Source organism: Atractosteus spatula, chromosome 16 (genome assembly GCF_055471065.1).
Source record: "Atractosteus spatula isolate fAtrSpa1 chromosome 16, fAtrSpa1.hap1, whole genome shotgun sequence".
NCBI lineage: Eukaryota > Metazoa > Chordata > Actinopteri > Semionotiformes > Lepisosteidae > Atractosteus > Atractosteus spatula.
In genome coordinates this window covers 15,381,145-15,503,040 of record NC_142721.1, presented here as the reverse complement: position 1 = coordinate 15,503,040, position 121,896 = coordinate 15,381,145, and the positions used below count along the sequence as shown (strand labels likewise).

The 121,896-nt window shown below is 48.4% G+C and overlaps 4 protein-coding genes across 5 annotated transcripts; 1 reads left to right on the top strand and 3 right to left on the bottom strand.

Annotated features, from left to right (window-relative positions):
- Positions 1-10,069: 10,069 nt before the first annotated feature.
- Positions 10,070-15,183, bottom strand: fancf (FA complementation group F). 2 transcript variants are annotated; one of them, XM_088934883.1, is made up of 2 exons: positions 14,997-15,183; positions 10,070-12,359 (listed from the first exon to the last, which is right to left on the bottom strand). In XM_088934883.1, the coding sequence occupies exon 2, from the start codon at positions 11,518-11,520 to the stop codon at positions 10,438-10,440; it is 1,083 nt and encodes a 360-aa protein (XP_088791009.1). In that variant the 5' UTR covers positions 11,521-12,359; positions 14,997-15,183; the 3' UTR covers positions 10,070-10,437. The 2 variants fall into 2 exon arrangements, with proteins under 2 accessions (XP_088791009.1, XP_088791010.1); XM_088934884.1 differs by having other exon boundaries at positions 14,992-15,036.
- Positions 15,184-15,389: 206 nt separating this feature from the next.
- gas2a (growth arrest-specific 2a) lies at positions 15,390-61,891 on the top strand. The gene is made up of 9 exons (XM_088935227.1): positions 15,390-15,487; positions 24,218-24,380; positions 30,266-30,390; positions 34,952-34,957; positions 36,878-37,019; positions 43,432-43,495; positions 46,119-46,266; positions 46,446-46,553; positions 60,949-61,891. The coding sequence occupies exons 2-9, from the start codon at positions 24,236-24,238 to the stop codon at positions 61,153-61,155; spliced, it is 945 nt and encodes a 314-aa protein (XP_088791353.1). The 5' UTR covers positions 15,390-15,487; positions 24,218-24,235; the 3' UTR covers positions 61,156-61,891.
- A 5,954-nt stretch (positions 61,892-67,845) lies between these two features.
- On the bottom strand, positions 67,846-75,153 carry svip (small VCP interacting protein). The gene is made up of 4 exons (XM_088935226.1): positions 74,678-75,153; positions 71,967-72,017; positions 69,479-69,598; positions 67,846-69,224 (listed from the first exon to the last, which is right to left on the bottom strand). Exons 1-4 carry the CDS (start codon positions 74,738-74,740, stop codon positions 69,210-69,212), a joined length of 249 nt encoding a protein of 82 aa, XP_088791352.1. The 5' UTR covers positions 74,741-75,153; the 3' UTR covers positions 67,846-69,209.
- Positions 75,154-76,027: 874 nt separating this feature from the next.
- Positions 76,028-104,031, bottom strand: LOC148819644 (otoancorin-like). Its single transcript, XM_088935225.1, has 25 exons — positions 103,717-104,031; positions 100,290-100,401; positions 97,246-97,283; positions 95,951-96,111; positions 95,292-95,524; positions 93,890-93,996; positions 92,551-92,684; positions 92,083-92,185; positions 91,075-91,281; positions 90,382-90,552; positions 89,671-89,820; positions 88,687-88,742; positions 88,451-88,556; positions 87,602-87,714; positions 86,940-87,081; positions 86,038-86,234; positions 85,312-85,405; positions 83,349-83,520; positions 82,796-82,977; positions 81,004-81,147; positions 80,763-80,917; positions 79,964-80,100; positions 79,127-79,224; positions 78,362-78,497; positions 76,028-77,180 (listed from the first exon to the last, which is right to left on the bottom strand). Exons 2-25 carry the CDS (start codon positions 100,348-100,350, stop codon positions 77,098-77,100), a joined length of 3,180 nt encoding a protein of 1,059 aa, XP_088791351.1. The 5' UTR covers positions 100,351-100,401; positions 103,717-104,031; the 3' UTR covers positions 76,028-77,097.
- Between the last annotated feature and the right edge of the window lie 17,865 nt (positions 104,032-121,896).

The following is a 121,896-nucleotide window of genomic DNA, read 5'->3' as shown; positions in this document are numbered from 1 at the left end:
AGAAACCGAGAGGCGGGTGGAAAAGGAATCGGGTTGTGGTGCGCCTTCCCAGGCAAGAGAGGCAAGAGCTGGGAACAGCGCGTCCTTGCAACTTAATGGAATACAGCGCCACCGCCCTCTAGCGGCCGCAGCCAGTACTGCCACTAAAACACGTGAGCCGCGCGGCTGCGCTTTTAAAACTGCCCAACTTTACACCGCTATAAATGGAAAACTTAAAATTCACGCCACTGGGCGCAGCAGAGACAGAACGTGAGCAAATTGTTGTTGTTTTTTTTTTGTGTGGATAGAAAGTTAAACACAAGATGGTGTCTGGAATAGTGGGGCGTCTGTTAATTCAAACCGACCCTCCAGCACGAATATTACAGGGAAACATTAATTAAGAGACGCGCTGTATCCTTCGGCGTCATAACGCAGGAGCTTTTCGGCTGTTTTCTAAAATGTAGCCGCTTCCAAAGATGTAGATTATATTGCTTTCATTTCGATGAGATACGAATGTTGGCGGAATTCAACGGAGAAGCACAGTGTTGTGTGTTGTGCTGGAGTTTAAAACACGGCAAGCACTGCATTGTAATACTGCGGCAATCCGATTTCTGTAAGGTTAACCGCGTGGTGTACTAGCTCAGGAAAGACTACACACGTGTATTTATGTATGTCGTGACTAAGTATATGCTAAGTATATAAAACTCGTGCTTAAAAGATGACTGCGGTTAGTGATATTGTTTCACTGTAAATGCCTCATACAATGGGGAATTGATGAGGGGAGAAGCGTTTATTAAGATGGGAAAACGAAGCTGCAAAGATCCTCATATCCGTCCACGGAGAGGAGCTGGCAGTTCTGCTATCCGGCCCTGCGCTGGAATGAAATGAAATGATTAAACAGAGCCGCTGTTCCCCGAGCGTGGCCGCCACAGTTCAGCGGCGCTTACACTGCCTCGGAGGCGAAAACGCTTTTTCTTTTTTTTTCCCCGTCTTCTTCCAGTTCCACAGTGTAGAGGGGGGAAAGAAATGATGCCGGTTTGAGTCACACCGAAGAGCGCTCTCTCTCTCTCTCCCCCGGGAGGACAGTCCGGGCTGCGGCGAGGCCAGGGAAACCTGCGCCGGCACAGGCCGGAACCCCAGCAGGGGCGCGGCGGTCAAGGGGTCGCGGGTTCAACTTGAGCTGTGCCTGGGAGGAGGAAACATTTTTTTTTTGTCAGAAGTCACTTTCCCTCGGGGCTAGTCTCTGGGCGTGTACGGGCTTCAAACTGCGTTGCAGTTTTCAGAGGCATGCATTTTTCAGAAAACGAACCAGTCAATGTGGAGTCTGCATGGTCCCCACAAGTTGGCCTGGGTGGGGCCTCAGATTCCCCCCTCCTCCCCAAGACTTGTCCAGGAGCTGCTGTGAAGAGGATGGAAGAGCCTGCGAGCCTCATCATAAGAGAGTTCTGGGGGGGGTCCAGTTCACAAGAGGCTTTTCCAGAATACTAACAGGCAGTAAATATAAGATCACTTTATGGGCCATATACAATTTCTTGCATTAGGAATTTGTCTCCTCACAGACCCCAGCTTGCTCTCCATGAGACACACAGACAGGGAGAGAAGGTGGGGGTCAGAGCGCAGGGTCAGACATTGTACACTGCCCCTAGAACAGCTGGGGGTTAAGGGCCTTGCTCAGGAGGCCCAGCGGAGTAGGATTCCTCTGTCGGCTGCAGGATTTGAACCAGCAACCTCCCAGCCACAGGCGCAGGTCCTGAGCCAGGGAGCCACCGCTCCACCCCAAATATTCTAGCGTTTGTCTGTCAGCTCCCTCATAACAGCAGATCACTGCCTCTGTCGGGTCTGCGGGTCATACGGCACCATTGAGGACACACTCTGTCACCTGGTGTTTATCCCAGAGTGCAGAGGGGTGATGAAGACGGGGGGCGCAGAGGGAGGAAGGGCTCAAGGTCACAGGAACAGCCTGTTCCTGCAGGGCTGGAACTACACACAAAGCCAACCGTACTGAACTACTGCTAATAACACAGAGGTGGCTCCTCTTATCTGAATTACTGTATAAGGCTGCTGCTGGAAGAGGTGTTAGTGTGGCCAGTAGGGGGCGCTCACCCTGTGGTCTGTGTGGGTCCTAATGCCCCAGTATAGTGACGGGGACACTATACTGTAAACAGGCGCCGTCCTTCGTATAAAACTGAGGTCCTGACTCTCTGTGGTCATTAAAAATCCCAGGGCGTCTCTCGAGAAGAGTAGGGGTGTAACCCCGGTGTCCTGGCCAAATTTCCCCCTGGCCTTTACCAGTCCTGGCCTCCTAATAACCCCCATCTCTGAACTGGCTCCATCACTCTGCTCTCCTCCCCACTGAGAGCTGGTGTGTGTGAGGGGACTGGAGCATCATCCAGGGGGGGCTGCACACTGGTGGGGGTGGAGGGGATCCCCATGACCTGTAAAGCGCTTTGAGTGGAGCGTCCAGAAAAGCGCTATATAAGTGTGAGCAATTATTATAATTATTATTATTATTAAAAGCCCGGATCCGGATCCTTTGTGGTCCTGTTCATTTAAGGCAAGATTTTGCATAAATAAAAGCCTTCTGGACAGAGGGCTCCCTCAGCCCGTGTGCTTTACAGAGTCGGGCTACAGTTTTTACTGCCCTGCTCAGCTTGTCAGAGCACAGCAGCGCTGACACTACACCTTTCAAAGCACTCGGTGGCACTGCGTGCTGTGCACAATCCCTGTTATCCCACAACAGAAGAAAAGCCCAGATCTGACTCAACAGGAGGCGTTTTTTCTTCCAGCGTGTTTCAGCATCTGCTTTTTTTTCTGCTTTAATTTGAGCTTCTTGCAGCTCAGGACGCTCGCTTAGGTGTGATCTCACCTCGATATCGGCATTGTGCGCCTTGTTTAGCAGCAGAGAAGTCCTGCCGCAACACCACGAGAGGCATTTGGTGTGGTTCCTTGTAGTGAGCCTATCCGGCTGTTTCTTGAAGATGGTAAGGTGAGGCGAACTTATTTCTGCAGCACATTTTCGTACCCACAGGTAATTCAAAGTGCTTGATGCGAATAGAAACCATATAAAAAAATGAATTAAAAGAATATCATCAAAGAAATAATTAAAAACACAATAAAACTCAGCAAGAGCAGAGGAAAACAGTTTTTAACTTGGCTAAGGTTGGGGGCACATCTCAGATTATTCGGGAGCTGGTTCCAGCTGTGAGCAGCATAATGGCTAAACGCCATTTCACCATGGTTAGTTCCAACTCTAGGCACCACTAGCTGACCAGTCCCTAAAGATCTAAGAGACCTACCAGGTTTATATTCCTCAATCATACCGGAAATATATTGTGGGCCTAAGCCATTGAGTGATTTATACACAGGGAGCAATACTTTGAAGTCAATTCTATAACTAACTGGAAGCCAGTGTAAGGATCTAAGAACTGGAGTAATATGCAGGGATATCACCTGCATTCATAGCCCCATATTATACTCAAGGCCAAGCTTTGATACCCTCAGCTCTGTGCCAGGGCTGTCCTGGGCAGCCAGGGAACACAGACATTCAGTAAGAACATATGCTCTGTCGAACATGCTCTTCCGCCAGCCAAGCTGAGTGCAGCACCACGCCTCTCGCATCAAACAGCTGTCGCTGCCAGACCGGACAGCAGCGTGAATATTTCACAGTCCTGCTGCAGTGCCCAGTGTCCGGCACTGCGGCGATCCGGCACCCAGTCCTGAGGCACCGCTGACACACACACACACACACACACACACACACACACACACACATTCCTCCCTTTCATCTTGAAGCTCGCCCTCACATCGAGAGGTGGCTCATTTGCATTTAATATGTCTTTCTGCGGCTCGCACTGCATCTGCGACTTCATTAGCAAGAGGACAGACCCTCGCTGGTCTTATTGAAAAATGAAATGCCGTCAAGCCGACCTGACAGCTGATATACTGTCTGCACTAGTTCATCCTCCTCTGACTGCGGGCCCCTGCTCCTGCGCCTGAGAGAAACAGCACACAGATTCTGCAGAGCTCAGCCCCAGCCTGGACCACCTCTGGGGAGGAGGGGAGACACCGACACACTCAGAGCAGAAATGAAAGCACAGCCAGAACCTGATGTATTTTTAAGACACTCAAAGTTCTCTCCGCATAAGACGAAAATGCTCTCTCGCCACTTCCAGAGACTGAAGTGTTTTTGTTCGCCGGCGACGGCAGAAAATTAAAAAGGAGGAACCCAGCTGATGGAGCTCCCGGCCTTCCTGTCCCTGGGGACCAATTTGGACGACGCACAGCACGCGCTGTAATGTGCCAGTTCTTCCAATTAGACAAGGGGTCTCAGCCCCTAATGGCTGGGGTTACCAAGGCAACGTCTGATGCCACCATCTGTCAAGTCATGCCTATTGATCCATAGCATGTACCTGCTGTAATTTGTTTTAGAGGGGCGCGTGCAATTTATTTTTATACCCTGCTCTAATGAAGACAGAACAGGCTGGGCTGGGCAGCTTTCACTAACACGCGCTCAACAGCAGAGAGTGACAGAGACGGGGGGGGGTGGACAGGGAGAATGTTCTTTGTTTTCCTCCCACTGGAATCCATCTCCGCCTCTCCCCGAATCGACGGCTTTATTTTTAACGCCAGAGCTGCTAATCGGCGCATTTCTAAAAACACGGGTCGGGTTTTGGAGAGACGGTTACAACATCCCTTGCTTGAAAGCTCATGTGATCGTTGCCAGGCTGCGTTTATCTTTGCCTGGGGAAGCACATTTTCCTGCACTGGTTTGCCAGACATACTTGGGACAGACCTCTGGTGAATTCTTAGGGATTGAGCGGTCCCACTCAAACACAGCAGCCTGCAGGGGAAAAGACATTGTGCCATTTTGCACAGAGCTGCTACGCAGGTGCCATTATTTTTCACCACACTATTCACGACTTGCCTTTGAATGTCAGAGCGCCTGTCCTTGACACCCTTTCGGGACACAACGAGTGGAACACGCAATCTACAAGTGCCTGCAGCCCGGAGGACGGACTACAGTCAAGACAGACGACAGAATTCAAAACAAAGGAAGCAGATCTCTCCTAGCTGTGACAGGAGACAGTGTGTGTGTGTGTGTGTGTGTGTGTGTGTGTGTGTGTGTGTGTGGAGAGAAATCAGACTGTGAATCAAAAATGTCTACACACAATGAATGAAATAAAAAAAAACAAGGTGTAAAGAGGGACAAAGGCGAAGGCGATGGATTTTATTGAGACATGAAGCCGGTCCTCTGGGTATTGTGGCACAGAGCTGCAGCTGTGACACTAACCCCTCTTTGATGGACGAGCCTGTTGTCGCCTTGGTGCCTCGGTGATTGATAGCAACCCTACACTTCCAGGCAGGAATCAATTGTCGCTGCCTCCCTCATCTCAATTCATCACCGATAAACAAAATATTAATGCAATCGGAGGTGGGGCTATGGGGAGTTAGTTGTGCGTGTTTGGGGAGGGGAGGGGGAATGCCATTAAGGATCCAGGAGGCGTAACGGGAAGCACGCGACATCCGACTGCAGTCAACACCGAGGCCGGAGCAGCTGAGACCTGAATCCGAGTTCACTTCAGCCTGACCCGCTCAAGAGCCCGAGAACATACAGAAAAATCCCACAGGAGCGGAGGCCGTTCGGCAAGGTCAACAAAGCAGCTCGCTCCACACTCCCGCCACTCTTAGTGCAAAGAAGTGCTTCCTTTCTCACATTGCAATTCAGTATACTTTCCACCCGTAGTGATCAATTTGTGTATCTGTTAATGCTAACTTGTGTATCTGGCCCTTCAAGGGGGGAGAAAGAGCAGTGTCAGGTCATCTTTTGGTTCGTTGAAAAGAACATCAGTAACCTTATTGGCGCCTACTGAGCCTTAAATTCCTCCAAGGTATGTTCAGAGTCCTACAACTTTTAGCAGAAGCAGCGTTTTGTATTCCAATCTTTTTTTGCGTCGTCCGTGTCGCTAAAATCGGCCCACATATCCCACTCCTCTTATTGCATGCTGGGAACAAAAATCTAAACTTAACAACAAAAGGCACATCAGACATAACGAGCTTGCATAAAACAGTCACCTTCTTTCTGTTTGAAACGAAAACAGAAGAATCACGGTTTGTTTCTATATATACTGTCCCAGAGAAAAAAAGCTTGTTTTTTTTAATACGTTCCACAGTGCATCTGGAGTTATACTGCACCAGCTACAGCTATTAAACTAAAGCATATGGTAAACGTGTGTATTTCCTCCCAGTGGTATTTCATATTAACAGGACATTCCATAGGAGAGAAATGGAGGGGAGAGGGGGTTGAAAATTCGAAATCCTGGCCCGTGACACAGGTGTTAAACGGAATATTAAATTTCATCCCGACTAGCTGCTTAAAGTAAGACCATTTTGTCGGAAAAGTTCCCAAATGGATGACGTGGCAGATGAATGCTAACTGATTGGAAAAGGCACAGCTTGTGTATCAGGTTTCTCGGTAATGATGCTAACAAGGCTGGATTGAGACAGGCCTTTTTCTGCGCATGAAACAGAAGAGGCTTTTCTTTTTAACGTGGGGGTCACGTTTCACGCCAAGCCGGTGGATGGGTATAAAGACAGCAAAACTGTTTTTTCTTCCCTTTTGCTTAGTCTCCGACAGCAGCCTTTTAGAAACAAAACAAATTTCCCAGGTGAAACAGAGGCCCATTCGAGGTCGGCAGATCAGGAACGGTTCAGGTGAGACCGTAGGCAGCGCTGCAGTCTCTCGATTTGCCCCTCAGTTGTAAGGAACTGGAGAGGAAATCTGGAAGCTACGAGCGGTATCAATGGTGTCTTCATTCCTTTGTCAATTAGGGAAAGATTAAACTATTAACTACATCAATAATGTTTGAAAAGGAGCTGGGATTTGTGAAAACCAAGATGCGCGGACCTGAAGCAGTAACAAATGACCATCCCAAAATTTGCCAATCTCTCTTCAGTACGATGGGCAGTACTGACTGGCTCTGTGCTTTTAAGGAATCGCACCACAGTCTGACAGAAACATTTCACCAGTTACAGCAGGGCATCCAGATTCTGGTCCCCAAAACTGCTTTCTTCCATCTGGTTTCATTCTACTTATTCTCCACAACTTGTTTGACACCTTCATTACAAAAAAAAAAATCTTATTAGGACTTCATTTTAGAAAATGACATCGGAAAAAAATCAGCACTGTGAATCGGTAACCATCAGATTTGAGTGTGTTTTCCTGGTAGTTTGAAGCCCTTTCCCCAACACAGAACTGAAAGCAATTGAAACTGAATAATCAAAGTACTGGCTCAACTGAAGGGTCAGTTAAGGGGTCATCTGGAGTGAGATCATGTAGACAGTGAGGCCGGGAGGGCCAGGGCTGAGAATTTGACTTTTAAAGCAGCGCGTCAGTGTGTGAGCAGAGGTCCCGCACTCTGCCATCAAAGATCAAAGCCAGCCTTCAGACCACAGCCTCACAGGAAATGTTTAAAATCCATACACGTGGTACACCAGTAAAAGCTTTGAAAGCAACACTCTGCCTACTTCAAAGAGCAGTAGAATGTATTTCCTTGGCTCATTTTAATAATAATAAAAAAAATAAATGATAATAATAATTCCTTACACTTCTATAGCGCTTTTCTGGACTCTCCACTCAGAGCTCTTTACAGGTCATGGGGATCCCCTCCACCCCCACCAGTGTGCAGCCCCAACCTGGATGATGCTCCAGTCCTCTCACACACACCAGCTCTCAGTGGGGAGGAGAGCAGAGTGATGAAGCCAGTTCAGAGATGGGGGTTATTAGGAGGCCATGACTGGTAAAGGCCAGGGGGAAATTTGGCCAGGACACCAAGGTAACACCCCTACTCTTCTCGAGACACACCCTGGGATTTTTAATGACCACAGAGAGTCAGGACCTCGGTTTTATGTCTCATTTGAAGGACAGCACCTGTTTACAGTATAGTGTCCTCGTCACTATACTGGGGCATTAGGGCCCACACAGACCGCAGGGTGAGCGCCCCCTACTGGCCCCACTAACACCTCTTCCAGCAGCAGCCTCAGCTTTCCCAGGAGTCTCCCATCCAGGTACTGACCAGGCTCACACCTGCTGAGCTCCAGTGGGCTTAGCACGATGAATATTTAATTCATCAATACGTGCATCTACTACACCTAAAGACCCAGCACATTAAACAAAAATTCTGAGTTCAACCTTGTTTTACCACAGCCTGAAGTCATTTTCCTGACTGTTTTACACCTCTAATTGCCTCACTATCTGTGTAACAGGTCTGGCCATTACTGAGAACCCCAGGGAGAGCTCACTCTCAGCTCACCTGTACCCCACGGGTGTGTGCGTTTCCACTCACAGCCCGCCGAAGAGTCAACTCCAAGTTGTACAGAGCACTCCGAACTCCAGACCTCATTTGCGATATGAGGTCACAGGCACTGCAAAAGACATTCATCTGCAAATTCAGTTCTGTTGGTTTTCTTGCTACACTTGGCAAAAAACAACAACAGGAATGCTTCACACACTACACAACTGCTCCAAACTGAAACACTGTAACAGAACTGAAAAACACATTTCTTAAAATGCATTCAGAAGCTTTTGCGTAGGACACTTTAACCCACACCCCTCCTCCACCTTCTGCAAAGAGGTGTGCCATCGCATACCAGTTTTGGACTAAACGTTTCCGATGAGCCAGTCCTCCTACTCACTAAACACGCACCCCCTGAGCTGGAAGATGCCCGAAGGAGGTCAGCAGGGTCATTTGCTTCACAGAGTACAATATTTCCCTCCACGTTTCTGTTGGAATAGCTCCAAAGAGCAGAGCCAACAACAGCTTATGTAAATCGACGTACAAGGACAAGGACGAGACAGCAGATGAGAAAATGACCACTGCTATCCTATAGACAGATGCTTGGCAGAGATCCAGTGTGGTTTATAAGGATCTTCTGGAAAAAAAACTGTAGCACTTATAGCATGGGAGCACCAGTTACAAAACTGGTCCTGCAATTATGCCAGGACCAGATTAAAGACGCGAGCTTTGCAGACCTAAGAAAGATGAGAGAACGAGCAATGCCAGGGAAAGCTGAAAAGATGCACCAAGTCTTGCAAGCTGACGAGGCAGATCTGACACCCCTCTCCTCTGAGCACACAGCGCTGAGGAGCAACACACAGACTGCCCGGTGAATTAATTTCTGGTCTCTTTGCTAAGGTGCTGTAACCGAGCGAAACCACCCTGGCAAGAACTGGGATTGGCAATCCCATCTTTAAAAGTGCGCACCTCAAGCAGGCGTTTGGCAATGGGCATGGACACCAGACAGAAGGCGTTTCATGGGACTTCCTCTTCACTGAGGGGTCATGGGGAGTTTATATCGACCGGAACGCCACCCTGCATCGAGCAAAATAAACAGATACTTTCTGACATGCTTCAGCTCACAGCGCTCAACCGCCTCAACAATGAATCCTGATGGGTCCCGCATCAATACTCTATTAAACCCCACCCTGGCTCGGCATGTCTTGTTGGAGTCCATATGGCACGGTTCTGAAATCAAAGCAAACCACTAAAGAAGGAGCCCCTTGTGTTGTGTCTGCAGAGATCTGGCACTATTAACACGGGCCCTGTGGGAATAGCCAGTATCACTGTGCTGCTATGTCCAAGTCTCTCGCACTTCAGACAACAGGTTTAGCACTAATTTGCAGGGACCTGCGTCAGCGTGAATTGCTGATATGATTGTGTGCGATTAATGCAAAGGAACAAGCAGTGGTGCATCTCTCACACTGAAAAAGTAAAAAAGAAAAGACTTTCAGTCTGTTCAGCCGCCTTCTGGTGTGAGAACTCACAGCTCAAGAAAACCTAACACACAATTTGTGTGTGGCTGTTCTTAATGCCCAGCAGCTGGGATTAACTTTTTACTTTTGCATTGGTTGCACACAATCCTATCAGTCATTCGAGGCTTATCATCAGAACGGTTTTCTCTACCGCATTTCGCATTATCTGGCTGGAAAAACTCCCTGCAGACTTACAGTCACAAGACCGAACCCAAATCCACTTAAACCAGCAGCTTCTGATAAACCTGTCGTGTGAAGGCGTGGGGCAAAGATAACAAGGACCCATGACAGTCCGCCTTTATTAACTTACACTCGAAATAAGGGACTTCAACAGAAACCATAAGAAAACCAGGCAACAGTCCATCACTGAAAACTGAAATAGACGTAGAAGCAAAAACAGAAATCACATTTATTAAGCAAAACACCAAAGTATACTCCTAACAATATGATAAGTGCTTGGCAGTGGGTTTGATCCCTTTTTAAGTGCAAAGAAATGTCTTAAGCTGGTTTCATAAGGCAGCTAAAGAAGACCAGAGTCTCAACTCCTTTAATGGGATGTTGCTCTGCCAGTCACACTCTGTCCGATTTTAGAAAGCTCAGCTTTTCTGGGTGTTGTGGAGGTCGGAGATCGGAGGTGGCCGCCAGTGCCATCAGTTTTTGCCGAGCGACAGGAGGAGGTCAGTCCACACGCTGAGCCCCTGGACCTCAAAGCCCCCGTCCGCCGACTTCAGGGAGCTCAGAGTCGACTCCGCGGCCTCCTTCAACTCCGGGGGGCCCCGCACTAAATAACGGAAGCGGTCCAGCAGGACCTCCCACGGCACACCTGCCGCCGGGCTCGCCTGCGTCCAGCGGCCCGGAGAGGCGCCCTGCTCCAGCGCCCGGCCCCAGTCCTCCAGCACCCCCAGGTAGGCCTCCCTGAACTGCGGGTGCCGCCGGGCGAGCCGGGCCGCCACGGGTCCGGGCAGGCCGCGGCACAGGCTCCGGAGCGCGGCCCGGTTCTGCAGCAGGCGCCGCAGGAGGAAGTCCGGGGCTCGGCAAGCGCCGGGACCGCGTCCGTCCAGCAGCAGGGCCGCCGCCAGCGCCCGGAGCTGAACCGGACTGCAGCGGCCGCCGCCGCCGCCGCCGCCCCCCAGCCCGGCGCTCTGCAGGAGGGCGTCCAAGAGTTTCCCCCGGCCGGCCTGGGAGTCGGGAAGCGCCAGCAACGCCTCCAGACGCGCGCCCAGCACCCTCCCTTTCCTCTCCGCCTCGGGGTCCAAGCAGGAGGCGACGCCCCCGATCAGCCCGGCGGCGTGGGAGAGCACCGCCGAAGCGCCCTTGCGCGCAGCGAGGCGGGAGAAGTGCCGGAACGGGGGCCGCTCGCCGCCCCGGCCCTCTCCCGCCGCCCGCAGGGGTGCGAGCTGCGCCAACACCGCCCTGGCCGCCGCTTCCGAGACGGCGGGGTTGGCCAGCAGGGACACCAGCAGCAGTCCCCGGCACTGCGCCAGCTCCGCGAAGCAGAGCTCCCGGTCCACGCCCAGCGACTCTCTCAGGTTCCCGTGCGCGGCTTCCAAGCAGCCCTCCAGGACGGCCCTGATGTCCACGGTGGCGTGGAAGCGGGCGTGGAGCTGCTCGCAGTAGCCGGCCCACTGGAAAGCCCTCTCCACAGCCCGCGCGTCCCACTGAGACACGTACCCGCTCTGCGCCACGGCCAGCAGCTGGGCTGTGCCCTCCAGGTTTTTACAGATGGCCTCCATTCTTAGCGAGCAGCTACAAGCGTCGGCTTCGCACCGGGGTCTGTTCTGTCATTGTGCTGCGGGGCGCCTTGACCCGAGTTTCGAGACTCAGAAGTTCGCCTTGTTTGAAAAGTCAGCTCACATCACGGCGGACAAGACGAGAAACTACCCTCGAAAAGTTCAGATGCTTTACTGAAAGCTCCCAAAATAAGCTGTGCATTACCTCGTTAGATACACGATGTACGGTTTATTTAAAATACAACATGTTTTTGTTAAATAAAGGATATTTACTTCAACTTTGTTTCTCTGTACTTCTGTTGTTCTTAGTAGCGTGCTGTTGCTGCTTCAGGTCCGTATGGTCATGTGACAAAAACTTCCGGGGTCATAAGAGAGGTCAATTGGGCACTGTATAGAGTAGTTGCTAGGTAGCCATCTTGTTTTCAGAAAGAGGCTGCACAAAAAAAAAACATTTGATTGCCGGTAGACGGAGTTTGTACACCGGAGTACTTATCCCGATCAGGAACAGTGTGTGAACAGTGGATGCTGTAAAGAAAATCTGAAGAGGCATTATAAATATTTTAGATATTAAATCTAAAAGCAGAAGATTAAATTAAATCGCAAAAAAATCTTTTTTTGCACATTTAATTGCACAATTAAATTGCAAAAAATAAAATGCAAAATACAAAAAAAAAACCCAGCACGCGAACTTGTGGTTAAGGCAGCACTTCTGTTTACAAAAAAAAAGTATTGTGACTCAACGGCAACAGCAGCCTCCTTTCTCGGTGCCTTTTCTTAGCGCCAGCAGCCATATCACCCTGCAGCTCACAACTGGCATTGCTCTCATACTCCTTCCTCCTCTCCTGGAGAAACGAAAACAAGGCAGAATAAAACAGGGCTCGTCATGAGACAGATGCACACAGCCAGCCACATCCCTGCCAGCAGCCATATCGCCCTGCAGCTCCCAGCTGGCAGCCCCCCTGGAGCTCAGCAGGTGTGAGCCTGGCCAGTACCTGGGTGGGAGACTCCTGGGAAAAACTAAGGCTGCTGCTGGAAGAGGTGCTAGTGGGGCCAGCAGGGGGTGCTCACCCTGCGGTCTGTGGGGGTCCTAATGCCCCAGTATAGTGACGGGGACACTATACTGTAAAAAGACACCGTCCTTTGATGAGATGTAAAACTGAGGTCATGACTCTCTGTGGTCATTAAAAATCCCAGGGCGTCTCTTGAGAAGAGTAGGGTTGTTACCCTGGTGTCCTGGCCAAATTTCCCCCTGGCCTTTACCAGTCATGGCCTCCTAATCACCCCCATCTCTGAACTGGCTCCATCACTCTGCTCTCCTCCCCACTGAGAGCTGGTGTGTGTGAGAGGACTGGAGCATCATCCAGGTGGGGCTGCACACTGGTGGGGGTGGAGGGGATCCCCAATACCTGTAAAGCGCTTTGGGTGGAGTGTCCAGAAAAGCGCTATATAAGCGTAAGCAATTATTAATTATGATTTTCACAGTTATTGACAGTTATTCACAGTTATTTTCACAATTGTTTTATTTATTATTTTTACATAGTTTTACTCCTGTGTAAGGAGGATACAACAGTGAGATAGTTTTGAAGAACCCGGGAAGGAGAAGGAATGAAAGGCTACACTGGGACAACAGCCTCCTCCTCTCTGCCCAGTCCGCAGTCCCAGTCTCTCTCTTCACCCCTCAGCTGGAGGCTGGAGTCTGTTGCTCCGGAGTATGCAAACCACAGCCTGTGGAAATTTTGCTACTATGCAAAATCACGAGGAAACATCCCTGTTTGGCAACACTTAACCCCTGAAAAAAAGTGTATGTACAGCACAAGCGCCTGTATAAACTAGTGACGCTCTGAGACTGCAAACCTGCAGGTGCTTTGCAAGGTGCAAACAAGTTAGTCATCACTAAGAAACTCGCATCACAACCCTACTGACACCGAGGTACTTGGTGCTGTATGTGCTCCAAGACATATGCATTTTAAGCAAGGTTATTTGGACAGATTGCCTGAAAATACCTCTCACGACAAACAAATGCAAAAAGAAAAAAGAAAAATGGGAGAAACGGGTCTGTTAATTCTTTCATCGGGGTCATGGGTTGCGTGGGCAGTCTCACAGCAACCCCGGAAACAAAAACAAAATCCTGACACTTATAGAGCGCTGTCCTGGACACTCCACTCAGAGCTCTGTACAGGTCATGGGGATCCCCTCCACCCCCACTAGTGTGCAGCCCCAGCTGGATGATGCTCCAGTCCTCTCACACACACCAGCTCTCAGTGGGGAGGAGAGCAGAGGGATGAAGCCAGTTCAGAGATGGGGGTTATTAGGAGGCCATGACTGGTAAAGGCCAGGGGGAAATTTGGCCAGGACACTGGAGTAACACCCCTAGTCTTTTCGAGAAGCACCACAAAGAGCTCCACCACAGAGAGTCAGGACCTCAGTTTTACATCTCATCTGAAGGACGGCACTTTTTTACAGTATAGTGTCCCTATTATTATACTGGGGCATTAGGACCCACACAGACCGCAGGGTGAGCGCCACCTACTGGTCCCATTAACACCTCTCCCAGCAGCAGCCTCAGCTTTCCCAGGAGTCTCCCATCCAGGTACTGGCCAGGCTCACACCTGCTGAGCTCCAGTGGGGCTGCCAGCAGGGAGCTGCAGGGTGACGTGGCTGCTGGAGTAGTTTCCCTATCGGACAGCTGAGCTAAAGGGAATGTAAAGACATTGGCACAAGCGGTTTACGTACATACACACAAGCCACTCTTCTTAAGGGCAGACTGTGACATTACCTGTTGAGCACAATTCGAACCTGGGACCCTGACACTGCATGTACTTTACCATATCATCCAGATGTCACTATTTGTATATCCACTTATTCATCATCAGACAGACACGTGTTCCTGGTGTGTGTGGTAGTAACACAGAACCTGCCCTGGACCAGGACGTAGGGCGGGACTGCACTTTGGACAGGTTTATTGCAGGACACACACGTGGGGAAAATTTAAAGAAACCATTTAATACAGACAGCAGGTATTTCGAAGGAGTCAGAAGCACAGGGTGTATCCCACTTGGACTTCAAACGGTAAACACCACTGTAATTGAACTCAGGACACCCAAGAGCTAAAATCATTAATAAAACAATAGCTCTCGGAATATTATCAGGTTTGTATTATCAAAAGTGACAAACATAAGCTGTTAAATGCAGTCATAATATGATTTTTTCCAAATATAAACAAGCAGATATACTGTAGACACAACGTATCCAGGTAAAGATTTAGATGTATTTATTTGATTAAGAAATACACTTTAAAAACTTTTTTTGGGGGGGTGTCAAACATTTATGGGATTGCGCAAAGGCAATGTTTCAGAAATCAGAGTTTAAAAAATTCCTAAAACTGATGTTTACATCGTGATGACCGGCATTCACTTTATAAAAGGCCAATGGCATTATGATCCGCTAGTGCAACGATGCGATATCCGAGCGTACCTCACCTATTCTGAAAGCCAGCAAGACGACATCGCTTTCTAGGCGTCGCGTTCGGCTGAAATATGTTTGTTAAGGGAAAGCGAACTCGCCGAGCAGTTTGGATCGCTGGGGGTGAGCGCAGCACAATTCAGTCCGATCATTCGTACGCAGTGCAACGCAATATCCAATTTCAAGAGTCAATGATTGACAACTGCGAGTTAGCCTCTGTGCTCTCTGTAGAGAGAGGGGGAGAGAGAGACGGAGCGAGAGGGAGAAAACAGACTGTGTAACCATTTGACTTCCGTCTTATCCCGCGCAAGCAGAGAGCTGTAATGATCCATGCGTGATCATATGGTCTGGCGACCTGCGATGGGCTGTGTGCTTTTTTTTTTCCTGCACTATGGGAAATGAACGGGCACGCCAAGACCGCAGTCTGAAGCATGAAGATTGGTAAACCGGGACTACGGAGAAACCAACCTACTGCGCCCGTCGAACAGTGTTGCATTGCAGAGTTAAAGTGAGTCGACAACATCGCGAGACACAGAGGGTGCAAAAATACGGGGGGCGGGGGTGGGGTGCATGGGGTATGTACGGACTGTTACTGATTTGTTGTTTTCTAAGTCCTAGACTGATTACTGTCCCAATTAAATCTGTGCAAATTCCAATCAGTATTGTAGTAGCTGAGGTGGTAATAATAAGAAGGATTTCATTCAGGTGTTTGTCTTTAGAAAAGGTGAATGTGTAGTGCACCAGTGATTTTAACTCCAGCACCAGTTGAAGTCGGCACACTGGATTCTTTTGAAATGCCAGCAGCCGTTTTTGTAATGAGTTGGTGGGCTGAACTCCACAACCGCTGCAGGTGAGATATAGGTTGGATTTAGGTCTTCGCAGGTGAAACTTTCCGAGAAGGTTTTGCTGAGGTAGACTTTTGTGAGAGGCCAACTCCTAAAACAGGATGCCCCTGATGTCAACCGATTCTGTAAGTCTAATATTTCTGAGCAAGGACAGGGATGAGACACACATCAGTGTATCTAAGAGCAAAGACAACGTAGAGCAGTACTTTCATCTGAAAAAAGCAAAGTGCAGTGGAGAATATTTAAATAGAGTGCAGGAGAACCATTCTTAAAATCTAGTTTTTCTTTCTCTGGAGTTATACAACCCAACCGAAGCACACTGTCCTCAAAACCTTGGACCAATCTGCTGAGGCTCTATTTATCTGGAGGATTAGGTTACAGTCCTAAAGTCCCAGGGAGGCAGTGTGATTTTCAAAAGAGTACAGAGTAAGAATCAGATCGCAAAATGATCTTCATAGCCTAATTTTAAGTAACTATATCTCTATAACTCTATTCTTTTTAAAAGGTTTGGCAACTGGGCACACATGTTATATAAACCCCCTTTGTAAATGTCAGGACCGCATTGACTTAATTCGAGTTTTTTACTTTGATACATAATTGCCTTTTTTTCCTCTTCTGGCGACCATGCTGATCATGTCTTGATCTGAACCTCAGGAAGTAAAAATTAAACTTGGCTACGGCTTTTTGATTAAAATACCTCCACCTTGGAGAGTCTTCTCTTTATATTGAGGTATAATTATGCTACATAGCACACAAGCACCATATCATAGCCCCAGCTGGTTTTCGAATCAGTGTTTAGCATAAACACTGGCCTGCAGTTTTCTGTTTTACCCCCAGTTTGCCAGGGTGGGTAGTCTAGTGGGTACCTTTTGTGATAAATTAGAAATCAAACTCTTCAAAACCTCTTTTGAAGAGACACAGACACAGAACAAGGCAGCTACCCTGTATACACACCACTGGAGTGAACAGTATTCCCTATTAATATTCTCTTGGCTGACTCCTCAAAGTTTCTGGCAATGATGGGAAAATGGATATTGCATTGCAAGGTTACCAAAGCCAGAACTTTTACATAACCTTAGATCTCACACCACACTCGTGTGACCATATTGTTACAAATAATCTCCCCCTTTTTATTTGTGATGCACCTCAAAGCTATACTTCACTACATCGAACTGTGCAAGCAGTCTCATTTAGTTGTAATCCTTTCTGTCAGATGAAATGAAGTCTTCTGTGGTATTCCAATTTATATTGTACATTTTTTATTCCAATAAGCCGGATCTACCTGTTATTTTTGTATGTGGCTAAGAAGACAATTTATGTAAATGACAATTTATTTGCATTGCAAATACCCTAGTAGGTGTGGTCTGTGTCATTTGGTCATGTCTTATGCTACTTAAGGCAGCTGAAGGTCAAAATATGGAAAAGCTCCAAATAGTGCAGAATTTGCAGAGTGTAATTCTATTCCATAACACTGCGTTTTGTACTTTTCAGAGTCTTGCTTTGATCTCACTGATGAGATGTTATATTCTCATTCTTATCTGGGGGTATTTTTCATCCAATTGGACTAGAATCTCACCTGAACTACAGGTGTGTCAGGCAAGGGTGCAGCTGCAATGGCCCTCTGTCACGAGGTTCTGGCTCACTAAGCACTTATTTCCATTCATAAAATTGAAAGAAGATCACTGGCTTGGAGCGAGCAAAGTGGAACTGATGGGCCACTAGCGCAGATCAGTCTTACGGCCACTGCAGCAGCTGATACTGTAGAAAACTGGTAGAAGCTGCCAGCTGCTGTGGAGCATATTGATCAGTGCATGAAAACTGCCCCGTCACTCCATCAGGCCCACTGCTGCCCAGGCCCATCAGAGAAAACAGGAACAGATGAGCTTAAATTAAAAGGGTTTTGATTACAAACCGAAGGTGAGTCTGGTGGATTTGACAGCCATTTGGATGTGCAAAGTATTCACTATTTACTGCAGTCCTGTCATGCAATGATGTTGTATTTATCAATCAATCAATCGATCAATCAAGGTTTATTTATCAATGCACGGACAGTACAGCATACAGCAGTGTTGTCGGCAATGAAATGCGTGGTCCGCGAGCTCGTTAAGAGGGATGTGTTCTCTGTGACAGTAGGGCAGGTCCATACCTCCAACTCCAGCCAAACTCATAATTAATTGAATCCCTGTGTTAAGAAGTGTTTTCACTGTCTAAAGAGTCTTGAGCAGCAATCAAAAGACAGTCAGGGAGGGAGGGAGCAGGTCTGAATTCAGGGGCAGTTCATGCTACTACTGGTGGGCAGGGGTGAGAGCGAAGACAGAGAAGCAGGAAGAAGTCCAGTAGAAGAGGAGGGCTGGAGAGAGCAGGAGAGGGACGACATGGGACTAAAGACAGCTTGGAGCAGCATGGCTGAGACAGCAGTAGGCAAGGACTGAGGTTTGGATTTGGATGGAGTTGGCAGTAGGAAGCCAGTTTAGAGATTTAGAGATGCAGAGTTGCATGAGAAAACCATCGAAACGATGGTGTGCTGGAGGACGTTACAGCAGCCTGGAGGCTAGTGTACCTCTGGCAGAGACTCTGGACTACAAGCTGTGTAGAAGACGTGTCAGGAACATGCCAGACAAGATGAGTGCTGGGAGCATGAGAGGGGGGCATCGGGGCAGTCGCTGAGGGGCAGGGGAGGAGGGCGAGAGGGTGGTGGAGAGTTTGACAAGATGAAGGGAGGAGAAGAAAGTTGGGCATAAGAAGCTGAGGTTTTGATAATAAGAGGAGACGACTGTGGGACAGGCAGAGGTAAGGAGGTCAGCAGGGATGGGGAACACCTCAGCAGGGTCTTCACAGCTTGGGACAGCCCATGATCTGTCCAGGCCCCTGCCAGCAGCTCCACTGCTGGGCTGTGCCGGGTCTGGCCTGAATAACCGAAGCAGGAAAAGTTGCTCTATGGGGGCAGAAAGGTGAGCACCCCAGGATGTGAAAGTTTACTTTCCCACTAGTAGCTGACATACCAGGACTTGTGAGCAAATACACAGGAGCTGTTAAAACTGGCCACGCCAAACTGTACACGCCACCACTGTGACTCTCTGCCAGGGGTCAGGCTCAAAGGTCACAGGCCATGAGTTAATATTGCCCAGGTCTGTCTCATGAAAGGGACTTAATTCACCAAGGGGTTGGTTGCCTTCTTAAAGGTAAATAAATGGGTCCAACGTGCTTATGAGCCTCACTGCCTTTGAAGAGCTGGCTCTGGAAAGTTTCCCTCAGAAGTGGGACATTTATAGTGTTTGTGTTGATTTGAGGCCAGGTTAGATTTTGTTTCTGTATGAGTTTCGATGCCTGTGCTTCAATGTCAGCTCCCTCTGGGAAGCTGGATTTCTTTCGTGCCACAAAAACATGGAAGGTTGCAGACATGGGTATTGACTCCCTGAGTCTGACACAGGCTTATTCACAAATTTATTGTACAGTATAGCTAATATTGTCGGGTTCAGCTGCCCTTACTTTTAAATTACGCTTCTTCTGTATCGAACACTGAATTGACCCAGCTGGTGATGCTACATCCTGATTCTTGACAAAATCACGTCAGCTTTTGACCGAAAGGCTTAAAGCAAGACAATGGATTTTTATATCCGTTAACAAACGTTACACACACACACGGACATTTGAAATGTCGCTCTCTTGACATTAGGAAACAAACTCAACTTCTGAAATCTAAATGAGTCCTGCAAGGTTTGTCGTTTTACAACTAGAACTCAACGCTGAGTTTGGCATCACAGCTCTGCGGTTTTCTGATCTTATACTGTACATTATTTTTCCTGTTTCCAAAGTAGAATTCTGCTATAATCTCTGGGGTGTTTTTTTTATCAGGACTCCCCTTAGCAGTGCAGGAGTCATGTGGCTGAAATATTGAAATACTGAAATACTGAAACACTGTTGCCTGTTGTTTGCTTTTTACAGCTGCGATCAGGTCAGGGTGAATTAGCCGAGGTCTCCCCAGGTCTCGCAGGTCCCTTTGTTTGATCTGATATCTTCCCCCGGTGATATTATTGTCAAAATAATTCTCATTAAACAGGAAATAGTCTGTTTCTTTGTGTTTTACAATGCCCTCAAGCCTGGATGATCTGACAATTCGGTTTGACGTTACTACTTTTTTATGTGGGGGCAGGGTGACATCATGGGCGAGCCTTTGGACTCCTGACTGATGGGTTGTGGGTTCGAGTCCCTGCTGCAGACACTGGTGTTGTACTGTGAGTGAGGTTCTCTACCCCAGCTGCTCCAGTCCTCCCAGCTGTAGGATTGGAGGGGGGGAGTCACATAATCTCTAGACCACTTAACACTTAACACTACAGAAACCAGATTATCCTTGCTGGGGCTCTGGAATAGACCTGATCTTTTTTTTGCTTTTAATATTAGACCTTTGATTCCTGAACCTCACACAACCTGCAGCTGCACTTGATGAGACAGCAATGTACTGGCTTGAAATGTCAAGAGACAGGTCTCCCTTTTCTCTGCTCATTCAGCAGTTTCAGAGGCGAGGAGACGGGAGAAAGGTTAAATCGATCCAGTTAATTTGGTGACCCCCGCTGGCCTCTTGAATAAAGGCTTGCGGAAAATACCGGAATGTGGCCTTTGGGGTCACAGCTGGGGACTCTGGCAAGGACCTTGTAGAACGGGGGGTGTCCAGTCGGTATTTTAGAGCTCGTTAAGCCAGAGGTGCTCGGACTTGCCAGGAGTTAGCGGAGCTGGGAAGACCTGCAGTCTCAGAGGCCTGGCCGGATGAGGACAGGACATCATGGCCGGACAGGCAGGGGGACAGTGGGCCCTGCAGTGAGTCCGCCATCTGAGAGTTGTACCATTTACCCCCTGTGGCCGCAGTAGCAGGGCTGCCACCTAGTGGGGGGAGACAAAGGAAGGAGAGGAATACTGGAGGGGTCTGGGAAAGACGGGGCTGGCTCCCAGCTGAGACAACACACAGTACGTGAGCATTCTGCAGGAGCAGCGTTTACTGCTCAGACATGTGGGTCCTGCAAATATTTTGCTTGCCATTAACTGACCCGGGACATGTGGTATAACAGATCCCGAGCGTCATCCATTTCCAGGAGGCTGCTTGTATATTTGGAGAAGGCCGATAGAAAAGACACATTGTTGTCTGTAGTAACATGCAAGACAAGGGTCTGGGCCGTTCTCTAAGTTTTTGAACAAATGAGTAATGCATGTGTGCACTGTCAGTGACACTGCAGGTACAGTATGTGAGAGGCATTCACCTGCTCGGGTTCTCGAGCACGCTTAAAAATTAAGTGCTGACGTTGCAGGGGAAAACATGAGTTGGATTGGTGCATCACAATAATTTAAAAGTATTTCTGACTTTTCCAGAAAAGAATGCCAGTTTGGTATACTGTCTTAATCTGCGCACATCGTGCAGTAATGGTAGCACAGCAGTGGTTTCGCTGTGACTTTAGTTACGTTATTAGCAGATGTCTCTACTGCATAATAACATTTGGAAGACAAAAATGCACTGTTCATCTGATATGCATTGATCAGGCGAAAAAATGCTCGCACACATATGCTGTACATGATCTTGATGGAAGCTAATCTTATGTACATAATTGCACTGGAACATTATCACACTTTTCCCTTAGTACTCCAGTCTAAAAATATCTGAATCTTCGGGAAAGGCAGTTAAGAACACAGCTGACTGAACTGCTTCCCAGTTTTTTGCTGTCACGATGCCCCGAAGGCCCCATGGACACTGCTAAGAAATCCTTTCTAACTGATACAAACAAGCAGACACCCCTGTTTCTAACTGATACAAACAAGCAGATACTCCCGTTTCTAGCTGAAACAAACAAGCAGGCACCCCTGTTTCTAACTGATACAAACAAGCAGACACCCCTCTTTCTAACTGATACAAACAAGCAGACACCCCTGTTTCTAACTGAGACAAACAAGCAGGCACCCCTGTTTCTAACTGATACAAACAAGCAGACACCCCTGTTTCTAACTGATCCCAACAAGCAGGCACCCCTGTTTCTTAACTGATACAAACACGCAGACACCCCTGTTTCTAACTGATCCAAAGAAGCAGACACCCCTGTTTCAACAGCCCTGAGGATCACAGTGAAAAGGCGTTCCTTGCTTTCTGCAGATGCAGGGTCATCCAGACCCCTCTAAGCTGTACAAACGGTGAGGAATGCTGAAAAGTGCCTTTGCATTTCCTCGGTCTCGAACCCATTCAGAAAAGTCATTCTCTGGGCTTTCTGTTTGAGAAGTGGTGTTGGGTTACATCACTGTCAGAATGCGCCAATGATTTTATATTGCGAGTCATTACATAAGCAGACTGTACCACAGGTGTAAGGACACGAAAAGTGTCCTAATTCTGTTTCGTTTCACATTGTAGTACCACGACACAAGAGACCTTCACGGATGTGTTATACATAAACATAGTGAGCTACTCCAGCGCCATTTTGCAGCATTTTGATTTTATTATTGTATTGTGCATTTTGGTAGTGCAAACGAAGTATAAAAAAGTTCCTTTGGCTCCAGACGGTTCTGAAATTTGAACACCACAATACAGACAGCTATTACAGTCTGCCAGCGTGTGCATCGTCATAAAGACAGATGAGAATGTGTGCGATCGAAACTGAGGCACAACTCGGGAGGCCCCTATACCCACAGTGAGCAGCTGACACTACAGTTTTTCATAATGGATCCAGAACTTTTTATCTGGTATCCAGTTGTTGTGGTTTTGTTTTTTTACTTGGGGGTGAGGAGTGGGGGAGTGGGGAGCTGGAGGGTTCTTTTTAGCAAAATGATTTTCTTGTTTAGTTTGCCGGGTGAGACAGGGAGAAGCAAAACGATGCAAGGGTAACATGCAATATTGCTTTGCACTGCCGTGTTGTTTCCCATTCGGAAAAACAGCTCTCAGGAGGAGAAGAAAAGAGCAATTTCCTTTATACCTCTGCAGGCAGGCAACAAACAGATCAGGAGCTCCTCCGGCAACAATGAGAGGGAAAGGCGGTTTGAGTTACTCTGCGGACAGACCTCCAGTCCTCATCACCTCCATGTCTTTCTTCTCCTTCTGTGTGTGAAATAAACATTCTACTGTACTGTACCAGCTCGCATAAAAAGCCCACTGTTCTCAGCTGGGGATGGGGAAACAGGAATGCAGCTGTCAGGGGAGTTGAGAAAGTTACATGCCATTAGGTGTGCTGTAAACTATCCTGGGCCGAGCTTGTCTAGGTGCACAATAGCTCTCAGAGTGGGAGTCTGAGCTGGTCTCTGTCAGTGCGCGCAGCTCCGAGCTCTGCAACGCCTGCACCATCGCACAGAGAGGCACAAAAAAAACGGATTTTGCTTCATTCGTTTGCCTGTGTACCGGAGAGGTTGGAGCAGCATCGACACCCTCGCTGACAGGTAACCCAGGCAGATGTGCTGTCTTTCACCGAACTTCGGTAAACCGTGCTAAGATAGCCTAGCTTTGCTTGTTTTGGACGGTCGCCTATATCTTCAGCAGCATGGCTTGTTGCACAGACAGTGAAGAACGAGGATGTTGCTTTGCATGAAAGACCATGTGTTGTTCTCAGAATACGACGCTCAGGGAGGCTGAACTGATATTGCTTTGTGTTGTGGTTCTTCTTCACAGTGAGACTGACTAACAGCCAGATGTTTGTAATCTGTGTGTCAGGATGCGAAATACCATTAAATGAAAAATGGATTCTGCAGTGATAGATCTAGACCTGTGGAAACAGAGATCTGTGTCTTCACATGACCTCAGATGTTCTCCAAGTTAAACTGCCTGATGGCTTTGAGCAGGTTTCCTCAGTCATCTCTCTTCTACGGATATTTGTGAGCACGATCGTGGCTGTCGGTGTGAATGAGCTGCAGCTTGTTTTGCGAGTCCTGTCTGCTTCTGGGTGTGTGAGAGGGCAGTGGTATGTCCCTGGTTTCTTGTTCTCTTTCTTTGTAAGGAGCCCTCAGCGCCATGCTGGTTGGCGTCCGTGCCCGTGGGGCAGAATTACAGCACGGGCAGCTGTCTCAGGACGGAGCCCCGGAACACTCCTCAATGACCCCATGTGCAACACTCCCAGCCATGTCACGCTGGGAAAATCTGGCCAGATGGAGGGGCGATTAAGAACGTTGCTCTTTCTGCTGGGCTGTTCCGGTTTGCGCGAGAGCCTGCAGCTCGTGCTCGAGACAGTACGTGCCGTACGGAACCGCTGGGAGTCGTGACGATTTCTCCCGATCCTTCTCGTCCTCCACGCCAGACCCCGATTCCCACAGCCAGGGCTGAGTAAAACCCAGATCCATCCAGGGAGGATCTGCTGGGAAGTCACTGGGGCCTTGTGAGCAGCCGCTGCCACCAGAGACTCCATGCATACTGAGCTGGTTCCTGTTGTCCTCCCCAGGAGTGTGAGCCGGTCGCCATGTGCAGCTCTCTGAGCCCCAAGGAGACCAGAGGCCCCAGCCTTGCCGACATGCACCAGTACAGCCAGTGGCTGGCCAGCCGGCACGAGGCCAGCCTGCTGCCCATGAAGGAGGACCTGGCACTGTGGCTCAGCAGCATGCTGGGTAAGAGGCGCTTTTCCCTTCCTTGTCACTATGTCGGAGGCGGGGGTGGTTTTGTGCTGTGGGCAAGCTGACTGACAGGTTGGGGGGTTCGAGTCTCAGCCACGGTACCTTGAGGGAGGACCTGTAGTCCAGCTGCTCCTGTCCTGCCGGCTCTATGAGCGGGAGACCCCCTGTGCAGGGCAGGTCATGCCTGTGATTGGCATTTCCTAATTCGTGATTTATACCGCGGCTGAATCTCAACAGGGAATTTGAACATACTGTATTTTGGGTAGAGCTGTGGAGCAGTGGTGCGACCTTTTGTAGGCTCTCTAGTCCCTTAACACTACCAGGAGTCCCTCTGTCACGATGAGCAAGTAGAGCTCTGGTATGAACTGGAACTTTAGCTTTGCATCGCCCTCCCTGGTGGGCTAGTGGTTAGGCGTCGGTGCTCTCACTACTGTGGCCCGGGGTTCGATTTCCCGGTCAGGAAAGAGTGTCCCCACGTCATTTGTGCCAGCAGCCATATCCCCCTGCAGCTCCCAGCTGGCAGCCCCACTGGAGCTCAGCAGGTGTGAGCCTGGTCAGTACCTGGATGGGAGACTCCTGGGAAAGCTGAGGCTGCTGCTGGAAGAGGTGTTAGTGGGGCCAGTAGGGGGCGCTCACCCTGCGGTCTGTGTGGGTCCTAATGCCCCAGTATAGTGACGGGGACACTATACTGTAAAAAGGCGCCGTCCTTCAGATGAGACAAAACCGAGGTCCTGACTCTCTGTGGTCATTTGCCTCGATTCATTGACTTCGTATTGCCAGCCAGCCGAGATTCAGAGCCACTAGCGGACACAGTGGAGATAATGTAGCACTTGCCCCCACACACCTCGTCCTGGGGCCACTGGAGCAGCACCCACATGAGCTGCCCTCGCCTCCTGTTCATTTCCAGCGGGTGTGAGGAATTTGAATGAGTGTCTGCGTTGTCGTGTTTGCCTGTAAATACCTGGCGGTGCTTCTTTCCCCGGATTCCAAAGACGTCTTCACCCGAACGACTGTCCGGTGTCTCCCCCAGCCCTGGTCCTGCAGCTGGGCCGCGGTTTGGTCTCGGGAGTGCAGCTCGTGCGAGCTGAGCTAGCCTCACATATTCTTACATCTCTGCAGCCAAACCCCCAGCTCCATCACCCATTGCAGCCCAGGTCTGTAGGACAGCCAGTGGCCTTTATGTGTGACTTTCATGGGTCTCCCATCTTGTTATCTAAATCTGTTTCTGCTCAGAGGAGGTGGATGTGACAACCTGCTAAATCTCCTACAATCATAAAGACATCAATCTCTCGGGGCCTGTCCAACCAGCCTCCGAGCAGCTAGCAGGGAAAGAGGGACTCGTATCAGTGTTGCACAGACGTCACCCCTATCTCTTCCTGCCTCTACCCCCAGTGCCCTTGTACTGTAACTTGTAGGAGAGTGAAGGGGGACAGATTGAAGAATGAGAAACATTCCTGGAAACTGCATCACTCTCCCCTTTTTTGTTGCGTGCCTCTGAGGAGGTCTGTACGGATATTTTTTCAGTCTGATTTCCAAGCAGAAGAGGCTGTTCGCCTGTGGCGCGGATCACAGTCCTGGGACCAGGGGACCAACACACCCCAGATTGTTTTGTAGCTATCGGCTGCTGGCCGGGGATAGTCGAGTCTGTGTCTCTGAAATTCACAGCGCAGGCAGACAGGGGATTCTAGACAGCGGAGTGATTTCACCTTCTGAACTTACTGGAAGGAACTTGGACGTAATGTGCAGGCGCAGCTGTTCCTGATGTGTCCTGAAATGGTATCTGATTTTTATTTTCTGTTTGCTCGTTTGCTCCTCTGCTTGCAGGGTGCTGGTTGGAAATGGCTGTCCTTCTGAAAGCAGCCATGTCAGACATCCAGCCATTTTCCAACCACTTTTCCAGTTCAGGGTTGGGGGAAGCCTATTCTGGGAAGGTGGGGTACGCCCTGGGGGGGACACCAGTCCATTAGAAGCCACACACAGACACGCACACACTAACGACAGGGCCAATTTTCCCAGAAGCCAGTTAACCTACCAGTATGTTTTTGGGTGGTGGGAGGACACCGGAACACCTGGAGGAAACCCACATGAACACGGGGAAAACATGCAAACTCCACACAGACAGCACTCCAGGTCTGAAATTGAACCAAAGATCCCAGGGCTGTAAGGCAGCAATGCTAACCACTGCCCCACTTTCTACCCCATTTCAGACATGTCCCATAGAATAAACTTATACAGTACCTTTACTCTGCTGTGCTTTACCTACAGTGGATAAACCTACTAACAACTTGGCAAACAGCAAGATCATGCTAAGATCAAGAGCAACATGACCAGGCGGTTGTGTTTTGCTCTTTTGCGTAAATGTACCAGCTTTTTTTTCCCACATCCAAGGAACATTTTTTTCCACTTTTTAAAGATGAAAATAGCCATAGCTCCTCACGCCTATTAAAAAGAAAACCTTCCTCTGCAAAATACCAGCCTTCTGCTTTAGCCCTCCCTTCTATATTTAGAGCAACGTGTCAACTGAAAGGCAATTAAAATACGGCTCAATCCTCCTATTAATTGCTTCATAGACATTAGCTACTTAATCATTTTATCCTCGTCAATAAGAGGCTCCTTTTCCCCTGGTGCATTGTGAAGTCACAGCGTTGATTTGGAAATAAAGAGATCAGTTCCTAACACAGCTGTCAGCTTTTTTAATCTTAGGACACACTTGTATCCTCTGCGCACGGAGCAGTACGCTTGTATGTAAGTTGCTGCTTCGCCGATCGCTGATGGTTTTGCACGAGGTGGGAACAAACTGTTTCTGGATCAGCTAGCAGTTCTACAGCTCCGGACCTCAGCTGTGGTGACTCTGACTGAAAGGGCTGAGCCTAGAGAAAGGGGGCACGTTTGGTCACAAGCCGTGCACTCCTGCACGGCTGTCAAGTCCCACCCAAGAAATAATAGGACGCTGAGTTCATTTACAAAAGGTTGGTCATATGATATTTTACAGGAATGATACAGGATATGATATTATGCAGGAACCAGACAGAGTCAGACCGAGTTTCATGGAGGAGTGCTAGTTTTTGTGTTAAGGATAGGAGTCAGAGATGGGTTTATAGCTCTGGTGGAGTTAGGTTTAAGACGATTAGTTTGACATCCAGCTCATTTGACATCCAGCTGTTTCTTGGAAGAAGCCAGAGTATCAGCTTCAGCACCTTGGCTGGGTGGCTTGTTCCCCACTCCCACCACCCTTTGGGTAAAGATTGTCTTGATTTTAAAAGCACTTCCATGTCGTCTCCGCTTGTGTCCTCTGGTTTGTGTTTCACTGCTCGTTCTGAAGACGTCCTCTGGGCGGGCTTTGTCCAGGCATTTGAGGACGTTGAAGGCTTTGATCAGGTCGCTAAGCTTCTCTGCTCAGGACTAAAACAGGTTCAGTTCCTTCAGCCTGCCGGTGTAGTTTTAGAGCTCATAGCAAAGACTGGGTGAGGAGGTAACATCGAGATTAGCGGTAGGTTTGGGTTTGAGCTGAAAGACATCTTTGCAATAGAGATGTTGTTCCCCTGGAAGCTCTAGGAGCTGCTGTTGGGTCCCGGGAGGCCATGAGCCGGACGTTTTTTGCAGAACTCCTCCCAGGAAAATCCAGCTTCATGCTTCCCTCCTCCTGATCTGCCCACGCACCTCCCTCTCTGCCACAAGACTTTGCGAAATCTAACAGCGCTGAAATCAGCGCACAGCGAAGAGAGAAATGAGAACCATGGTTTTCAGACTTTGATTCCTGCTGCGCAGTGGGGATGAAATAGTTTTAGCACTTACACATGTGTGTTCCCTGCCACGGGCTCACTGCATCTGCTCACTTCCAGTACTGCATCTCAAGACACTCCTAGACCTACACAGGTTGTGGGACAGATTACAGTATATATTCACATTCAAATCCTAAATTTGTCTTTTTCCAAGCCCTGTAGATACATTCGTTCAATTTTATATTCTATATCTCATGTTCTGTCAATATAAACAGTACGTTGAATATGCTGTATCAGTAAATCTGAGATAATACTAACAAATTCATCACCAGCAAGAGCAGGTGTGTTATAATTCACATATCTATCCATTTTCTAACTGCTTCTTCCAATTCAGGGTCGCAGGAGAGCAAGCACTGAGCGCAGGGTGGTATATACAGACGGGCTCATACAGACACAAACACATGCACACTCTCACACCAGAGGCAGTTTTCCCAGATGCCAGTTAGCCTACCAGTATGTCTTACAACTGGTGAGAGGAAACTCACACAAACCCAGGGAGAACATGCAAACTCCACACAGAGAGCACCCCAGGTCTGAAACCGAACCCAAGGCCTCCACGCTGCAGGGTACCGGTGCTAAACCTTTAATTTACTCATGTGTTATTTTCTCTCGGACGTTTGACGGGAAACACCTTTCCAGGATTATGGCCTGCTGTCGCTAGGGGTTATGGGAATGAACACGATCTGGCCAACCTGTCCGTCCATGTCCGTCTACCCATCAGCCTTTCCACCCTGTCCACTTGTCTGGCTGCTCTAGCTCACAGCTCCACAGCTCCAGGGGTGTTGTGTGTTGAGTCAGCGTGCAGTAGCAGCAGGACAGGCAGGGCACCCCATGACCAGGGGGTGGGGGCTGCTGGGAAGGCTCCAGTGGCAGGTTTATGAGGCTGCGAAAGCATGTGCAGTTTATTTTCCCTCTGGCTGGCGAGGGGGGATCATGCCTCCCAGACCGTCTAGGCTTTTCCAACCCCCCCCCCCCCATCCCCCAGTCAGCGGAGACTCCGGCGGATTCCTGCCCCAGCCGGAGCAGGCTCGCCGGCCACATCTGGAGCTCGTTAAGAACACCCTGCCTGCACCTCACAAAAGAAAAAAAGAAAAACAGCGAAAAAAATATTCCGGCAGGTTTTTCCTCCTGAGCACCAACTGCCCTCCCCTCCCCCCCCCCCCCGGGTTTTTAAAGGTTTGGGGGGTGATCTCACCGGGTAGGCATGGCGGGCTGGAGTAGAGTTAGCGGCCGCAGTGCTGAAACACAGCCCATCACGCACAGAGGGGCGAGAGCTGACTGTTGCCCCACAATTCCGCTCGGAAGGCCTGTGCAGCTCTGCCACTGACCTGCTTCAGTCTCAGCTCTGTTTCTTTAGTGTTGTTCGCTGTGCTTCAGGCGCTGGTGAAAGTCTTCCAGAGCCATATCTCCTTGCCCACATGTTGAAATGATTCCTTTGGCAAGCCGAGTAGGGTGACTCGGTGCCTGTGTTAGGAGATCTCTGGGGTGTGATATCCTCATAACCATCCTTACAGTGCGATTATTATGGACTGTTCGTCTCTTTGCCCTCTCCCACCCCTCGGCCAAGACTTTCGCCCCTGTCCTACAGTACAGTGTTTCTTCGTACACAGTCCTGCGAGATTTCCTGTGGTTGAGCATCGTAAAACCAGAGGAATATTAATCAGAACTCTGCGAAACCCTAGTGCATGGGATTATTATGGTAAGACCGCAGTTCACCAGTGCAGAAACCCCAGGCTTGCCAGGACAATCCTGCTGGAGGGGGTGCATCGCACATTGCTTCTATTAAGCAGCTCCTGCATTTCAATGGACCGAGATGCATTCGTTTCTAATGAGTGAGAGTCTTCGTCCTGACCTTCCAGGTCGTGTGTTTGTTGGGTGCTGAGCAGAGGATCTCAGCCCCAAAGCAACCCAGGGCATTGCTTTCAACATCATAACTGGGCGGCCTGTCCCATACTCCCGGCACTCTTTGTGTAAAGGCCTACACCCGTTTCTCAGTCTTGCTCTTCCCCTGAGTGCTCTGATTGGCCAGTTTCCCTGCCGATCCTGAAGAGGTCCTCTTGGGTGCCCCTGCCGACGCCTCTCCCTCTCCCGCTGCAGGCACGGAGATCACGGCGGACACCTTCATGAGCCGGCTGGACAACGGCGTTCTGCTGTGTCGGCTGGCGGGGACCCTGCAGGAGAAGTTCAAGGAAAACGGCAGCGAGCTGCCCAGGGCTGGCCAGGTAAAGGGGGGAGGCCACACCCGTGGAGGGGTTGTGTGTCCGAGCGAGAGGGGCTATTCCAACTGATGGCTTCTGGGGGCTGTCTTGTGAAGAACACAGGCCTGTATCCTGGGCTCTGTGCTGCCTAATCGGTGGTAGAGCACAATGAGAACAATGGCAAAGCCAAATTTCGCCCAGCGACCTGGCCAAATTTCCCATTGGCCCTTATCAATCATGGCCTAATAACCCCCATCTCTGAACTGGCTTCATCCCTCTGCTCTCCTCCCCACTGAGAGCTGGTGTGTGTGAGGGGACTGGAGCATCACCCAGGTGGGGCTGCACGCTGGTGGGGGTGGAGGGGATCCCCATTACCTGTAAAGCGCTATATAAGTGTAAGCAATTATTATTAATTATGAATTATTATTATTAAAATGGTAGATGTGGGAATGGCAAGGAGGCTGACTATGGAAATACTGTACCAATATCGAGGGGCTTTTCAGAATTCCGTTCACCCGCCACAGCTCAGAATTGAAGTTGCTTTTCCGAAATCAGTACATCAAGAGCACACTTGGAGGGTGCTTAGGGTGGTATCGGGGTTTCAGAATTTGTTGAGCGCTCTTCATTAAGCAGCCTGTGCTGATCTCACTATTTGCTTGGTAAAGTAAGTCTTCAGGCAGGGTATTGCAATCCACAGTTCGGTGCAGCGGTTGAGAAGTGACCAAGAAAAATAGAAAAAAAAAATCTTTTTAAATATATATTTATAATTATATAACAATCGTCTTTAGGTCAAAATGTACATATTGGTGTTCTGCATATGGTTACTTCCTAAGTGACACCTCTTCTAAGCTTACTGAACTCTCATTTCTAATAGGAAGAGATAATTAAGGTCTTCTAATGAATTAATTTACGATGTGGGATTCCTTTGCTCATGTCTGTGACTCTATAGGTGAGTGTGCACCATCATTTTGATCCAGGTGCCTGTGTGAATTTAATACAAAAACGCAGGTCAGAATTAAAGACTGGAGAGGGAAGAGCTGCCCTAGCACACCTAAAAGGGTGATCTTCTGTTTCGTTGACTGTAATGAACAGGGGAGCCATTTGGTAAAGCAGCAGATAGGTGCACTTCATGTCTCCATTCACAGCTGGACAGTAAGCAGACACCCACTATGTACTGTTTGTACAGAAGTTCATCAAGAAGAGCAGAGAAAACTCTGACAATGGCTAGACTTACTGGGATGCTGAGTTCAAGGAGATCCCCGAGGTTTTCTGACACAGGAGAGCATTTCTGGATGAAAGTGACTGTCCCTGAACACTTAGGAACACAGCCAGAGCCACCTGACTTCACCAATCATCATAATAATAATAATTCCTTGCACTTATATAGCACTTTTCTGGATACTCTACTGGATGATGCTCCAGTCCTCTCTCCACACACCAGCTCTCAGTGGGGAGGAGAGCAGAGTGATGAAGCCAGTTCAGAGAGGGGGGTTATTAGGAGGCCATGATTGGTAAAGGCCAGGGGGAAATTTGGCCAGGACACCGGGGTAACACCCCTACTCTTTTCAGGAAACACCCTGGGATTTTTAATGACCACAGAGAGTCAGGACCTCGGTTTTATGTCTCATTCAAAGGACGGCGCCTTTTTACGGTATAGTGTCCCCGTCACTATACTGGGGCATTAGGACCCACACAGACCGCAGGGTGAGCGCCCCCTGCTGGCCCCACTAACGCCTCTTCCAGCAGCAGCCTCAGCTTTCCCAGGAGTCTCCCACCCAGGTACTGACCAGGCTCACACCTGCTGAGCTCCAGTGGGGCTGCCAGCTGGGAGCTGCAGGGAGATACAGCTGCTGCCTATGAAGGGACATCTCTCTGAATAACCCCTCCCCTTCAGGTGTCTGGGATTCTCAGTCCTAATCCCACGGTCTCGAGCATGACTTCGCCCTCTTGGCTTCTGAGCCAGACTCTCCCAGCGGACGTCCGCACCTTACTGAGCAGCACAGCACCAGCAGGGCTCTCCCGGCCCATCTCATCCTACCCCAGGAAGGGAAGCCTCAGTGGAGGAGACGTTTCCTTCAAGAAACAGTGGGGAGTGAGATTCTCGGATTAATTAATTAATTAATTAATTAATTAATTAATTAAGGCTCGGAGGCCTGCTGTCGTTTGCGACCTGTCTTATGCTCCCATGCTCTCAAACGAGCTGTCCTGCAGGGACAGAACCCCCCCATCAGCTGCGACCTGGAGGAGACATCTCATTCTCTCTCGCTCTCTCTGCGGATATTTGATGGCTGAAAGGAGGTGACTGGCCTCCCAGACCTGGAATGTGAAAATACCTTCAAGGAGAGAGACGCTGTATCCTGGGGGAACTGTTCACAATTTGGCTGGTTTTTATTCCAACGGAATTTGAAACCCAGACAAAACTGCAGCCCGTCTGACTGATGACCTCATCCTGTTTAACATTCCTTCCTGCTCCATGTGGGTTCAGCCCCCCCCCCCGCGCGTCTGCGCACCTGCTGCTGTCCATCTTGCTGCGAGAGAGGCAGGGGCTGGCCGGTGGGCTTGCTCTCCCTAGGCCAGGGGGGTCTTCTTAACCGAAACATCTGGTACAACCCCCTAATTTGGCTCACTCGGTCACTAGGGGATGAAGGGGCCGTGTGAACATAAAACGTTAAGAATTCAAATAATGAATTGATTTCAATGCCAGGCCCTGTTCCCCGGGAGCAGATATAGGGCGACAAGACAACTAGGGGCGACATAGGTATTGGTGCGTTTCTGTCACTCATTTAGTCTAAAACAGTATAGACACGCATGTTATTACAGCAAACACAAATATTTGCAGGTGAATAAGTAAGAGTTGTAGGAGATCTGATAGTGAGGCTTTGGCTCTTTCGTATTTTAGCTGATTATTTGCACCTGCCCCCTGTTTAGCCCGTCTGTATTTAAGCCTGGTGCTCCCGCTATTCTGGGCTCAGCGTTAGGAGATGGACGCCTGGAAGCCCGCCTACCAGCGGGTCCAGGAGAGACCTGACGGCACAGTCTTCATCACGGCGTCCTGACCATCTGGGTCCGGGGCTCGGAGCGCCTGGCCTCGTCACCCTGGTTTTATTCCCTGTCCCTGTCCTATGGATTTTAACCATGTTTTGTCTCATCTTGGATGGATCCCTATGTTTTGGACTTTGGACTGCGCCCCGGATTTCCCCCCTGGACTCTCTGGACTTGTTTGCCATCGCCACGCCCTCCTGAGCACTGGATCACCCCCATCAGGCCCCCCCCCCCCGAGCACCGGATCTCCACCGTCACGCCCTCCTGAGCACCAGATCACCCCTGTCATGTCCCCCTGTTTGTCAACCCGCCCCGATCCTCGTCGTCTCCTCCCTGTTGTCCTTCTCCACTTCCTGATTATACCGTCTGCACGGGGTCCACAACTACGCTTGGCGGGAACCTGGACCGGCTCCTGTTACAGCCACACTCCTGCTTTGCTCTGTTAGGATTTTCCATAGTTCATGTCATGCCTAACATGACCCCCCTTGAACGCCACTTCTTTTGGTGATGTTAATCTGTGAAGCCACACTAAGTCCAACTGGTGTCCTCCTGTAGCTGTGCTGCTCTGTCTGAATCGTGTCCAAAACGAGTGAAAGCACAACAGCAATGTGGGAAAGCAACGACAGCCAAGACACAGTGGGAATTGTGAAAGAATTAGATGGAAAAAGATGGAAAAGAGCAGTGAACTGCAAAGAGGCTGAGATCACAGGGCCAGATCCAAGACCATCTGGGGAGCCTATTATGCATTTTCTTTGGTGCAAATTAAAACAGTGAGTGCTGATTTTGGAACGCTCCTGGGTAAGATACTGACAGCCTTGCTGAGATTCTCACCGTCTTCTTCTGTATCGCAGAATCACTCATTCTGTAAATTAAGTATGTACATGGCACAGGAAAATCTGACTGTCTCTCCAGCGTAGAAACGGACAGCCTCCTGCGTCCGAACCTGCAAGCCCTGGACCACTTATACTTCCAGCTATTTTCCATCCACACTTCGAAGATGAGAATCGCCGTCAACTTGTTTTAAGCTCATAGAAATTAATCTCCACGGAAATGACCGACTGCTGACCAAGAGGGCTAAGAGAAATTGCCAAAGAGAGGAGAGCAGCCTGTCTGTATTTCGTACTGAAAATGGAAAAGCACCCCTCTAATAACTGCTATCTTTTTCATTCCCATTTTATAAACCCTTGATTTGACTTTTAGGGTAATTGGATTTGCTTTACAAAGTTTCAGAGCATCTTAAACTAATCAAGCAATTTTGCCCCGCAGAAGAAGAAGCACTCAGATAATGGTGCATCACGGGGCTCTGTCAGAGAAGGAGCTGTGGGGAAGTGTAGTTACTGACAAGGCATCAGATGGCAGAGGAATGCCAAGTATGTCTTTGGTGGGCTGTTTGTACAGATCTGGGGAGAAAACAAGAAGCCCAGAGCATTCTCTTCCCATGCAGCCATGTGTTGAAAACATCCCACTTTCTGTGCGGATTCGAGCATTTTACAGCACTGTAGTTGCAAGCGGTGACGTGCTGTTGGAGATCTCTGCGATGTAGGGTCAAGTGTCCAGTTTTGAAGCATTTGAGGGTAAAGCCAGGGTTCAATATCATCCTGCAGCTCCCAGCTGGCAGCCCCACTGGAGCTCAGCAGGTGTGAGCCTGGTCAGTACCTGGAGGGGAGACTCCTGGGAAAGCTGAGGCTGCTGCTGGAAGAGGTGTTAGTGGGGCCAGCAGGGGGCACTCACCCTGCGGTCTGTGTGGGTCCTAATGCCCCAGTATAGTGACGGGGACACTGTATTGTAAAAAGGTGCTGTCCTTCGGATGAGATGTAAAACCGAGGTCCTGCCTCTCTGTGGTCATTAAAAATCCCAGGGCGTCTCTCGAGAAGAGTAGGGGTGTAACCCTGGTGTCCTGGCCTAATTTCCCCCTGGCCTTTACCAGTCATGGCCTCCTGATAACCCCCATCTCTGAACTGGCTTCATCACTCTGCTCTCCTCCCCACTGAGAGCTGGTGTGTGTGAGAGGACTGGAGCATCATCCAGGTGGGGCTGCACACTGGTGGGGGTGGAGGGGATCCCCGTGACCTGTAAAGAGCTCTGAGTGGAGTGTCCAGAAAAGCGCTATAGAAGTGTAAGGAATTATTATTATTAAAGCTTACTGGAATGGCTTGGAAATAAGGATCTCTGCTCCACTTTAAGGACGTAGAGAACCATGCTCTGCATGTTCCTAAGGGTGTCTCAGGAAAAAATCCAACAAGCCTGAAATAAAAACTGGAATGACAATCGCCAATAATCAGTCTGCATGTGCCCACAGCTGAAAACACATCACCTCCCATCCACTTATCAGCCCCCTGTTGAATTCAGGCCATTTGCTTTCTTGCTTAGGAGCAATTGTTCAGATTTTAAGGAGGTACCTCAGCTAGGGAACTTTGTGCTTGTCTTCACCAAACACTGTTCAAGTCCTTGTCGAAATCAGCCATTTCAGCAGCAAACTGGGGGTTAAAATGATCACATCACCAAGAAGGAGACCGAGAATGAGGCTACATTTTTCCAGCATTACATCATTACACCTTTCTCTTTCTCAGACTTTCACATCCTGTACTAAACCACAGAAATGCACATAAATCTCGCAGGAAGACGTACAGCAGATTACACAGAGGTCCGTGTGTCATTTAATACCGCGGACCCTGGCCAGAGTCGAATAAGACCGGACCCCTTGCCATAACCACCTGGGTCCGCTGGCCAGACGGAGGATCGGTCAGTCTTTCCACACGGAAAGTGAACAACAGTTACTTATTGATCACCGAAGGGAAGTTTTTGTTCAATTTATTCAGAAATTGTAGCCACTAGAAAAGAAATACTGAATTGTGGGGAATTCAATAATAATAATAATATTAATAATAATAATAATAAACTTTATTTTATAAAGAATCTTTAAAGGTGGCTTCTCAAAGCGCTTTACAGAAAGACAACAGCAACAACAACAATAAAAAAATACACAAGATAAACAGAATGAGAATGTGTAGATGGCGGTACTGAATACAGCAGGAGCAGAGGGGTGAAGAACGGAGCCAGTGAAGTAAAGGCTCTTCTACAGAAGAAGGTTTGAGTCTGGATCTGAAGGAGTTTAGAGAAGGAGACTCTCTGATATCCTTGGGGAGAGAGTTCCAGAGCTTGGGGGCGCAGCAGGAGAAGCCCTGTCACCCCTAGAGTGTAGACGGGCTTGGGGGACAGTAAGGAGACCAGAATTAGAGGAGTGAAGGTTGCGAGGTGGGGAGTAGGGCGATAAGAGCTCAGACGGGTACTGAGTTGCCATGCAGAGCCTTATAGGTGAGCAGGAGGATTTTGAAGTCGACACGAAGCTTGACAGGAAGCCAGTCAATGAGGCGCATCAGTGTTTCAGGTGCTGTAGTTAGACGTTCTAGGGTGAACTGGGCGTGGACTATCGGGAACCTTTAACGAACCATATTTCCCAACCCCACAGCCTCTGCCGAGCCGGAAAATCCCCTGCAGGACGAGCGCCCCCTCCGGCTCCTTCTTCGCCAGGGATAACACTGCCAACTTCCTGACCTGGTGCCGAGAGGTGGGCGTGGGCGAGACCTGCCTGTTCGAGTCCGAAGGCCTGGGTAGGTGTCTGCACCCACAACCCCTGCCCCCCCCCGGCCCCCACTCCTCACTGTCATGCCTTTGCTCTCTGGCCGCAGTGGAACCAGGAACCGATCGGTGAATGCAAACCCCCAAATGATCGAACGGTTTCAGAATCAGGTATGGAGCTTCTGTACTGCAGTTCTGAACCTAGTGATCTCTTCTGATCTGTTTCAGTCTTCCTGCCTGCCTCACCCCCCCCCCCCCTTATTCCTCATTCGTACATCTCTGTCCTGGCTCTCTCAGTCGGTCTCGCTCGGTAATTAACAGCTGGTCTGTGCCCTGTCTGGGAGCTGCGCGGCAGCCTGTACACAATCGGACTGCCGAATCACTGGGGCGCAGAGTGTCCCGGTGACCCAGCTGTAGTGGCTAAGTGTGAGAACCCAGAGGAGCCCGATGAACTCGAAGAAGAGAAATGGAGAAAGTGGCTGGCGAAAACTCGAGCTTCAGTATGAAAGCATGTTGCTGTGACATGACCTTTCTGCTGGCTGGAGCCGAACAAGGCAGGGTTTTAATTCCTGCACATAAAGACATCCTTTTATTATTTTATTCTCTCCCCCCCCCCCCCCACCTCCTCCCTCAAAAGAGTTCCAGATATTTGTGTCAAAAGCACAAATTATTGACTTGCAATCTGAGATGAAAGCCGGTCTTTATCTCTCTGAATGGGCTGCCTGTGCTCTGCTGCTGGGACCCAGCAGCCTCCCTGTGGAGTGACACCCCCCCCCCCCCACTCCCTCCTGCCCTTGTTAGGATTCTCGGAAGAGCCGTTTTGACAGCACCATCAGAGCCCCTGCGGCTGACACCTCCCTCCCAGCCCGAACAGAACCCCTTGTGTGTCGGGATACCGGCTTCCTGCAACCAGGCCACTGTCCCTTTAAGAAGGCGTAGACCTCGCTCAGTCACCTTACCTGTTCACCACCACACCCCCGGCACAAGCATACTAAAAATAATGAATAATAATAATTCCTTACACTTATATAGCGCTTTTCTGGCCACTCCACTCAGAGCTTTTTACAGGTCATGGGGATCCCCTCCACCCCCACCAGTGTGCAGCCCCACCTGGATGATGCAATGGCAGTCATAGTGCGCCAGAACGCTCACCACACACCAGCTCTCAGTGGGGAGGAGAGCAGAGTAATGAAGCCAGTTCATAGCATACTTTAGGGGTGTCTGCAGTAACCTCAGTGCTCAGTATCGGGTGGCGCGGTGGCTCTGTGGCTCAGGATCTGTGCCTGTGACTGGAAGATTGCCGGTTCAAATCCCGTGACTGGCAGAGAAATCCTACTCCATTGGGCCCCTGAGCAAGGCCCTTATCCCCAACTGCTCCAGGGGTGCCGTTTAAATGGCTGACCCTGTGCTCTGACCCCCAGCTTCTCTCCCTGTCTGTGTGTCTCATGGAGAGCAAGCTGGGGTCTGCGAAAAGACGAATTCCTAATGAAAGAAATTGTATAGGGCTAATAAAGCAACATTATCACATTATTATTATTATTATTATCATCATTAACCTGTTGAGCTCAACGTCCTGTTCTTCATGGAGAAGATCTTCCTGTACATTGATTTCCTGGCTTCTGGGCAAGGCATCTTCTGCGTCTACGACTTGTGGACCTGCTCTTTGGCACCTCAGTTTGGTTAAGTGCTCTCGAATTTTCAGCCTGCCTATTCTCCCGGTTCCATTGACCTCCTACACAAAGACTCCCCATCGGATCCTCTTGGCTGCTTTAACGTCACTATCCTGGCGCGAGACAGCGGCTGGCGGACTGCGGGTTCTGCTGGGGCGGTGCAAAAGCAGGAGCCCAGTGGGGCTTCAACAGCAGACAGACGCTCACGGAAAAGAGAGACGAAACACAAGACGTCAAATGCCGACGCAAAGGAAGAGGAGGAAGATGGGATACGATGGGAATTGGACAGATCTGTGTGCAACAGTGCTGGTTTCCATGACATCAGTGGGAATGGGAATTTCCAGTCCCTTTGGACCTGTTATACACTGTAGGAGCGGCACTTTTGCCATTCAAGAAACGTTTTGGTGGTTGCAGATCCGCCCAAAAGCAGCCTGACAAAGCAGCACCAGCTGTTTGTCAGGTTCTAATTTACATCTCAAGACTGCACTTCTACCATGACTTTCTGATGCACTTTCTGTCTGCTTTATCATCATTTTACCAAGCCAGCTGTGACATATGTTAAAACATGGCACAGCCCTTATAGACCCTTACTATTGCATCTCAAGACATTACTATAATTTCACCAGGAATAATAACACCCCAGTATTAAGTGCACTGAAAGGATTCTGGTGTGTTAAGTGAAAATTTGGCTGAACCCGCCTGGCTGAGGGCTGACCACCTGGCCAGAGGACAAGTGGGTCTGGACCCCCATGCACAGTGAGGGGTGACCCAGGAGCATCCGCAGAGGTGAAGATGGGGTGGAAGTGGGAGGCAGAAAGACATATGCAAGTGAGAGAATAGGGCGACAGTATTTATAGTGTTTTAGGAAAGGAAATGACATCAGAACTGACTGCTAATTACTGACAGGCGATTTGAAGCCCTCCCGAACTTCCATTACAAACGCCACGTAGTTCAGCATAGTCAAACCATAGGAGACGCTGATGTGACAGTAAGATGAATTAGAGATTAGTACAAAATGTTGTTGTAGGCATGTGCCGAAAAAGCGATAACTACATTGCGTTTAGATTGGTATCAGATCACAGTGAGACTGAGCAGGAGCGGATCCAGTGTCAGTAGAGGAATCTGATGGACAGCACTGCGTCGGTATTATCCCAGTGTAAACATTAGCAACACGGGGCTACTGGTCACAGTACCAGTGGCGTTGCGGGGTCCATCGACTGGACTCCTTTCCCCCTCTGATGGTAATCCCCACCTGAAAACGATTGGCGCAGCTCGACCACGACAGGTAATTAAAGACAAATATTTAGCGTGCGAGCAAGCAAGCATGCTGGACTCATTTCGGCCCGGTTGGATGGATGAAGGTTCTAGGTGGGGTACTGGATGCGTCCGGTGATTTATTCCCCCACGGGGCTGCTGGAGGCCGGCAGAGCGCTCTCCCGTCGGCCTTGGCCACTGCTCGGCGCTTTTAACTCCGTCCAGCTGGACGGGGGAGTCAAGCTGGTGCCACAGCACCGCCCTCTGATTTACTGTCCGCCTGCTTCTCGAAGAGAGGGCTGCGGGTGCCTGCTGCCTTGGCGACGTGCGTGTGTGGTTTTTTTAGCAGTGAAGGAAAATGCATTTAAAAACGATAATTTCCCCTTGTTCTTGTGTTTCTTTTTCTTTCCTCTCCTTCTTTCTCGCGTCTTGTGTAAGTTCTGGTGCAATAGCTTAGCGGAGACCAGAGGAGGCCGGTAGCTGCGTCTGTATCGGAGGAAAGAGGGGCCCAGGAGGGCCAGCAGGTGGCGTTTCTCTTTTCTCTGCATGCGGTGTGGTGCCCAGTATTCACCAGCCTCTCTGTGCTTCTCGCCACCCTGGCGGAGGGGGTTGGGAGTGCTGACGTGTTGTGTCTCGTGTTTGTCACATCACCTCCAAAACTGACCCATTGCACTAGTGTCCTGGAGCTGATAACGAGGGAAAAGCTTGTGTGTCATATGGGTGGGCTGCATGTTCTGCACAGCACTTGACCACCATCTGGCACCTTGTCCGCCAGCCCTGAATTCCAACACAGGATGGCGTGAGCCTCTGTCCGGCTGGACGGTGGCAGGAGGTGCCGAGTTTGGAATTCCTGTCTGGCGGGAATGTCAAGGTTTTTACCTCCTTGAGCTGAAGCGCTGGAGCAAGGACTCCCGTCATGTCATCTCCAATCTTTCACCAGCTCTAGGACCGTGATGAATATTCCGGCCCTTACACAGTCATTTGGAGCTCTCTTACATTCAATCAGGAAATAAATCACATTTGGTCCCACATTAAAATCGCGCTCTCTGTCACAACAACGGATAGCAAATTACACGCTCGCTCCCTGTTGGGTTGGAACAGAACGCCCCTGGCAAATAGATGACACTCATTAAGTACTAGATGTGTAATTTGCCATTGTGGAGGAGGTGAACACTTTGATCTCATCTCCACCTTGAGCTGCGTATGCTGTTTTTTAACATTCCGTCAACGAGCGCATGGAAATCACAAGCCAGTTCCTGGGCGCGGCTGGGATTCGTTTTCCTTCTCCCGTCCCTGTCCTTCTTCTCATTATCCCCTCCGGGTTTTATTGATAAGGTGTGGAGAAGCCTTTAAAGAGATAGATAGATACATAAGACTTTATTGATCCCGAAGGGAAATTGATGTGTCACAGCAGCCCAGCCCAAGACAAGCAAAAACAGACACCAGGATAGATGAAAAATTAGAATATGTACAGTAATACAAAATAAATATAAAATAAATAAAAATAAATACATAGGTGTGTGCAAAATATGATCATAGTCACTGTAAAAACAATAAAAGATGTGCAAAATGTGCATAGGTTTATACAGATTGAGTGTCCAAAAAGTACAATGGAGCAACATGCTGTCCATAGACGAGCAGATGAAGGGCTGACAGTCCCAGCCTAGGGCAGCGTTATACACCCTGACAGCCGCCGGGAGGGAAGACCTGCAGAAACGTTCCCTTGAACACCGTAGCTAGAGCAGTCTGTTGCTAAAAGTGCTCCGCTGCCCAGTAACAGTCCCATGAAGCGTCGTTCAAGATGGCTGTGAGCTTGGCCAGCATTCTCCTCTCAGCCACCACCTCCAGGGGGTCAAGGCTCAGCCCCAACACAGAGCCAGCCTTCTTGATAAACGCCATGGGGTGTCACTTCATGGTGTAATAGCGCTGTCCTGTCGTAATCAGTGTCCCTAACCCTTTGGACGACAAAATGATAGCAAAGATCACATTTTCTAATATGGGCAAAGGTGTTCGCATCTATCGCAGGTGTGATATTGACTCAAATAAATGACATATTCTGCTGCTGAAAATTCTCCTTCTTATGTTTGCATTTCAGGGTGTCTAGTCGCCTTGTGGGCGACACTAATGGCCCTTATTAGTTCAGGCTGCTGAGTTAAAGGGGAACTGCAGAGCTATTTTTATGTCGGGGTTGGAAAGAATCGACATTGATGAGCGAATCTTAAACCATAATAAAAGTGAAATGCACACAGTAATGCGTAAAACCTCCAATTTACATCACAAAATATCCAGGTGTGCGATTCAGAACGAGGCAACAAAACTTCCAGTGAGGTGAAGCGGCCCTATTACACTATAAACAAGCAGGCTTGTGAGTACAACACTTTTTACCCAATAGAAATATCGCTCTCAATTTCGAGACAGTTTTGCCGACAAATACTACTTATTTGTTAACATACAGATCACGTTGGAACATTTCTGTGGTGAAATGTCTGCTGCACCACCTGCACTGATTCGCTCGTACATCACAGTACATCAGTCATGACAGGGACTAGTGAGCAGAAAGGGCTGCCTCACGTCACAGTTCTCATGAACTCTTGCTCTCGCTCATGGCGAGACCAGGGTGTCTTTTTTGACAACATGGCGACTATTCTGCGCTTTCACAGAGTTCACGATTTTGTGCCGAGTTCGGAATTGTTTTTAATTTTGCGATACCGTCAGTGAATTTTATTTGTTACAGAGTTTATTTGTTTAAAAGCCAGGGCTTTGAGGCCGCAGTTCCCCTTTAACTGAGCTGAAATCTCGGAGGCCCCCGCCTGTGACTGTCAGATTACAGTGTTGCAGCAGGGTTCTTCAGAAGGGGCACTTTGATGTGGACGAAACCGACATGTTTTGCGTGCAAGAGTCCCTTTTAATGAAACAGGGGAAGAGCAGCAAACACACTTGCCATTATTCCACTCGAGCGCAGATGCACACAGAACACTCCACATGTGTTTGGCCCTTTGTGGTGTTTTTAAAAGCCACATGGATTGCTGATTTATTACTCGCCTACTGAATGGATTTCTTTGCAACCTAAAAGATGAGAGGCTCTTCTGATAAAACCTTAAGAGCGCCAACTTTCTGATGCTTTGTGGGTTTCGTTCAAAGTGTTCTCGACTCTTTGTTTCCATATGAAGAGGGTGTGTTTAATTTGCTGGTATTACCTGTTCTGCATCCTGTATGAGCTCAGTCGGCTGGCAGCTGTTAGCACTGGGCCAGCTATAGATTTTTAACATCTAAAGATCTCCAGTCGCCAATCATTCATTTTTTTGTGTCACTCTTCTTCAAGTATGCATGCTTCTGTTTCAGAAGTTCTTTTGAATTCTGTCTCTAACGTTGACCTCACCTCCCAATTAAAAATGATGAGTAATGACAGTGGATTTCAGTCCCAGGCCTGTCGTATCCTTCCAGAGGTCACACGGAGGGGTGTGTTGGTCTTAGTAATAATATCCCTGTGGTTTCTTTTCCTTGTGTTCGTGTTTTGCAGTTCTGCACAAACAGCCCAGGGAGGTATGTCTCTGCTTGCTGGAGCTGGGGAGGATAGCGTCCAGGTAAGAAGTCATGCTAACCTGCATCAGAGTTTGAGTGTACTGTCTTCTTCTTCATAATAATAATAATAATTCCTTACACTTATATAGCGCTTTTCTGGACACTCCACTCAGAGCTCTTTACAGGTAATCGGGATCCCCTCCACACCCACCAGTGTGCAGCATCCACCTGGATGAGTTGGGGATTATTAGGAGGCCATTGGTAAAGGCTGGAGCCCTGGGTTCAATTTCTGTAGCTGTCTGTGTGCAGTTTGTATATTCCTTCCTCTGTTTCTGTTGGTTTTCGCTGGTGACTTCTGTCTCCTCCTACAGTCCAAAGACATACTTTTACGTTAATTGGCTTCTAGGAAAAGTGGCCCTGGTGTGAGTGTGTGCGTGCCTGTGTTTGCCTCTGTGTGAAACCTGCGATGGACTGGCGTCCCGTCCAGGGTGTATCCTGCCATGCATCCGTTGCTTGCTGGGATAGGCTCCCTCGTGACCCTGTATTGGATAAAGTTGATAGAAAATGGATGAATCTCTGTTTGTGGAAAATACCTGGAAAAAGCAACCAGCAGTTTCATTGTCAGCTTTTTGTCCCTTCTCACTTAGCCAGACCGTAAAACCGTGTAAAAACAAACCATTCTAGGAAGAAATATATACAGTAGCAGCATGGCAGTGTTTATAACAGTGTTGCAGTGACATGCATAAGTTCCTAGTCAGCATGGAGAACAAGGTGGCTGATGACCTCTGACCTCTGGCCTTTTAACCTTCAGTGGCATAGAAGTGGCATCCTAGCATTTCTCTTTCCCAATGGGAAAAATCCTCATGGATTTTACTTTGGGGGAGTAAATATTGCTGTTCTTTGCACCATTTAGTGGAATAACTCAGGCTAGATCCAGCTGGACTCCAGTCCTCTCCCCACTGTCATTCCATCTCTCAGGCACTGTGCAGAGGTGGGAGAGAGACTGTGGGGAGCTTGTGCAGACTGGCGTGCTCTCAGTCCGTGTCCCTTGACGCAGAAACACAGCTGGTTTACTGTTGAGCCATAAACCCTCAGTCAAAAAAATAAAAGAAAGACGCAGGCAGGCTAGAGCAATACCACCCTTTCTCACACAAGCCAGGTGTGTCCTCACTGTCAGCTTTCTTTTTAAGAAGTGCTGCCTGCTCCTCTTCTTCCTGTGCTCAGATTACCAGATTACCATATTATCAGAAAATGGGACCTGTGCTGCTGACAAAGTAGCTCTTTACAGGGGAACTGCAGTCCTAATTTCTCCGACAGCTTATTAAATCTCGGTAACAAAATTAATTCATTGACGGCATAGAAAAATTTGACCAATTCTGAATGAAGCACAAAATCGTGAACTTTGTGAAAGTTCTGTGAGTCTCCATGTTGTCACAGACCCCTGATCTTGCTACGGGGCGAGAGCGAGAGTTCCCACGAATTGTGACACGAGGCGGCCCTTCCTGCTCACTAGTCCCCGTCATGACTGATGTTCTGTGATGTACGAGTGAATAAGTGCAGGTGGTGCAGCAGACACTTCACTGCAGATATGTTCCAATGTGATCTGCATGCAGAGTTAACATGTAAATTCCATTTATCAGCGAAATTGAGGTCCAGAGCAATATTTCTATTGGATTGAAAAAGATGGATTCACAAGCTTGCTGGTTTACAGTGTAACTGGGCTGCTTCACCTTACAGTTTTGTTGCAGAACGCATTCTGAATTGCAGAATATGGCACTGTGCAGACCTGGAAATTGAATCTATTTGGTGATGTAAATTGAAGGTTTTACAAGCTCCTGTGTACGTTTTACTTTCATCGTGGTTTGAGACGCGCTCATCAATGCTGATTCTTCCTAACCCCAAAATATAAAAATAACGTTGCAGGTTCCCCTTTTAAAGGTTAATAAAGTTGTCGGTTCCACCCATTATTTCAGTTGGCTTGCTTTTGCAATAGCACCGTCACAATATGTGTGAAAAAGCTTCAACTTTAAGAAACAGCCCCCAGAAATGCTGGGTTCGAGAGAAGAGGCCCTAATCACTCTTTAAAGCATGGATTCGATTAAAACTTTCAAGCAGGAACATCCGTCCTCACCCCCACTCCTCCTCCTCCTCCTCCTTGCACGGATCAGGGGCGACGGGCTGTACTGAGGTGTCTGACGCCACCGGTGAACGATGAGGATAGGGACCGAACCTCAGTAACTCTCACCCGGGCCGGATTTTGGTGTTGGTAGGCCCTGGGCAATTGGAGGAAACGCCAATTGATTGATGTCGACTGACATGATGCACTTTAAACTATTCTGATGCTAAACCGTGTGATTGATGGAGCGACCATCACTTCGATACTTCTAGTTTCTAGAACAGGCGCTAGATAGCGTAGGATTACTGATCTGGAGCACCGAGAGTCGATCGCAAGCATGTTGTTTCAGCTCGTGTTTTGTTAGTCACTACTGTTTCCCTCCTTCGTAGGCCCTAAACATTTCATAGGCCCTAGGCCCTACGGTGCCTGATGGGAAATCTGGCAGTGGCTCTCACTGTCGTTCTCCTGTCTCTCCTTTTTACTGCCTGGTGCCAAAGGGAGCCCCAACTAGCCGCGGTGTAAGAAAGCAGGGTGGCGGGGTGTCCCACTGTCTGTCTGCTCCCCCTCAGGTACAAAGTGGAGCCGCCCGGGCTGATCAAACTGGAGAAGGAGATCGAGCAGGAGGAGACCGCCCCCCTCCCGCCCCCCTCGCCCGTGTCCCCCTCGGCCCCCAAGTCCCCCGCCAAAAAGAGCACGGGCAAGCTGCTGGACGATGCTGTGAGTACCGGAGCTGTCTGCCCTGGGGCGGTTCGCTGTTGCTGAGCGCCGCCCAGCCACTGCCCCTGTCTTTCCTGGGCCTCCCCAGGGGGCCGCCATTGCTAAGACTGTCTGCCCGACCGCTAAGTCCCAGAGGGCAGTGCCACCGGGCGCTGTGTAACCAGCCTCTCCCGTTCCAGGTGAAACACATCTCGGAGGACCCCCCCTGCAGGTGCCCCAACAAGTTCTGTGTGGAGAGGCAGTCGCAGGGCAGGTACAGGGTGGGAGAGAAGATCCTCTTCATCAGGGTGAGTCATCCTCATTCTTTCTTGTCCCCCTGCCAACAATCTGGCTGCTAGTTCATGGAATCTGTTCCCATGCTTTGGAAGCTCCAGACCTGAACATATATGCAGAGTTAGTTGTGGGGAGGGGGTTCGATTTCTGCACTTCCCCGGGCTCCTGTTTGCTCCCTAGGGGCTGCCGTGAATCCTGCTGGTCCAGGAACACAATAATAATAATAATAATAATAATGTTGCTTTATTAGCTCTATAGAATTTCTTGCATTAGGAATTGTCTTTTTGCAGACCCCAGCTTGCTCTCCATGAGACACACAGACAGGGAGAGAGAAGCTTGGGGTCAGAGCGCAGGGTCAGCCATTGTACAGCACCCCTGGAGCAGTTGGGGTTAAGGGCCTTGCTCAGGGGCCCAACAGAGTAGGATTGCTCTGCCAGCTGCAGGATTTGAACCGGCAACCTTCCAGCTACAGGCACAGATCCTGAGCCACAGAGCCACCGCTCCGCCCCGAAAGAAAGACGAGCCAGGCAGGCAAACTGCACCAGCCGAACCGCAGTGCTAGTGTACTTGTCAGCCAAAAAAGTTCTTTCAACATGTCTGGAGGAAGGTTTGGTGACCCCCTTTTCACTGCAGGTTTGGATCAGAACACTTGCAGAACACAGACCCCTTTCTGTAGGGATCCTGCTGTGGGGCTTGCGAACACCAGAGCACGAGAAAGGTTACAGCTGAAAGGAGGCTTGGGAACCTGTTCAGCGCCCTTTGCTCCTGGTTGGTAACTGATCCAGCCATTTCCTGAAAGCAGGGTAGTGCAGCTTTGAGGCTTGTTCCAGACTCCCACAACCCTTTGTGTATGTAAGCGCCACCTGTCCTCATTTTTGAATACACCTCCGTGTGGATTCCACTTGTGCACCTCTGGTGCGTGCTGAAGTGTTGCTCCTGAAAATCCCCGACTTTGTCCGTGCCCCCCAGGATCTGGAACGTTTGAATACAGGGTCCCTTCGCGCTCGGTTCTTTTCTCCTGTCGAGCGGAGTGGTGTTCGTGGGGCGTTCCTTTCCATCCGAGGCTGTCCAGATATTCGTGGCAGTGCACTGCCATCGTCTGCTCACTCGCCCCTCGAGACACGGACATCCGCACGCCCTCTCAGACACATGCACGTGCCCACCAGCCATGTCCTGTCAGACTGTGCCTGTGCTCAGCCTTCACTCCGTCTGGCAGTAACTCAATGCCTGCAGTTTAACAATTACTGGCTAATGGAGCAGAAGGCCTGCCTGTCACCGCAGGGCTGGAAGACACGCTCTAAACAAGTGAGAGAGGAAGGGCACGAGCCCCCCCCAACCACCACCACCACCTCCATTCCTTTCCATCGCAGTACATGAACGCTACCGGCCCCTTAGCTATGAAATTGACCCCCCTGCTACGTCTCAATGAAATAATCAAGGCCACGAGACAGATTATGCAGTGGCTTGGACAGGAGGGGTCACAGGTTGATTGGCGTTCCCTCAGTACAGGTTTTCCCCTGTCCTGATCCTCTGGAGACCCAGTAAGAGTCCAGCCTGATGGGACAAAAGGTATCTTGCAGCCTGCAATGTAAAGAAACATGTATCTGGAGGCGCTCTGCAGTGTTTTGACGGGAGTGGAATAGGAGCAGTCTGGATGGGGTTTGGTCTCGGTTCTTCCAGTCCTTGATTCCTTCCAGTCCTCTTAATACAGAGTTGATCTGTAATTGTTTCCTTGATCTTGGTGCTCAAGATCACTCCAGCTAGCTAGAACAAAGACTGGCATTGCCGTGGAACAACACGGCCAAAGTTCTCTTTTCCTGGCAGCAGGCTCTTCCCCTGATTGGCCAGAGGGCAGGATGCAGACTTCCACAGGATGCAGAAGACCCCAGGTCTTCTGGTGCTTTAGATCTGACCAAATATATTCATGACCTTCGGGAATTCATTCGTCATGAGACTTATTTAGAACAGCATGTCGCACTGTAACGGTTTTGATTCCTATCATATTTCATTTTTAGAGATTTCAGTGGTTCTCAAAACCTCTGCGTCTGCCGCAGTATTTTATTTTCATGACCAGGCTGCAGTGTCTGTTATTATATACGTTGCTGTATGATGTATAAATCATATTTTATGATTAGATATTTTTGCTGCTGAACCCAGCTTTCTGTTGTCTGCGTGGAGGGCACTGGAGACCTGGAGGAGCACAAATTAGTATTGATTGCTCTGCGTTAAGCTAAATTCTCGCTAAACCTGTTTGTAACATACAGCCCCAGTGAACAGAGCTCCTGTTTCCTTTCCCTAACACTTAAGGAGTCTTGGTTGCTTAGTAACGTGCGGCAGGGATTCAGATCTTACAAAATGGAAATCATTTGTACTCGGCTCTGCTCTGTGTTCTTAAGGGATCGTGCCTTCGTAGGGAAGGTTTTAAGGAGCGCGCTGTCATGTCCACCGTCTCACAGCCCCCTGGACTGTACGTGAACGATTCAACATGAGTCTGCCGCTGTTGAAGGTTGCTGTGGGGGGCTTGAATTGTGAGGAACGCAGAAATGACGGAAAGAGATTAATCTTCAGGGCTTAGGTGTTTGTGGGGAGGGGAGGAGAGAATGAACAGAGGTAGCGCAGGAGGCCCGGTGAGACCTTCTGCTACCACGTTGTCTTCCTCTGCCTCTGTGTGTCGGGGGTCGGGGGTGCCGGGGCGTTGCCATGGCAGCGCTGAGGAGGGAACTCTTCTGGGATCTGTCAGGCTTTGTACCGTGCGACTGCAGAGAGACGTCTGGGGCGTTTGCAACAGGTCGGGCAGGGGAGAGCCGGGAGGATTCACCGATAGCAAGCAGAGGAGCCAGCAGGTGCTAGATGGCACGTGTGCTGTGCAAATATACTGTCGGTGCTGTTGACTCCCACACGCTGGCACAGCACCAGCAGTGAGGATGCAGAGTGATCTGCACTGCTGGCTCGAGGGGGGAAAATGGAGTCAGGCCAGGCTGTGTCTGCTTCATTGCAACTGTGCGCAACACAGGGTGTCGGGCAAGCAACTCGTGAGAACAGACACAATGCAGTTCGGAAGCACTGAATCAGCTTTTGGAATCCTGCTTGTTTGAGTCCCATTGGATAGTTCAACGCGGTCTGGTTTTGCACAAAGGGGCTGAGGGTGTCTGGAACAAGTCTTACCCAGCGAAGTCTTAGAAGCTCATACCCTGGCTTCATGGATGGGACGAGTAGATCAATTAGCTGCTAGTAAATAAACTCGATAGATAAGCTGATAGGCCTGATAGGCCTTCTCTTGTCTGTTACTCTGCTTATGTTTTGCTTCAGCTATGATAAGATTTATTTCCCCTTTAAGAGGAATTTTTAACTTGGCTGAAAACCTTCTTACCTCACGTAAGGACCTGCCGTTTATGACGGTACCAGAACCCAGGACATGAGTTTGTTCTCACCATTAAGAGAGATGTTCAGAGGCTGTTGGGCTGCAATAACTCTGGCTAGATGACTGCTTTCAGGGTGCTCCTGAGCTGAGCAATTAAGCCTCCTGAAACTCTACTTCCTTCTGTAAAACACCAGTCTTCCCATTGTCTGCCTCTTCACCCTGTTGCTGTGTTAATGGAAATCAATACAGGTCCCCCTCCCACTGAGGCTGTGGGCAGGGATGCACGGTCAGACAACTCATCTGTGGATTATTAACTGCTGGTGAATAGTGAGAACAGCAACCATTCAGCTTTTCCTTAACAGTTACCTTTATAGAGAAATTCTGTATGTCATTTTGATGTAAGGTGGCAGAACAGCAGCTGGGCATGACAGAAAAATCAGACTATTTCAGAAAGCTTTTCAAATGAGAAGATGGGCTACATAACCAACATTACAAGATATAGAGAACACTGCAGAAACCCTGAGATTTAATTTAATATTAGAGCAAGTTGTCTATTAGTGTTTAACAGTAAGGTGTCAGTAAAACTACAGAAATATCACCGGGCCAAAGACCTACTGCACTGACATAACAAGGTGCACGCTGGCGCTTCACTTGAAATACTGAAACACAAGGTCCCCCTACTGGTCAAGAGTGAGAAGTACATTTTGCACTTCCTAGGAAGTACTTAAAAATTGAATTAGGTATGTACTGGCCATTTCGTCAACTGGGTTCGTATTTATTTCCTTTACAAACAAAAGGACCTAAATGCATCGGTTTGATTGTTTGCATTGTTGACATGAAGAAGTTCTTGCGTTACCAGTTCGTGTTCTGAGGCACTAGCTTGTGTTCATTCTTTTACTGTGAAATAAAATACAGGGACAGCATTATCACATATTTGCAAAGCTCCAAAGTTTACTCGTGTCACAAAAGGAGAAGAACAGACATGATCTCTTCTGCCCCAGTATCGCTACCTGCTGGAGCACAAGTGAACTGCAAAGCAGAAGCCTCTTCTGTCAAAGTTGTCAGTGACCTCTGCTGATTTCAGTGGCCTCTAAATCAGGGGTCTGCTGATGTCAGTGAGTTCTGCTGATTTCAGTGGCCTCTAAATCAGGGGTCTGCTGATGTCAGTGACCTCTGCTGATTTCAGTGGCCTCTAAATCAGGGGTCTGCTGATGTCAGTGAGTTCTGCTGATTTAAAACAAATGTTCATTTCCTAAGACAACTCATAGGACGAAAGTCCGGATTAGTTGTAGAGCTGGTCAATAACTTCTGAGTCTTGCCGATGTTTAGAAAGGGGGAATTTCGGGGGTTCTTACTAGAACTGGGAACTCTGGGACCAGGGATGGAGATACCTGCCTTCACCCAGCTGACCCGACACAGCTCCAACGTGCTGGAGGGCTCCCTGTGAAAACACACGTACTGTATAGATGAAAAAGAGCATAACCAGGATGGGTTTATTAATAGGCTTTGTGTAAACAGTCCCCGAGTGTTTTTCATTTCAGCGTCTCTTAGCAACCAAGGACAAATGGCTAGGAATTCTGGGTAGTCCGCGGTGCCCTCCCCGACCGCACGCGACTCACCCGATGGTTGTCCGTGTGAATGAGCAGGATCCAAGGATACTTCCAGCGCGCTCGCATCATCCCGCGCTGCGCGTGTGTGTGAGTGACACAAGAGGGCTTTGGGGAATTCAATTGCAGCTGCTTCTCGCCTTAGCCGAGCTCGCCCTTCCAAGGTTTTAATTAAAAAATTCCAGTCAGGAGTGTTTTTCATTTCATCTTTCTTTATGTGGGTGCCTTTATGTATTTATTGCACTTTGAGACCGCATCTCCTAGGTTACAAGGGCTGGTGTGTATTGGCTGGCCTGGAAACTGAGTTGTCCACGTTTCTGGAAACGAGAGGTCATTATGCAGGAATGAGAACTTGCAATCATAAATAAATATGTGCGCGCTGCTGCAGAGGTGGATATAAGGTTAGGTAAGCTGATTTCAGCAGAAATACCCCTCTATAAATTCTGTGTCCTAAGCAGGCAAGTCTAAAAAAAAATATGCGCTTCGATCCAGACATTAGTTTTGGTGCAGAGCTGATGTTCTTGTTAACTTAGAGCAATTTTTTTTTGCTTTTAATTTGCTTTTCGCAAAAGATCGAAAACTAAAATCAGGGTAAGTACAGTGAATTCATGGTACCCCCTGCACATCACAAAATCTTCTTCTTCAGAAGTCACTACGGTGTGTGGATTCCAGCTCCTAGGAGAGGCCTGCAGGATTGAAATGCCCCAGCCAACCCATAAATACCACCCAGAACGGCAGATTTTAATTGGAATTGTATCCAACTACAGCTGAAAGCATTTTGGCACCCAGCGACGTGCTGCCTCGTGAACAGGCAGACTCGGCAGTGCAGGTGTCGGCGTGACTCAGATAACTCCGTTTTAAACGCCAAACAAACCGAGGAGCTGCAGTGCCTGATCGCATAACCATGGCAACCCAAAAACAGAAGCATTTGGATCATCTGTCAGGTGGAAACCAAAAACATTACATTTCCTGCATGTTATAAATGTGTAAGCTTGTGACGAATTCACACACACACAAAAAAAGTCCTTTTCTTTGTAAGGACGGATATAGATGTAGTGTTTTCTTTCAAATTATAATAGGTACCTGCTGTACCCAAGCCCACAGTGCGTCCTGTTTTGCAATTGATCGGAAGAGGAAATCTTGAAATCTTTGGCCCCCTCTACCCCCCTGGATGCCCAGGGGATACTGTACCCTTCTCCAGAAGGCCCGGTGTCAGAGTAGGGGCAACCAGCACGGAGCACATTTTCCTGGAAACAGACCCTGCATTAGCACTGTGAACAGAGGACTTCCTTCCCCTCTTACTCCTGTGGTTCCCAGTGTGTGCTGGCTGGCCTGGTACAGCTCGTAATGATGTAGCTGCTCGTGAGCCAGGCTGTAAATGTAACCGGCAGCAAGCTGGAATTGGCTCGCTCGTTAAAAAAAGAAAGAGAGAGAGACAGGAACCTCATTATAGCATCCCACACAGGCCTTTTAATAACCCTGCACTCCAGCACTCCCGAATCCACAGTGTGTAACAGAGGTTTGGCGGGCAAGACCAATTAAAAAAAAAAAATTTCATTCAACAGGCACCATCAGCCAGTGAGCCATTAGTCTAGAAAAAAAAATCATTAAGGCTTTCCCCCGGCCTTTGTTTTTACTAGGAGTCTTTACTGGGAAAGAGAGATACACCTCTCAGTTTTATCAGACTGGAACTGAAACAGCACAGGCATTGAGTTACGGTGGGGAGCTTCTCCCTGCTGGGAGTCAGACAGCGGCTGAAATCTTGTTGAGCTCCTGCCCTGGGTGGCCGGGTTAGTGGGCATGGCCGGCTGGCGGGGGGGCTCAGGCAACAGCAGGGCAGTGGGCACTTGGGGGTGCGCTCATGGGATGTAAGGCAGGTGTTCAAGGCCAAGGAAAGTCTGGCAGCTTTCCCAGACTTCTTTAAATCAGCCACTTGTGCTTTCTGGAGAGGAGTTCAATTTGCCCACTTAAACCTATATTGCAGCCGTGAAAGCCTTCCTATAGGCAGAAAGTTATTTCTAACTTGCAAAGCCACACACCACACTGTCACGATCCCCTCCTCTTAAGGGCGCTCCAGCCCTTCCTTGTTCTGTCTCATTCCACGCACCTGTTCCTTATTCTAACCCCCTTTCAGTCCGCCTTAAAAGCCAGACGCAGAAGATAATCGGGGCTCTACATTGAATCCCGTTTTTGTGTGAGCCCGGGTCCTGCTGCGTCTGGCTCCGTTATGATTTTCACTTTCTGTTCCTGATCCCCCAGCCGGTTCCGACCCGGTTCCAGTTCTTTATCCCCCGGATGGATCGCCTGGCCATGGACTTAAGCCTCTGTCTTGGATTACCCGTTTGGACTTCTACATGGACTGTTCGCCCTGGAATCACTCCCCCTGGACAGCTGCACCCCTAGGACACGCCCCCTGTCTCCATACCCTCTCCTGCATGGCTTTTCCCCCAGTGTTTCCTGACAAATCCGGATTGTGTCGTCTGCATAGGGCCCGGAAAGAACTGTTCGTGACACACGCACTGGATTGGACACATCCTTAGGACTGGAGCTCGCACACGGTAGAAAGCTGGTTATGCTCTGAGCTTGCCGCCTCTGTGTTGATGACTAAACCAGAGCGCTCTGAGCCAGGCCTGCTGCCGGCAGGGCAAAGGAGGAGCAGTTTGCTGCGGTCTCTCTTCCTGCTGTGTGCTCATCAAGGCTGTTTCTCCTCACACGCGCTGCTTTGGAAGAGGTGTTGATTAAGTCCGTGTCGCTTTTCCTTTCCTGTTCTCCACCTATTGATCTGCCCTCCTTTCATACTCTTTTCTCTCTCCCCTCCTCGTTTTCCCAAACGGCGTTCAGTATAAACAGAAATCCTTGGGAAAAAAAAAGGGGGAAGAAGAAAAATATTTTCGCAGGCACGCTTGTGGTGCTGATATTGCTGTCAGGCTCTTTGAAAGCCATCTGTGGGGCTGAAGTAAGATAAAGATAAGACTGCTTTATTGGCCATATACAATTTCTTGCATTAGGAATTTGACCTTTTTCATATACCCCAGCTTGCTCTCCATGAGACACACAGACAGGGAGAGAAGCTTGGGGTCAGAGCACAGGGTCAGCCATTTATACAGCACCCCTGGAGCAGCTGGGGTTAAGGGCCTTGCTCAGGGGCCCAACAGAGTAGGATTCCTCTGCCGGCCGCGGGATTTGAACCAGCAACCTTCCAGCCACAGGCACAGATCCTGAGCCACAGTACCACCGCACCACCCTTAAAACACTCTTAAAAGTGTTTCAAGTAGACTGAAACACTCTTAAAAGGTCCTGAAAGGAGGTTTGAGAGCAAATTCATTTTCTGCCGGTAATGTAGTATCTCTCCAGGGGACAGCAGTCCGGAATTGAATTCTCGGAGTGTCAGGCACCCCGATGACTTTCAGAGCCTCTTCACTAGAATATCACAGACAAGAAAAGCTGAGACAGAGACATGCAGACATTGAGAGCAAACCTTTGTTGCATGATGAGTTAAAGGGTAATACTGTTGACAGCCTGACGGGGAGGGGTTGAAGGGGTTCTGCTGGTGCCTTTTATATGGAGTTGCAGTGAATGACTCCTGGAGGGCCTTGTGTTTAAAAAGAAATGCTGTGCGGTTGTCGATCTCTCTTAACTACCGCCGGCCATGTGGCAGGGCGTCAGACGTACTTGCAGCAGAGCCTAATGAGCTGCGGATGGTCACGTGGTGCGGTACAGGAGCTCAACCGAAATCCTGCTGCTACTGCTCCGGGACACACTGAGCATCTCCGCGTCGGCGTCCCGGGGGGAAAGGTCAACATCCGAGGATATCGCCTGTGAAAAAAAGCCCGGCCGATTATTATATATATCTGGTTGCAAAGGCGAGACCCGGTTTAGTATTTTCTTCTGCTCTGATGAAAAATGCTCATTCTGCTGAGCTGCTCCGAACATGCACTTCGGGGACCTTCCAGCTCTGGCTGAAGCCGAGAATATAAATGGGAGACGTAGGTATTGCCTGGGAAGCCCACAAATTGATTGCAGCCTGCGGGGCGTCTTCATGAATGCATCCTTCAGAACTCTTGGTAAATAACAGAAATGAGGTCGAGGCCTCAGTGGGCTGTAGCTGGCGGATGGGGAATGTGTGCCGCATTAGTGCCAATCTGGGGGAATGAGCGATTGCGATGCACTGGGGAGAAAGGGGCCTGGCCAGGCTTGCAAGCCTCTGTGCCCTGGTGCAGTAGTGCTGACACTACATTAAGGCCTTATTAAAAATTAATAACGTGCCCCCCCCTCCCTGCCCTCCCCCAGGCAATGCAATCCTTAATACCTGCCTGCAATAAGGGACAAGGATTCTTCAAATCCGGTTTCAGCAGCACTGGGAGGACATGATTGAAAAGCATTCTCAGCCAAAACCCTATTATGTCCTCAGTCAAGGAGCCGGAGGGGAGCTGTCCTTCTGCCACAACACCAGCCTGCTAATGTTCCCACGGACGGATCAGTCTAAGCGCCTTATAAATGTTTTATGACATCATATTGCTGAGGAAGAGAAATGGATTCGTTCAGAAGGGAAAATAAGGACACGTATTAATGCCCTTTATTTTTAGGGTGCTTTCAAACCGCTGGACGTGTTTTCGCCCGGAGCTGGTGCAATTGTGCGTGAGCCGTTATCGATATTCTGTATGTCAGCTGTCTGTCTTTCCCATCTGTCGCCACGCCGATACCTGGACCTGAGCACCGCGCAGCAGTGCTGACACCGTTGCTACCTTAGTAAGTGTTCGAAACAGAGAAGAGGTTGAAACTGGGTCTCCTTTAATGAAAAGCCCGATTATCCTGACTGCCTCACATGGTCCTGGAGAAGCAAGAGTGAAGCATCTTTTAATGCTTATGTATTTCAAGACAGCGTGAGAGCGTCTTGGACTGTGTTGGCTGTTTCTGCTGTCCCAGCCAGACTTTAATGAGCATATCGAATTAACCGGATAGCACACCTGGCCCTCCTGCACAGGTTTGTATATGAACCTGCTGGACTGCGGTGGACAGTCGGCACACGGTCAGGCCCTGCCTCCTCTCTGCACTGCTCTGTCCAACACGTTGCCAGTCACATGCCCTCGACCCCCAGATGAGGCCCCTGTGGGCGTTTTCCTCGGGGTGTTTCCTTCCGCCCTGCCTTGGCCCCGACCGCTGGGGTATCGTCCCGTCTTATCTCTGCGCCTGCCGACGTCGGCCTTGCCACACCCACAGGTGATGACCGGAAAGGTGTTTTTCACATCCTGACAGCTGGCGGGAGGAGGGGGGGGTGTGTGAAAATTAAGGCACTCGTCTGTTTCTCATTCCGTAAATAGGAGTGTCGGGGGGTCGGTGACACTTGGACGGCGCCCTGACGCCGCCGGAAGGCAGGCTCCTTCTCGGGCAGCTCTCGGCCTCGCCGGGACTGTCCGCCACCCCCTCTCGGGCGAGCAGCCGCGGCACCTCCAGCGGGAGCGGGGCTGGCCCGGGCGCCTGGCCGGAGACGCGCCGGCTGCGCCGCGGGGTTTGTTTACGCACGGCTCTCGGGCTCGGCTTCGCATGAAAATCAGGTTATTAGCACCCGGGGGCCCGTAAATCCGCTTGTTGTACTAGGGGCTTTACCGCAGGGGGTCAGCGCCCCCGGGAGGAGGAGGAGGCGCGGGTGGGCGTGCCCGCCCCGACAGCGAGCGGATGGTTCCGCGGAGCCCCGCGGGAGCGCGCCCGCCGCGCCGCCTGGCTCGGAACTGCGGCGGTGGTGCCCCCCCCCCGCCCGGCAGTGGTTGCTATGGCAGCCAAGTCCCGGAATGTCCCGGTACAGGCTGCAGCAGGTGTAGCGGGATACTTCCGTAGGTATGAGAGGAAAACAATGTCAACACGCCCATCTCTCGATCCGAGTTCTCCTGTTTATCCACATGCCTGAATATCTGCCTCCCCTCTATCGCGCCATCTGCCTACTTGTCTTTTTATCTGTCTGCTTGTGTAATACAGGTATAAATATTTATAATCTCAACGTGACCACAGTGCATGGGAGGTGGAACAGTGTTCTGATTTCATTCCAGTGACACATTTTGCATGCATCATACGTGATTAACGGTTCTTGGGTTTTTTTTTTCTCTTTACCATAGCCCTTGATTATTCTAGCACTGCGCTGCCCGGGCCTGTTTTTTCCCAAAGAGTCAGCACTTTGTGTGCTGAGATCTGAGAGTCCATCTGTCACCTTGGCTGTCTCTGCCTCCCAGCCACCCCCCCCTTCCCTGTGCTATCCCATCATGCCTCCCTGCACTTTTCATGTCCCTGTCTCTCCACTCCAGCTTCCTAACAAACAAGGCCCTGTCAGAGTTTCTGCGGCTCTCCCGGGCTGCGCATGACACCTGACCACGTCGCCGCCGTAATTACCCGCAACGTACTGTGCTTTTACCGGGGTATACCACAGCCACCGTTTCCAAAAGGCTCCCCCTTCGATTCCTGAACTGCAGTCACTTTTTCAGCGCCAGCCTGCTCCCTCCTTGAAGACAAACAAAACGGCATTACAAAGAGCACCGAGCGCGTGTGTGTGTGTGCGTGAGTGAGAAGGATTAGTCCTGTTCACTCCGAAATCTCCTACTGGAGCTCAGCTGGGGTTTCGCTTTGTCCCCTGTCTTATTTTGCATAATGAGATTTTAAAGACGGCCCGATGTGCTAGGATGGCAATAATTCCCCTTTATGGAGCACGAGGCACACAAAGAGAAGGGGGGGGGGGTATTAATATTTGATTAGGAGGTAATAAATCTAGTGGTACTTTATCCCAGAAGGAAATAAATCACACCCCAGAGCTTCAGCAGGCGGAGGGCAGCATGGCACATCCTCTGGAAGAAGCTGGGTACCTCCCCTGTGAACCCCCGTTTCAAGGCAGAGGACAGCCCCGGGGCTCCCCCACATGGGCATCGGGAGAGATTCTGAGAGTAGTGGATCTGGCCAGATGACAACCCCTTTTTTTAACAAAATCAACTTTATTGCACAACGTTTATCGATCTTGCAGCGAGGACACCCTCTAACATAACTTAGGATCTCTACTGAGTTATAAAGGTTCTTAAAAAGGGCGATTGTCCATTTTCAGTCCTTGCAAGTGGTTGCTGGGGCTGGATTTGCACAATTGGGTGGAGCGGTGGCTCTGTGGCTCAGGATCTGCGCCTGTGGCTGGAAGGTTGCCGGTTCAAATCCTGCGGCCGGCAGAGGAATCCTACTACGTTGGGCCCCTGAGCAAGGCCCTTCACCCCAACTGCTCCAGGGGTGCAGTTCCACCACAGTCCTTGTTTCATGAGACACACTAGCAGCCCCGGCTGGTCCTGTGTCCCCTTGTCAAGTCCGGTGGGTGCCAGCCCCAGCAGGATGCACTGGTGACTAGCAGCCACGGCTGGTCCTGTGTCCCCTTGTCGAGTCCAGTGGGTGCCAGCCCCAGCAGGATGCACTGGTGACCAGCAGCCCCGGCAGGTCCTGTGTCCCCTTGTCCAGTCCAGTGGGTGCCAGCCCCAGCAGGATGCACTGGTGACCAGCAGCCCCGGCAGGTCCTGTGTCCCCTTGTCCAGTCCAGTGGGTGCCAGCCCCAGCAGAATGCACTGGTGACCAGCAGCCACAGCTGGTCCTGTGTCCCCTTGTCCAGTCCAGTGGGTGCCAGCCCCAGCAGGATGCACTGGTGACCAGCAGCCCCGGCAGGTCCTGTGTCCCCTTGTCCAGTCCAGTGGGTGCCAGCCCCAGCAGGATGCACTGGTGACCAGCAGCCCCGGCAGGTCCTGTGTCCCTTTGTCCAGTCCAATGGGTGCCAGCCCCAGCAGGATGCACTGGTGACCAGCAGCCACGGCAGGTCCTGTGTCCCCTTGTCCAGTCCAGTGGGTGCCAGCCCCAGCAGGATGCACTGGTGACCAGCAGCCCCGGCAGGTCCTGTGTCCCCTTGTCCAGTCCAGTGAGTGCCAGCCCCAGCAGGATGCACTGGTGACCAGCAGCCCCGGCTGGTCCTGTGTCCCCTTGTCCAGTCCGGTGGGTGCCAGCCCCAGCAGGATGCACTGGTGACCAGCAGCCCCGGCAGGTCCTGTGTCCCCTTGTCCAGTCCAGTGGGTGCCAGCCCACTGGTGACTGAGCACCGCTCCTGCTCCCAGGAGTTGCACGGTGTTGTCCATTCTGCCCCACGCCGCTTTGGCGAAGGGGCAACTCCAGAACACGTGGACCTACGTCTCCTCGATGAAGCACATGTCCCGGGGGCATTGGGGGTTCCTGGTGAGTGTCTGTAGAGGACCTGTCTGGTCGCCAGCCTCTTGTACACGGCCATCCACTTGAGCTCCTTCAGCTTGTTGTCTAGGACCTTTGGCTGCATCTGGGAACCTGCAGCCTTTCTCCGGCAACCAGTTGCCCCCTCACCTCCTTGTACAGAACCCTGTGGTTGGTGCAGGGCTCTGGCTGTCTCGACGCCTCGTACCACTGACTGCACTTGACAGCGTGGGTGTAGGTCTCTGACTTTAACGCTGTGGTCCCGTGGGCAAACACTCATTGGGAGGGATAATAACTACAGCCTGACAGAGTACTGGTACTTGTGGCTGATCAGGTCCCACAGTGCCCGATCAAGAGGCTGCAAAAGAACAGCTTGTGCTGTGATCGCAGGGGTTCAGAAATGTCACAGGAAAAGGCGATACCGTCACACCAGAGAGATGACGTCTTGTGCTCAGATCTGTCTGGTCTGGGGCCACACAAAGATTTACTCAGGTCTTTTTCTCATGTTAGACACCCCTAACCCACCATAGTCCTGAAATGAAAGGCACAGTAGCACAGAAGTCAACTTACTTGGCAGTGAGCTCTTCCCCGATTGCTGTAGGGCAGCAGTGTTTGAACTTGTACGTGACCGGTGGTGGGTTTGAGTTCCCACTGCAGACACTGGTGTCGTACCTCGAGTGAGGTTCTCTGCCTCAGCAGCTCCAGCTGTAGGATTGGAGACCAGCAGTGCTGGGAGGTCATTCCTGTTAAAGACTGGTGTGCCATCCAAGAGGGGAGTCACATAATCTCTAGTCTGTTTCACAAACCGGGATGAGCTGCTGTGGTTCAGAGATGGACTTTATCTTTTTTTTGGCTTCCACGATTGCTCACTTGGCAATGGCAGATATAAGGCTGGATCTGTACTGGAAGACGAAAGCGCAGCATATTGTCCTGAACCCAGGTTCATTCCTCTCAGGCCACAGAGAGGAAAATCGATGGGCGCACACTCCCCCCCCCAGATGGCTCTCCTCCCATGTACCGAGGGCCCAGATCGCTTTCATTTTCCTGCTCCCCCTGAATGTAGCCACTGCAGGTCTAAAACTCCCTAGACTCTGACTGAAGAGTCTTCCGATAGAGTCCCCATGACCTGTAGAGAGCTCTGAGTGGAGTATCCGGAAAAGCGCTATAGAAGTGTAAGGAGACGATTACACCTACCCCCCACGATTTCTCCCGCAGATGCTCCACAACAAGCACGTGATGGTGCGCGTCGGCGGAGGCTGGGAGACCTTCGAGAGCTACCTCTTGAAGCACGACCCCTGCCGCATGCTGCAGATCTCCCGCGTGGAGGGCAAGACCTCGCCCGTGTCCAGGTCCCCCAACATCAAGGAGCTCAGCCCCGACAGCTACCTGGTCGTGGCTGCCCACTACCGGAGCAAGAAGTGACGGCTCCCCGCTCCGCCCTGGGTCCTGCGGGCCTCCAGGCCAGCAGGGGGCGCCAGCCGCCTCTAGACAGAGACACGCTTTTAATCCTAGATTGGCCAATCAGGCCCTGGCTTCCTTGTCCCAGTCAGCCAATGATATTGCAGAACACAAAACTGGCTGAAGCCGACAGAAGTAGTTCCCCTCTGGAGTAATTGTATACGTACGGGACAAAAAAACATATACACATGATACAGAAAAAAGGAAATTTCGATTAGGCTATTCAATAACCTATCTATACTGAATACAATGAAGAAGTCAGTAATTATTATTTTATTGTCTTCTATATTATACTGTATCTAAAAGCAGGATGGGCTATACTTTGGAGTGAGGGCAATATAGCAAAGTAAATCAGTCTGGGGCTGGAATGTTTAACTGCACATTTTTGAACAGAAAAAAACATGGGATAAGAATACTGTATTTCTGTCTCTCAGAATCTCAGTGCCTGGGAGTGAGACTGGTAATAGGATCATATGATACATGGAATGTTTTTTTTTTTACATATGAATCTCATTTTAAGTGTAGCACCCTCTAATTTAGTTCATATAGACCTTAGTTTTAAAAAAGACAATCCTAAAAAAATCGTACCAGTGACGCCCCTCATTTTATGATCTATAAACATTTCTATTTTGAACTGTATTTGGTAGCTATTGGGGAATTTGCCATATTTCCCTGTATTCCTACATGGGGGGGGGGGGGGGGGGGGGGGGTGATGTTAGTCTCTTTACAGCACTACTGTATGAAAAAGTGCATGAGAGAATATCTCGAGGTTCCCAGATCTTTTCATACTGTTTCTTAGAGAAAACTGCACATAATTGCGTTACTGAAAAATATGTAGTCTGTCCATCCAGATACAGCAACAGTAATGGCTCCCTTGGTGGCCCTGTGTCTTACACACTTGAAGGAGAAGATAATTGTTGTCTTCTATCTGTGAGAATAACTGGAAACTGTATCTGCTTGTATATGAATCTGTAACCAAGCTTCAGTACAGTCTAATAGTCTGGCTGTCAATTCATAATGGGACAATTTTAGAATATTCACTCTGAAAAGCATGTTGCACCAACCTCAATAGAACAGTAAATGGCACCAGTTCCTGCCTAATGTTCTAGTTGTCATTACATCTGTTATCCACCTGGTGGCATTGTACTCTATGCAAATAATAGTTTTAATTTCATGAAGGCTTTAGAGTTGTATCTTCTATGCAATAACTCCATTGAGATTGAATGTACCTAAATGCCACATGCAGCCTTATTTTAAATCTTTATCTCATTTACACAGCGAAGATGGTAGACCAGAGACTGGGTTTATCCGAAGAACAAATTCAAAACAAATCCTTTCAATCTGAAACAGCCGGCACACAGCGGTTTCAAGCAGAAGAGAACTGCTTGCTTACATATTCCTCCTGCAGGCAAGACAATCAAATGTGTGGGCAAAATCACAGGAGTGTACATCTGCGACGCAAGCTACAGCAAGTTTCTTTTTAATACGATTCCTTAGTTTTTTGGGGGGTTTGGCTTTTCATGCAACAACAGATTGAAGATCTTCATATTAGAATTGCAAAAAAAAAGCCCAAGATACTGGACTTACTGTAGGTCAATGTATTTAAACTCCTGAATATATCGTTTGAGAGGAAAGTGTTGTATTACAACTCAATAAATGGCGTATGCAGACAAAGTTGGAAAAAATGAATGTGTCCCTTGTCTTCAGTGTGTTGTTTCTGGACAGAAGCATGTTCATAAAATGACAGCCACCGTGTCCTCATTTAAGCAAAGGAGTGAGGAGCCTCATTAACACAGCAGAAGGGTCTTCGCATAAATGAACAAACTGTCCCAAGTCTAAAGATAACGGTGCCAACAAATTCATAATGAAGGCTGATGTAGCACTGGATATACAGCCTCAGGGTTTTGCGTGGATACAGAATGTCTCAGCGCAGTTCAGTGTAGCTTCGAAATAGTGTACAGTTACTAAAGACCTCCTGAATAGCGAGGACAAAGAGGCACCGTGTTCTCTAGGTGATCAATTCTAAAACACAACTGCTTCCAAGGGCATCTTATAAGTCAGGCGCAGCCCCGAACAGCCTTTTGTTTTACCATAAATGTCACGTTTAGGACGAGAGCGCGACGTTTATTTTAACGCAGAATGTAAATTTATAGGAATATTTCTAAACATCAACGCCGAATGTATATTCGGACGTCTGGCTGATTCACAGTTTCCCCCACACTTCTTTTTTTTTTGTCAAATAAGAACTCCTCTCCGCCAGAGTTGGACCGCAGGAGTGCTGACGGCTCCCACAGTTTGTGTGTCCATTTCAGAAATCAGGGCTCAGAAGCAAAAACAATAAGAAAGAGCTGTTCGAAACACACACAGGCCATTGGGGGATGTATTATCCTGTGGCTAACAGCTATAATTATCATCCTCTTGAGAGGCTTGTTCAGAAATCTACCTGACGTCTTCAGCGGGTGAGAAACAGATGACGCAGCCTTGTGAACGCTCCCCTCTGACAGGTGCGTCATAGGTGTTTCAGGAAACGGAGAAGAAAGGCGACACAATTCCGGGGTTACAGCTCACGGACGACTAAGCGCTTTTAACAGCAAAGGAGGAAACGCTCTCCTCTTCCCAAAACCTCTGGGAAAATGACAGAGAAAACGTTACATGGCAAAAACAACTTATATCCCCTTCGAGGTATCTGCTGGTAACGATCTCAGTCTGCAGCAGAAAAGGTTTAGCACGGCGCCATTTCTGTACTAGTGTACAAGCAGGTGTACGGCATCAGCCCGCAGTAACAAGTTGCAAGAGCTCGTTTTGTAATTGAAAATATAACACAGGTTTTAAAATGCCCCCCCAACGCAGACACAGACTTTTCTACAGGCGTGCCAGGAGAATTAGTTAAAACGCGAATAAAAGGCCTCACGCACGCTTTAAAGTGCAAAGCCCGCATTATAATGTCAATAAGCGGAAAAAAAAAACTGTCGTGAAATGGGGAAAAAAAGCTGGCGCTATCGGTCGAAGAACTTCATCAGAGCATTCAGGATGCGGAAGCCCCATCTTTATGTATTCTGAAAACAAAATCATTTTCTTTTCCATTCAAAAATACACGCAGACCTGCTTCGAAGCTGTTCCAGTACGTACGACAGGAAGCCTCCCTCCCATTGTTATTTTAATATTTCTCAGCGGGCCTGGAGCGAGTGGCACTTCTTCTGGCGAACAGGTGCTGAGTGGGACTGGTGTGATTGCGACTCGTCAGGCTCTGCCGGCTTGGTGCAGCGAGCCAGGTGTGAGGCCGGCTGATCAGGGCTGGCTGGGCTCTAATTGGCGAACGGACAGCACCGCGGGGGCACGTCTCAGCTGTGGACTAACTCCTGTCACCTCCCGCCCCACGGGCGGCTCCGTCCCTCTGTGACTCACGCCCCGCCGGCCGGCTGGAAACACGTGCCTTGTATTATTCCGGAGAAGAAAGAGGATGAGCGTGTGGTCTTTCCAGCGTCCAGATCGTACGACGACGCGACAGGCATTAACTCACAGAGTTCTGTAACACGGCTTGTCAGTCTGTTCATTGCAAGCACCGAAGGTCTGCAGCGTCTAAAACAAAGCTCATATTCTTAAAAAAAACCTCGCAAAAACAGTACAGAAGTTGTGACAGCTGACCGTAGTCCTACACTGCCACCTAGTGTTGAGAGCATGGGATTTGCTTCCGATATTCCTGTGACGGGGCGGTGTTGTAGGTCTTATTGTAGAAGTTTATACCGCCCGCAAGCTGCTCAAAAACTATCGCTTCCACCAACGAAAGGATCATACTTCATCGTTTTCGTCACTTAGCATTTTTAAAATGGACTCTAAGCGCTGTCATTATCGTCACGCTGTTTGGGGCAAAGGAACCTGGGTACATTCTGCAAAGGGGCTAGAAGTTCATCCCTTTCCTCACCGCTTCAATCCAATTCAGGGTCGCGGAACACACAGAGCCCACCCCGGGCGCAACCCGGCGACTCACCACTGACTCAGTAGGTGTGAGTAAAAAAAGGTGCTGTCCTTCAGATGAGATGTAAAACCGAGGTCCTGACTCTCTGTGGTAATACATGTGAGGGTGTAGGGGTGTAACCCCTGTGTCCTGGCCAAATTTCCCCCCGGTCTTTACCAGTCATGGCCTCCTAATAACCCCCATCTCTGAACTGGCTTCATCACTCTGCTGTCCTCCCCACTGAGAGCTGGTGTGTGAGAGAGGACTGGAGCATCATCAAGGGGGGGCTGCACACTGGTGGGGGTGGAGGGGATCCCCAGTACCTGTAAAGAGCTCTGAGAGCAGTGTCCAGATATAAGTGTAAGGAATTGTTATTCTTAAGGCGGTGTACATCCTGGATGGGATGCCAGCCCATCACTGAGTACAAGTTGGTTCCACATCAAAAACTAGACGTACTGTAAGCAAATGAAAATGTCGGCATTGCTGCCTCACAGGGTTCAATTCCTGGGCTGCTGTCTGTGTGAAGTTTGTGTGTTCTTTCTGTGAATGCGTGGCTTTTCTTCCACAGTCCAAAGACATGCTGGTAGGTTATTTGATTTCTGGGAAAGCTGGCCCTGGTGTGTGTGCGTGTCTGTGTCTGGCCTGCGCTGAACTGATATCCTTTCTGTCCAGAGCATTCCCTGACAAGCTCGTGCCTTACCAGGATAGAATCCAGTGATGCTGCTGCCCTGAATTGAATGAAGTGGTAAGAGAGTGGCTGGAAAGTGCTCAGATGTGGAAATACTCGTGTTTTACCCTGCCTTTCCATGTGGAAACCCTTGACTCATTTTTGATGTTTTTACCAACAGTCCTAATAATACCTCCTAATCCTACTGCTTCCTTAATAGCAATTCTCGGTGCAAGAAACTATCTCTGTGTGCAACTATCACCCCCAGCCCTTGTCCTTTACTGGAACTGAAAAACGGGGTGCACACTGTACTGGGTCTCGTTGCAGTAGTGTGACTTTTCTACCTTTGAACAATGAATCGGTGAAGCCAGAGTACAGAGCTGTAGTCTCATCATATAGGGTCAAGAGGATGGAAAGATCTGCAAATTTCAAAATACCATTAGCAGTATCACACAGGTTCCAGAGTAGTGCGGCAGCTCTCTTCTTACCTGACACTCCAATAGCGTCTCTGGGAGACCCGAACAGCTGGAGCGATTGCTTGGGAGATATCTACAGCTGCACACTGTGTCTTTGTTGTGGCCACGCCTTTGAAGGCAACTACCCACTGCAAACCATGAAACACTACCTCCCTTTCCATCAGCTCCACACTCACACCCCTCTCCAAATATTGACTGTACTTCCTGAGGTTGAGAGGCATTTATGTTGCCGACGAAAGGCAGCAAAGAAAGTCTGAAAAGAGTACGTGCACATTTAATCTCCCAAAGGAAACGCTTGGTGGCTCTGAAAAAGAAGGGATTAGTTTGTTTCTGCTGAGGGCTAACTGATAAATCCTGTACTCGCGCTACAAACATCCAACTTCACAGCAAAGAGAAGTTTTTATTGGAGGAGCAAGAGTGACTCCCACTGGCTGCTAGAGGAATAACAGAACAGCTGCAGTGCAGGACCTGAGTGTTCACCAGCAACTATAATAATAATAATAATAGCTTACACTTATATAGTGCTTTTCTGGACACTCCACTCAAAGCTCTTTACAGGTCATGGGGACTCCCCTCCACCCCCACCAGTGTGCAGCCCCCCCTGGATGATGCTCCAGTCCTCTCACACACACCAGCTCTCAGTGGGGAAGAGAGCAGAGTGATGAAGCCAGTTCAGAGATGGGGGTTATTAGGAGGTCATGACTGGTAAAGGCCGATGGGAAATTTGGCCAGGACGCCGGGGTAACACCCCTACTCTTCTCGAGAAACACCCTGGGATTTTTAATGACCACAGAGAATCAGGACCTTGGTTTTACGTCTCATACAAAGGATGACGCCTGTTTACAGAATAGCGTCCCCATCACTATACTGGGGCATTAGGACCCACATAGACCGCAGGGTGAGCGCCCCCTGCTGGCACCAACACCGCATCCAACAGCAACCTTAGCTTTCCCAGGAGTCTCCCATCCAGGTACTGGCCAGGCTCCTACCTGCTTAGCTTCAGGGCTGCCAGTTGTGAGTTGCAGGGTGATATGGCTGCTGAACTATGGCAGACAGTCCCAGTGCAAATTAGAAGTGAGCTTTGAGACCTCCAGACTAGGCTGTAAAATGTTATCCGATCTTTCGCTGCACAGTTGTTTGTAAGCGTCTGTGGTCAGTGTTGTAATATCCTCCCATATGGCAATCTGCCCGCATCCTGCACACAAACATTGGCCCAGTGTTTCTTCTGTCAGAGCTGAAGTCAGAGCTCTCCATGCAGGGCACAGAGCGTTGGGTGACAGGCAGCGATCAATAGCTGAAACAGATTCAAGTGCAGTGAATACAAACAGATGCAAAACTCTTGTGATAAATTACACTAATGCACAACAAAAACGCGGTATTCTGACGTTCAAATCAATATCCCTTTGGGCACATACTTAATGCTAGTTACATTTTAAAAATGATCGAAACTGACACTTGTTGGCTGTGCTAAAACGCTGAGCTAAAACTGTGAGCGTGGAGCATTTTAAAGAAATCATACAGTTTCATACGCGAGTCAAAATCGCAGGAATGAGGTCCTCTCTAAAAAGATCATTTTAATCAATGCAAGGAGAGAAACAGACTGATTGCCACACTGAAGAGAGGAGATTTTGTGCTTCAGAAAAAAAAATGGCACAATGGATACAAGATAAATCAATGCAGTAATCAACTATATTGTATATATTATTACAGTCTGATAAATAAAAGACTTCAATACAAGTTAACCACAAACCAAAAAAACACTTTTGAAAATTTACACTGGAATCTAAGAACTGGAAAAATACCTGGCAATGTAGTTACCCTGCGTGACTTTGTCAAAAGATCTCTGGGCTTGACCACAGTTCTGCCACTTTATGGCAGAACTGTATCGCACTGTATCTTGTTCTATTCTGTTTTTACCGTGGTATACCATGGCAGGCTTCCCTTTACTGCGAGCTGCTATACGACTTTCATACCAGCCTCCAGACTGGGGGGACTGGTTTGGAAATTCAGGTTCAAACACTGACCTGCTTGTCCCTGGAGGTGTGCTGTCCCAAAAACTGCGCAAACCCTGCTCTGCCAGCCGCTGAGACTGCAGGCCAGTAACAGGGATATCAAATCATGTTTCAAATCATTTTTTTTGTAATGCACGGTCTACATTGTGTGGTGTTGTCTGTTGTACTGTGCAATTCCCGAGAGATCAGAGCGAATAAGAACTCTAACGTATGCCTACATATGGCAATAAGCACCTCTACGTCTATGGCACTAGATTCAAAAACGGTTGGATGGTATTTCCAAAAAAAAAAGAGAATTCTCTGCAACACCCGACAGGTTTAACCAGTTAAAGAAATAAATGATTTTCCGAAAACCACAGGTATAACTGGGTTTTGGGGCACTGTTGCATCCCAAAACCCAGCTAGAGCCACGAGCACCACCACATCCACATTCTCCCCAACAGGAATTTTATTCGCGGAGTCTCGGGTACCACGTCGCTGCTGTACGGTTTTTACACTGCAGGGGTGCTGCTCCGCGGAGACGAGGCCCAAGTAATAAATACAGACGCAAGACGTTCACGCAGAAGAGAGAAATGAAACAAAATCCTGTTTGGCTTCAAATCTAAAAGCACTTATTCATTTGCTGCGCCGACGCTGAAGGCTAGGGCACAGCCGGTGAGTCCCGATGTGCGTTTCTACCGCGTCCTTGGCAGGGGGAGCACATTCAGAAGTCCTGGCGGGGCGAGAGCTGGCCTGTTCCTACGCAAGATCGCTTTGGCTCTGCGTGTCCGCTGAAGCACGCTGGCGCATCGCGGTGGGGGAGCGGACGAGCGGTCCACAGGGCGGACGAAGAGGAGGGGCTTCTCCAGACGAGCAGCGGGCCGTTCCCGCTGGCAGGGCCCAGAGAGAAAGGCTCCCCCCCCCGCGCTCTACCCCACCTGCCACTGTCAAGAGAGAGGAGAGGGAAGATCAGAGCCGCGTCCCAAAATGCACGCTTGCTGTTTTGCGCCGTTCATACGCTCAGGGTGCCCCCTTTCTAAATCTGCGCGTCACAAGGGTGCTCACGAGCCCCTCTCTGAAGTCCGCTGAAGGGAATCACCCAGAATTCCCTGCAGGATGGCCACGTTTCATGCTCTGGCCTATCACAGCGGAGAGAAGTTGCCAGGGAGAATTAATTATTCAAGCCCTCGTCTCTCACCCTCAGGCCCCCTCCGCCGGCTGGCGCCGCCGCCGTCGTCTCGGCCTGCTTCTCGATCTCCTCCTGCTTCTTCCTCTTCCTCTCCAGCGCCTCCGGGTTCTTGATGCCTCTGTTAGACACCTGCAAGCCAAGAACGCCACAGCGGTCACCTCACAGAGAGGGAGGGAGACCAGACGAGACCACTGAAAGAGCACCACTAGACCCCTGCTGAATATAGGGCACAACCTCTGAACTCCAGCCCCTAATCTCCCCATTTTTATCTTGCCCCCTTTCACACCAGGTAATTGAAAACAAATCCTCTTTCACGGTGACAGTTAGGAAAAGTATCCATTTCGACTGCAGGCCACGTACTGAAGCCCTTCATTCCACTGGCCAGAACCCGACCGCTCCTCCACGCTACTGAACTTGGGGGCTTCCTTCTTCAAAAGCCAGGAGCCACGATTTATTGTAAAAGGTGGAAGAACTGAAGAAGTGGGAGTTTAAAGGGGGAACTGCAATGTTATTTTTATATTTCACTAAATAGATTACATTTCCAGATGTGTGCAGCTCCATGTTCTGCGATACAGAACAAGGCAAAAAAAAAAACTTCCGGTGATGTGATGCAGCCCTATCAAACACTGTAAAATGGAAATATTGCTCTCAACTTTGTGACAGTCTTGCCGACAAATACTACTTGTTAACTGTGCATGCAGATCACGTTGGAACATTTCTGCAGTGAAACGTCTGCTTCACAACCTGTACTTATTCACTCGCACATCAAAGTACATCAGTCATGGCAGGGACTAGTGAGCAGGAAGGGCCACTTCACGTCACAATTCTGGGGAACTCGGACACGAGTTTGGACAGCAATGGCGACTTACGGTACTTTCACAAAGTTCACGATTTTAAGTTTAATTTGTCATATTTTACATACGGTCAATTAATTTATTTTGTTGCCAAGACTGAATAATCAGCCTAAGAAACTGGGACTGCAGTCCCCGTTGTATTACACCAGGCAAAGTTGTATCATTTTAAACATGCTGATGGTGGTTTAAAAGGAGGATGTGTGGGTTGGACAAAGAGAAAAAGTGGGTTCACTGATCCTGCAGGACCGGAGCTGAGAAACAGTGCAGTGGCGCAGAGCAGCTCTGCTCATCACCAAGCTCCTCCAATCCGAACGCCAAACACTCCAGTGCCAGACTTCAGTGCAGCCGGTACTTCGCTATAGCGATCCTCCCCATCGATCACTCAGGAACTGGAATGATTGGAAATTCTCCACGGGACAGGACTGGAAGGGCCGCATGCTGAGTAGCGCTGGCCAGGAGGATCACAATCGTTTTCAAATCAGCTACCTCTGTCTTGGGCTCAGCGGCATATGTGTCTGGCTTTGTTTTCCCCTATGTGGTCTCCTCGGGGGGGGTGGAGAAAAAGGAAGGAAAAAAACTTTTCAAAGCAGAGAGGAAAACGAAAATAATGTGATCTTTTTTTTTTACATGTGCCAGGAGCAACCACATTTTAATCTATAGCTCCAGAAGCACAGAAAATGAGCTGTGACTCCACGTGCCGTTTAAAAGATACAAGCTCGGGCACTACAGCCTTCAGGTTTAAAAAAAACCCAACACAGACCAGAACAAACCTTTCATCCAGCCCGAAAGTCACCTCCAACAAACCTCACTCCCCTTTCTCTTCTCCACACCTTATTCTCATCTCCGCGTTAAACGCTCTCAGCACGACGCCGATCCTCTCCTTGTAGATCCGATCTCCGGTTTCTCTCACCGCCGGAGAGCGGGTTCGTTCGGCATGTTCGGGAATAACCGGATGACAAGGAGAAGCGCGGCCCGGAGGCGCGGCTGGAGGGTTTTGTCCTGGTCTGTCCCCGACGCCAGCTCTCCAACACTCAGTAATCCGAACAGAACCTCCCATTTCTGACCGGCCCCGGAAAGAATTCCCCTCCGTCTTCATTTTACCGGAGCCCGTTTAAATGCTACAATCTGTTACGGACTCCAGATCACACAGAGATCCATACGTTACAAATACCGGCCTACTCAAAAAAAAAAACACGTCTTTTACACAGACAAAATAAAAACTGGAAGCAGGGGGACAAAATGCCCGAAAACAGCCACAGAAGAGAAACGGCCAACGAAACGGGCAGAACCGTACTGAGACACGGATCCAAGGGCCTGCTGATTGGCGGGCCTGTTCTCAGAAAAGCGACGCTTTTATTTTCTTGGCGGTTGGAGGTCAGCTCACACTTCAGATTTCGTCCACAGCCGGCGTTGGTGAAGTCACTCTGCAGAGACGTCCCGCTTGCACACTCAGGACGCTAGCTGGATTATATCGGGCAGCGGGGGGAAACGGGATATGGGAATGAACCTGGACGAGTCCGGCTGACCGAGTGTGGAGTTGCCCTAAGGGGGGAATTCTATCAGACCTGTCTGCTGGGGGAAGAAAGGGCTGCAGCAGATCAGCTGCCTCAGCTCTGCGAGGGCAGCCTCCTGACTCCACTTACCTCTTTCTGCCTCTTTTCTGCTGCCTCCGCGAGCTGTCTTCGCCTTGTGTCCTGGGGAACAAAAACATGAACGCAGACATGAGCGACACATAACAACAGGGCTGTGCCTCTGTCTTTGGGTGCACTTCAGAGCGCTGAGCGCGTTCGGAGAAACAATCTTGTTCATTAAAACCATTTTGAAACTCAAAAAGATTTCTTTCTGGCCATTAAAGGCGAAAAATGAAACAGTTTCCCCAATTTAAACGTCCAGGCTTAGGGAACCCCTGAGTGCCTGGCAAACCTCTCTTGGCCATCTTCACTGGTCCTCTGCATCGGGGGGGATATGGATTATAGGGGCACTGCAGACCCCATTTCTCATACTTGTTATTCATCTTGGCAAAAAAATTAATTAACTGAAGGCATCGCAAAACTTTACAAATTCAGAATTTAGCGCAAGATCATGAACTTTGGGAAAGGACCGCAAGTCGCCATGTTGTCGCAAGCCCCTGGTCTCACCATGAGAATTGTGACGCGAAGCGGCCCTTCCTGCTCACTAGTCTCCGTCCTGACTGATGAACTGTGATGTACGAGCGGATAAGTACAGGTTGTGCAGCAGACATCTCACTGCAGAAATGTTCCAACATGATCTGCATGCAGAGTTAACAAGTAGTATTTGTCGGCAAAACCGTCTCCAAGTCAAGAGCGATATTTCTATTGGATTAGAAGACATGTACTCACAAGCCTGCTGGTTTACAGAGTAACAGGGCTTGTTTACGACGTCACCTCACTGGGAGTTTTGCTGCCTCGTTCTGAATCACAGAACATGGCGCTGCGCCCACCTGAAAATGTAGTCCATTTCGTGGTGTGAATTGCAAGGTACCGTGTAGATTTTACTTTCATTGTGGCTTGAAATTCACTTGTCGACGCTGATTCTTTCTAACGCCAAAATATAAAAATAGGCGTGCAGTTGCACTTTCAGTGCCTCACGTTTCAAGCCACGGAACAGCAATCAACTGCACCATCTGTCCGACCAGACAGGCTTCAGGGGTCATTTCCAGGCAATAAAGACAACTGGTTACGAAGGAGAAGTCTCCTGACTAGAACTCCTCACAGAAGTAAACACAACATGTTGATTCTCTAAGATACGAACATACCTGGTACTGACAAGACAATGAGTTTTGGAAACCAGTGGCTCCTATTTAAAATGTCTAAAGTGGGGGAAACTCTTGTTCACAAAACTGAAATTGTACAAAACAAAAAGGGACCGAACCGTCTGAATACTAGTTTATTTGGGGGGCTCTTTCATACAGAGTGACTTGCGGTATTTCACTAGGACAATGCCACTGAAACACCTTGCTCTAGGGTACAAAAGAAATCTCTCACTGGGAATTCGAACCCAGGACCGTCCATTTAAAAGACCAGAAGCGCATTAGCACTACCCATCCAGCCTGATCTCGTTTCAGAAGACATAGCAAGGTGTTCCCCGGCTGGTACTGGTACTGGGCCAGGTCTCCTCTGAAACCCATTTCCTGCTGTAAGTGGTCACTGTGGACCAGTAGGTGGCGCTCTTTCCCCGGACCAGAATTTGTCACTGTGGTGACAAGTCAGGTGACGTAACAGGTGCCTTCCTTTGCGTGGGATGTCAACTAGTCAGGACCTTGGTGCATTAAAATAAAATCCCATGGCCTCGTCTGGAATGATCCCACCTTCAGCAGCCAGCATGGCTACCCTCAAAGTCAGGCCAGGGATCCTTCAGGATGCAAAGAGCTAGACCGCAGGCTCGCGTTTTAAGAGACATATTCACGCGAATTCGTGTACAGGCGGTCGGTGAGGGAAAAAAAATAAACGAAAAGCAGAAATGTTCACAAATGCAAACCTGGCGCGGCGCGCACCTGAGCTCCGCTTTGGGGACGAGTTCCAGAGCCGACAGCACACCGGGTTTTTACTGTTATCATAACACTTTAAACTACACTCATACTAACACACGCACGATTGATTTGACCTGTTCAAGGGGAGGGAAACCGGAGAGCTTAAAGGGGTGTTCTGATTATATGCGAGTTGGGGTATTCGCGCTATGTCAGGGACTACCTCGTAAAACGCGAGTCTACAGTATATTGCAAGGAATTATTATTTCCTGTCCTCGCTGTATTGTCCGTTGGTACCGCTCCCAAACGCCAGAGACACCACAGACACTATCCTTACATCCCAGAAGGTAGCGCTGGCGTTATGCATACAGCTTTTAAACAAACGGGGAGTTTAAGATGTACGAGGGACACACATCCTGGGTCACTAGATTATTATTCAGGTGACCGTGAGGAACCCTGTCTCTTTATATCAGACGGCGCTGTCCCCGCACTAAACACGGGTGTTTCAGCCGGTTTCGTGCGTGGATCCGGCTGTCTGTGACCCTCGGACTTTTTTGTGTGCAGAAACGCAGATAATAGAGCATCCCCCCCAAGAAAGAATAAGTTTCGGCCACGGAGTTTGCCGCAAACAGGAATGTAGAATGCAGCCGGTACGTATTGACTACCCTCCAATCGCTTTTAAACGGTATGTGAAGCACGTCGACTTCAATCAATCAATACAAGAACATTTATCAGACACCGTGTGGACTTCGGATGGGGCTACAGACACGGCAGCCCTACACAGCCATCGGCCCAGACCGGGAACCACCCAAAAGTCAATCGCGCAGCGGAATCGGCGGCCAGCAGTACGAAGGCGAGTTCACTTACGGGATCCGGCGTGACCACCACGTCGTCGGCCGCCCCACCCAGGCAGGGCAAACACATCCCCATGCTTGGCGAACAGCGTCGAAGGAGGAGGAGGAGAGGATGAAGAAGGAGGGGGAGAAAGATGAGCCGACCGGGAAACAGCTGGGTGTTTCTGTGCTACTCCTACGGCAGCGGGAGAGCGCAGCTGTCGCGACGGCCAGCAGGTGCACAGGCTGCAGCCGACATGACCGTGCGTCTACAGTGCGGGATCTGTACGTCGCTCGGATCTACAGCCGCGCCAGCTAGCAGGGATAAGGGCAGCTCCGCAGCCTAGATCTCAGACAGCAGATTTTTTTTTTTCTCCTTAATGCATCAGCCTAACCTCTTCTTCAACCGCCGCGGCATGGGGTCGAAACGGGCACTCCGCAATCGCAAGACGGCCAGGCGCTGCAGGCTGTCCAGAAAGTACTATGTTGATCCCGAACCCCTCGAAACAGAGAGGGGAGGGGGCTGACGTCACGGTGCCAGAGGGATTACAATCAGCTGGTTGAGTCCTGAAACCCCCTCCTCTGCTCCCTAAATCCAGCATGGGCTGGAATCAAACGGCGCCATCGCCTGGTGCGGAGGAGTAATGCAGGCCGAGTGTGTTCAATGTATTTGTATTTGAAATTGCAAGGACTCAGACAAACAAATAATTGATATACCCAAAGCCAGGGGTGTTTTTAATGGGTTGCATTTAACATTAAGCACTGTGTTTATTTTAACTGCGCTTAATATGAGCAGCAAGAATACTCTGTATTACATTCGACATCACCACTTGTTACGATACCTAAAGCACGTCTAAAGAGTAAGAGATCAAAGGTCACTAGATACTTTACCTTTCAGGTTTTTTCAAAGCCTTTCAAAGCGACAACGTGGGCACTTTATCAAGCTTCTGTAATAACCAGAGACGGCCGCAAGATGGCGTACACGCGCCGCTCAGGCGAGCGGAGCACGCATGAGCTTGTATTCCCTCATGCTTGCTGTGCGTGCCAGGCCATTAATAACATCATTAGGTGCGTTTCTGCTTTAGAGGTGTTTTGCCTTAAAACAACATCTTAAAGACACCTAAGGGAGTTATCACAGAGGGCGCACTGATTTCTTATGATCAAGCGAGCCTTCTTCGGGGGAGTCTCTAGATTAATTAGTAGGTAAAAGGACGCATACTTTTGTAAAAGGTGTTAATGCATCACGCACCGCAACAGGAGCTGACAGAGGAGATATCCCTCCGGGGCTGATAAATACCAGCCATAACGACTTCACACGGGGGGAGACATAGGACGAAGACCGCTAGGATACAAAATAATTCAGATGAAAACCCCAAACACATCCTTTAGCCAGAACACGTTTTATTTTCACAAGAATTGCAAAATCATTTTAACTTCTTCAAACAGCATGTTATAAAAATAGTTGATTCACAGACGGTTATTCCCACGCTGTGACCAGCACTGGACAGAAGACCCTTTCCTTCTCGCGCTAACTCCATCACGGCGACTCCGCGCCGCGGGCGCAGCGTGATGACGCAAGCAGGTGTACAGCGTCTGTGTGTGTCATCTGCTAGAAATCATGTCTGCAGTTAACCATCAGCTCATTTCCACACACACGCCGTGCAGTAGTGAAACGTATACATATAAATTATTCATTTGCCAAGCCCCCATAAATTACCATGCTATTTATTATGTATTCTACATATGCGTGCATGCCTGTCCTGTATATTCAGTGTAAAAACTTCCGACAGCTCTTTGAAAACGAGATTCGCCAAACAAATGTAGAAACAGGGATATCTAATGTAGGTTTTTTTTTTACAAGTGTGTCAAACAACTGAGCTTCGGTCTTAGTTTCTGCTAAAAGGAAAGTTAGTTTCTACAGAATTACCCGCGTGTCCCACAGTGAACATGGTAACTGCGGGAAATGAAAGTTTACTAAAAGCAGGAGAACGTCCTCGGAATCCGTTTTTAAATTACAGGAGACTCCTCCCGCGCAAACAAAAAAAAAAGACACGTCACATTAACGCACAAGTCAGTACTAAAAGTCTACAGTCAATCCAAACCCCCTGATTATTTCTGTACATCTACACGAAGACAATTTGTTAGAATTTAGGGGGAAAAAAGTATGTAAAAAAAGAAAACATTCTCAAATGAGACCTCTCCTATTGTATTATTTGTCCCGAAATGCATTTTTCTATTTTATTTTTCACGGTAGAGTCAAAAATTAACTTTAGGTCAGCAGTTACACGATTACACAACCCTCACCGATACAAGTTATCGAGGAGAGCAGACGGAGAGCGTTTAGCTGCGCACATCCGGCTGACCACGTGTGGTTTTTAATTACACATGACTGAGGGTTTAACGAAATGCCGTGTCTCTGAAATCTTCGCTTCGCTTCGATGGCCGACCGCCTGTCTAGTGTAAAACGGACAGGGCCGCCAGAGACAGGAGGATAGCTGCGAACATGGGGATATTTCGGGCTGCAGCACCTGCAGCACCTGAAATAAAAGAAAAAACACGGACGTTATCTTCTTTGGCCCCTCTCTCTCAATTTCAAGTCAAGATGCTTTATTGGCATGACTGATGGGTTCCAATCAGTGTTGCCAAACCAAGTAAGAATAAAATTAACATGAAACAAAACAAAAAAAAATATAAATAAAATAAAATCTTCAGACATTACAGACATTTGCAACAAAGACATATTATTCAAATATTTACATATACTGTAAACGTATGGAGCATTATCGGGAGAATAATCTCTCTTTCTCTCGTGCCGCTGCTACTGCGTCAGCTGAGGGATTTGCATGGAAGGGCAGATCTCCTGGATTCAGATAGGTGGTCTGCTCTGCTGTCTTGGGCAAGTTTTAGAAAGACCCGTTCCCCTGTGGCGCTGAGACCCGGAGCTGTGACAGCACCCAGGACTCTCACAAAGAAGGGTAGAGCTCTACTTTCAAACTGAATGCGATTGGCTGGAAATAAACAGGTTTCACAGGTAGAAAAGGCAAAACATAAAGCTTGGGAAATAACCAGAAGCAGAGCCCTGCAGAGCAGCATTGCTTTTAGAGATCTCAAATTGATTAACGAATTTAGACTACAGTTTTGAACTAGGAAGTATTGTACCTAGATCAAGGTGCCTCATTGCTTTTTCTTGCATTTCCTGATTTTTATCCCTATTATGTTGGGTATTCATGCTTTTAAGCACGTTTTGTAGATATGAGCATGCACTTTTTGTGTAAAAATCTATGCAGTCCGAGTGCATCCAGCCTTACAAGGTTACAACCTTGCAGAGCCCTGTGTGGTGTTTTAAGAGCGTGTCATGAGTGATCAGGATGAATAAGAATTGGCTCTTGTAGTTTCACAAGGAAGAGAGGCCAGACTCTCCGCAGAACTAGGCACTCCGCTGTATTTCTTCCTAAGCAAGGAAGATGGAGTTTTTCGTTCCAAAATGCAATTTTTGAATGATTTAAAACATCTGTTCAACGCAAACACAACAAAACTTGGATCCTTTATTTACATGCTGCTGTCCAGGCTGAGGTATCCAGAGAAACTAGGGGGCAGTCGTTGTTGCCAGCTGAGATGACTTCAGATGCCTGAAGGCAGCCACCGGAAACTGCACCGTTAAATACCCCCGTCTCTAGGAGAAAGATCCCCACGTGTCCGTGCTCCGAAGAGGACTTACTGGAGGAGCTGTCCCTGCTGCCCGAGTTCTCATCCAGGGCCCTTAGCTGTTCCAGGCTCAGGCCCTGCCTCTGCTCTAGGGACACTGCCGCGTAGTTCTCTGTGCCAAGGCTCCTCAGCTGTCCCACCGTCAGGCCCTGCGGAGACAGACCGGGCTCAGCCAGGGGTGGACGGGAAACGGCCCTCTGGGAAATCTGGCGAATCTCCACCCCCTGACTTCTACAATCTGGGGGGCTGGGTTCCCAACCCAATTGTAAACCGTTTTGCCCCTCTTTTTTTTTTTTTAAAGGTTACCTGGGATCAGGAGACCCCAGCAGAGGTTACAATTAAGATTAAGATCACTTTATTGGCCCTATACAGTTTCTTGCATTAGGAATTTGTCCCCTCACAGACCCCAGCTTGCTCTCCATGAGACACACAGACAGGGAGAGAAGCTGGGGGTCAGAGCACAGGGGCAGCCATTTATACAGCACCCCTGGAGCAGTTGAGGTGAAGGGCCTTGCTCAGGGGCCCAACAGAGTAGGATTCCTCTGCCAGCCGCAGGATTTGAACCAGCAACCTTCCAGGCACAGGCGCAGATCCCTAGCCACAGGGCCACCGCACAGCCCTGTGAAGGAGGATCTGAGCAGCCGTGAGAAAAAACGACAAAACACAGCTACCGACTGACAACAGGAGGCACGTTAAACCCTCCCCCCGGAAAAAATACTTTTTCAAAATGCTTTCAACTCATCCTGGGCAGCGGAGAGGCGGGCAGGAAGTCACTCACACTGAAGACGTTCGCAGAAACGACGGAGACAGCCTGTGGGGTCAGGTATGACATCACGCTCTCGGGCAGTGTGGAGATCTCACTGGTGTTCAGGGCCGCTGGAAGACATGGGAAGCCGCAGAGGCAGCGCTTTATACAGGTGAGCCATGGCTACCTCGTTAGACTAACGAGCTCCAGCTGGACGCCACCCTCTTCGCCCTGTCTACTGCCCTCCCTGCAGAGTTGCGGCACCCCTCGCTGTGCTCTGATGCTGTGACAGGGGGACCCCTCGCTGTGCTCTGATGCTGTGACAGGGGGACCCCTCGCTGTGCTCTGAGCCTCTGACAGGGGGACCCCTCGCTGTGCTCTGATGCTGTGACAGGGGGACCCCTCGCTGTGCTCTGAGCCTCTGACAGGGGGACCCCTCACTGTGCTCTGAGCCTCTGACAGGGGGACCCCTCACTGTGCTCTGATGCTGTGACAGGGGGACCCCTCGCTGTGCTCTGAGCCTCTGACAGGGGGACCCCTCGCTGTGCTCTGATGCTGTGACAGGGGGACCCCTTGCTGTGCTCTAAGCCTCTGACAGGGGGACCCTCGCTGTTCTCTGATACTGTGAATGGGAGCCCCCTGGCCTTTACCAATCATGGCCTCCTAATAATCCCCATCTCTGAACTGGCTTCATCACTCTGCTCTCCTCCCCACTGAGAGCTGGTGTGTGGTGAGCATTCTGGTGCATCATCCAGGGGGGGCTGCACACTGGTGGGGGTGGAGGGGATCCCCATTACCTGTAAAGAGCTCTGAGTGGAGGGTCTATATCTGTAAGGAATCATTATCCTCTGCGTGAGGCCAAGCTCTTACCCACAATGGTGCCCAGCTCCTGCAGCAGCTCCTCGGACCAGCTGGACACAGGTCCGAAGGCTTCCTTGGCCTTCTCCTTCAGCGCCGCCAGGGAGTTGTTGGAACAGCGCAGCTTCCCGATGCTCCTCGCCGCATTCCTGCGCAGATCGGGCCGAGGGGGAGGAAGGGGAGAAGACGGGGCGACGCAGTTAGGGCCACAGCGCCAGAGAACCGGCCTCTGGCCTTGCGAGGCTCCCCTGCGTCCACCTCGCAGCGTGGGACAGGGGGAAGCAGTGAGGGCGTCACCGCTACCCACTACCACTACGTAGTGCAATTTCCAATATGGCGCCGTGAGTGCGGCAGCCTGTTGCAGCAGCTCCAGTTACTTTGTGATTTGTGTGTGCTTTTTGTTGTTACTACCGGTAGTTACATTAGTTTTAGTTTGGAATATCGTTTACTTTAGTTTGTTTTCTCTCGGAGTTATGACGGTTCATCAATTTCCCTACGGGATCAATAAAGTCTTATCTATCTATCTACGCCCCCCCCCATCAGAGAGAGACGGGACGAGAAAGGGAAAGCTGGGCAGGAGGAGGGCGTCTCGTGCCACAGTGATAGTCCTGGCAGTGGCCTTCTTCCATTACCTGAGTGCCAGAGTGTTAATTATAGCATTAATTATAGGGCCTGTATTATTCTAAGAAGTTGTGGAAGTGTTGTGCGAGTTGGTTGTTTGCGTTGGGTACTTCCTGTACCGAACAGGAAGTCTGGTGCCAGGGCAGTCCGTACCCGGCAGTAGGGCGCGGAAAGCTGGGCAGCGCCTCACCTGAACTCGGAGGCGTTGAGCATTTTCACCTGCTCGGGCGGGAAGACGCAGAGGAAGTAGCCCAGGCCCACGAGACTGCTGCTGTCCAGCGAGCCGGCCGAGGCGTTCTTCAGGAAGTTGGTCACGATGGCTTGGGCCTGGAGCAGAAGCGTCCCCTGCAACCACACCACAGACGGGCAGATCAGTTACGCACGAGCGGGCGCTCACAACAGAGGCAGAGCGCTCCAAGGAGTCTACGCACGTTCAGCCAGTCGCTGTACTCCCCCGACGCCGCCAGCATGTCGATGTTGGGAGAAACGAAGTATTTGCCCACATCTTCCAGGCTGAAAGCCAGCACGATCCTCTTCAGGCTGGGAATGTACTTGGCGGTTTCGTTTCCATATGCCTTTAGAACATAAAGCGTGAATTACTGTTCACCCAAAGGCACCACTGAACACTTCTAAGGAGTCATCCATTCTGAGTGCCATTACTATTTTCAGCTAGAATGTTTGGGGCCCCTTCAGAGCACAGTATTGACAGCATATGTGTGTCGCCCTTGAACGTTTTTTGTGCTGTACTGTATTGTTATTCATGTTGCACTGATTGATTACATCCTGTGAAGCCCATGGGGATGTTGGATGTATCCTGCGTTTGTTGTCCCAGGGAAGCTGAGGGAAAATGTCCGGGATATGCAATTATTAGATTCTGATTCTTTCCAGATGCTCTGATATGGGACAGCTTTTATTTTCAACGCGTTTCAGTGTGTTGTGGGATTCTTTGCCTGCGTAGTGTAGTGACACCTTTGCCTGTCAGTAAGAATTAATGGGCACAGCGGGAAGCAGGGAGACCCCCTGTTTACTTTTGATCTTTATTTATGCCCCAGGAACAGCTGTTTACCTACTGTATATCTGTAACAGCCTGTGCCATTAGGACACATCTTACATCTTTACCAGCAGACATATCACTCTGCAGCTCCCAGCTGGCAGCCCCACTGGAGCTCAGCAGTGTGAGCCTGGTCAGTACCTGGATGGGAGACTCCTGGGAAAGCTAAGGTTGCTGCTGGAAGAGGTGTTAGTGGGGCCAGCAGGGGAAGCCCACCCTGCGGTCTGTGTGGGTCCTAAAGCCCCAGTATAGTGACGGGGACACTATACTGTAAACAGGCGCCATCCTTCGGATGAGATGTAAAACTGAGGTCCTGACTCTCTGTGGTCATTAAAAATCCCAGGATGTTTCTCGAAAAGAGTAGGGGTGTTACCCCGGCGTCCTGGCCAAATTTCCCATTGGCCCTTACCAATCATGGCCTCCTAATAATCCCCATCTATGAATTGGCTTCATTACTCTGCTCTCCTCCCCGCTGAGAGCTGATGTGTGGTGAGCGTTCTGGCACACTATGGCTGCCATCGCATTATCAGGTGGGGCTGCACATTGGTGGAGGTGGAGGGGATCCCCATTACCTGTAAAGCACTTTGAGTGGAGTGTCCAGAAAAGTGCTATATAAGTGTAAGCAATTATTATTATTATTATTATCTTAAGACTTAAGGGCAGTGTTTTTGAAATCATGCCGTGTATCAGTTCCCAATTAACGTAGGATCCTGAGATGTCCTTCAGACACTGCAGAGTATTGTATCTGCAACTCCTATGTCATTCTGATACAATGTCTATTTTTGTAACCCAATCAATTCTCTTGATCACTGAACCAAAGTTCTATTCATATTCCCCATGTCTGTGTCCAGTCCAGGGAAATCATTCTCAGCTGACTCAGCATTGAACTTTGGCTCTGATGACATAAAAAATGCTCAACTGTTTAATTGGTTGATTTCGAGTTACTTTTTAGATACAGTGCGTCCTTCTCCAGGTCGATGTTGGGATTGGAATGATATAATAATGATCATAATTCCTTGCATTTATGCGTTGGTTTGATTCATGGCAGAAGTAGTGTTTGAAGAAAATAACTGTGACATTCCCAGATCCCTACACCTGTTTATGTTTTATAACCTGAGGATTGTGGTCAGGCTTTATGATTATTATGACACACAAGTGTCTGTCAAACTGACCTCTATAGCCTTGGCCTTTAAGGCGTCCAGCTGCTCCTTGCTCAGGGCTTTGAGTGACCCCAGGATGTCCACCGTGTTCTTGAAGGTGTCTGTGGTCATGCACTTCAGGTCACTGGCACTGAAGACGACACTGCCTTCGCCCAGCCTGCGGATCTGGTCTTCAGTTGGAACTGTGGTGCATGCTGGAACACACATAAACACTCAGGAAGGACACTCTGTCTGAGAGGGGATCAGGGGCAAAACCAGCACCTTTCTCTCATCTGTAATCTGTATTTAATCATTTCCCAGTCTGGACCACAACTGGGCTTTTATGTTTGTTTAGAGATCACTCAGCTGACCAGCTAGTAACTTATGACCAGCAAACCTGCTGAGGCTCCACAGATGGAGGGCCCTTACATATCCCAGGTGTCAGTCAGGATTGAACCGATCATTCCCTAGAGAACTCGGCAATAAGATCAACAATGTTTTTCTCATTGGGGGGGACATTTCTGTGAGGAGCTCTGCTGTTTTCAGAAAGCGTGCTGGCTGTTTTAATTGTCTTATCACCCCATACCTTCTCTCCTTCTCCTGCGGGCACTGGTCAGGTTCGAGGGATTCAGGACCATGTTGGTGAAGGCCTCCGTCACGCCAGACATATCGGGGGTGAAGTCAAGATCGGGGGGCACGAACTCCACTGGTTTGGTGACGCTGGAGAGAATTCCTTTCAGGATGTCCACCATCTCTGACTAAAGCAAAAAGATGCATAGCCCAGCTTTTTAAAACCAGAGTATTGAAGCGCTTTCAGCTACAGGGCTGACTTTAGCTGCAACACTGAGAGTGCTACAGTGCCTAATTTGCTCAATGTTTCCCAACACCAGCTAATTTTCCAAACTTAGGTTTATTAAGTGAAAATTGACTGATGGAAAAAAGAAACGCAACATTTTCTGGATTGAGAATACTATAGTTATAGCTCACAAAAAGTTGTCAATTTGTTTTAAGCCCTCTGACCAGCAATACAGCTTGTGCAGTGAGGCATTGCAACTTGCCAATCACATGAAAGCTCGTTAGCTGCACTTTTACCCAACGAGGTCCAGGTGGAGCAATGCCTGATCAGGTCACCTTTGAAAAGGTCTTAAATTCAAAGCTTAGGTCACTGCGAGAAAAAGTCACTTAGTCAGTTTTCTGTGCATTCCATAATGCCTCGAATGTCACCAGAAGCAAGGGACAGGGCCACTGGCATGCTGCAAGCAGGCCTGTCATGTGCCAGCGTTGCCAGACACTATGGAGTAAGTCGCTCCACTGGGTCCCGACTGCAGAGAAAGTTTCAGCAGACCGGCAGGACAGATGACCATCCAAGACCCGATTGCCCTCGAGTGACCACACCAGAGCAGGACCGACACATCAGATTGGTCCATCTGAGAGAACGTTTCAGATCCGCCACCCGTACTGCTGCTGAAACTGCCGGCAGACACAATGCCCGCATCAGTGACAGGACAGTGAGGCTCCATGCTGCTGGCCTTAGAGCAAGGCGACCTGTCAGAGGCCCTCTGCTCACACCTCCGAGACGTCTCGCCCGACTGGCTTGGGCCAGAGGCTGCGATGGACTCGTCAGCAGTGGCATCAGGTCCTCCTCACGGATGAGTCACTCTGCAGCCCGTTCCTCGCAGACAGGAGGGCCAAGAGTGTGGAGGAGGAGGTGTTGCGTTTCTTTTTTCCATCAGTATATATTGTGATGCACATGTCCTTTTTGGGTGCATTGTGTATATGGTAGTGCATGCAGGCAGCTGTAGGCTGGGTATTGCCTGTGTTCTCTTTCGTCTTCTGATCAGAGCCTTTTTAGGGAAAAAGTGAAGTACCTTTTTAGTAATGAACTTCCCTCGAAGTAGACTGGGATGGGACTTGGAAAAGCATTACAACATGCTTTTCACTGCTATTTTTCAAATCTGCTTAGTCTTAGTGGCTAGATATAGAACTTTGAAACTTTAACTTTAACTTTAACTTAAAATATGATGCAGATTTTAGGACTGATAGCTTTTATCCTGCCCTGGTGGTGTAAGAACCTTTGACATGATCAGAGCGCACATACAGTATTCCTTATTTTAACCCTTCTTTTGGAAATAAAACTGCCTTTTTAAGTAAATCTAGGAAAATCAGCTGTTACCATGCCAACCATTCAAATAAGAGCTTCCTCAAGGAAATAGTGAACATTATACCACTAGTAATTTTATGAGGAAGCTGTAAATGTACTGTACCTCTGCTTAAATTTTTTTTTTCTCATGTATTTAGTACTTCGGTGCCCGAATCGCACAGGGTACAGAATTCTCTAGAAACTTTCTTCAGATTTGCAAGGAAATAAAAATGAAGCTCCGCCTTTGTAAAATATATTTGCTTGTATACGTTCGCTACAGGCCTTCCTTTTTGAAGAGGGAATATGGAAAATATGTGTGTAGCTATGGTATGTTAATGGGAGACAGTGAATAGCGTTTGTTTCCATTTGACTTTCCAGTGTGGTTGCATGTTACACAAAAGCTCCTTACCGAGGTCTTGATCATTTTCATTTGTTTCCTATCCAACACTGAGAGCAGGGACCGGAGCTCAGTGATATTATCGGAGGTCCAGTTTGAGGCGTCTCTGCCACGGGGCGAGGGGGGGAAAGAAATTTATTTCAAATGAGGCTGATGTCCAAGTTCCGCTGAGAACGATTAGCATTGAATCCTCATGAAACAGAATTAAATCTACCCACCATCATCTCTGTGCTGAAGGCACTCCGAATCTTCAGATTTGACAGGATATCTTTGAATGAATAATGAATTAAGGACTCATTCTGATCTAGGGCAAGCTGTTATTGGGGCCGATTAATCCACTGGTCAGATCAATGAATTTAAATTTGTTTCAGGCTGATGCCTGGAGTTGCATTTGTTCCCACAGGGCTGGGCGAATCACCCTGGGAACGGTGAAGGTTGGTGCTGGTAATAACTAATATTTTACCTTTATATGCGGCAACTATCTGCTATCTACTAATCCGTTTCTGTAGATCACAACTACTGAGTGAAAAGAGATTCTTGCAGACTTCATCAGCGAAGCAAATGAATGCAGTTACTCTGACTCCTGCAGTGTTTGGTCTAACCTGTGCAAATCGTTTATAACAAGCAGGATTCTCGTCTCCATGCTTCACTGAGATATCAGTGTGGACACAATGCACGGAGATACCCGTTCACAAGCAAACGCTTTCACATGGCAGTGCATGTTCTGCAGGTTCCTACCCATAGACAGTCGTTATCTTTGCCGCCAGGCTGTCCTTGACCTCTCGCTTGAATTTGCCACACTTGTCCAATGCTTTTACAGACGTCACAAAGACTGTGTCGTTGAGGTTTTGGATGTCCTCAGCGTTGAAGAAACAAACGGCAAGACCCAGGTTTCCCACTTGGTCAGATGTAAGAGTTCTGGTGTCAGATATACCCTGGAAATGTGCAAAGAAAGTTAACAGCTTGCCACTGTTCCTTGACACAATTTATTGATCAGCATTGATAAACCAATAAAGGGTGGTGAAGTGGGGCATGTATGTATCTCACTTATCCAGCATCAAAGTATCACCACTTAAGCACATTGTGAGAGGTGTTGCTGGGGTCTGTTAATTTAGCCTCAAACAAAAGTTACACTAAGGTGCCATAAAGCTGACTTACTTTGGCAGCCCCAGTGGCTTAACGCTACATAATAAAAGACAGGAACAACACCCACAAACAGGACACAGCAGACCAATGTCTGCTGCCTATCAAAGGACAGAGCCGAGAGCAAGACAGAGTAGGACAAGCAGGAATTACATATCAAAGAACAGGACAAGCACTCAGATTGTGAATCAAACTTTCTCCTGACTGTATATAAGAGCTGGGAAACCCTTGCAGTTTGTCTGTTCTGTGGGGCAGACCCGGCGCGCGTTGTCGGACTTATTGAGCTCAATAAAACTGACTCTGCACAAGACTGTGTCCTGCTCCTCTGATGAAGAATTCCCACAACAGTGGCGTCAGAAACTAAACTTGGACTTAATGCATCTGCAAAGAGTGCTTTTACTATGAGGCACCGAGAATGATTTGCAAGCCAAATGCTGGCCGTGTTCATGCACCTCATCAGAAACACAAGGTGACCCAAAGCGTGAGGATAAACTCACCCAGCAGGTCTTGATGTATTTCAGGGCTTCATTTCTCCTCCCTGAGCTCATGGGGAGAAGCTGGGGGTTGGCCTTGACTAGCACGGCCACCACAGAGGAGCAGCTGAAAGAGCCGTTCCACTTCATCAGCTCTGTGAAGTTCCTGCGACGTCAGATCCGGGGGTCAGGGGAGAGAAAACAGTTGGGCAAATAAATCCTTGTCTTCTGCATGGCTTGTCAAAAGCATACAAGCTCCGTTTGCTAATAATATTCCCTTGCAGGAATACAGGCTGTACATCTTGGAGGATTCCTGAGTGCTCTACACTCTGGAGGAGACGCAGCCCTCACTCGAGTTTCACCTCGCTGCCTTTTGCTTTGTAAGATCCGTTTCTCTGAACTGTCTGTGAGACAAATCGGTTGCATTTTTCCAAATTCTTCAGAACTCTGCTTTGGTGCAGGGACAAATGCATTTGTGCACTGCTCTCTGTGTGCGTGCAAGAAGCTGGACCCAGTCCGAAGTCTACCAGAAATGTATTATTGAGACACATGAAGAAGCAGGGCTTTTGCTGTGAGTTCATGAATCTCTTAAATGGCCTTCACTTACATACAAAGAGGAAGGGCCTAGGTATCAGCTCTACTGGGAGATTGTACTCCACTAGGAACTGGATAGCAAGGTCACTTACGGAGAGTACAGTAGAAAGCTGGGAGGTATCTGGCTGATGTCAGTGTTATTTAAAGTGGAAAAGTTCTGGGCCTTCATCAGGGTTTGGAAATAGACTTTGCTTCCGCAGTTAACCTGCAGGGGTGAGAGCAGCATCACTGAGTTAGCGATGCACATTCGGGACATTTTATTCAGTACAAACGGTTCGGTCCATGCTGGAGCCACAGCGGCCCGTCGGTCATCCTGGTTTCTGTGGTGTTTAAGGAACAGAGCATGTGACCCCTCTTCCTGGACGGGATACCAGTCCACCACCGGAATGACCCCCCCCCAGCACTGCCGGCTCACTCATAGAGCTGGGAGGACTGGAGCAGCTGGGGTAGAGAATCTCTCTCAGGTTACAACACAAGTGTCTGCAGCAGGGACTCGAACCTACAACCCAGCAGTTGGCTTAGCCACTGTGCTGCACCATCCTCTTTTAGTCAACAGCTGATTCTTCAATAGCTTCTATCCACAAGCAGTGTGATTGGCGAACACATTTAGCCATGCCTCTCGGACCACACCTACACCCTCTACCTCCTTATGATTTCTTATTTATTGCACATCTCCAGTTACTGTTTACACATCTGCATTGTTTACATTCAAACTGTTTACTTGTTCACTTGTACATGGTCTACTGTTTGTTTGTATTTTGCCTTGATGCACTGTCTGCACTTTGTGTTTTCGCACTTGTTTTAACAATCGAGAGACTTTCTGTAAGTAAGAATTCCATTGTACCAGCACATGTACCGGTTACATGTGGCAATAAAGTTCAAGTTCAATCAGTATCCAATATCCTAAAATCGCATGCTTGTGTCTGGGCGCTGTGTGGTACCTGGTCGCGGGTGAGGTTCTCGTTCTCAGCGAGGGTCCGGAGGCTGTCCAGGGACATGTTGCGGATGTCGCCGCAGGTTAAGCCAGTCACAGCGGTGCTCAGCATGCTGCAGGGCGAGAGCAGAGACACGGCAACAGGAGCTGGGATGTCAAGTCCTCGATCGCGCTCTGGTCACAACCGTGAACAGGCAGCTGAACAAAATGGCAACAAGGCGTCAAACCTGACCCCCTGCTCACCTGAGGTCCTCCTTGTTCTTCAGGCTCTTTATAATCTTCTTGATGATGACTAAGGCCTGAAATGCGAAGGAAACGGTCAACAGGCTGCAGTGAGAAGGAAGCCCTTCCTGGAGACCTTGTTCAAGAAGTTACCAGCCTGGGTTTGGACTGGGAGAAACCAGTAGCAGACAAGATCCCTTTCTGTAAGGCCTCATCTGTAAGAAATGTACTGTAATGCAGCAGAATGAATGACCTATGATATATGTGAAATGTGAGTTGACTCTGTTTCTGTGGCAAGTATTTCTCTTCCTATGTCCTGCGTTGATGCTATTTTTCCATTTGATGGCCTCCTCACTAGAGTTTAAAAACTCTTTTTCAAACAAAAGGAGACAGAACGGGCCGAGAATGCGGGTTAACAACACAGAATGCAATGTTATAGTATCACATTTCATTCAAAATCAAAAGGTCCCAGAGACCTGCTTTATTTATTGCCTGAGCTATACTGAAAAAAAAAAACAAGGTTCTTTTTTATTCCAATTAAATCCCTTCTCGTGCTTGCTGCCCTCATTAACTGATGAAGGCTTGCAGTTTAGCAGAGACCCTGGGTAAGAAATGTTTATCAACAGGTACTGCAACAGGACTGCAGGGGTCGAGTGTTGTAGCTTGTACTTTAGGTGTCATTGCAAGCGGTCTATTAACAAACTGTCTATTAACTGTCTATTAACAATCTATTACCATGTTATACACTACTATAACAATTATTATGTACTGCAACACGTTTCAGGCGGTGGCCAGGTTTGGGGATTTGCAACTAACATCCGATTCATCTAAACCAGAGATTTAAGTCATTCTGCTCGCACTGTGTATTTAACACGATTTTTCACTCTTGAAGAAGCCTCAACAGCTGAAACACTGTATTTCCTCTTTCTTTTTTTCAGTGGAGTTAACCTTTACTTGTTCCTGTACTTACAATCCCCCACCTGATGCGTTGCCAGTTCCTCTTACCTGGCCTTTATTCCACGGCAGGGACTTATTGAGGAAGTCGAGTGAAAGGGTAGTGTCTGATGCATTCTTCAGGGTGGTGGCTGATATTGCAGACAGCAGGCCAGGGGGGATGTTTTTCAGAACCTCGCTGATAAGCTTCTCCTTCAGCACCTGTGGACAAAAAAGAGATGTTTTTCGGGGGTGAAGGATCTCTGGCACTGTGCTTGGAAGCCAGACTCACGGTCGGCTACGGAAACCAGCCAGAAAAGACTCTTAGCTGACCAAGATGTTTGCTGATTTCCAGCTGCTAAAAAGAACAGTCGGAAAGATTTTGACCCGTAGAATTTTGCCAATGTTGTTGCCTACGCAGGAGGTATGGTAAAAAAAGTCAGTGTGGCTTTTTTCAAGAAGTGACTGGAGCTTTGAAATAAGTAACTACATATGACCAAATTGGCTCGATGGGTCAATCTGATGTTCTCATGTTCAAGAAAAGGGCTGTGACAAGTGTGACATTAATTATTTTTTTATCTAAACATTTAATATTACCCTGCTTGCTGGGTCTATAACACTATCCCAGTAAAACAATACTCGGTCTAGCTGGATTAACATATGACATAGATACTCTGGGATTGCTTAAAAGGCAGGGATTTGTGAAAAAAAATCATTTCATCACCTGACACTCTACCAACATGGGTGACACTAGCAGGAATAGGATTGTCTGGTTTGCAGTACCTCTTGAATAATCGCTTTCTTCTGGACTGGCTTCATGGCGTTGGTGGAGTCAGAGACCTCCATGGAATTGTTGAAGGCCTCAAGGAGGTCCTTGCCCTTCAACTTCTTTATGGTTGTGGTTTTGAGAGCACTGGCCAAATACCCCAGATCTGTCAGATTGCTGCCAGTAACCTGTAAGCCACAGATAGATTTGATATTCATTGTTTCAATGCAAACTGCTGCATTTTCCACATATGATCACTAGAGATGTCAAGACAATATGTTATATTTAAATAATTATTCCTTGCATTTATATAGCGCTTTCCATTTCAAAGGATCTCAAAGTGCTCAACATATGGGAGTGGAATTACTTTAGACCAGAAGGAAGAGTGGCACCTATTGGTCCACCAACACCACATAAGTAGTAACCTGGTTTTCCTTAGAAGTCTCCTATCCCAGTATTGACCAGGTCCAGCTTTCTGGGATCTGACCAGATCAGGCAGCGAGGTTGTGTCAGTTGTCTGCATCCTTTAAAAATCTTTGCTTATTATTTATGAAGCAAAATTGTCAAAATGATCCGTTTGCCTTCTTGTGTAAGTCATCTAGGGCTCTCATCAGAAAACGCATTTTAATCCTAGTTGGCATGGATTCAGTTTTCCACATTCAAAATGTCTTTTTCTGGATGTGCGTCTGGTGTGATTTCTCTGTGTTCACCTCTCCGAGTTTATCCAGTATGGCGTCCTTCTGGGAGCTGGACCAGTCCTTGACACCCCTGAGCACGGACAGAGACTCCTTCACCTTCTCCTTGGGTATCATCCCCAGCTGGCTCACACCCAGACCGGTGGCCGCAGGTCCCAGCTTCTTCAGGTCGTCCGCTGAGATGTTCTTGGCATCCACTGACTTCAGGAGTTTCTGGTAGACCTGGGAGGAACAGGAATGTTAATACCTGACTCACCCTGTTTAGAACAGGTTGACAGGAAAGCAAGAGCAAGAAAAAATATAGCTCTTTACCAGAAAACTTCAATTTCACACTAGCTAAGCAGATTTTGATGCTGGATTACTCGACACCAGAAAGAAGTAGCCAGGCACAGTGCCACTGGCAAGCACCCTCTGCCTTTGTCTAACATGTGACTCGCAAGACTGCCATATTTAATTTTTACTGGTGGCGCAGGAGGGCATTGGAATATAGTAGTTCAGGTGGGGAGCTGCGTGAGCATGCGTAGGCTGAAAAGGAACAAGTAATAGGTTTATTCCATGCTGAAAAAAAGAAGAAAGAGAACACAATGTTTCGGCCGTGGAGCCTTCTTCAGGTTCCATTGGAATATAGTGGTGATGTAGGAAACATGTGGCACAAGGCAAAGCAAGTTTAATTTGAGAAGACAGAGAATGGCTAGCACTGCTTTTTTATCTCAAGGGACATAAGACATGGGTCACTACAATTAAAAGTGTTCAGTTGCCCCCTCACTCCCCCCTCCCCTCCCCGATGAATTACGACAGCAGCAGGTTTCAAATACTCTGGAAAGTAAAACGAAAACCTTTGGTAATGTTAACTCGTGGTGTCAAACGTACTAAAACTGTTCCACGAAGATGCAGAATCCCTTTGAGTTTTGGAGAAGAAAAAGAGGGTTTGTGTTAAATCTGCTGCCACTCTGTTTTGAGCGCACACAAGCGTCACGTCAGCTGCATCCTCGTGCTCAGACCCAGAGGAAACACTGCGCTTACATCCTTCACGTTGCCTGTGCAGTTCTTCAGCTTGGCGATCAAGGCGTTGACGGCTTTAATTCTGTTGGCGATCTGACCGAAGAAGCAAGTGAGCTGGCCCAGCCTGCAAAGAGATACCGACATGCTGTTGTGTCATCCTGTTAATTCTGTTTCCAGTGTAGCATCCAAAATACAGGAATGAATTCCCATGTATCATTTCCAGAAAAAAAGAACAGCTGAGTTTCCCATTTGCTCCATAATGTAGGTCTGCTTTAAATTCACATGCAATTATATTTAACACATTGGTGCATATTTGTGCTCTTTTAATAATACTAATACTCCGAATTATTTCTTTTTATGAAAATGAAATGCAGCACTGCACACTTATGATTGATATTGGTTTTATTATCTGTAAGACCACTACTATTTGCAAAATTGTTACAAAGTTACGTCTACAGCACAGTAACAAATAAAAACAAAGCAACTGACCTTGAAAATACAGTTTCATTGGCAATGTCAATCTTGCATTTATCCAGCCCGCTTATGAAGAGATTCGCCTGTGCATCATTCAGATCATATAGAGTATCCCAGATCTTTGAACCGTTATTATACAGCTGACAGATCTGAAAGAACAAAGTTCCAGGTATAAAAAATCAGCAGTTTGAAAGTCTTGATTCTAGAGTAGCTGAAACTCCATTGGGATAAATTGTATGGATTGATACACATTTATGCCTGAGGATGCGGGGTTTCTCATTTGTTCAGAAGGTAAATTTGAACTTTAGTTGATATTTATACTGTGATGCCACAAGGGACAGCATCCTGGATGGGTGTTAGTTTTCAAGATGCTTCTACTTTTCATGATGTTTTTTGAAATTTTCAGAAGCTTCCCCCTACCCAAGATGGCTGCCTAGACATGTTGCTCCCAAGATGGTGAACACAGGCAATCACTTTAGCAGGGATCAGCTGTGCACCCTATTTCAGCCCACATACATTGAGCATCGAACCAGGAAGAGAGGATGAGTGCATGGAAGGAGAAATTGGAACAAGATTTGGAAGATTTTGGAACCACAGGACCACTGTGCCAGCTGTTGTATTATAACACTAGCTGCTACGCTACCAATTCACAGTCATCGACTGAAGATTCCAACCTCTTGGCTATAACACAAGCCTTCAGGCTGAAGACCAGTTGCTGTGTTACCACACCAGCTGCTAACCCATCACAGGACTGAAAACAAGCACAAGCTAATATAATAACTCTACAAGTTCTTATATTAGTAACCTGGGTCAGAATATCTTGTTGCTAAACTGGAGTTAAAGAAGGTAACGTAAATTGTTTCCTATGAAGTTCAGTTTAACCTCTGTTGGGGTGTGTCTTTGGTCAAGAACCCACTTAGAGCCTGTGCCCCTGCTGTATGTCTCCACACATGGCATCACAATACCCATAATTCATTCGGATGGCTGCTCTTAACTTTCACCTTAATAAGCAAGGGTGTTCTATTTATCCGTCAATGAAGGAACTGCATGCAGCTATTTTCTGACCCTTTAATAGTTAATCCGGACAAATATTTAACAACAGAGGAACATTATGAGTTGCAATGAAAGGGTTGATATGAAAGTATAGCGAGCAAAAGACTTGCATACGTAAGTCCTGTGAAATTGTTCTGGGAAATAACTTCAAACTGTTTTCCTTCACAAGTTCCATGGCTGTAGTTTATTGACAGAGTAACCTCAGGCCTCTCATTTAGACACCCCCCTTGTCTATTTCTTGAGCTTGATGCCTTCTTATTGGGCTGTGGGAGGTGCAGCGACTGAACAGCCGGTCACTTACTGGGCTAGTGGTGTTCCCTGTGATGTCCTTCAGGGTGGACATGGGAGCCTGTAGAATAAAACGTCCCAGTATCTGAAGAACCTCTGCTGTGATCCAGCTGGTTTTACCTGCAGAATTATAACCTGTTTGAGAAACATTGCAAAACACAACTCTGGGGGCCCCTGTACTTCCACACTGCTGCAGGCCTCTTTGCTTGTTTCTTTCATGGTTTTACCATGTATGGCACTTACTTTAACCATGGTCTCACTTTCTAACACTTTTACAATGCTAAGCAGTTCAAATGTTCAAAAGCAGAAGTGCTGACAACCCCAGTAATGTCACGCCCTCTGCAGCCAGAGGGCGCTCCTTCTCTGTCCTGTCTCTTGTTTCCGGTGCTTTGCTGTCCTTCCGGTGTCTCTCTCTCTCTGGGGCTATATATTTCTGGGTCACTCATTCTCCTTCGCTCAGCACTGACGTTCTGATGTCCTGAGACCCACCTAGCACCAGGTCGCCCCACGTCCGCTACCTGAGGGCATAGGTTTCTTTACGGCATTTCCTGAACAGCTGAGCCCGGGCTAACCCCCGTCTCGCCACTACGCATAGGGTCTTTCACGCTCTCCTGCCATTCCAAGGATCGTCCCTTCCGACATCCATGACAAGTAACATCAGAATCAGTCACCTGCTCGTGTCGTGCACATCATGTGCCACAGCTGTCGCCCATCTGCTTCCCTAAAAAATGTTTTGAACACATTCTGAACTCCACGCTCATGCTAATCAGTTGAACTGAAACCTGCAGAGGTGTGTGTCATTTTAATGGTGACTTTTAGTGTTTTCAGTGTTGAGTGCCGCTCAGAATAGCCTGTGGAAGACCTGGAGGGCTATGGAGGATCTTTTGTTTAGGGTAGGTGGGTAATTCCATTCAACCGGTAGCTCAAAGGACCAGAGCTCAGGCTGGTTTCTAAGTGTGAAGTGATCAGGGAAGACACACCTTCACTCCTGGCTGAGACGTGGGGTGCATCACAGCAGTGACTCCCCAGCAATGATGGTCCCCACTGGTACATACAGCTGGGAGGACTGGAGCAGCTGGATCAAAAGAACCTCACTCAAGGCACAGGAGCAGTGTCTGCAGCAGGGACTCGAACCTGCAACTCACCAGTCAGAGACTATACTCCACTATACTGCACTGCCCCCTTCCTTTTGTTTAAATGTCGTTGAATATGCAAAGAAGCCAAAATAGCCTGTTTATGACCAGATGATCCCAGCCAAGAACACTAATGTAAAACAAGTCTTGTGGAAGACACTTTCGTCTAGAGTGTACCAAGGGGCTGACATTCTAGCATGGTGATCTCTGTGGTTGGGGGTAGTGTCCGGGAGAGCAGTTTGAATTTGGGGTGTGACTGCACAAGACGCAGAGTTAGCTTACCCTGGCCACTGGCGCTAGACTGCTGGTCTTTCTCGTCGGCTGCCCTCTTGACCTTAGAGGGTTTATTTGAATTATCAGGTTTTGCAGTTAACCCGGGCTTCTGCTGGTTAGGGTTCACAGTGGCCTCTGGCTTCACCAGCTTCTTGGCCTGGAAGACGGCCTCCACCCACATATAAACAGCCTGTCTTGTGCCCTCATTCAGCTGGTCATAGAGCACGTTCAAGACTTTCATTCTAGATGGAAGAAACACAGTTCAGCAGCAATCCATTAACTGGTTCAACTTCCTTCCAAACCAGAGACTAAAGATAATGCCATAGATTACTGTTGTAGAATGATCACTTCTTAACATGAATGAAGCTTATATTTACAATAGATTTATGGGTTGGTAATCTTAGTCCAAATTGCAATTCTTAATGGTTATTTTACAATTATTTGTCATTTGATTATTATTATTATTATTATTTACTATTGCATGGTGTATGGGCCCATGAATCTCTGTCTATACAAAGCCCAGTAAGTTAACACTGCATAAAATAAACGGTCATTGACCGTTTGAAGTTCTCACTGCCTTGTCAAGAAGCTGAACTGAAAGAAAGAGAAACATCTTGGCTGTCTTGGTCAGTCTGTTAGGAACGGGAATAGTCTCATCTCTTTCTTACAGTTCAGTCACAGCGGTGAGGTTAGCCAACATGTTGAACGACGTCACGCAGGAGCTCGACAGCTTGGGAAGGTTCTGAGCGTTATCCGTGAGGAATTGGGAAAAGTTTGTGGGCGCTGTCAGCATTCCGGCAAGCTTGGTCTCCCAGTCTGTGCACTTGCCCTGGCGGGAAAAGGAGACGTGGGTCAAGACCAGGAGGCGTTTGAGGATCGGAATGGGTCAGCCACTTGTAGAAATTGCTTTTGACATCGCAGAGTGGAAGGTGAGCCAGCATGGGTAGGGGTCATGAGGGGACATACAACCCCACACCAGAGCACGTTTCGGTCTGCGATGCATAAAGGCAACTGCAATCCCCAGCTATAGACTGCTGTACGGTATATGTCCAGACTGACAGAGGAGCTGGAGCAGGCCGACATCTGACAGTCACCACAGGCAGAAGATTCCTGGAGCCATAATGTTCATGTTGTGCATTATGGGGAGGTTATGTTGAAGGATGTTGTATGACGAAGATTCAATTGGATCAGGAGGGCTGAACTGCATTTAGACTGGACTTGTCAGGCCACCTATGGTCTACAGCAGTGCATAACCTGTTTTGATCTCATGACTGGAAACACTGAACCTTGCCTATACCCTTTCTTAAAATAAATTTTTTGGAACTGCCCATTGTTTTGAGCAGTTCGGTTTCCAATGACATCCCCTGTGCCCTTCAGCGAGAGAACAGGAACCTGCAGGCTGTGCAGACCAGAGCTCGGGAGGGGAGTCGGCTGTGGAATGCTCGTTTCCCTGCCAGTCTGCGGGCGCCTGGGGCCTCACAGGAGTCACTACTGCACTATCGCAAATCTACAGGACCCTGCCCGAGTAGGTTCAACATCACCCCTGCAGCCTCCAGCCAACTGTGCATCGCCGCTCAGGAGACGCCCAGTCACATGACCCCACAAGGCCTGGGCCATGGGGATCAATCCGTCTCGAGCTGAAAAACCTGAGAGCTCTCGTTTTCATGAGCGTTTCCCATACACGCACCTGTCCGTACTAACCTTGAGCACCCAGGGGGACAAGCAGGATTGCTGTTTTATCAGGAAGCCTCAGTGGGAAAAGTAAATCTGGACACAAGTCTGGAATTTCACCACAACTGGATTTACAGCAAACTGACAGAAGGAGGAAGGAAAATAATAGAGGCACCTGATATTTATTCATATTAGTAACTGGGCTTTCAGGCTCACTTGTTGCTCCAGTGCAGTGAAAGGATCAGCATTTTATTTGCACTCAGAAAAAAAAGTGAGAGGGCAAAGTCTTTACCTTTCCTTCGCCTTTTCCTTGCCCGCTTGATGACTGACCTGGGAACAGAGGGAAAAAAAACACTTCACACCCTGCTAAACATCACAGCTTGCCCAAAAAATTCAGATTCCGTCAGATGTGAGCACCCGGCACGCTGCTTGGCTCTCTTCACTCATCTCCTCTTGCTTCCCGAAGAATGCAAATGCAGTCCAAAGCTACACAAAAAATCCCTGCTTGTTTTTTCTTCCGTTTTAAGATTCCCAAAACCAGATAGGGCCGCATTCAGATCCCCCTCGATCTCCTTAAATATACTTTCCATGGAAACATTTGACTGTGGTTTGTTTGGTCTGTTTTTAGCTTAGTTTGAATTTTGCATGTACAGCTTCGCTGTTGGCACAGTAGCCAAACAGCGTACAGCAATGTAGAAACGCGTTTTGTAGAAAGGTAGAAATGCAGAGAATCACGGGAAATCTGATGACGAGGTGTGTAAAGCTCAACCAAACGTCTTGCCCAAAACACTGCAGGCCCCACACCAATGTGTTTAAACGTTGCGAAATACAATAACAATGTGAGTGCAGGAGCTCAGAGCTGGTCTCGCTAAGCCAGCTGTTGAGCCGGGGTGAGTGAATCTGAGTGTGGTGGAAGAGGACTATTCTGACTTTAAGTTGCAAGTGGTGGTCAGTGTCAAGGGAAGGAGTTTGTCTTTGTGGCTTGAGCATCACCCCATATCTAAGGTCTTCCTAATGCAGACGGTGGGGCAGGTGATGAGGTTTTACAAGGGCCGAAGGACACAGGGTAACTGTTACCACACAGTAAGGGGGCATGGCTCCCTCGTGAGTGGTGGTGCGGAGCCAGTGTCCTGGGGCAGGGAGAGAACAGGGGCTCTGTGCACGCCCAAGACCAACACCCCAGTCATGAAGGCTCACACACAGATGGAGAAGAAATCTGGGGAGCACAGCTCTGTGCACGCCCAAGACCAACACCCCAGTCATGAAGGCTCACACACAGATGGAGAAGAAATCTGGGGAGCACAGCTCACACCGCTGGACTGAGCTGAGGACTCTAAGAAAAGTCAGGGTAGGGGGAGAGCACACAGGACCTCATTCCTTGGACCCCTAGAGGTTTTTTTCTTCTCTTTACTAAGGAGTTTTTGGTTCCTCTCCTCCGTTGTTTTCTGGTCTTTTCTGTTCTGTATTGACAACATGTATGGCCACTTGCATTGTTAAGCGCCTTGTGGCAACCTTGTTGTGAAAGGCGCTATATAAAAATTAATTGAATTCAATTGAATTCCTCAGGCCGGCCGGGGCTGAAGAGGATGCCAGGACCACTGGTGGAGGAGACAGAGGTTCCTCACTGTGGGGCGGAAAGAGACATGCCAGGGCACCGACCAGAGCAATTTCTGGAGAAGGGCAGTGCTGGACTGCTCCTCTGAGACTTGGGTTCTTGGGTAACTGGGGACCATGGTGCTCATGGATAAGCTATGTCAAGGGTTCAGTGTGATGGGTAGATGGATGGACTGTGATAAAAAGAGCAATTATGGAGGGTGACAGTCTTGTCTGCTCTGTGGGCGATGTCACGATCGCCATCCCTCCTCTAGAGGGCGCTCCGACCCTTTTGTGTTAGTTTCATTATCACGGTTCACCTGCCCCACTGTTCCGTTCTTTATTTAAACCTGGTGTCCCATGTCCCTGTTCCTGTTTTTAATCGTTCTGTCTTGAATGGATTTCCTGGGTTTGGATTTCAGACTGCGCCCCGGATTTCCTACATCGGACTGTTTCTGGACTTGTTCGCCTGCGCTTCGGCCCTTGCACCTGGATTCACTGTCGGCACCACCCCCTGTTCGCCATCCTTACATTAATAGCCCTTTTCCACTCACCTCCGGACTATACCGTCTGCATAGAGTCCTAAACTACGCACCGTTACAGGCGGGCTGCTGGTTCAGGGAGATAAAAAGAACCTGTCGAACCTGTTTCTAAGTGGTGTAGTCAGCTACAAAGTTCAAAAGCAGTTCTCGCATTTAGGGGCCTCCAACCGTGACAGCTACCAAATGCATGATGGGAAAATGGAAATTCAGATCGTATAGAGATACCAATTATTGTACAGTATGAACACCTGGAGTTGTGCTCCACAATAAAAATCTTTCAGTCGCATAAGAAACAATGTCCCGGTGTTACATGTGGGATTAATGCACTTGTGATTCATTAGGAATAACAACACCCGAGAATTCAGCGTATTGAAAAATTGATTAAGTGTTTTAGTTACAGTGGGCTGAACCCACTTAGCTGATGGCTAAACTGTTCAGGGACAGGTCTCCTGTCTCCATGCTGTGCTGTGTTGTGTTGTTGTGTTGTTGTGCTGTTGTGTGGGTGTCAGGTGGCAGTACAGTACAGGTTGTGTCTCTCCTGTCTCCATGCTGTGCTGTGTTGTGTTGTTGTGCTGTTGTGCTGTTGTGTGGGTGTCAGGTGGCAGTACAGTACAGGTTGTGTCTCTCCTGTCTCCATGCTGTGCTGTATTGTGTTGTGTTGTGCTGTTGTGCTGTTGTGTGGGTGTCAGGTGGCAGTACAGTACAGGTTGTGTCTCTCCTGTCTCCATGCTGTGCTGTGTTATGTTGTGCTGTTGTGTTGTTGTGCGGGTGTCGGTTGTATCTCTCCTGACTCCATGCTGTTCTGTGTTGTGTTGTGTTGTGCTGTTGTGCTGTTGTGTGGGTGTCAGGTGGCAGTACAGTACAGGTTGTTTCTCTCCTGTCTCCATGCTGTGCTGTTGTATTTATAATGTTTTAGGTAAGGAAATGACATCAGGATTGATTACGAATTGCGGACAGCTGAGGTTGATTGAACTCGGCTGTTGTCACCCCTCCTGAACTTATGGTATAAACTTCATTCATTTGGCTGTGAAGTGTCTTCGGTTGTGTTGTGGACATCACTGAGTGCAGAACTGCGGTTTTACATTCTACGTGCAGCGTTGCCTGATTCAAAGCCTGGAGGAAAGGGGGCACAATTCTTTCCTCGTCGCGGTGTGTCAAACTGACAGAAGGAGGAAGGAAAGAAACACGCCGTTGAGCTTACCAAGTGACGATCCTAACAGGAACAAACAGATCAGGGAGAGGAGTGCCGGTGATTTGCCCATCTCTGAAAAATGCCAATCACTTTCCCGATCCTGCCTGGGTTTGTCTGAAGCCTACAAAAAGAAATAGCGTGCAGTCTGAGATACCCAGCGCTTCGTTTGCATAATAGGCCTGCACAGAGTTTGGTTAACTTTACATAATAATCTCTCACCTCCACTTTCACAGAAAATATTCTAGAAAGGAGAAGAGACTTTGCATCTCCACTAGTTGCAATGATTTCCATGGACAAAACTAGTGAAGAGAATTAGGTTAGCAATGAAAAAATCAACGTTTTGAAAAAAAAATAGAGGAGATGTGAGGTGTGGGTGAGACGTCAGCATTTGCACCCTGAGTCTGAGGTTATTCACACTATTTTAATGCAGACAAACCGAACGAACACTCTGTGTTCAGCTCTAGTGTAGGTTTATATTTTATTAAGGAATTCTACCTGCAGTAACTACAACTTTATGTGTCCCTTTACAGCTTTGTTATAAAACGTGTCCTGTGATGGTATTTCAGATTTTTTTCAGCACTTTAGGTTTTGAAAAAACTAAATTCCAAATTGCCACGGTCTCTGGAGGGGAATCTTTGAGAAAACCTGCCAGACAGAGAAATATGTGAGGAGTTTTCTAGCATGTCGAGAGGTTTTGAACTGATTGCGAAAAAACGTTGATGACAGTGCTCAAGAAGACGTCCATGTACCGTAAATATGAAAGAGAAAAGGAAGTCTAACAAAACGCTAGCGAGAAGTCGCTTTTTTGGAGGGTGGTTTGTCCATTGAGCATTTATTTCAATCGTGACAGCGAAGGGACACCAGCTCCGTCCCATCAGCTTGGACAATGGGATGGGATGAATCACAACAAAACATGCACTTTATGCGTGGGGCGCCATGGAAACGGAGCTCAGGTAACGACAACAAAGGCGGCTTCCCTCAAAAGTCCATGGCATAGCTAATGGGGAGAGGTCAGGAGTTTAAAAGTAGTGTAAATATTTGTTAACCGAAAAAAAGACAACGATTCAAAAAAACAACAGAGACACATTGCGCCAGTCCTGCCTCAAGAGCACCCACCCCATTCCCGTGACTGTTGAAACCATTGTGAAATAGCTTTTTATAACCGTGTGAATCATCTCAAACTGTTTGCTAGTGTGGGAGGGAAAAAAAAACAGCAATTGGGCTCAATTATCCACCCCACACACTCTATTAGGCAACTTGTGGGACAGTTTGTGCAGACCGGTGTTTCATCTGAGTAACTCCCAGCAGCAGGGGGACCATACGTCCGGATTTCCCTAGACATGTCCTCCTTTTTGCTCCTTAAATCTCCATCCTGGCAGAATTTTCCAAGATCTGCTTATGTCCGGAATTCTTCCCTTCTTCCCCAAAGGTTTTCAAAGTGTGATGTGCAGAAATATTTGGGGACAGGTGGAATAACAGGAACTTATTCCCCGTGTTCACACGGAGGAGGTGCTCGGGCAGTGTGCTCCTAGCTCTGTAAGAGCCAGAGCATCTTCTGTTTTAAGGCGAGGAGCCCCTCATCGTCCAAAAGCACCGCTTGCAATCAGCCACTGAGCCCTCCAGCTACAGTGCCTTCGTAAACCGCCTGTGTTTTCGTGACAGAAATGGACGACGGTGTTACTCTGTGGGCAAACTGTCCCTGGCGTTCCCTCTGAGCCCGTGCTGGACTAATGTCAAAGCTGTCTGTTTTCGCAGAGTCAAAAGACGAGGACTGTCGCTCAATTTTTCTGTTGGACAAGCACTCCAGAAGGTTTTAAAGCAGACGGCCGTGTGAGAAGGGGGAGTCGCTATTTCGTGTCAGTTTCTAACACATGCATTTTCACAAAGCTATTCTCATAGTCCTGTTTGTCTTTTCATTAACAGTTGTGTTTTAGCACAGAAGCCAATTCGATTTATGAAAGTGTCTGGGACGGTCCCTAAATACGTCTCAGGCTGACTGCAAACTGTACACTTTCTCCTGGATATCTCCAGGGTTGTGAGACTTATTGAACTGTGCACCTTAAGGGCAGGAGTCTTCACTCTCTTACAATAGGTAACTTCGTGAAGGTCTGGACACAGGTACAGTGACATTTAGCCATGAATTAGATATACTGTATACACTCCTTTGGCAGCACAGCATAAGAAGAGATGACTCAACAGGTGGAAGTATTATAGTGGTCCTGTATGGACTTGAAGGCATTTCCCAAATGCTCAGACAAGGTGCCTTACACACAACAAGTTTGTACAAGACCAACGGTACAACTCACTAAGGGCATGGTTGCACAATGTCAGAGATAAGAAGGCAGAGCTGCTCACACTGGGTTTCAGCCTGCAAGTATTTCAAGAATAATAAAACATCGCAGGTTCAATTGGCATGCACAGGTCTCCCTTTATCTTCAGCATTTCATCTCATTTCTGCCTATGGCATCTTTGAGCGTCCCTCGAAAATAAACATTTCTTGTTTATTCATATTTTAGGACACGCTTTCGCCTGAAATGGCTTTATAATATTTCAGAGTTCGGCTGCGGCAGGTATCACGCTGCGATGGAAACAGTACAAAGGGAATAATTATTCTGCAGGGGAGGAAAAGATCTGTGGATCAACTACGGATCAAACTAGACTTGCGTTATTTTAAAATATCATTATTTAAAATTCTATCCCAGCACCCATAAAATCTAAATCAGAACAAAACTTTTTTTTTCTTTTTTTCCCGCCTCCCATCTTTTTCATGGGATTTGTCACGGAGACAAAGCAGTATTAACCTACTTGCACAGGCGTTTAAGACTTCAATCGTATCCACTCTCAAAGCCTCACCCTTTTGAGCAATGATGAGTTACCTATGTTTATCCGTTATTTTTTGGTCTCGCTTGAATCAAAACAATACTTTCATTTTTTGTAGCGGGCTGGATAAATTCAATGAAAGAAATGCCATTTTTTTAAATACAATTCCAGAAACTGTATAAGGCGTCTAATAATCAATTAAAGGTAACGGAGCAAGTCCTCCACCTCTGCCAAGATCACAGTAGGTCACTGTACACTTTCTGCCCTATAACTAAGGTATTAGTAATTATATTTATATATAGTTGTATATTGTACGATTTACAGATACAGAATACTATCACTGTACATTGCACACTTCACAATTCTTCAGAAATCTAGAATGAACAGATGCTAGCAAGCAGTTGTTCACTTCAATAACAGGTTTGACACTTTGCACTCTGAAAGCTGCCCCAAACTTGCCCCTTTGCCAGAGCCGAGTCTGAGCACCCCCTCCTGCTGTGTCTGCGGGCCCTGGGTTCGAGTTGCGCACCCCTGAAGGGGTGGTCTCTGCCTGTGCAGAGACTGGCTCATGAATGCAAAGCTGCTGAGAGAGTGGCTGGCTGAAAGGAGGTCTTACCTGCGTGTGTGTTCAGCCCTGCAGAGGTGGTTGTGTCGGGCTGGGGCAGATGTTTCTCAACCTGCCTATATATCGGGCTGTGGGTGTGTGCTGCTCCCTCCCCCTGATTTTCACTGGCAGCTCGTGTGTCCTGTGTACCGCAGGCTGTCTCTCAGAGTCACCCTCCACCTTTTTTCCTGCGTTTCATGTCCAGCCCTGAAAGTTTGTTTTTCGGCCTGTCCTCCCCACCCTAAAAACGCACTGGTGGGCGAAACCTCTTTCAGGGAGCTGGCTGGGAGAGGGCTGTTCATCCACAGAAACCCGTCTGTCCACTCTGCTTAAGCACTTAGGCTCTTTTGCCTAGAACAGATTGTTTAAACAGATCTCCCTTTTAACTTGATCACATATTTCAACAATAAGATTTGGACTGAAGCCTATCTCTTTTACTCTGATCTTCTGTTTGCCATTGGAGCACATAATCATAATGTTTCCCCGTATCATATGACATTAGAAACATGTTGACATAATCCATGCAAATAAAGTCATTATGTGGTATATGTGGCAATAATCTGAGGCCGAGGTTAACATGAGCTTGAAAATTGACCACGGAAATATATGACGATCTGTGTTTTTTTTAACCTTGGTGAGCTGCAATAAAGCAAAAAATCTCAAATAAATCCTGTCTTCCGTTGTATGTGGAAAAAAATAAAAGGGCCACCCCACAGATTATGAGGAAATTAATTGGGGAGCTTTCAAGAAATGACAACAATAGAATCAAAAACGTTCTTCTTCTTTTTTTTACTTCTCCTTCGGAAAGAGACCTTTTCCTACTTCTCCTCTGTGCTTCACACTCTGTTCGTTTCTCATCTCTCGCACGGCCTTGCGGACTGGAAGTCACGACACAGAAGAGTCAGGATGCCATTCCACGCTCTCTGGAAAAGGGCAACCTGGTTAAATTGGACGTCACACAGAGATCACACGGGATTGTGGGCATTTCGTCAAGGGTGCTAACACACAGGGTACTAACCCCGACACTCAGACAGGCAGCCTGAAACTCACACCCAAGGATTATTTTCTAAAGATCCACAGGCACGCCTTCCACATGACCTCAGCGTCCACAGGACTAGCAGATCTGGTGGAATTCTTTGGAACCTAACCAGGACTCACTTCTGTCCTGTTAGACCAGGATGGAGCTGTCCTGGAAGATTCGCTCTCACTGCAGAAGTGAAGGCAGCCTCTGGACAACTCAGTGTGCAGATCCTGGAAGAGTGTTAAGTGTTCAGACTCCTGGTGGAGCAGGGCCACAGGTGTGGAAGATCCGCAGTTCGGCTGGGCTGTGAGGGTCAGGGGCTCAGAGACACTTCAGAAGGCGACTGAAATCTGGGCTCTACCCGTCCCCACATTACAGCGATGTCATGACTTCAGATCAGTCAGAGTGATGTCTGTCAATAACTGAGGCTTCTGTTTAGTTTAGAGGAAGGAGATGTAACTGATCCCTCCCCCAGGACTCTCAAGAGACCCTCCTACAGGATCTGACTGCATACGCCACATCATCTTAAACACATAATCTTTAGGATCTGAGCGTGCATCTTCAGAAGCTGATGGTAGCATGATCACCTTGAGCCTGATCTCTCAGGAGTTCAGCAGGGCTGAGCCTGGTCACTACTGGCATGGGAGACCTGCAGGGACAGCCAGCTTGCTGCTGTGAGTGGTGATGGTTGACCAGTAGGTGGTGCTATTTCCTGGTGCAGAATGTCCAAACCAACACAAACCAGTATGGCGACAGCTGACAGTGTGCTGTAGAAGGCGCTGTCCAAGTCAGAAATTAAACCAAGGTCCTGACTGCTGGATCATTAAACAACCCAGTGCTGGGAAGAGCAGGTGTGTATTTTAATTTGGGCTTGCACACTGAATTCAACTGGTGACCTAATTTTGCACTTCTTTGCCTGATCTGATGTGTCCTGGGGCAGCAGGGGGAGAATGCCTGCAGTGCATCATCAGTGCAGTGCTGATAAAATGGGTTCTGTTATGTGTAAAGAGCTATATGCTCATTTATGATAAAAGAACAACAGAAATCTGTGTGCTCTCTGTGGGTCCTAATACCCCAGTATAGTGACGGGGACACTATACTGAAAAAAAAGGCTCTGTTTTTCTAATGATACATAATACCAGGGTCCTGACTCTTGGTAGTCCTAAAAAATGCCAGGGTGTTTCTCAAAAAGAATAGGGGTGTTACCCCAGTGTCCTGGCCTTTATCAATCATGGCCTCCTAATAACCCCCATCTCTGAACTGGCTTCATCACTCTGCTCTCCTCCCCACTGAGAGCTGGTGTGTGTGAGAGGACTGGAGCATCATCCAGGTGGGGCTGCACACTGGTGGGGGTGGAGGGGATCCCCATGACCTGTAAAGTGCTTTCAGTGGAGTGTCCAGAAAAGCGCTATATAACTGTGAGGAATTATTATTATTAAATGTCTGCTGGGTAAAAGTGAAAACAATGAAAAAGTCTTGTCCAGATGAAGGTGAGGACTGCCAAAATGAGCTGTGAAAAGAAGAAAAAAAATCTGCAGACACATAAATACTCTTGTGAGCTGTGAAGTAGGTATCCTAGGAGACCTAACTCCAATTTGCAATTAGCGCATAACAGCTCAAGTTAGAATCAGCAGCTGTCTTTGATTACCCACACCTGCTGCAAGCACAGCCCTCCTGGTGTCCTGAGTGGGCCTCTCTCTGTCTCTCAGGCCGCGTCCCGAGTGAGGGTGCCCACAGTGGGGCGCATGGCTTCTGACCTGAAGCTGACTGACAAGACCAAACACCCCAGGAACGGCCTCAGAGCAGTCCACAGGCACTTGAAAAGTGAGCGCTGGAATGAAAAATAAGATAGAAGCCGATAAATATCAGCCTGACTGTATCTAGAATTCTCCGGCTGCTGCTGCAGACTGAGCAGTCCTCATATCTCATGGGCATCAGCCTCACAGGAGTGGTTCACAAAGAACTTCTGTCTCATTCTCAAGTCACGGGTCACTGATCCAGGGGCTCTGGGGTTCTCCAGTTTCATGTCGACATTTTGACAATTCAGTGTAAACCTATTGCACATACTGCTTCACGTGCTCCTCATTGGATGCTGGGTGGCATGGTGATAATCTCTGCTGCCTCGCAGTTCTTGGGTCCACAGTGTGAGTCCCAGACTGGAATGTGTTCTGTGTGGAGCTTGTGGGTTCTCCCTGGGTGCTCTGGCTGGGTTAACTGGTGCCCAGCGCAAGACTAGTGCCCTGTCCCTAATTCATTCAGCAGGGCCTCCAGCTACTCAAAGGATTCTACTGGTAATGTAGAGTAGAGAGTATAGAGAGAAGAGGAGCTTATTGCCATATGTTCATGTCCACTGGAATTCTGATCTCTCAAGACATGCACAGCACAGCAGAAGACACAGTGCGGTAGACAGCACCACAACACGGTACATCACAAATCATAACAAAGAGAATAACAGATACCTTGCAGAGAACATTAAATATGTGGTAGTTAAGAAAAAACTGGGTAGTCCTAGTTAAAAGTGCATAGTGCAGAAGTGCATTGAGTCCTGAGGCATTGCATAGGTAGTTGTTTATGATGCAGATTACAATAGGGTAGAAGCTGTTTGTAGGTCTAGTGGTCTGTGCTTAAATGGTGCACTACCGCTTGCCAGAGTGCAGGGGGGACAACAGTTTGTGGCTGGAATGGCTGGGATCCTGAGTGACAGATTGGGCGTTATCTCACCCAGTGATGGTAAATCACATCCTATGATCCTCTGTGCCGTTGCCACACCCCCCCCTGTAGTGCGTCTCTGTCGTGCACGGTAGTGCTTCTGTACCGCACAGTGGCACCGCTGGTGAGGACACTTTCCACGCTGCTGCAGTAAAACTTCAGGAGCAGCTGCTTCCCCATAAACCATGCGCACGCACCTGCTGTCACGCGAAGCGGCGGGAACGGAGCAAGCAAGGGGGTCCGCTCCGGGCTTAAGGTATCGGGCGGAGTCGGGAAAAGAGCCCTCAGGCAGTGGACGTGGGGCGACCTGGTGAGGCTAGTCTCGTGACGTCTGATCCCAATGCCGAGCGAGGAGGATAGGGAGGCCCGGAAATATATAGCCCCAGACATCAGGACACATCGGAAGAACAAGGGAAACTAGGAACAGGGCAGAGAAGGAGCGTCCTCTAGACGAAGAGGGCGTGGTACTTCCTTCGTCTGGCTGTTGCCTGTTTGCTCCCAAGCACTTCTCTTTTCTTCCCACAGATTTGCCTGTGCTCTACTTCAGCTCCCGCTATAAACCTTCACAAGGCCCGGGCTTTTATTTCTCCAGACCCATCCCGAAATGAGTTTCCCACGTGAAGGGCTGTGGCCGGCCTCTCTCGGTCCTACCGCTGATGAAAGGAGAAGAGGAGAACTGAGGGACATGGCACACCCGCTGCGAGCCGGATTCCTTCACATAATCGATCACACCCTAATCAAGCTCCAGCCGGAGGCAACTGTCACGATCGTAATCCCTCCTCTTAAAGGCGCTCCGGCTCTTTCACATTTTAGTTGATCATGTGCACCTGCCCTCAATCCTGCCCCTCCTTATTCTCGCTGCTCCCGGCTCTGCATTGGAAGACGGATGCCCGCCTACCACCAAGTCGCTCCATGCCCGTGCCATGAGGGCATAGGCCTCCTATCGGCATCCTGACCTGCTGAGTCCGGGGCTCAGAGCGCCTGACCTCGTCATCCTGCTTTTATTCCCCGTCCCTGCACCGGATCCCATTCCGGTTTTTAACTGTGTTCTGTTTTCATCTCGTTTGGATCACCCGGCTCTGGACTTTTGGACATCGCCCTGGTTTTTCCCTTGGACTCGTTTGGACTAGTTCGCCATTGCCACGCCCCCCCGAGCACCAGTTCACTGTCGTCACGCCCCCCCCGTTTGTCAACCTGCCCTGATCCTCGTCGTCTCCTCCCTGTGTCCGTTTACACTTACTTCTGGATTATACCGTCTGCATAGGGTCCTGACCTACAAATCGTAACAGCAGATCCCACAAGTGCTCTAATCAATTAACCAATCAGGACAGTTCACTCATTACCCCACCCTCTACCTCCTGAGATATTTAGGTCCTCTCAACTCCTAGATCATTGCTCGGTATTGGTAACTCCCTTGGAACGCCTTTCCTCACCTGTATTACTCTTCTCCTACCTTGACTGAAACCTTGGCCTCGAACCCGGAACTCGTCCTCGACCACGATCTCGTCCAACGGCTTGGATTACAGCTTGCTGACATCTTTCCCTTCTTCCTCTCCTGATCTCCCCCCATACCTCCGCATAGGGCCCATCCACAATTCTTGCACAGTGTGCCTTAACATCTTGGCTGCAGCGTCTGAATACCGGTGAACCATGCCCTGTCTTCAAAGCAGATAAAAGCTCAGTGACTATACAAGTGTTCCACCGCCTCCTTCTCCTACCCACAACACTCTGATTATCCCTTAAATGCATGATTGTGTGGGACCATGTGTTGCCTAAGCAGGACACAACATTAATTTGATTACAAAACTGTGTTGCTGAAGGCCTCCGGGCTGTTTGCTTGTTTGCAGGCAGGGTTACAGGTTCAATCTAGAGCGTTACAGGCAGCAACTCTTGGCAGAAAACCTTCGCCTGTGGCTCTGAACAACTGTGTGGAATAATAACGCTTCATCTCTGGGACTCTTGCCAGACAGAAACGGAGCCCCAGCCACAATCACAGCCCAGTAAGTCACGCCAGTGTCTTGCTAAAGAATTAAATTGGGAAAAGATCTCGAATGCAGGAGGCTGCACAGCCCCGGCAGAATAAAATGAGCACCCATCCATCCATCATATGAGAATTGCTTATCCCTGTGAGAATCACGGCCGACTGGAGTCTATCCTGGAAACAAAAGAGCAGAAGTGGGACTCAGAGCTGACAGCTGCTTCCTTCTGGACAGCTGCCAGTCTACTGGAGTAAAATGAGCACCAGTGAGATATACAGTATACCACACAGGACACTTGTTTGTGGTCTAGATGCAAACAGGTGTAATGCAACATGCTAATGAAATATCTCTCTTGGATCTGGTAAAGGAAATAGATGTGTTAGAACAGAACAGAGAAAGGCATTTACTGAGCAAGGTATGCAAATATCCAGGAAACAGATATACTGTATATTCAGTGTATGTATATCTGATATTTCTGATAAACCAGAGAAGTGAGAGCATTTCCTCATTTCCCAAAGGACCTCCCATCTAAGGTGTGCTCACTAAATATTTGGATCCATGCTTGGAATATAAATATATAGTCAGGGATCTTTAGTCCTGGTCCTGCAGAGGCCCAGTCCAGCAGTTAGTGTTGGTTACAATTAAAATTACCATATTCTAAAGATATGGAGCGATTCTATCCTGATCAAAGAGGTGATTTGTTCATTTAAGTGATCTTTGGCCCTCAAAGACAAGGAATTTCTTAGTTGAACAGATTACTTCCTAGCTTACTAATAGCAAGGATATTTTAGGATTAGGATAGGATCAAATAGCTTACTAATGTTTGTTAATAGCAAATGTCTTGAAAAACAGGTGACCTACAAGACTGACTGGATCGGAGCACTCTGGGACAAGATTCGGAACCCCAGTTCTGGGAATATAGACCTCAATTTGGGTCGGTGAACTAGTGTGCGCGTGTTCTTTTTTTGTTTCATCCTCTACAATGTGTGATAAAATTAGGTCCGTCCTGTTTCATCAGCAATGAGTGCGAACCTGCAACTGTTCCAGGTACAACGGAGCCATTTCCATTTGGAATAGTCTCCTGGGGGCCCAGCTGACCTGTCTGCCCAACAGATTGCGCTGGGAGGAAACGGGAGGCCAGCTCCATGCTGACAAAGACACCCTTGCTTTTGCCTGTCTTCTACAGTGGGCCACAAGGTGATGCTGTGTCACCAAGGATATGAGCTCAGGAGCAGGAGCGCTGGCTGTTTCCCGAGCCCTTGCCCTTGCCCATCAGGGTCATGCGCAGACCTCAGAGGAGAGAGCATCAGAAGATAAAGAGCAGCAGCAGCAGTGAAGATCTGCTGTGGGCTGGCGCGTTGATAAGTCTCTCGCACCTTTCCCCAGGCTCTGCAGAACACATCCCTCCCGTCTCTGCCTCAGGGCTGGCCTGTCCTTATTTTGCACGGCCACAGTTTGACAGGGTTTGATGGGGGTTGATGGGGTTTGACGGGGGCTGACGGGGTTTGACGGAGTTTGACAGGGTTTGACGGGGGTTGCAGGTCGGCCCTGAAAATAACAGCTTCTCAAGATGAGAGGTGCTTCAGCTGATCAATGAATACAGTAGAGACCCTTGGAAATAAAGCATTGCACCTTCCAGAGCCAGTGATTTCCAATCCCTGCATCACTGAAGAATCTGCACTTTAAAAAAAAAAACACATCTGCATCAGCTGATGATTACAATTATTACTATTAATCCTATTGGAGAGAGGTTCCCCAAGTCCAGGAACAGTAGGTGGCCTCTCTCCTAGCTTGTTCACGCAGGTACACAGTGCACTATGAACGAAAAACAATCAAAATGTCAATGTTGTGCAATTTTTTACATTCCCACTAAGTTTCCGATAGAGTGAACTGCTATCTCTTGGGAATCAAAGCCGAACAGGGAGGTGGAGTGTTTGTGGTCTTGTGAAACTTAAGTAGAGGATTGTGAAGTAACAGACTGAAGTGTTCACAAGAGGGAAGAGGGGGTGTGTGTGACAGTTCAGCCTTGGCTCAAGAATTGTAGTGGAAACTCCGAAAGGACCGGAATATAATATCTGGGATGTGATGAAGCCACTTCTTTCAATTAAAACATTTTCTGCAAACTTCTGAAAATTGTGAACTATTCTATTTTCATGGGTCATTTCAGGAGAATTGTTTTATGATTAAATGATGCTAAATGATGTTGAAGGAACATTTAGCAATTAAAAATATTTAATTACACAACCATAAAAGTTGTATTAATTACTTGAAGCTGCATGAAGGAAATGTCTCATGACCTCATGCCCATGTGAGAACAGTTCATGAACCATCATAAACTGTTAAGACAGGTCAAACTTGCACGTTATTGAGCCATTATGGATTGATTGAAGAAATATTTGAGAAATATCCTGATGAGTTAATGAGACATTTGAGAAATATCCTGGTGAGTTAATGAGAAATTTGAGAAATATCCTGGTGAGTTAATGTTAATACCTAGACAGTTCTTCGGTGATTTTAAAACCTGGCTTTTAATTTATGCCAATTTATAAATTAGCGAAGTGTTCATGAACAGTTCACGGAAAATTTGCAAACACTTCTAAAATTTCAACAGAGAATAACTGAGAATCGACCTTAACGAAGATAATAAAATTCCAAGCACAAGTTTAAGCAGAAAAGGGTATATTAAATATAAAAAGGTTCCTTCTGACAAGGTGTAACACGATAGTGCGCTGTATGAGTTATAGTGGGCATACTGTAAATGAGTGCACATTATCATGCCATAGATTGATAGATTGATAAAGTCTAAACATGATTCAGGACTTTGAATCCCTGCTTTAGCAATTTCAATCGATATCTTTCAGTCAGGAAAGGGCAAAGCCAGGAAATAAAAACTGTTTAAAAACGCAGGCATATTTCAAGCTGCTAGAATTCCTTGTAGAAAAATAATTACCAGCAACGAAGCCTTTCAGGAAGAGTAGCTTTGCATCATTTAAATTGTTTGCATTCTGTTCAGTGTATCTTAATTTTCCCCTCTACTTATGGAAAAACCCCGACTAATGCGGGGCATTATTCTATATGTAAAGTGTGTGCCTTCCTGATACACAAGGCCCAATGAGGAACTCAAGCTCAGTTATGAAATGTGTGCGCGATGCACGCTTTTTATATTTTTGTATGTCGTGGCTTTGGGGACAGATTTTCGCCTACGATCTAATGGAGTCGCTAGCAGCACCTCCTACGTGTCTGTTGGAGAGTCCTGGAGAGCAAGAGGACTCGGCGTGGCTGCGTGTGTTAACTAGCACAGATTCGAAACTGGGAATAAAAAGGAAGGTTTTCAAATGCTAATGAAACCCCATGCAGCGGTTCCTGTCTACCGCAAACATACGTTAGACGGGCTGCGTGGTCTCATCTTTCTTCTGTCCCTCAGTGTGAAATTCTGAGACTGCGGGAGCTCACTAAAACCTCTTGTCTCGACGCAGTGAGCAAATAAGGTAGGGAGCATCACGCTCATAAAAATGCATTGATAAATCAAACAGGGGAAGTGGAGATGGTAGCCTGAAAGCCATAGATCATTTCTGTATGCTAATGGTGTTCATTAATACGAAGACTGTGAGAAGGCTCAAGGGAGCCCCTGTGTGAATCTCTTAAAGAGCTGATGACTGCCTTTGTAGCACCTGCTACTAATTATTACTTATTTCCTTCTGGTGCCTTTGCTTTAAAAATCACACACACACACACACACACACACACACACTCACACACACACACACACACACACACACACAGATCTGCTCAATCGATTTCCCCATGTTTGAGAATCTGTGTCAAGTTGCTGTCAGTTTCATGGATGTTGGAAGGGACGAACCGTGGAATAGCAGGAGAGCCGAATAGACCCTATGTGTAGCGGTGGAACGGGGGGTTAGCCCGGGCTCAGCAGTGCAAAGAGTTCTGGAGTGTCGTATAGAAACCAATGCCCTCAGGTAGCGGACGTGGGGCGACCTGGTGCTAGGCGGGTCTCAGGACATCCGAACGTCAGTGCTGGGCCAAGCAGAATAAGTGACCCGGAATTATACAGCCCCAGAGAGAGAGACAGCGGACGGACAGCAAGGCACAGGAAACCAGGGACAGGACAGAGCAGGAGTGACAGTCAGGTTGGCTGACGTGGGGGATGCAGGTCTCTGAAATTCAAAGCATCTTCGGTTCAGAAACAATTGTACCCCACACTCATACTGCTGCACAAGACCCAGCAAAGAGCCACTGCACTTCCCTCTCTCTCGCTCTGCTGCCACCTCCTCTCCTCACCTACAAGATGTGTTTATCAAGGAAATCTGCGCAAAACCTGATTAAGAGGCGGCGTTGGGGGATGGGGAATGATGCCGGTGTCTGTCACTGAGCCATTTCCGCCAGAAAGTCATCCCAGGCTCCACCGAAAAAAACTCCTGGTTCTCCTCTTTGAGTTTGACTCTCTGGCAGCGAAGTAAAGGGCTCGCTGGTGTGGTAGGCTGCAGGCAGAGCTCAGAGCTGCGATAATATCAGAATCAGGGCCTGCCAGCAGCTTTCAGTACTGCTTCTCTGGGCCAGCTTGCCCCTTGCTCAGTGTATCATTACCTGCCATGATCTTTTTCTCTTTCTGAGCTGTAACCACTAGCATTAGGCAGTAACTGGTGTGTGCAAACATTTCCAGTATGTCTGTAATTACCGTTTGTGTCTGATTGAGACAACTGCTGAGGCCTTTTCGATGGGTTTCTGCTTCTGAATTGAAAGCCTTTTTTCTACACAGTCAGGGTGAGGCACATTGCTGCATTTCTTACTCGGCGCTTTCATTAACGACTTAATTAATTCGATCCTAATTCTTTTTAGATCTGTACAAGAGCGGTGATAATGCGTTCCACTGTCTTTGTGGGAAGGATGGAGCGTACGGTGGCTCAGGAAAATGCCAGATCGAGTGGTTAATCCAGCATGAGCGTGGACTGTGCCCTTTGTGACCTCTTGACTCCAGAGGGTTAAAGGTCATTCGATTCATTTCCTGAGGCTGGAGAGAATTAGCTGTTTATCAGGGGTGAGAGAGAAAGTAGGGGGCTTAAACAGCTGGGTACTGAATACAGTAGAGTGCACTCAGTGCATTAAAGTCATTTGGAGAGACTAAGTGCAGCAAAGACTGAAGTTAAATTGCCTCTGCCATGGTAATAATTTCTCCACTCATGTAATTCCTTTAATTTAGATCCCTCCCTGTCAGAGGAATAAGCCACACTGTGTGTTAACCCTAAGAGTCTTGAGTTTCTTCGGCTTCCACGAACCCAAGGAAAGCAGTGCTTCAGATTTCAAAGTTATACCTAGGGCTCCCCCTTGTGGCCGATCCTGAAAAGCGCTGGTTGATTCCTGCATTTCAGACTTGCTGGTTCAGACTATACTGGGGCATATCGTTAGCTGTCAGATACCCCAGGCAGGGGTGCACAGCTGGCCAACAGGAGGCATGTCGCACCTCCAGGCACTGACTTCCACAAGCGCTTTGGCCCTGCTGTGGGGAATCTGGCGGTTTCTAAACCCCTGCTGACGAAACATTGCAGACTTCAGACAGAAGAACTGGGTCTTCAGAATTAACAAATTCCCTAAAATGATACATGTTCACCAGATGTGTTTATGGTAATATGTGTAGCGTGTAATCTCAGAAAATAGCAATTATTTTTGAGCAATAGCTACCGAAGAGAGTTATTTTGACATTAGTTGGAGAAATGACCCCAGGAGTCCAGCGGTGGAGAGCAGCAGAGATTCTACGCGTCCCTGAGAGTGAAAGTCGACCTCTGTCCTTCCAGTCCATTTGATTTCAGAATTCTTTCTACATGCAGCTCCTTAATTATTTAATTGATCAGCTGCAGCTTCCCTTGAACCATGAAGATGCAGGTGGGGCTGCGGTCCAGTGGAGCAGATGGACCAGGCCACTCACTGGGCAGCTCTGGTGCCCTGCTTGGCACTCCCTGACTGGAGGCACGAAGACACTTCTTATCCAAACCCACGCGACTTTGACGGGGGCACATGTCTGCGCTTCATCGTCCAGCAGCATCACCTGTCCTTGGCGCCAGACTCTTCGACCAAACCCATTGCGAGGTTTCTGGGGCCCATTTCACTTTGGGCAGTGGTTGCCGGACTCCAGACCCCCAAAAGCCGCCGCGGTCATTCAGAAACGGTTGCAGAAACTAAGATCAGATCACTTTATTGGCCGTATACAATTTCTTGTATGAGGAAGTTGTCTTTTCGCAGACCCCAGCCTGCTCTCCATGAGACACAGACACACAGACAGGGAGAGAAGCTGGGGGTCAGAGCGCAGGGTCAGCCATTGATACATCGCCCCTGGAGCAGTTGGGGTTAAGGGCCTTGCTCAGGGGCCCAACGGAGTAGGATTCCTTTGCCGGCTGCAGGATTTGAAAAAGCAACCTTCCAGCCACAGGCGCAGATCCCGAGCCACAGAGCCACCGCTCCGCCCGACTTCCTGAAAAGCTACGCCTTTGTGGTTTTGTCACTCCTCATTGTTTTTCCTTATCGGTGCCTGCACGCGACTCCGGCGACTGAGACAGCCCAGGCAAGGGTTTTTCAAGTTCACGCCGTCCATCCTCCATTTTTTCCGTGACAGCCGAGCCCGGCGTCAGTTTTAGAAATGTCATTCCAAACTGGATTAGCCTGCCAAGACGCTATCCTTCTCATTATAACTCATCACACCGCCTTCCATCAGCGACCGCCGGCTGCTGAGAGGTCCGCACTGGCATTGAAAGTCCTTTTTTTCCACGGACAAACAGACCCCGCCGCTCTCCGGGGAATGTCAATGACGTTGAAGTACATTAAAATGTAAAAAAAAAGGACTGAGGCAATTAACATCCGCGTACATGGACTGCCAGCATAGAGGACACTGTCGCTTTCATCTGACTTTCAGGGCTCACTGTAAATATAAGGAGTGTCTGAACCAGAGGATGCTTTTATATATATGGATGAGCACAGAGCATCTTTCCACTCTTTATTTTTTCAGCTTCGTAGAATCTTTTTAAAATCCAAGGACGGGTTTCTGCAAAATTGGCATTGAAGTTGGAGCTTTCATTGTCCTTCACATCTGTTTCCCACAAGCTGTAAATAACATAATCAGCACAAAACAATGTTGTCAAGTGGTTTTACAGTGTTGAGTCTGGCCTTATGAGTGGTCTTGGTTCACAGTCACATAACTCATTAAGCCTTGTTTGGACCAGTGTGCAGCAGACTTGCCTGGGAAGGGGTTTGTAATGGCGGGCGCTGTGCCACTAGAGGCCGCCAAAAGCCTCTTTCATGTGTAAATAGACACACTAGGTGATATGTTGCGCAGATAATTGGTGGCGAAGTCTGGTTCCACATTCTCACATGGGGTTAATTTGTGGAATGTTTTGGGATATAAAGGGCTTTCACAGGGATAGTGGTAGCTGGGTTTTGATAGCAGGCTGGGGAAGCTCCTGATGAGAACATTGTTGAAAAACCTGCAAGTCTGTCACTATTGAACTATGGCTCTGGTGTTCCTCTGTGTACTTGCTTGAGCAATCTGAAGGTGAGTTTCATGGTGAGGGAAGGGATTCTGGTTACAGTTAGAGAAACTGTTGCTAGATATGCTCAGGTGTATCCCATCCCACCCGTGAACACCCATAAATATTGCCCAGCTGACATTTCACTCCCTGTGGTGAATTTGGTTGTGCTCCATTGACTCTGACTCTGATGTCATCACGGCTTGGAGTGATTTCCCTAGAGAGCTTCAGAGAAGAGGAGTGAAACTCTTGCACTTTAATTTGCTGCTGTTACAGGAAACGGGAGACAATCTCTCGTGCCAGCTGCCGAGAAGAGCATCTTAAATCACACTCCCAATGCTTCCTAATTTAGCCACTCAGGGAGGAGTGCCGGAATAATCCCCCTGAATAGCACTTGCAGAGTTTTCTTGCACATTCCATAATTAACAGAGTGCAATTCTGGATTCACGTAATATAGAAAGTGTCTTGGCACAGGTGCCAACCTGAAAGAAAATCAAGCTTCTGGGAAAGAATTGAGGGGGGATAGTCGAACAGTATATGTTTTGACTCTAGTAGTCCAGCTGGGACAGACCAATTAAATTAGGGAAAAAAATAAAATGGGAAATTGGCTCTCTTATATCTTCTGTTCCCAGTTTTTGAACAAACTCCTTGTGAAACAAGCCCATTTTATTACCTCCCCCGCGAAGAATTTTGAGCCAGTCCTAAGTAATACTACACAATAAACAGCCTAAATGATTTATACTCAAGAAACAGAGGGTGAAAATGTCAGATTTCTGTGATCAGCGGGTGCTCTGTTCAATGTTCTCTGGTAGTTTGTAGCCTTTTGTCTGTAGCTTTTGGAGCTCCTTCCCTACAGAGCCATTAATGGAGCTGACCATGTATATTTTCAGAAGGACAATAAGGTTAGTGGTTCACCAGAAAACAGGATTTCCAGGAAAAACTCACCCCTGAAATTCAAGACTGCAGAATAAGTACAAATGTAAGTCAAAGCAGAGACTATGGAAACTGGGCATCGAAAAATTGAACAATGAATTTGAAGATGAAGCCTTGTTTAGGATCACGCTGTATCCTCCATAATTATTTAATTAGATGTTTGGCTAAGAAGAGTGTTTTTTTTCATTTTTTATGCTCTTTAAAAGCCTCTGACAGAAGTGCTTTAACTGTTACAAATTTGTAAAAGCCCATTACAGTGTCAGCAGGAAATGTCCTATTTTCTGCAGATTTTAGATGATTATGCTAGCAGTGCATAACAGACGGCTTAACACCATTCAAATAGGCTTTTTGGGATAAAAAAAGCAAAGAAAACATAGGCTCGTGAACAGTGAAAGAGCAGAAAACAATGTCATTAGCCTTATTGACAGATGGTCTGTGGAGCATTGCACAAAGCCATTGACTAATTGTACCATTTTCTCAATCACATTGTTTAGACCACAATGATCTGATAATCACCTTAATGGATTATAAATGCCAATGACAGCTCACCATCATCATCATCATTAGCTTGTTTCCCCTTGTGATGTTGTGGAAGAGTTATTTACTGAGTCACCCATTCTGTGGGCTGACAGTGCACTCCCATACTGCACCCAGGCATCAGTGCCTCTTCAGCTGGGGTCTCTGGGTTCCTAATTGATGTTGCACTTTTCCTGTGGCGGTGCAACCTTGTCGTTAGGGGGGGTGGGTTGTGTACCTGATGTGTTTCCTGACCAGAGAGGACAGAGAAAGCAGACAAGGGCGTTTCCCATTTGCAGAACAGGGCCTGCTCTGCCTGAACTCTGTCCCAGGCAATGCACATGTTCCCACCTGACACTGGAATTCAGGGAACTGCATGCATCACATTTCATGCCTGATGGATTGACGTCTGTCCGAAGCTGCTGTTCTTTTGTCTTCTGGGCGGACCACAGCCACAGTTTTACATCCATGATTTCCTGGTAGCAGCTGTAAGAGAAGACGCTGATGAAGATGACATTGGAGTAAAAAGACACCTGCAACAGAATTTTTTTCCCCATGCTATGGTAGATCATGTTCAAAACGCAACAAAGTAAAGGAAATGCTAGGTGCTCACCTGTCTGTCTGCTAAGCATCCAGGGTTAGTTTAAAATATGGGTACATTAATAACAAGGGGAGAGAACGGCAAGGACAGATTTATTTCATTTCAAATTGCATGTCCTTACATTAAAATTCCATACCATTTCTGCACAACTCAATGTCTGTCTTGCAGCAGCATGATTCACAGATTCCCTAGTGACTAATAGATACAAGGAAGAGGAGCTTGCTGAGTCCCCACTCTTCTGTCGCATACCCAAAGCCCTGTCTGCTTCCTCTCCATTCTTCTGGGGCTGATGAAATCAACTGAAGGAGTTACAGTGGAAAGTGAGAGTCAACAGCACAGAGTTTCAGAGCTGACTGTCTGAGCTTGATTGCCGTTGATTGTGGTGTAATAGCGAACAGTTATAGTAAAGTTGCCTATCGACTATTGTGAAGTAACAGTAAACAGACACAGTCAAGTCCAGCAATAGAAAATTGCAGAAGAGGCGCCTATTCTCCCTGACCTCTCACAGGATATTGATCCTCAAAAGCTTGTCTTCCCATTTCAAATTAAAAGGCAAATCAGACTCTGCTCCATTCGGGTGCAGGTGAAAAAGAAACATCTGAACAACCTTCCCTGTTCTTCCTTTCAAGCCAGTGCTGCTATATTCCCCAACTTCTGACCAATAGCAGCCGTTGAAGGAGCAGCCTGCAGGTTAACAGCAAAGCCAAGAGCTCTTCAGTATTTTGATGAATAAGGCTCTGATATGAAAGCACACAGGAGAGCAAACAAACAAAGATCCGCGAGGATTTCCTGGGAGAAATGAAGGGGCTGAGCGTCTTTCCGAGACAGGCCATCTCCCGAATTGTGATTTACAAAATGAGAGACGGCCCTCTCACCTGCTGGCTTATGACACAATCCTTGTATTTTCAAATGGCATCCAGACGACTCAGTCAAACTGTTTTTGGTAAAGACAGGTCTGCTCTTTCAGCCATGCCTTTTCACTGGGCGCAAGGTCTAGCCTCAATCTTCCAGAGAGAGGCATGAGAGGGATGTCAGTGTTACTGGGTCAAGTCTTTGGCTGTTAATAGACACTGGAAATTGTGTCTCTAATTGCCTGTTTAACAGATATTACAGTAGATATCAGGTCACTGCCCTTTACCAATCAGCTCTTCATTAAGTCTATTGATCAGGCCCGGATTATACTTAAAGGGATTTGAATCGGAGCCCTGTTTAAAAAGGGAGTTGAAGGCATTAACTGCTGAGTCACTGTCTTCATCTACAGGAACAGAACAGTCTTGGCCGGAGTGATCTGATCTTTGCTCTCTTCTTTTTTTTTGGGTTTGTTTGAAAGCCAAAACAGGCATCCAAACGAAACAAAAAAAAAAACAAGCTGGGGAAGGGATGTCGGTAAATTAATTTTTAAGCACGACGACAAATGCAAATGCAAAACCCCCCAACAACTGAAATATCCTCTACACAGGTTTCATGACAGAATGTGGTCGAGACTTTGCCTCATGGCCACTCGAGAGAAGTGATACGCTTCTCTGACTCGCCTGCCTGCCACGTGAGGCCACACCGAGCAGCTGCCTGCCTCCCCCCCTGCAGTTTGTGCTGGCTGACACCTGCGTCACCCCCTGATGCCCCTGTAGTGTGCAGTGCAATCTTCGAAAAGAAGTCCCGCCTGTCACAGTTCCACCTGCCCCGAGGGGAAGCCACCGTTAATTAGACTCGGCTTCAGTTAATCAACGCTAACCAGCTCCTAATGACCACTAACAGCATCACCTGGACCGCCTATCCTATCCCACACTATTTAAGGACTGCTTCCCTGCTCCAGTATGCTGGGCATTGAGTCTACGAGCAGAGCTTTCCTCTCTCGAGTGGGCCCAACGCTTCTTACCTCGATCTTCCTGATCTCCCGGCTTCGCGACCAGTTCTCCTCCTTAGACAACAGCTTCGGATTTGACTTCTCGGATAAGTCCACCTGGCTTTCTACCTCTCTCCTAGGAATAAGCATAGGGTGCCGTGTGTAACCGGTTCACTTCGTTACAACCCTGACGTGAGGCTGCTAACAGTGGCATCCAAAGGCAAATCTGCGCTAAGGAGGACGAAGGCTCTGGTGGAAAACCTTTCAGTTGCCTCTGCTGGCAGAAATGGGTCTTTGTTCACGAGGAATGACAACACCCCAAAATCGAAGCGTAACGAACTATTGTGGAGTGAATATTTGGCTTAACCTGCTTGGCTGAGGGCCGACCTCCTGGCCGTAGGACGAGGAGGCCAGGACCCCCCCGCAGGGTGACCAAGGGGCAGCTGCAGAGGTGGAGGTGGGGTGGAGGTGGGATGCAAAAGTCGCACACAAGGGAGGGAGATATCGCATTTGGTACTTATAGCATCCGGTGGAGGAAGGATGAAGGGAGTGATTGCTAATCGCTGACGGCTGGGAATGATTGAGCGTGGTTGTTGTCATCCCTCCCGAACTTTAGTTAAATAAACTAAATGAGAAAGCCTGAGTAACAGGAAAACAGGAAAACCAACGTAACAAATGTATCAGGAAAAGAGCTCCTCTTGAACAAATGAAAGGCAATAAAACATACTGTAGAAGACTCTCTAAATCACTTTAAGATGATCAGCAACTCCAACTGCTCTGCCTGTCAGCACACTTTTTTCTGCAGAGTGTCTTAGAATTGCTGCAGATGAGGCAGCTACCAGTTTTGTTATCTTGAGACAAACGCACCCTTGTCAGGTCTGGAAACCTTGGTCAGACGTCTTTCATCCTTCTTCATGAAAAAAAAAATTGGCAGGGATCAGTGTCACGACTGTAGTCCCTCCCCCTTAAGGGCGCTCAGGCTCTTCCTTGTTTGCTTCATTCCCTGCACCTGTCCCCTGTTCCCAGTCCACCTTAAAAGCCAGGCGCTGACGTTCATC

Coding starts and splice junctions, on each gene's coding strand:
- svip (XM_088935226.1), bottom strand. CDS start 74,740: ATGGGGATGTGTTTGCCCTGCCTGGGTGGGGCGGCCGACGACGTGGTG. Junction 72,018..74,677: donor TGGTGGTCACGCCGGATCCC/GTAAGTGAACTC, acceptor TTTGTTCCCCAG/GACACAAGGCGAAGACAGCT. Junction 69,599..71,966: donor CAGAAAAGAGGCAGAAAGAG/GTAAGTGGAGTC, acceptor CTTGGCTTGCAG/GTGTCTAACAGAGGCATCAA.
- fancf (XM_088934883.1), bottom strand. CDS start 11,520: ATGGAGGCCATCTGTAAAAACCTGGAGGGCACAGCCCAGCTGCTGGCC.
- LOC148819644 (XM_088935225.1), bottom strand. CDS start 100,350: ATGGGCAAATCACCGGCACTCCTCTCCCTGATCTGTTTGTTCCTGTTA. Junction 96,112..97,245: donor AAGGAAAAGGCGAAGGAAAG/GTAAAGACTTTG, acceptor TTTTCCCGCCAG/GGCAAGTGCACAGACTGGGA. Junction 81,148..82,795: donor TAAAGGCCAAGGCTATAGAG/GTCAGTTTGACA, acceptor TATGTTCTAAAG/GCATATGGAAACGAAACCGC.
- gas2a (XM_088935227.1), top strand. CDS start 24,236: ATGTGCAGCTCTCTGAGCCCCAAGGAGACCAGAGGCCCCAGCCTTGCC. Junction 24,381..30,265: donor GTGGCTCAGCAGCATGCTGG/GTAAGAGGCGCT, acceptor CTCCCGCTGCAG/GCACGGAGATCACGGCGGAC. Junction 46,554..60,948: donor AGAAGATCCTCTTCATCAGG/GTGAGTCATCCT, acceptor TTTCTCCCGCAG/ATGCTCCACAACAAGCACGT.